The 144,179-nt window shown below is 46.3% G+C and overlaps 2 protein-coding genes across 2 annotated transcripts; both read left to right on the top strand.

The window, feature by feature from the left end:
• Positions 1-21,975: 21,975 nt before the first annotated feature.
• Positions 21,976-40,903, top strand: LSM4 (LSM4 homolog, U6 small nuclear RNA and mRNA degradation associated). The gene is made up of 5 exons (XM_086947005.1): positions 21,976-22,167; positions 32,679-32,720; positions 33,417-33,515; positions 36,866-37,058; positions 40,186-40,903. The coding sequence occupies exons 1-5, from the start codon at positions 22,165-22,167 to the stop codon at positions 40,272-40,274; spliced, it is 426 nt and encodes a 141-aa protein (XP_086803131.1). The 5' UTR covers positions 21,976-22,164; the 3' UTR covers positions 40,275-40,903.
• A 34,241-nt stretch (positions 40,904-75,144) lies between these two features.
• Positions 75,145-135,029, top strand: LOC147673210 (bone morphogenetic protein 2-like). The gene is made up of 2 exons (XM_086946556.1): positions 75,145-75,160; positions 134,140-135,029. The coding sequence occupies exons 1-2, from the start codon at positions 75,145-75,147 to the stop codon at positions 135,027-135,029; spliced, it is 906 nt and encodes a 301-aa protein (XP_086802682.1).
• The last annotated feature ends 9,150 nt before the right edge of the window (positions 135,030-144,179 follow it).

Raw genomic sequence — 144,179 nt, 5'->3', positions numbered from 1 at the left:
GCCATAATGTCATTATTATATGAAATGTTTCCCGCCCTATCATGGATTTTGTGTTTATTCATTTTTTGGTACAGATTTTACGGCTTTGTTTACTTCTTCCAGGCTCCGACCTTAAATGAATTGTGCTTCGAATTCCTCCTGTTGGTTGGTCTTTTGTTGTTCCTGTGGATCTGGGAGTTTCCGTCCTCTCTTCAGACTGATGATGACCTCTCCGCGGGACGTCTTTAATGGCTTGTCGGCGTTTACAGTTTTGAACTTTCCTGGATGATCTTGGACAAAGAAAGAGGAAGTTGTGACCACTATGACTCTATTTATACTGTTATGTACTCTATGGTTACCCAGGGTTTATGGGTAATGTAGTTCGTTTTTTCTTTACTGTGTGCTGATTGGCTGCTGTCTTTTCAGTAAAGAAATTTAGAAAGCATAATCCTCGCCTCCTGTCCTTAATAGAATTGAAAATTCTCGGCACGAATGTTAGCAAATTTTTAATTGACCTTATTACTTATTGTTTTTTTTAGCCAAGGTTGGGTATCAAGTGTATATGGAGGTATGAAGGAAGGGATCAAGAAAAACATCCAGAATTTGTAAATGGCTAAAAGCGAAGCAGGCGGGGACCAGAACAGTAGCACATAAAAGTACAGTGAGAGAGAAAAAACAGAAACTAAGTAGTGCATGCAAAAACATTCAAAGGATGGCATTTATGAAGAAAAAAAAATAGCAATGTAATTGACGACATAAACTGCGCAACATTTCCTGGCTGAAATTTCCTTACAGACCATTTCTGTTTAGGCCCAATTCCATGCAAATTTCAATATGGGTTCGATGTGGTCACACTTTTCAAATTGCAAAAGTCCGAACAGTATGTAACCTGTCTGTGAGTGTTGATGGAAGGCCAGTGCAGGGTCACATTTTGGTAGATTGGCCATAGATTAATGAATGTTGCACAATGGCAAAACATTCACCCCCAGTCACAGATCTGGGTTTCATCCATCGTTATTTTGCTCACCACCCCAGTTCAGACATGGCCATATGCAAATCAGTCTTGATCCTGTGCCTCATGGGAACAGTCCAGCCTGAACTGCCTTGCCATGTCTTTACTGGACCGGAATCAAGTATCCTAGGACCGGTTTCTGGCTATCAGCCGTCATCAGCCAGGATAGCTTGATTCCAGTGGCGTAGTGAGCACGGGACCCACGTTTGGGCATACCCTGCGAACTTAGGGTGACAAATGCAAAAACAACACTTGATGGACGGAATGATGCACAATGGCAAAACATTCACCCCAGTCACATATCTGGATTTAATCCATCGTTATTTTGCTCACCACACCACCCCAGTTCAGACATGGCCATATGCAGATCAGTCTTGACCCTGTGCCTCATGGGAACGCGAGTCCCGTGCTCTCCATGCCACTGGAATCACATCAATTGTTGTTTTTGCATTTGTCACCCCGAGTGGGACGGGTATGCTCAGACGAGTCTCGTGCACTACATGCCACTGGAATCAAGCTATCCTGGCTGAAGACGCCTGATAGCCAGAAACCAGTCCTAGGATGCTTGATTCCAGTCCAGGGAAGACATGGCTTGGCAGTTCGGGCTGGACTGTTCCCATGAGGCACAGGGTCAAGACTGATTTGCATATGGCCATGTCTGAACTGGGGTGGTGTGTTGAGCAAAATACCAATGGATTAAACCCAGATCTGTGACTGGGGTGAATGTTTTGCCATTCTGCATCATTCCGTCCATCAAGTGTTATTTTTACATAGATTAATCTTTCAGCGCCTCTGGTGGAACCTAGGTGAGCTGTAAGGTTTTTTGCAGCATGGCCATGTAAACGTTGTCTCCTTTAACTGCTGCAGCGGCCTACATGGAGGAGTCCTGTCAGGTTTATTAGCATAGTTACTTAAAACCATTGCATAAAAAACTCAAAAAATATTATATAGACAAATTGTAGACCTTTCTGAATCATGAGTTGAGTTATTGGATGTGTCTCAATCTTAAAAATGGAGGAAGAGTGTTCTGTGTTGAAGATGAAACCAAGGTGTCTGACATCCTAGGATGGACTTGTGCTGGCCCCTGGATTTAGGGCGATTTACTCAGTGACTTGCCCTCAGAGCCATGCAGAGCTAACATCTTACTCTGGGTTTCACTGAGCCAGTTTCACTTTGTATCCCGTCACATGGAAGGTATCTTCTTGGCACGCGGTGAATAGCTTCTACTGGTCCTTTTTCCCATTCTCCATGCAGAGGCATATCTGGAAATCATCTGGATACCTTCAGATCCAATTTGTTTTTATCAATTTACACATCTACCATCTAAGTAAACCCTTAAGCATCGTAGTGTATTGTAGAATGAAACATGTACCTATTAACAGTATAACACTGATGTGCGAGCAGTCCTTGGTCGGTTTGCGGCAATCCTGTCTAATATGCATGTTTGTGAGAATATATAGATATAGTGTGACCTATATGTGAAGCCTTGGGTGTCATGTGAGGACTGGGGGTGGCCTTGAGCCATAGTGCTGAACTCTTTGTGCAGCAGAAAAGTGTAAGGCTGGTAGAGAAGCACATTTTGGGATGAATGATCTCTGTATTGCTCTCATATTAACCCCTTTAATGCCCTATATACGCCATCATGGGTACGAGACACAAATGTCAAGGGCAGTGCCCTTTCAATGTTTGCACAAGATCTGGGAAAACATAAAAGAAAATGCCAGGCACTTGAGTGCAAAGCCCTTGGCACTCAAAGGAGCATTGTTTGTAAAGGGTCATGGATCATTAGCAGTGGAGGCACAAGGCCAAATCATGACCAGAATCTGCCAAGACTTTATTGAGCCTGAAATTCCAGGACTAGCAAAACCACATCAATAATGAGGCCAAACATTTCTTAGGGAACTTCCATTCCAGGATTTGAAATGGTAGATCCGATCCTTGCCTCCGGTGCGCCACAGTAAGTCGTCCCCACAGAGAAGGTGGTCATTGGACCCGGAAAGTGAGTTAAAATAATATCTCCAACACTCCAAAGCAAGAATGCTCGTCTCAGCTGCTTGAGACCCACCGTAATATAAGCAAATACCATTATATATAATATACCTCCCTGTTTGAACAATATACAGATATGGAAAGTACGATGCAGAAAGGACAACAAAAAAACAAAAGATTTTCATTTTTTTTTGGTACGGAAAAAAACATGATGTAATACCCGCACAAAATCTTCTCGAAGAACGTGATGAGCATAAGGTTTGTTAAAGAATCTATAAGAAAGAAATTGATGATGAGGAACATGGGGTTTTGTTCCTTAACACATGGACTTCCATGTTCTCCAGTTTCAGATCAAATTTCCCCTAATCATGCTTCTTTTCTATATTCAGGGTGCAAAAGAGAATCTCCCATACTGAAGCCGTGAAAACAAGACAAATAGAAACCCTAATCATTCTTCGACATCTTTTACCTTAAACGCATGACCCAGACTTCACCAATCGCAATCCTCCACTTTTATAGATGCTTTTGCAACAAGGACACGGATTAGAAAACATCAACATCTCTTCGCTCACGGATCTAACTTTTCTAATCTCCCCCAACCACCGACGCGCAAGATGGGATCTCCCACATATCCCTAATCCTCCTTCTCATACCACAACTCGCTATTTGGCCTCATTAAGGGTGACCCAGTGTAAGGCTTGATCTTTATCAGCTCTCACAAAATCTGACTCGGCTTCGTAGGGATTTATTGGATCCAATATTTATTGGGGACTAACATTCAAATTTGGTTCTTATTGTACTAAAATCAGTTTTTTCCAGTAATCATCAGGCATCTTTCCCCAATAAATGTTGCCATGTTTACCTGCCGGAATTTATCGGTGGAAGACTGCAGGAATGTGATGTTAGTTGCCAAACTCCTAATTGCGGTGTTTGTGGAAAAAGGAGTTGCCGCACACATTGCAGTTAACCGGGCCACATCTACTAAGACTCATAGCCTGTGTGTCAACAGCCCTTCTTTTTGACGAAAGACTCATAAATGTTGACTGTCACATTCTAACCATTATTATTTAATTAGCAACACTTGGTTAAACTTTGATGGGGGATCTTTTCTCTAGAGCCCTGTTCTAGAGTATTTTTGAAGGGTGAGAAGTATGGTTCCATGTGGGTTTACAATGTTATGCCCAAAAGGCCTCATGCAGCCATGGGCGTACCGCAGGTTCCTATGGCGCAGTGTGGGCTCTCAACCCTTCGGGCGACCCCATTCAACTTAAGGTTAATGAAGATCAGTGAGATATGGTAGATTCAGAGGCCCTCATCATATTTTTTAGGGTGTGGCATCATTTTGCATTACGCTACTGCCTTAAGCATTCATTGCCTTCCATGAGACTTGCTGGCACTTTCTGCTCATCTTTGAAATTGCTTTTATTCACTGTTTCCACCAAACAGTTCTTGTTTGCATAGTCGGTAGGATTTTGTTTCTTCTGGGCCCCATATTTTTTTCTCTGAATCAGAAAATCCTATATAATGCTTGAAGTAAACTGAACACCGCTTTCTGCTTCCTGCTTACTTACAGCGTTGGAGCGGGTGCTCCGCTGTATTTCTCCCTTGCTGCCTGTGACCATTTGAAAACAAAACTCTGCCCAGTTGCCGCTGGCCCTGCTCCGCAGTCCCCCCGCCGCCGCTACCACAACCAAGCGGCCGCCGAGTGGGGGACTACCTTTCCCAGCAGGCAGAGCGGCAGTGACGTCAGGCACGCGCCAGGAGGCGCCATAAAACATTATCACCAGCGTCGCGGGAGGGTGCGGGAGTGCGCGGGCGAAGCCCGGGCCAAGGGCGGGCCCGTTGTTGCCCGTTAGTGACCGGTAAAGACCGGACCGGGCCACCCCCCTTAAATTTATTGTATAAACCATTTCTCTGGACGGTTGCCAGTCCTATAAGCCGTCAAAAATGACCCGTGGAACCAGAAAAAATGCAAAATCCGTCCAAAGTGTAACACAGCTCACAGGTCCGATAGACCAATTTATCTCGCGAACAAACGAGGTCATTGACCAGAGCATTTCCCTGCTGGAGCGGTGAGTATCTTTAGACCTTGTAAATGCCAACGATCTTCTATGGGCCTTTTGGCCACCGCGGCATCTCCTATCCAGCAAGGCCCTACTACATCAATATCGACCCTTCCACCCACGACTGCTGCTGATATCCACACAGTTCCCTGTTTTGTGGATCTTTCAGCAACTCAATCTATATCCGATTCAATCTCGTTGGAGGATCTAGAGACTACTCCTAACCTAGAGATTTGCCAAACATTGGAAACATCATTAGACAAGCGACTTCGTGGGATGAGGGAGGGTGCCTTTCCAAAACGGGGAAATGGGAAACAACAACATTGTAACTCAGCGAGTCTCGAGGCTCCATTGAAGTTAGAGGGGGCCCATTTATTCCAGATAGCCCAATCTACCTCTACCACTAACACTAACATATCAACCGCTATTAAACCCACAACGAATAACACCAACATGATAAATCAAACTATTAATTCTCCTAGAATCTTGCAACCCGAAAGCCTCTGTACAGTTTGCAATACCACCCCATTCCTACTATCAACCATTAGGGAACTCCTTATTGAGCATTTAAAACCCTTGGAATCTAGTTTGAGGAATTTAGGAAAACAGATAGCATTACTATCTAGCAACCCTCCCACCCATCCTAACGTCGAGCACACAAAACAGGCGAAGGGAAAAACCAATCCATTATCAAAAGCTCCGCAAGTGACCCAACCGGTTCCCGGCAGCAAACCAACATTATTACCAAACTCATCTGCCATACAACCTAATCACCCAACAAAACAGACACCTCTACTTCCCAAAACGCAGGCAATTAAATTCTCAGAGTCAGTAAAAATGGGAGCGCGTCCAAGGCGCACAGTATATCTTCCACCTGAGGCTTCCCCTTACACAGTCATTCTTACAGGCGTTCCCGAACTTTCAGAAGGCACTAATGAATCCTCCTGGTCTCTCAAAAATAAAGTTATACAGTGGTTAAGCTTAAATAGACCATTACAGCCCCGTCATTCTAGCGGAATAACCACAGTTCGTAGAGTAACTTGGTTAGGGGAGGAACAAAAATCTATACAGGGCGACTGCATTATAGTGAACTGCGTAGATCCAACTACAGTTAACTATATTTGCTCTTGGCCATCATTGGAAAAAAAGGGAGGCATAGACACCCACCACCTTTCTTTCTTCTACCCCCCCCGATGAACACCCATCAATACTTCCCTACTGACAACTGGCAACAACCCTTTGAAGGGCATTGGAACCAGGTGGCTTACAGCCACAGAAACAGGAACAGAGACTGGCAGTCACAGGATTGGCAGTCGCAGTTCAGGTCCCCTGGAAGGCCCTTTCTTCCTATGGAGGGATGGCAGGGCTTCCCAACCAGAAATCGTTATGATTGCCTTGAAATGGTAGATTGACCATCGGAAACCATATCAAGTACGCCCCAGGTCTCAATAACCCCTGAAGCCCCCAATAGTCCCGGATTAATATTAAGCCAGTCTGCATATAAACCCTCTACACAACAACCATTGCCCATCCAAACAATAGATGAAACTGGTCCTTTGTTAGAATCTTCCCATGCTTACACAAAAATAATGACAGGCAAAAACCCGGAGGCTTTCCTTGAACCTAATGCTATAAACTTATACCAGATTAGAAACACCGATAGCAAGAAGAACAATCATACGATTTCAACCGTGTGTCTGTCTAATCTACCTGTAGCTCCTTCATCCCCTGATACTTTAACAACACAGCCACATGACCAATCACAAAGCACAGACCTGACCATTTCTATCTTGTATTGGAATGTTGCAGGTCTGCGAACCAAAACATCGCTGCAACCATGGCTGGATACAATCACCAAACATCAGATACTCTGTTTCCAGGAAACCTGGTCAATCAATTCTCATCATTTAGCTGGATATAAAACATTTCATATCCCAGCCGCCCAGGGAACCATGGGTAGACCAAAGGGGGGTTTGGCGGTATATATCGCCAATACTTTGCCTCCCTTAACAATACATAATCTTAAAGAAGATCCAAGCTACCAAATACTGCGAATACATTTTAATAAAAATAGTACTTTTATTCTGGTTAACTACTATAATAACTCCGCAATAACGGACTGCATAAAACTGCTTAGCGAAATTACCACTTTTTTAGATTCTTTGAAAAACGACCTACACCCAATCACAGCATATGTGATTTGGGGCGGTGATTTTAATCTTCCACTATGCCCCAATCGTAAAAACGGGAACTGTGGTTTGCTGGATGAACACGGCAACCCGCTGTCACATTTTGTACACTCTACTTGCAGTAATAAACTAAACGAGTCCCTATTCTCACTAGAGCTTGAGTTTGCAAATGACCTATTAGAAATTCCAATAGACTTTTCTCCAACATTCCATGGCAGAGGATCCTCAACTACCATTGATTATATATTGACCTCGCAGAGCTTGAAGGGCCAAGTGACCAACTTCTACACAGGGTCAGATGTGAGTAGTGACCACTTTCCCATTTGCGTAACACTTTCACCTAAAAATGTTACCCTCCATCCTACCATCACTAGTCAGTTAACGCAAAACTCCTTAACCATGAACAAGATAAACGGATACACAGTTAAGTGGGCTAAAGTCGACCCCCATGAAACCACGGAACGGGTCCTTGATAAAACCAGATCATGGGTTCTCGACTGTCTATCCACTGACTCCTCTGCTCAAACAATTATGGCCAGTTTTCAGAAAGTTTTACAGGTTATCAAAGAGGAGTTTACTGGTAAATCTAGGAACAAAAAACCTAATTCCGAGAGATGGTTTAATGTAAAATGTCGCAAGGCTCTCTCGGATGTAAAGGCTGCTCTGCGCAGACCTTTGAGGGACACTTTGGAAATCTCTAATTTAAGAAAACTTTATAACGCAGCCAGAGTGGAACGTAAGAAAGAAATTAAGAACAATCTCTGGGCGCAGCTACATCTCAGCTGCCATACCAAGGACAGCCTTCTTTTCTGGCAAGTAATTAGATCCCCGTTTTTGGCTGATACATCGAAGGATCAGCACCTAGATGTAGCTATCACGGCAGACGAATGGTTTTCCTACTTTTCCAAAATCTTTGGATTCCTCCAACCAATCTCTGGAGAGAAACAGAGTAGTGACAAAACGTCGGAGAATAACATCTACCCGATCAACATAACTTTCACGCACACGGAGGTCGTAAAGGCCCTCAAGGCGTCCAAACTTGGAAAAGCTCCTGGACCAGATGGCGTCCCTCTAGATTTCTTCCTATATAACTTTGAACTCTGGTCGCCTCTCCTCACTCAAGTCCTCTCCGCTGCAACATCAATTGGGCTGATAGAATCATGGTCAACGTCCATATTGCTTCCGATCTTTAAAAAGGGTAACCGAAACGATCCTGCCTGCTACAGGCCTATTTCCCTTTTGGACTCCATGGGCAAAGTTGCGGGTCGGGTGGTACTGGATCGATTACAAACTTGGGCCCAGACAAATAACATCATGACCGACCTGCAATATGGCTTCCAGAAGGGCCTTGGAACCGTGGAGCAGGCCCTGAATCTTGCCCTTTTGATCGGGAAGTATGTTCCAGCTAAAGGAGGTAACATCTTTCTTGTGTATGTTGATTTAAGTGCAGCTTTTGACTGCGTCCTGCACTCCAAACTCTGGGCAATTCTTAGCGACCTCAAGGTGGACCCACCACTCATTACCTTCTTGCAACAGCGTGTGTTAGATTTGGAGTCAACGGTGAGTTATCCCCATCTTTTTCCATCCAAAAAGGGGTAAGACAGGGATGTGTACTGGCTCCCTTCTAGTTCAATCTTTACACCACTGGACTTGAGCTGGCTATGCTAGAAGGGAGCCAGGACTTACCCCAGATCAACCACCGCCCCATACCAACGCTGCTTTCTGCAGATGACTCGGTCATTATTGCTAGAACACTTATTCAACTACAAAAAAAACTTAACAAGTACTGCTCCTTTATGGGCTCTCTTGGCCTAAAAATCAACATCAAAAGGACGTTCACCATGCACGTTGGCCCAAAGGTCAAGAACCCTAAAGCAATTTATGTAGAAAAGTCAAGACTGGAAAAAACCTCTGCTTACCCATACCTAGGGATCTTGGTGGACGACTCCTTGAGCTGGCGGCAGACTACGGATAGCAGAAAACGTCTTTTTCAGCGAGCAACAACAGCTCTGATCTCCTTTTCTAGAAAACCTGGCAAACCTGCACCCCCAGAACTCCTAAAAATGTATTACGCAAAATGCCACAGTGTGGCCACTTATGGCGCGGGTGTTTGGGGATATGGCCCAATAGACCCAATTCAAACAGTAGAGAACATGTTTGTCAAATATTTGCTGGCCCTCCCACAAAGCGCTCCCATCTATGCCTCCCATAACGAGCTAGGTATGGACTACATTACTGATTATATACGTTCCCAACCAATTCTTCTATGGCAACGCATATGGTCAAAACCAGAGTGTCATCTAACTCGGTCACTGATCATGGCTTTAACGAACTGGAAAAAGATTCCCTGGTTAGCTTATGTGGAGAACTTTTTCAGAGACCTTGGCCGTAGCTCATACTTTGATGACCCTCCAAGTGTGGAGGATATTTCGAGAAAAGAGCTAAAGAAAATAAGCATGGCCCATCTGAGAGAACTCCGCAGTTCAATCGAGATTGTAAAACCTCTCAATACTCAAATCCAAGCAATTCAACCCGTCAGAAATATCCAACCCTATTTATCGTATTATTTGTCCAATCATGAAAAATATCTTTTGACAAGATTTCGTTTTAACACCTTTTTTCGTTTGGTCTCATTTCCACGGAAACAGAATTGGTCGAGCAACATTACGAACTGCCCATGTGATGAACTATCAACTCAATCAACAATACATATCACTTTTTTCTGTACATACTATAAATCTCCACGAAAAACTTGGATTCTACCGCTTCTTCGCTCACTTGGTCTTAGGTCATGCCTTCAAGCATATCTCTCTCTACAATTCTTGGACTCAACTCATTCCGCAAAATGCATAGTTACTTTTTTAAAAGCTGTCATTAAGATACGACAAACTCTTGATTGATAATATGTTATCATGTTTTTGCAAAATCATTTTAATTTATTGTTTGTATTTAAAATAATTTTTTACTCTTTACTGTTATTTAAATTGTACTTTTTATGGTTGCAAGCAAGTGGTAACCGAATAAAAGATTATGAATGAATGAACTGAACACCCTTTTCTGTAAAACAAGGAAGTGGTCTCTCTCTATAGAACACCTTATATAAATTACAATATTCTATCTGTGGTAGATACACTGATAAACTTCCATTCCACATACACACTAAGAACAGAAATGCACAATTACGGTTGCACAATTTATGTCATTACCTCACATGGCAATCTTTCTCTTACATTCCAAAATACTGGAAGTTCAGGACAAAGGCTTTTCTCTTTTGTCCAGCTTTCAGCCCCAGATCTTCATTCAGTCATCTTCACTGACCTCTTCCAAACGTAGAGCAAAAGCCGCCTTGTTCTCATAAAATTAGCTATTTCATACATACCAACATTTTGGTAGAGGAAAGTGCGAGATTTTAAAAAACAAATTGGAAGAATGTACTTCCCCCATTCCCGTCTATCGCTGCCTTCATCTGGTCAATTTGCATATGTGGGACTTGCAAGTGAGCTGCTGCAGGATCAGATATCAGAAATGCAAATATATTTGATTTCCATACCTGTCAGAACACAGAGAAATCGCTTTGGCAGGAAGCGAAAGCATGACAAAAATGTTGTAAACTTGCTTGCAGGAGCAGGTTTCTGGCAGTGCATAATCCGAGTCACACAAGTCCAGACCCTGCCATCTAAAGCTCACTGATGGAATTGAGTTTCTTCATGCAGGAATCGCGAGGCAGATGATTAGCTTTGAAATCAGTAGTCCCCCACCTGAATCGGGAGGGTTGGCATGTATGCTATTCGTGCGTGCAAGTTCTGTTGTGTTTCCTGCATGGCCCTTTGTAATTTTCCATAGGTTAACCTATCTGTGCATATTGGAGGTCTTATTTTCTTTTGCACATGTTACTATATAAACACGTTTTGCTTTTGTGTCACATTGTACTTTTACACGAAACCTGCATATGTTTTTGCATTCTGTTCTTTTCCTGGAACACTATCGACAAGGTCAAACAACAATGTCCCTTGTTATTCTTTCTGGCTGGGGCACTAGCACCTAGTACAACAAGCATTTGCTATACAATAGGTTTCGTATTAGGAAAGTTTGAGCTATTGGTTTTGCAAATGACAATTTTTTTATTTATGTGTTGTTTTTGAAAATAGCTAAATTAATAGCTTTGTCATTTACAATGTCAATAGTTATAACTTTCGCAAATGTGACACCTATAGCATTTGTAATGCAACATGTTTTGTATTTACGTGACTTAGATGTATTGATATTACAAATAACAATGGCTTTTAATTTTTTTAAATAATTAATACTTAAATAAGTGATAGTAATTTATAATGGCAATAGCTTAAACCTTTGTAAATAACTTTTGTGAAGATTATGTTCAGTGACGAAAATCCAAGAACAGAAGTGAAATATTAACATCTTTTTGTGACATTTGTAATAAAGCTTGAAACATTGAGAGAACATATTTGAACCAGTGATGCTGTGGTGGTGCTAAGTGATGCTGTGGTTGCGCTGAGTGATGCTGTGGTTGCGCTGAGTGGTGATGTGGTTGAGCTGAGTGGTGCTGTGGTGGTGCTGAGTGGTGCTGTGGTGGTGCTGAGGGATGCTGTGGTGGTGCTGAGGGATGCTGTAGTGGTGCTGAGTGATGCTGTGGTGGCGACGAGTGATGCTGTGGCGTTCAGTGATGCTGTGGTAGCGCATAGTGATGTTGTGGTGCCCCTGAGTGATGCTGTGGTGGTGCTGAGTGATGCTGTGGTGATGCGATAGAGTGAGTGCGATAGATAGATAGAGTGAGGGCGATAGTTAGAGGGAGGGTGACAGATAGATAGAGGGCGATAGATAGAGTGAGGGCGATAGATAGACAGATAGATAGAGTGATGGCGATAGATAGAGTGCGATAGATAGACAGATAGAGTGAGGGCGATAGATAGACAGATAGAGTGAGGGCGATAGATAGATAGACAGATAGATAGAGTTAGGGCGATAGATAGAGTGAGGGAGATAGATAGATAGATAGATAGATAGATAGATAGATAGATAGATAGATAGATAGATAGATAGACGGATAGATAGAGTGAGGGCGATAGATAGATTGATAGAGTGAGGGCGATAGATAGAGCGAGGGCGATAGATAGAGTTAGGGGCGATAGATAGAGTGAGGGGCGATAGATAGAGTGAGGGCGATAGATAGAGTGAGGGCAATAGATAGATAGAGTGAGGGCAAGAGGTAGAGTGAGGGCGACAGATATATAGATTGAGGGCGAGAGATTGATAAAGTGAGGGCAACAGATAGAGGGAGGGCGACAGATAGATAGAGGGAGGGCGATAGACAGATAGAGTGAGGGCAATATATAGAGTGAGGGCGAGAGATTGAGTGAGGGCGAGAGAGTGAGGGCGATAGATAGTGAGGGCGATAGATAGAGTGAGGGCGATAGATAGATAGATAGATAGATAGATAGATAGATAGATAGATAGAGTGAGGGCGATACATTAAGTGAGGGCGCCAGATTGATAGAGTGAGGGCGATAGATAGATTGATAGAGTGAGGCGACAGATAGATAGAGTTAGGGCGACAGATAGATAGAGTGAGGGAGATAGATAGATAGATAGATAGATAGATAGATAGATAGATAGATAGATAGATAGATAGATAGATAGATAGATAGATAGACAGATAGACAGACACGCTTTGGTAGCTACCCACTGTAAATAAAAAACACTGAACAAAGAAAAGCGTGCAGAATGTGAACACATAGTGAAATACACAAATTGGCACCATGAAAGACCACCAAAATGAGAACGCAAGCGGTTAACAAGTTGACACACTTATACATCACAGGCAGCAGCAGTGTAAGCTTTCCTCCGCTTCTGTAACTGCGCATGATTGCATATGATGGAGAGCGAGGTGTGTGGTGTACTAGAGTGAAATGTGTGCTAGTAAAAGATCACGTTTGACATGGTGCAAATCACAAGGTGAATGTATGGTGTATATGAGTGATAGAAATATTTGCAAGAGGGAAAAGATAGATACACATGGTTGTTGAAAGTTCCTGCCTGCACGTCATGACGTACTTTTCCACACAATCCAGGATGACATCGATAAGTGAAGAGGGGGCAGGGCTGGAGTGCCAAAGAAAGGGAGAGGCAGTGTCATTGGTCCGTTACTATCGTCATGCCTTTATGAGGCTGTAACACTCCAAATTTGTACGAGGGGTGCTCTGCTTTGAATATTTATGCTACAGCAAATACAAACATAAAGATGATCCATTTACAGCAACTCAGCACATTTCCCGGGCCTGCCAGCCAACAGATCAAACACAGCTCACTGCCATTTGTACAGAATAAACAAAGTGTATAGCGTATTTAAAAAATGCAATCATTGAAAACTAAACTAGATAAAGTGGTAACATGAATCTGTGAACACCCAACATCACAGGAGCCTGCACGCCCTCCTTTTACACCTAGATACAGTGGAACATGAATCTGTGAACGCCCAATATCTCAGGAGCTAAATCTTTAAAAACATAATCTGGTGGCATTATGTACTACGGTGCATGTCGTTAACGCACATGCTGGAATTACTTTTACATTTTATTAAAACCCAGTGACTGCTCCCAGGAGAGAGTGTGTCTGGAAATGGTTTCTGTTTTATTTGCAGATGTGCCCAGTAGATGTGCACTGGGGGCAGCTGGCCTGAGCAGTGGGCACTGAATGGAGGCCCTGCCAGACTGGACAGCCTGAGCCATGCCACCGAGGGGCAGGCTTTACTAGCATACCACATGTTAGGATGGGGGAGTGAAGTGAATTTATGTAAGGGGTGAACAGTCCACTCACAGGGGATTTGATTTTTGGGGCATATGAATCAGTTTCAGAATATTAACTCCTTGTGCATTGCATAGTTATTTTGAGACACATTGTAACAGCCCTAAAGCGCACATGCGGAGACCCAAAGAATGAAGGCGTGGGAGTGTAGAAGCAGAGGTGTGAAGGTTAGCAGGCACGGAATGGAAGAAGGGACAGCAGAGAGGGCAAAGAAGGAATGGAGGGGTAACATAAGGAATGGAGAGAGAGAAGAGTAAGAAGGAATGGAGGGGGAGAGGAGAGAGGGGAGGAGGCAATGAAGCTTCATCTAAATTAAAGATTTTAGTAAAAAAAAGCACAACATGGCACCTCTGTAGTTAGCCTGAAACAGGAAAACCAGCACTGTACACAATGCGAGGGATTTTCCGGAACAAATGGCGAGGTCCGGAGCTCCAGCCCTGATCTGGGCAAGAGGCCACTGACCCTGTGCCCCCACGGAGCACGCATGAGAGGAATGCAAGTTGTAGTAGCGCTGTGTGCTTCCAGTAAACACAGTCAGACACATCTCACCAGACTGACACCAGCACACATTACACACCGCCCAAAGCCCCTGGCTTCTCGATTGATGAAATGAGATTGCGCAATCTCAACAGTGGATATACAACATTCTTCACAATATTGAATATGCACGAGAGGGTATATATTTCTAAGCACATGTAACATTTCACAGGATGTTGAAATACAAATAGGATCACTAAGTAAAGAACATAACCAACAAAAACACACCCAGCATACGAAACCGAAACCGCTCTATGGACAGAAAATATCCCATTAAAATATTGGCAGCTGAGGAGGCTGCTGTAGCCAATGATCTCGCTGCGACAAGAAAAAAAATGTATTGTTTGTACCCCAAAACATGAAAAAAAAAAATGGGCTGCCTGCAACACATTTTTACCGAAAATGGGAGAGACACGGTTTATATCGCACGCCAGACCCTTTATGCATTTCATTAATTGAGGGAGTGGGGCATGTTTTCTATGTTGGGCACGACACGGTGCAAAAACAGCCCGCTAAGTAGCGGCCGGTACCACGGGGTTCTAAAACGTATGGGGGGCATTGGTTATGAGGCAATACGCGAGTCTTGCTGAGGGTGTACTCGGAGAGAGTGTTGGGCTCTTTTGATAACTGATTCCTGGAAAGAGTTTCTGCATGGCTGCGCAAGCCTGGTAGTGATTGCAGCTTAGCTTGGGTGTGTGTGTGTGTGTGGTCCACCTCCCGGTGGCATGCCCTTCGGGTAACCAGACAGGGAGTACCTTGTGCACGCCCTAGGTGGGTGCAAAAGCTCCTGTGCGCATGTAACACGCGTCCCATGCTGAGCTTACAAACAAAAGCATGGGGTGGGGTGGAGGCAGCCCTCTCCTCCTAGTGCCGGATAGTAGACACGGGCTTCCAGAGAGGGGGAAATCACAACCAGATGTGTGTGGTACAATGCCCGTGAGTGTGTCCTCCAGGATCAGCGACAGAAGAAGTCAAGAGGTGTGGCATAAATTAAAATGCAGACGGGGAGGAAGTGTCGATGGAGGTCTGCGACGGGCGGAAAACAACAATTCAAACAAGCGGGTGCCATTGCGAAAACAATGACACTACAAATAAACTGCAAGGGGCGGGAGATGTTGTGTGGGAACAGTATGGGGAGATTAGATTAACTGGGAGCAGCGCTATGATCCAGCATGGAAAAAGCAACAAGATAAATGAATGCCACTTTGGAAAATTACGCATTCCACTGCAAAAACATGTTTGTGCCTGCAGAGGTGGAACTATAACCTATATTTTTGTTGGAGGGAAGAGCTTAAACAAGCATTAGCGGCAGCATTAGAAACGAAAATCGGCCACGAAATGAAACCCTTTGAAGTAGCCAGGAAATGAAACCCTTTACAGTAGCCAGGCTGAAAAAAAAAGCAATTAGGACGGCCTGCGGCCGTGAATAAGTGACGGCGGGGGGCGGGGAGAGAGGAACAGATGGCTGTGAAGGGAGAAAGGCTGCTGGCAGGGGGAAGGCTCGTGCATGAGAGCAGGTCACATGATTGGGATTCACGTGAACTTTTTAAAATCTGCATCATAAAAAGTCAGCTTTTGGATTGACAGCAATAGGTTCAAGTAAACTCGACCTAAAAAGGAGAGAATCCCTTGGTGAACCAGACTTTCTTACACTACTCTGTGCACTCTTTACATCAAATGTAGCCCATGTATTAGAATGACCCTCTAATGCTAAAACCATAGATTGCAAGATAACTGCTTCATACAAATTCTTTTTTTACTGGTTAAAAACAACATTTTAAGCATTACACTAATCAATCATAAAAATACATTGTCATTAAAAACATATACTGTTATTCCGAATTTGTGTACACCTCAATTACACATGTCTGATAAAAATACTATGTTCCTAAACACAGTTTTTTTTTATTTCAATATACAAAACAGTTGGCCAAAACTCAAAACTCATAGACCTCACCACAACAAAAAGAGAGACGGAAAGACAGACACTACTTTTTGTCATTAAAACCCCACATCAGGGTTAAAGATACTTCTTGGCCTTTCCTAGATATGCTCAAACATTCATAGCTACAGGTTCGGCTGTTTTCCTTAATAGTGTGTACTAGGACGTTGACACGTTTCGATGGTTTTAAAATTGATAAGCCATCTTTATCAAGACCTTTGTATATGTCTCTCTGATGAAGGGCACTGGTTGGTTGCCACTTTCATTTGTTTCCTTATTTCATGTTAGGAACTGCTATCATCCTTTTACCTAATTCCATTTGGTTATTAACCATACGAGTTTCCCTTAAATCAGAGCTAAAGTCTCCCCTTCTGTAGAAATGTTGCTATTATTGTGAATAATCCGTTAAAATCATTTTAAATTCGACTGGCATTTCGCTTTCGTCTCAGGACCGTGTCTTATCCCAGTAGTTTCTTTAAAAAGTCCTTCTTACACTACTCGCTCTCCAGAGTGAATGCTTTTGTTGTTGATAATCCGTTGTAATCGTTTAAAATTCGACTGTCATTTGACTATCGAATTCGCTGCATGTATTTTCAGTCCCGCGATATTATATGAAATGAGAAATCCTTCTTGTTTCACTAATTACTCTCCCTTCAGGGTTTTATCTTGGCCCCGTACGGAGAAGGGAAACTTCGGCATTGGGTGGTTATGATCTTCTAGCGTGGTATTTCCCTCTGAGTTTTACCAATCCTTACTCGTAAAACTTGCTTCCTTTTCTCACTAACGCCCGCGCCGACCTTTTCCAAAAATTGTGTCAGGATAACAATCAGAATCAAGTAGCTGGTAATGCAGGTGCCATCATTAGAGGCATCTGTGTTAGTGCATGACCAACATGTTTCGGCCAAGGGACCTAAACTAGTGTTGCAGCCTTCTTCAGGGTCAATAGTTCAGCTACTGCAATAAATAAGTGCACAGAACGTGAAAAAAATAAGTGCGGAATATAATGGTGTAATACTGAACCAGTGATTAGGCTGTTCAGTATGTTCACCACACAATCAATTTTGGATTATAAAGTTCTCCACATCTGTCCCGGCATAATAGCCATATGGTACATGCGCTAAAACCACCAGTTGGGGTGTCCAGAGACTTGGTGGCACACGTCTGGGGAGCATATAGATGAATTTATGAGCAAAAAACAGACACATGAAACTAGAGTTCTGATACAAGAGCACTGCGTCTGCTAGGATGTAGCACATACATCTGATTATGTTAAGGTACGGGGTCTGCCAGTAATCCCAGAGATCTTTTATATATGATTATCCAGCTATAGTAGCAGGAGAGGGGGTTTAGGTTATGCTGTCCTATAAAATGACAGGGCTTTTCGTGATATATGGATTATTAACCATGCTAAACAGTATTTTTAGTATGCATTTGTTTTCTAATTGTGGCACGTATACTGCATTTCAGAGCACAATAGTTTGAATTAATATTCTAAACTTCCTTCCTGTCTCCTGGTTATCTTATTGTGGATGAATATGAGTGATAGAGCAAAAGGGTGTGTCCTGTTACAGGGATACCTGAGAGTGTTGTGTTCTGGGGTGCCAACTAACTTGTTTCTCTGATAAGGTTAGGAGGGCAAGTGAGGCACTATAGCTAGTCAGACTCTGACTCATAGATAATTAGGTGGTATGGTGACTCAGTCCCTACATAATGATGTTCTATGGTTCCAAGCATAGTTCTGTTCTAATGGAGAATCCCTGCACCAGTCAAACTTACTAGCCATGGGCACAAACAGGGGTAATCAATAGTGCAGCAGCTGCACTGGAACCAGAGGCTTGACTGGTCAAATGCACCCTGTTTACTTCCAGTGACGGCTGTCTCGGAACGAGGGTGGAGGGATAAAAAAACATGAACTTACCTTTGCACACCTCTCCTCCGTCCTCTTCATCTGCTGGAAAGCACAGCGGCTCCCGTATTTACCCAGCCGATTGATCTGAACGGCCTGTTTGGCCACTCAGGCAGTGCCTGGGAGCCTTGTCATGTTCTCCACAGGGCTGTGCAACACAGCCCCATGGAGAACATGCTAAGTGCGCATGACGGTTAGGCCGGCCCAAGAAGGCCAGTGTGAAGACAGGACAACGAGGTGATTTCAGAATATTTATTAAAGAAGAAAATAAATCCTAAAAGCCCACACGCAGGTGGAAGAAGGACGTGCTGAATGATTCACGAATAAACATAAGAATAGTCAACATTCTGACAACGTCATATATAAACTAAGCAGACATTCTAAGAAATTACATCACAATACTGGTCGCCACCAACTTAATGATGTTATGCAAAATGTGACTATAACTATGGTACAAAAGATATCAAGCTTTGACAATGCAAATAATAAAATTTACAACAGTCGGCCAAACCGTCATGCGCAATTAGCGGAGTGTAAACCACTCCTCACTCTACTCTGGTCACAGAGCCCAGCCCCACCCCGACCTGGCTCTGAGTCCTGCATAAAAAAATAAAATGATAATAACATTCTGTTATCATTTTATTTTTATTATTTGCACTGTAGAAATAGTAGTGGAATGATGCTCTCCTGATTCAGCAGAGGAGCCGCCACTGTTTACTTCGGTGTATTACTGCCCTACCATTTTTCTTGCTTGCGTTAGGACTGAAGGATGGACTTACTGCTACGCCACTGCAGGCAACTAAGATCGCATGGGGATATTTTAAAGAAAAAGTGGAAATTTGTAACACTTGTTAATTACAGCGCTTAGACATGGCAGATGAGTGGGTTGAAACGCTATTAAAAGTTATGATTGTGAGGTAGTGCAAAAAGAATAATCTAACTTGAAAGGCCCAGATTTTATAAGGAATAAAACACCCTCTAACTGCTGATTATTGTGGATATTGTAAGTTCTGGATCGTCCTGCCTTTTAAGGCGGCTACGATGCTGGAGTTTTCCGAGGTGTAGAAGAAGGGTTCGCCATTCTGTGGTGGAACCTACTTTAAACTAGGCCCTCTCCGTAGCTACCAAGGTTTCAGATTGCTATGTGTGACATTTTCATAATTTCAGTGTAATTATGAGTGACATTTCAACAACTATGAGTGACAATTTCTCCTGAGCAAAATCAAGCAATGAAGATGAGGGAAACATATATCAGAATTTACACCCATTTGAGTAATCAGATGGTCTTTAGAATCATGTTTTCAAACACACATAGTTAAGCTAAACGGGCGCACTTCATAACAAATATAAGCCTATAACCTTCTCGAAGGAGGAAAAGTGATGAGGCGGAAGGGATATCACAAGGACCATGGCACTGTAAATGTCTCAATGTAGAAATTCATGTGAGTGAGCAGGATTTCTTTACGTAGGCAGAAGTGCCCATACGACAGAACATGTAAATAAATAATGCTGAATCTGTAGTAAGCAACATCATAAATATGAGCATAGTTCCTTTACGTTATAAGTAAATGACTGTAAGAACAGTTTTATATGATTAGGACATGGTTTCGTGAGTCATTGAACATAGTACTCTCCTGTAACGTTATGCACATTTCATGCCATCTAACTAAACACCCAACAAAAAGTAACATTATCACCAAAAGCCAGTATTTTTCCCTCTTATTTGTACACACTTTAACTGTAATTATAAGAAGAAATATTTTAAAGATGTGTTCGAGCTGCATTAATGATCCTTGATTGATAAAGTAAACAAAGACAGAAATGGCATGCTAAAAATAAATACAGATGATTCATACATGCCAATAGACCGATTCAGGTGGGAGACTCCCGGTTTTTAAAGCCAAAAATGGCTTTATTTTTGGGTGTCTCCCACCTGAAATGTGGAAACCGTAATTGTTGCCTCAAATTACAACATACCTGATACTGATGCAGCCCACTGCTAGTACAATAGCATGTTTACATTAAACCCAATTCATCCGTACATCAAAATTCCTGAAGCTCTCATTACATGTATATTGTGCCACAAGGCTAAATGCCAAAAAAACGAACACCAATTAAGTGCTGCAATAGACACTTACAAGTGTCAACTTCAGGCTGTCCCCGTGCTGTTGGTTTTACTGTGTTTGGGGAGCTGTAGACAGCCCAGAAGACACTGTCTTACGGCTTTGTAGCCCTTTTCGCAAGGCTGTCTAGCTACTATTAAGAAGGTGATCCGACAGCCCCCAAAAAAGTCTGCAAACAGCCACACCTTGAGCTGCTTGCCTGTTTTACTCAACTTTGTTATATTATAATAATTAGCAGCCAGTGTGTGCGACGCAGCGCTTGACAGGTACAGGCGTTAACCCCTTCCATGCTCATGACGGAACGGTTCCGCCATGAGCAGAGCCGGTCCTAGGCCTTCTGAGGCCCCGGGCGAAACGGAAGATGTGAGGCCCCTCTAAGTGCCTTACTGCTTGCGCGAGTGCGTGCAGCGCTTTTCCCGCATTTCATATCGGCCCCCTGCTCTGCGGTCTACTCTGCGGGGCCGGCGGCGGGGCCCCCTGAGCGCGAGGCCCTGGGCATCTGCCCATACCGCCCATGCCTAGGACCGGCCCTGGTCATGAGCGTCGGTTGAGCTGTGCTCATGACGGAACCGTTCTGTCATGAGCCAATAGGCTCATTAGAACCTTCAGCACAGCGCGAAAATTCGCGCCGCGCTGATGCTTGACTAAGCATTTCAGTGCAGTGATGTGGACCACCACACTGAAGTTTGTTAGTCTAACGCCTGATGCTTGGTACATGCATGGCCTCCTTTCTATTATATATTTTGCCTATATATATGCTGTAGAGTTTTGTAGGTACTTCCTGACAGTTCATGCCTTTTTCAGGATGTCTTGTTGGATTATAGTAACCGTAACCCTAAAATTATGTGGGTACAGCAGAGAGGACTTCTTGAATGGGAAAATAGTTTACCGCTAATAAAAAAATTGCATTCGGAAATGTACTTTTCTACCGCAACCCCCTGCAGCAATGTATTGTATTGTATTGTAATTGCATTTATGTGCAATTGTAGAATTCCAGGAATAGTCTTGGAACTCTTTGAACATTTCTAAAATTTCAAAAACTAACCCTAACATAGACATATTTTAGGACGTTTGTAAATAAAAATAACATTTACAAAATCAATAACCGGAAATTGGACATTTGATAGCTATGCTTAGCCTGCCATCTCGTGGTCATTTAGTAGTAGGCTACGCTAAAAACATGACCGAAACAGAAAGGGACAAGTTCAAATAGTGACGGAACAGTTGTGACGAAGTTCTCGATTTGAAAAAAAATTACCTAGAGCTTTTCCAGCAAGAAGTACATTTTCCTACTTGCAATATGGCCGCCCACTCATATGGTTGCCTTGAGTGTGCGCTGTCTAGTTTTTAGCCTCTTTTACGCTGAATCCTCACGTTCCAGCTTTTCTTCCACGCGCTAAACAAACGTCACGAGCCCGCGACATGCGCTGCTTTCAGCGGAGTGCATAGGCAGTGCGTGCTGAGGGATTCGATTGGTCAGCTATCGGCATTGATCAGAAGGCGACTGGAAGCGAGAGGTGTCAATCAGGCCTGGAGCAGGCGCGCGCGCTGCGGAAGGAGTGACGGAGGCAAGAGAAAAGGGACGCCGGAAGCTCTGGCACCATGGCAAGTGATGGCGGGGCTGGGGCTGGGGGAGGTGGACTGTTGGGGGCCCTTAAAACAAATGTTGCATGATGCTGGGTAGAGGGGTGTGTAGCAGGGCTCCACAGACTTGAGTCCGTGAACCTCTCAAACAGTAAATGGGATTTTCCCCCCCAAAAAAACCTTAGTCTCATTTTATGGAAACTAAAGTCAAAGAGGCCTCTTCTTATTTAACCATTTTGGTCTCAACCCAATTTGACAGGCACCGTAAAAAAATGGCAAGACTGTACCTTTAATGGAGGTCTCAAACAGTCAACCCGAACGCCTGATTAGTCCACGAGTAATATGATCTTTGCTGGTTTGAAGAAAACACCCCTTTTTGCTTCTGGGATAAAAGTCCTCCACGGGTTGCTTTTGCGAGACGAAAAATTAAATTCTAATACTGTGCACTGTGTAGAAGCGACACTCGGGCTCTTACCATATTTGCCATTGTTTCAGTTTGCTTATGTGTGACATTTTAAGGCCATATGTGTGACACGTTATCGTAAATTGAATGACGCAGTTATAGCCATGAAATATGATAACTGTTGGGGAATTCTCGCATTAAAAAGGTTTAGAAATTGCCGTAAAACAGACCAGAAAGCAAAGTCATCTTCTGTGAAAAGCAAGAACAGACTGAAGATTTCAGTCATCCAAGGGCAGGATGGCTTGTCAGTTATATCGGCTTGCCACTTTCCCATCATGTCCCCTATGCATGAGAACACAAATATACAGAAACAGAATTCCAAATATTGTAACTGCTCTGTTTAGTTTTGAAAAAGCAGTTCCCGTAAACATATTTTTTTAGGAAGACCACTATAATATCGTCCATCTACCCTTTTTAGTGTCGTCATGTCCAAAAGCAAAACCTCATTAACCGCATCGATGCTGCGGCGATTTTTGCGCTGTGCGGCTGTTTTCCCTTTTCCGCGATACATGACGAGCTCAGCTCGTCATCAGCACACGCCACCCGTGGGTGATGACGAGCTGAGCTCGTCATCAGCATCGAAAGGGTTAAAATGCGGCAAATCGCAATGAACACACTTTCAGATTGCTGAATAGGGGGCAATGTTATTTCTATATTTTTTACCTTTTTTATAAAAAAAATGTAAATTTCCAAGGCCAAAATCTTTGAATTATATACTGAACACACTCAGGCAGATTACTTTGGAACCTCACCGGACTGAGCTTGTTGAAAACTACCAGACTAATACTGCTCTCATACAGAAGCCGCAGGACGAGTTTCAATTCCGCTCCTATCAGGGAGGTGGAAATTAGTGCTCCCTTTTCTTGTGCGGTTGTACAAACAACTGGTTTGAAACAGGTCTGACAAAATAAGTTTTACCTGCAGAGGCTTGGTCCGGAGCCTGTTTATTTTTTTTTTTTTAAATGTGTTAAGCTGGATCCACAATCCTGCGAGTGCTACCTAGAGACCACAGCCTAAATGGTTTAAAGGAAAGCACAAGTAAACAAATTTATCAGGGTACCCAGCTTGACACCTAGCAACAAGTCACCCACTCCTCGACCTGGGCCACTGCTCATAATTGCCTCGAGCAGCAGCGCACAGCAAGATCGCGGATTGCTGCTTTGCAAATGATACCCCCAAAAAGTCCGCTGCCTGTAGTGTCTAATTGGCCTTCTGGGAGCTAACTTAATATGCGTGACTAAGCATTTTAATGTGGTGATGTGGATACAGGCACGAGAATGCGTTAGTTTGACTCTTATTGCATGGTACTTGGTAGGGCTGACTGGGTGTGGCAAACATCACTCCTCCAAATAATTCAGGTGCATTTGACTCCTTCAGTACAGATAGGTTTTACAGGTTCTTCTCTTGTTTGACTCGCAAAGTCAAGAAATAGCATTCTGCCTTATGCAAGTTCCTGAATAAATCTTTGAAAGAGGCCTTTGGATCATGCTTGCTTTCCCTCAATCTCAAATTCTGTCAATCTTCCTAATTTAGGATAGGCATTTATAAGGTATATTTGGAACCAGAGATAATAAAGTTCATGGGATACACCACACAAATGTTGAACATTAATATTTATTTTTTGTTGATCTTCAAACAGCCTATGTATCCAACTAATTCTGGGACATCAAATATCTTAGGGTTCATTTGCATTGTCACTGTGGGCATTATTTTCAACTGTAATTGCTTAATAAATCTTTCATTATATATTAGCATCCAGGCAACAATATTGTGAGCCTGCTGTGTTTGAACTATGCAAGCAATATATAGAAAGGCCTTCCAGACATCTGATCTGTTTGATTTAGATGTCTTGCGTCCAGGCTGAAGCTAAACAAGTGTGAACAATAACGTTAGGTAATGTCTGGATTGACTAGAACAAAAGTTATTCTGAGTAGGAAGTGATAAACTATAGGCATAACATGAGATAGTGAACAGTTTATTTTCCAGTTGAAAAATTTGGACAGAGAAGGCAACGGAGAAATAAGGAAATAGCATCTAATCAAATTTTTTTATTTCTTTTTCTTCAATATTCCCCTAAGGCGGGGGGAGGCGTAATTAGATGCAGGAGTAGATTGGGGAGGCTAGACCAAATGGCTGATGCAAAAGCTTATGGAGACCCCTTGCAGAAGTTGTGCTCTTAATGGAATGTACTGAACTGACATCAAAACATAGAGCTAGTTCACTGGGTGTTGTGAAGAGGTCTAAAACTGCTCCTTCAAGACTTGAATGACCATGTGGTAGCAACACAGGCTGTAATAGTAGTTCAGTAAGGACGACACATATTTTTGCAGCAAGCCCAATACATGTCAATTTTCTTACAGACCTTTCGAAGAGACTCCTTTGTTTTTCTTATTATTAAACTCCGGTTTTAATTTTGGCCTTGCAATGTAAAAATGTAATGTAAAAAATATTTTTAAAGCGCAACTAACACCTAACGGTTTCTTGGCGCTCGAGCACAGGGGGATAGACAGTCCGCAGGGCGAAAGGCATTAGTAGTAAGCATTACAAAACAAGTAAGTTTTAAGAAGGGACCTGAAACGAGTGTAGAGAGAAGCAAATCTTATGCCTGGGGGGGAGTGAATTCCAAAAGGAAGGGGCAAGAAAAGAAAATCTCAGGCCTCCGTGTTTCTTCCGTTTGAAACCCGGAACCTTAAGCAAGGCAAGGTGGGAAGAACGGAGGTTGCCGGAGGGGACATAAGGGTGCAATAATGAGGAAATAAAAGACGGACCCGTTCCGGCAAGGGACTTAAAAATAGTACAACCTAGTTTGAAATTACACCGCTCGGACACGGGAAGCCAGTGAAGGGATTTTAACAAAGGACGGACGTGTTGGTGCCTAGGTTGATGGTGAATAAGACGTGCGGCCTGATTCTGAACAAGTTGCAGCCTCTTCATTAGGTAGGCCGGGATGCCAGAGTAGAGGGAATCGGCATAGTCTATCCTCGAGATGACTAAAGCTAACAGAACTAGAGTAAGGGCCTCAATGGTCAGAAAACGAGCAATCTTTCGGACTTTCCGCAACTGGTAAAAACTGGAGGAGACAACAGCATTGATCTGGGGCTTCATCGTAAGATCGTTGCTGATGATAACCCCCAGACTTTTTGCTGAGTCGACAGGACTGGGGGGAAGACACAACCTTGCAGGCCAAAAGATGGATTTCCATGGATTGGCAGCGCCCCCGACAAGGACCAGTTCTGTCTTGTCGGGGTTAAGCTTGAGGTGGTTAACCCCCATCCAGTCACTGATATGACAGAGGGTAGACTGAAAATTGACTGATCCGAGGAGCCGATATTAAAGACTAACTGGATGTCATCCGCGTAATTAAACGCGGTGACATGGCTACCTCGAAGAGAACGGATAAGGGGGGTTGGGTATAAATTGAAAAGAAAGGGGGATAAGGAGGAACACTGCGGGACGCAGCAAGTCAGTCCGACCCTGTCAGCAGTAAACTGCGAAAGCCGGACCGCCTGGTGGCGGTTACTCAGAAAGGATCGGACCCAGTCAAGGGCCGTACCCCGGATGCCAGCCTCCCCGACATGGTCAACCAGAATATCATGGTCGACCGTGTCGAAGGCGGCCAACAAATCCAGAAGCACCAAAACCTGACTGATGTTGGAGTCCGCCCCTCTCCGCAGTTCCTCCATAACTGAAAGTATGACAGACTCCGTAGAGTGGGCGGGTCTAAAACCGGCCTGTTGGGAGTCAAGATATTGAGAAAGTTCAATAAATGAGCTCAAGATGTTAGTAACATGAGACTCGAGAACTTTACTGAGGTAGGGTAGAAGAGAAATGGGGCGAAAGTTACTCATGACCAAAGGGTCCGCCGTAGGTTTATTTAAGATGGGCACAACCTTTGCGACTGAATGAGTAGGGAACCAGGCCAGAAGAAAGAGACTTATTCAGAAGCTCCAAAGGGGGGAGCGGACAAGCTGTGAAGGCCTCACGAAGAATTAGAGGGGGACAGCAGTCAGCGCGAGACCAAGAGGCAACCTTATTTAAGAGAGCTAAAAACTCCTCCTCCAAGATTGGAGGTATCTGCGTCTATCGCTGAGAGTTAGGGGAAGACCGGGAAGAATTAAGCATGGGAGGGAGGGAGGGGAGGGGCGCAAGTAAAATGCTATTTTTAATATTAGCAATTTTGTCGACGAAGTACTGGTTGAGGGAATCACAGAGCGCACAAGAGGGGAGAGGTTTAATAGTGACCATATCTGGGTGTGGCAGCTCCTCCACAATGGAGAAAATCTCTTTAGATTTGGGGGCCGAGCCAACGATCTTTTTAGAGAAATAGGAGGTCTTTGCATGTAGGACCGCTGTTTTATACTCTTTAAGCAGAGACATGAACCGCAGCCTCATGTCAGCGGCATAGCCTCGTCGCCAACGGCGCTCGGCTTGCCTGAGCCCAAGCTTTAGGTCTTTAAGATCCTCGGTAAACCACCTTTGTGCATCGTGAAGGCGCTTAAGCTTGATCTGCCTGAAAGGGGCAACAACGTTACTGGCTGATTCGAGCCAGCCCGTTAGGGCAGAGGCTTGGGTATCATTAAAATCAGAGGGGGGGGGAGGTGGGGTGGGATAGAGGTCCTAAGTAGATTGACAAATTCACTAAAGTCGGCCCTATTCCAATTCCGGGCCGAAAGGTTACCTTCCAAAGCCCTACTGGGGTGGGAGGTGACCGTGAGAGAGAAGGAAATTATGGAATGGTCTGACCAAAGACAGGGAGAGATGAGAGGAACAGAAATATCCAGGTTCGAGGTCCAGACCTGGTCCAGAACATGACCTTTAATGTGAGTTGCTACGTTTATATGTTGACTACAATTCATACCCGATAAAAGATCAGAAAACATAACAGAGCAAGCGCTCTCCTTCTCATCAAGGGGCCAATAGTTAAAATCTCCTAGGACTAAGATTTTAGAATTGTTAATAACTAGTTGAGAAAGCATATCACCAAACATCATCGGGAAATTAGGCATGGACTGAGGAGGGCGATATGCTAAGACGCAGATAAGGTGTCGCTGGGGATTCCAGTCTCAACACAAGGTAATCGACCAAAGGGATACTGACAGCAGTCAGAGTGGAGAATCTAATAGAGTGTTTGATAATAGCTGCTACCCCGCCTCCTGGCCTGCCAGAGGCTCTATTGGCTTGAAGAATATAATAGCCAGTGGGAATTGCGGCAAGAATATCTGGGGCAGACTCCTCGTTAAGCCAGGTCTCGGTCAGCAGCAATATATCAGGTTTCATAGAATCTAAATAGTTAAAAATTTCCAACTGATGTTTTACCAGTGAGCGAGTGTTGAGATAGCTCACATTGAGTGTAGAATATATGGGCCCTATAGTTGGAAGGCGGTCAATATCTGGGGGGAGAGGTGTAGTAGAAGGATGGACTGGGACTGGGGCCGGGAGGAGGTCTATCTCAGGAAAACTTTCCCTGACGCAAAATAACCCCAATGACTCAAGTCTAGACCGGATGGCGGAAGTAAGGGACCGTTGGGCATGTAAATGGGTTAAGTCAGAGGACGAGTATCTACACAGACGGGCAGGGAGACATGCCCCAGCCGGCCGCGGACGGGTGCAGACGGGCTTACCTTAGGCGCGCCCGCTGCGCTTCCGGGGGGCCATTGCAATTTGAGTCTAAACCCCCCCCTCAACTAGACCGCAGCGCGCGGCACCGCCGGGATCCAGGTCCTCACCTAAGATGGCGCCTGCCCTCCACAACAAGCGGCACGTCAGCCGTGATGGACCGGGGCAGGGAGGCACACCCTACTGAGGGAACGGGTATTAGATCACCCGCTGTCTGGCCCGGATAAAATCAGGTAAGAACAGTGAGGGGGTTGAATTTAATAAAAGTATCGAGCATTAGACACTGATTTAAAAATGACAAGAGCTCCACGCTGTTTCTCTTGCTCGCAGTCTGCCCCCAGCGCTCAGCGGACCTTCAGAAGTGCTGCCACCACACCTTCTAGCATGGCCTTGTAGCAGGGCTGAATTTTACCACATTTCACAACAGTGATAATGACCCTTTTATTGCACACTTCTGAGAAATTATCTCTAAGCACTTGTGCCACTGTTGCCAGCTACTGGATTAGGAGTAGCCCTGGGCGTAGTGTGCATAGTGGGGCTTCGCGGAGCTACGTGAAGTGGGCGAGAAACTACGCCCACCTCCGCACTCCGCGTAGCCCCACTACGCACCACAGGCCTCCCTCCCGCCCTCCCTAAATACGTTAAAATCAAAGTGTAAAATAATTAAAAGGCACTTACCTTGCCCGCCGCGTCCCCGGGGTACGCTATCTTCATTGCTGCCGTCTTGTTTACTAATGCGCATGCGCGGGCGGCCGCGCATGCGCATTTTCTCGTGAGAAATGCGCATGCGCGGCCGCCCGCGCATGCGCATTAGTAAACAAGAAGGCAGAATGAAGATAGCGAGCCCCGGGGACGCGGCGGGCAGCGGCGGGCAAGGTAAGTGCCTTTTAATTAATTTAAACTTTTAATTTAAAGTATTTAGGGAGGGCGGGAGGGAGGCGGGTGGCGGCCAGCTACGCTCCGTCTGCGGAGCGTGCGTAGTGCCGCCTGGCTACGCAAAAAGCGGAGTAGACGGCACTACGCACACTCCGTGCACGGAGCGTAGCTGGCCGCCCACCCCTAATTAGGAGACCAGCTTTTACTCTTGATAAAGACTGCTCCAGGATGGATTTTCGTGAGAGGAGTTCCAAATGAAGTTGCAGGCCTCCCTCCCGCCCTCCCTAAATACGTTAAAATCAAAGTGTAAAATAATTAAAAGGCACTTACCTTGCCCGCCGCGTCCCCGGGGTACGCTATCTTCATTGCTGCCGTCTTGTTTACTAATGCGCATGCGCGGGCGGCCGCGCATGCGCATTTTCTCGTGAGAAATGCGCATGCGCGGCCGCCCGCGCATGCGCATTAGTAAACAAGAAGGCAGAATGAAGATAGCGAGCCCCGGGGACGCGGCGGGCAGCGGCGGGCAAGGTAAGTGCCTTTTAATTAATTTAAACTTTTAATTTAAAGTATTTAGGGAGGGCGGGAGGGAGGCGGGTGGCGGCCAGCTACGCTCCGTCTGCGGAGCGTGCGTAGTGCCGCCTGGCTACGCAAAAAGCGGAGTAGACGGCACTACGCACACTCCGTGCACGGAGCGTAGCTGGCCGCCCACCCCTAATTAGGAGACCAGCTTTTACTCTTGATAAAGACTGCTCCAGGATGGATTTTCGTGAGAGGAGTTCCAAATGAAGTTGCAGATTTAAGAATCTTATACTGACCACGCTAGCGAGGAAGTGAGGGAATAGGACTTTGACTCCCATTGTTAGTCAGTGTGCCCGGAATTCACAAGACTTGGGACCCTGTCCATTTGATCATATCGCAATCCGGAAAGGCAACATTAGCAGTTATAATGGTGCAAACTCAAAAATTAGAAAACTGTGTGCCGTTTTCAGATTAGTTTCCCAGATTTACAGGACAATCTACTTGTCCTGTAACAAAATCCACTTGTCCCTTTGATGCCACGTAGTACGACAACAAATTATGACGGCAATCTCATTATATAAGAGCTCTTATATTAGCCTCTGATTAAGCAAGAGCTTATACCATGGTAGATTTTGAATACTAACAATTCCCTTATTTTGCCACCTTTCCATAGATCTACATACTGGGGACTGGAGGTAGCGGTATCCAATAGTTCCCCATGGTTGGAATGCCCTTCTGAGTCTGTGCAAACCTACTAACTTGCATATTTTATGGGTTTTCAACAGCTCGTCTCTAATATTTCCCCACACAGAAAAAGGTTGGAAATTTACTCCTGACGAGGGCAGAAGTAAAACTTCTTCCGGGGTTGAGGAAAAAAGTAGTTGGTGCAGAGTGAACTTGTTACAGCTCAACAGATTTCCGCATGAGCAATTGTATACATGCATATTTGCTCGTGCTAAAATGCAGTTAACAAATATTTTATAGGAATGCGATTTCCTGACCTACTTCTGTAAGTTATTGTGAATTCATGAAGTAATGCTAAAACATATGCCAGGAGTGCACTTTTGTGACTTTACTTAAGAATTGGGCCCTTATTTAGGTCTGGCGTTAACAAAGACTTTTTGTTTTTATTAAAATTTGATCTCTCTCTCTATCAACCGGTTGGCTTCATTGTGAGCGACAACATTCTGCTCTTTCTCAAGGAGCGCATCGGTACACAAAATAGTTTTGTTCAGTGCCAGGAACTGACTGCTGTGGCAGCGTGGGTTTTTTGAGACAAACATTTTTTAGCTTTTGCCAATGTTTGTTGTAAAGATGAGGGCCCGGCTGTTCCCTCAACAATAACGTTTTACAAAAACCATGTCAAAACAAGACACAAATTGACAAAATCAAAAGGCTGACCACTAATGTCATACCTATTCACTTTGCCAATGCTTTTTTTTCCATGTTTCATATAATTTTGTTGAAACTGGTTTCACTGATTTTCTATTATGAATATTTTTGGGAAATACTAGCATCCATCAACACATTTTATTACATGATGCTTCAAAGAAATGGTACCTGAAATTACACCGTAGTTTAGCTAAACGTTTTTTTTTTGGTTGCATTTTTTTCATAAACCATTTTATTTTGAAAGCAAAAAATCCTCGGTCTTGCTTTCAAGCTTTTGCAAATATTTACATCTAATCCGAGAGCACCTGGAAGCATTAAATGGAGCCTCAAATTGTTAAACTTTGAAAACATCTGTACACATTATTTTACTGGAACCACTGTCAGCAGTACTGTCTGTACTTACATTTCCGTAGAGCTGTCAGCCTAATAATAAAGGCTTTGTATTAATGAACCATGAATACAAATTTGAACAGTATTAACATATGAACATAACTGTTACCTTAACTGCAGACAATGCTCTTTCCTGATTTATAATGTGGACTGTGATCTGGCAGCCAATGGATTTGTGCTGTAGGTGGTTGGGCCTACTTGTCCCAAGGACAAAATAAACATGAAAACTTGTTGTCCTTGACCCCAAATAAAATGTCCTGGACATCGGGCTATAGGAATTCTACATCCCTGGACTATTATACTCCTAATATGTCTATCAAATGTAACATCATATAGAAATGCACAAAAAATGTATGTATTTTGCGTTTTTAATTTTATCCATTAACTAAACCTGATTAAGCAGTTGAGACGTGATCAGACATATATGCAATGTATTGATACATACACGTTGTTAAACTACTTACTGTGCTCGTCTTCTTTTCTTTTGAATATCCCAATTCTTTGCAATAATCATGCAATCTAAAACCTAATCGTGAACAAAGGACTTTAATTTCCTTTTTTCATGCCATAAATATTTGTTTCTTCTCAACATTCATTGCCTGATAGACTTGAATTTTCAAACCGCTAGGCAGCGTACAATCATCATTACACAAATTTGGAATACCACTGTTAACGGAGAACTACCTAATCCAATATTGGGGACAAATTCTGATATATTAAAATCATCTCTCCAAAAGCTTGCACAGTTTCAAAGTCCACAGCATATGCTGTAACCACCATGCAGCTGCTCGGAACAAATCATTTTTCTTGGATGCTTTCCACACCTCTAACATCAATCCTATTGGGGTTGCTCCGTTTAGTTGTCTATTTATATCTTGTTTAATGGATTTTTAAAGCCTTTACTTAAGAAGAATTGTCTCTCTGTACATGTGATTACCATTCATAGGTATTGTCTTGCGTTCGAGCATGACATCTGGATTTGTAGTACTAGGATACCCCTACCAGTAATTTGTGTCCCTGATTAAAACTATTTGTGAGACCTCATACGAAGGTATGACATCCTGGTTTTGGAGCAATGGCCACTTCAGAATATATTCTTGCATCTGACAAGGATGCAAATATACTAGATGTGAAACTTGAGAACGGAAACCCTGCTACAAAACCTAATGTTTTATCTTTAAACATAAACAGGGTCCACTTCCTTACTGCTTGACTGTGCCTTGTTTTGGTGATTGACATTGTTTATGTGACTTGTTGTTTCCTTTGTTTTTTGCAGCTGCCTTTATCATTACTGAAGACTGCTCAGAATCACCCTATGGTGAGTAAATAAATAGTTTCAAAGCCTTATATGGATGGTCCAAAAGAAACATCATCTGTAAAGAATCGGAGAGTTCTTCTATGCCGATCTCAAAGGCCACTTCTAATTCTTTGCTTCAGATATATCAGTTTTTGGTTTGGGGTGAGAATGCATTTCCGGAAAAGAAAACCTGAGAGTTTGCATGGTAGTTAGTGGTGTATCGATTTTAAAGTGCCCTGAGTGGGACACTGCATGGGCAAACCACAGACAAACCATTGTTGGTCTTTCCTGTCTTCCCACAAGTCTCTAAAAGAATTGCTTGTAAGCATTTCACTACTGTGGGTGGCTTTTCCTCCTACCTGCCCAGCTTCTACTCTGCAACTCCTTCATCCTTGCCTTGTGTCTTTTAACTGCCTGTAGAAGTTATTGGTACTATTTTTTGGGGAGTTTTATATAGCGCAAACTCGATCCAAAGATATTGGAGCACTTTACCTAAGCACCAGTTGCATTACAGACCAACACATTCATTTTGTTAGGCACGAGGAGATTAAGTGATTTGCCCAGAGTCGCAGGATGTTGAGCATCTGTGCCGAGACTTGATTCCCAGTTCCCCAGCTTTGTGGTCTACCAATCTAGCCGTTAGGCCACAACCCCTCTCCTTGCACGCAACATAGCCTTCCAGTTCATGTTTAACTTTACTTTCTTTAATTTTTGCAGTTGGTGGAATTGAAAAATGGAGAAACTTATAACGGCCATCTAGTGAGTTGTGATAACTGGATGAACATCAATCTCCGAGAAGTGATCTGTACCTCCAGGGTAGGTACTTGCTTTTCATTTTCACAACCCTCAATTCCTAGGTGGTTAGAGTTAGCTAGGTGTTTTTTTTTTATCTCTGCCTCTGTAACGCAGGCCAAATTGCATTTCTAAAACGCAATCTGCTGTACATCTTTAAATGTATATGAATTCTAGATATGCACTTTCTGTAGAATTTCCGGTTTCCTTACAAGGAAAATCTGTCCAATAGTTAGTTATATTTAACAATATACACTCATCGCAGTGTATACATATCCCCTCCAGCAGTGTAGACTGTAATATAAGCTTTTCTCCTTCCTATCACCATAACTGATTCCTGACTAAATACTCTCTCCTAGCATACTCATACCTAGCGTACTCAACATCGCAAATTCTATCTTGCAGTCCTGCTCAAACAGGCTTTATTCACATAGCAAATGGATACCACACTATCCTTAACTCAATCGCTTATATGGTTTTAAAGGAAATCCTTCTCATCTTCCGGGCCCAATTAAAGCTATAACCCTTTTGGAGTATAAGAATGAGGGCCATACACAATTATAGTCTCATAAAGAGAGATTGTATTTACATTGGCCCGAAGTCCTGTATAATTCCGTTGACTGGATTTTGCCATAGAGAAAAAACGTAATTTTAAGTGTTGATGTTTTGTACTTTCCAAGAATGCCCACCTCTAGAATCCTGCTTCCTTGCGACAGTGCTCAACATAGTTTCTTAGCACTAGTGTGAAATAGATTTTTACTGGGAAATTGAATAATTTTGTTTTTGTTTCTGTGATACTCTGTGTACTACCTCGCTCTGTTTCTCTTTGGTGTTTACTTTTTGGTTGGAATAAGGTATCATTTAACATTTCTTACCACCACATTTAGAAGCATTGTTTTGAACATCTAAACTGCCTGTCCACTGAGGCTTTCCCAGACTGTTCTTTATTTAAAGAGGGAATAAATACAGTGCCCCCTCAAACGAGTCCTTGCGCCTTTTTGCAATACACAATAAATTAACAGCTGGCATGACCAATTCCACCATAGGTGAAATTTGCACTTACTGCAAATGTTTCCCTGCTGTGTTAATTGCAGATGAGCAGGAGAAGTCATGCCAAGTTTGTGATCTGTACTCGGACACCAAAGAGCAGGATTTTCCATTATACCACTAATAACACAATTTATTGCACATTTTTATGCCGTAAGATATATTGACGTGCAGTAGAATAAGAAGTGAGAAAACGAGAGGTCAAGTTCTAGACAATCTGTGATCACAAGGTGCCCAAGAAAATCACAGCAGCAAGACAGACCACTGGATGAAGCTCCTGTGTTCTCATGACATGGACGTTAACCTGTTTCTCACAGGAAAGTCAGGGTGATCAATTTATGACACCTTTGGAGCATAAATTCGGGCAGATGTAAGTCTTGGTGACTGAAAAAAAGCAATTGTTTTAGAACTACTGATACCACATTAGATAGTACAGAAGACAGCAAACCCGCAGAATGATGGGCAGGCAATAGCCGGTAAGGTTACATCCCTCTGCAACGGGGATGGGTGATCGTAAGTACATTACAAACCGCTCCCAGATGTCTATACGGCGAGAGGTCGGCGGCAATTATTCCCAATATTTGGCCAGTTGCTCTTGACAGTAGGAGGCATCTTGTAGCCAAGACACAGCCTTTGGTGCAAGTTTTCTCCCCCAGTGCAGGTCAATTTAGTTCATGGCCAGAAGTAAGAGCATAACTGTAAGGCGCCGATGTTCAGGTAGAACATGTCTGACACAGCCCATTAAACTAATATGGGGAGTTTGCTGTAGAGTGTGACCAGTAATCTGGTGAATAATGGCATGTACCACGCTACAGAAAGCTGCTATTTTAGGGCAATTCCAGGCCAGTTGAAGGAAGGAAGCCTGGAGTGCTAAGCATCTCTCAGTACCCCTCCACCAGCAGACCCATACCCTGTATCTGTTCGTGATTGTGATATAATCTGTGTAAAAACTTGAAATGAATAAGTCTGAGTCTGTAATTAGGCGAAAGGGCTGCAATTTGTTTGCACCAATAGGTCCATTGTTCCTCTGGAGGTGGGTGGGGTGGGTCTATACCCATCGCCCATTTAGCTTTGGCCTCTGGGTAGTAAATGTGTGCCTTATCTTGCATGATTGCATACAGACATGTAACTAGTCTGCGAGGGGTGGCGTTTGTCAATATATGTTCTAGGGCATGTAGTGTAGGCAGTGGCTTGTTGCGCCCAGCCTGTAGAACGGATATGGGAGTATGTCTAGCATGGTGGGGTGTGTAGTCTCCTCAAGCGTGAACGGGGGGAGTAATTGTCAGTCAGGATATAGATCACCATATGTGAATAATTTCTGTCTGCGTGCTCGTGTTTTAGCACCGGCATCCTGTAGGGCTGATAGCATTGGATTGTAAGCCAAAGGCATGGAGGGGCATAAATGCAGTGTAGATGAGTGCGGAGGCCATCACACCCCCACCAAAAGCACCCGACAATATCAATCTCTGTGCATGGGAGTTTGCAAGGTTGATAAAGCGCAGTCGATAGGAGCACTGGGGAGGCCGCATCCACCTCAACCGGCATATGCGGCTGAAATCTTATAGGGTATAACTAAATATTTAAATATTAGGCCTGAATGCATAAGGTGTCATGTCTGGGGCTTTTAAACCCCCTTGTCTTAATGGTAATGTAAGAATTTCCCATGCAACTCTGGGGTGTTTCCCTCCCCATGTCAGTGATATTCGATTAGAGCGCAATCGCTGGAGAAAATGTGCAGGAAGCAGTAGGGAGGATATGGATTCTGTCCTCCAGCCAGGACATCATCCAACCATAGTTAGAGCGCCACAGCTCGTCTCTGTCACGGCTGTGCCAGATTCCGAGGTACCTAACAGCTTCGTCGCCCACTCCAAGGGAAATTCAGAGGCAAAACTTTGTGTAGTATTAGTGAGAAGAAAAATGATAGACTTGGCCCAGTTTATCTGTATACCAGTCTGGCCCTCAAATCTAAATACTTCTCGAATATTGGGGTCCAAATTGACATGGGGTTCCCGGTCTTAGAGAGCAACGTCGGCATACATGAGGCAACAGAATACTTACTGGTCTGTATTGCAGATTAGAGGAGAATGGAACCATTTTGAATGCATTTGATGCTATTTCATTAACTCTGTTTTCATACTACTGTGTTAACTTCGCCTTACTTGATGAAGGCCATAATGTACAGAAGAACAAAGCTTTTCACGCATAAACCACCTGCTCATTTTTAACTGTAGCATCTAAAATCCTCCATCAGCTCTTGTCGCACATCCCCTTCCCCCTCCTTCAGAATCCTTTTTTTTCACCTTCTGTTATTCCTTTGTGTTCATCAGGATGGCGACAAATTCTGGAGGATGCCCGAATGCTACATTCGTGGAAGCACGATTAAGTACCTGCGTATTCCAGATGAAATTATCGACATGGTGAAAGAGGAAGTGCTGTCCAAGGGCCGGGGCCGTGGCGGCGGTGGAATGCAACAGCAACAGAAGCAGCAAAAAGGGAGGGGTGTTGGAGGCGCTGGTCGAGGTATAAAATCTCAAGCATATGAAAATTATTACTGGTGGATATGTATGTATTTGTCTGCGTAGGTGTCTGTGTTGTTCCTTAATTGCATCGCGCGCAGTGAATAGTCCATATTGTGAGTGCATTCCTTGGATGGTTGTCATAGCATGGGGTGGCAAACAAAGGCCTTGTTAAAATCCCAGCCTGTTGCTTTAGTGTCCTGTTGGAAAATCAGAACCTCTGTTGAGTAGCTTCAGAGATTTACTTTGAGGGTATTTTTTTTTTCTTTCAAGAAAATGGGCTTGATGTTCGGTTTGCCGAAGCATTCAGCTTTTCAATCTTGTGATCTGCCTTCCTGATCCTTCTGTGGCAACGAATAATTACAGCAAAGACATTTCCTTTGAATTTTTTGTTGTTGCTATGTATGGAATTGGAATTTAATTAATAATGCACACAGTTAAAATTAAAAAACTAGTGTGATATCTACGTCGCTTTGCTTCGTTTTCCTCCCATGTGTTGGGAAATGGAGGAAATGCTTTGATTAGATTCATATCGCAATCATCTTTAACAAACACCCTTAAGTTGCATCACAATTACTCCCATGCACACAGTTCTGTTTTTTTTCTGGTTGTTGTTCTCCTTGATGCTAAGGAGCGAAGTAACACTAACTTTTCCTTGAGGAGCAGTTTATATGTATTTAATATTTTTTGTTTAAACTCCGCCTTTACAGGGCAATGTGTTGGGTTATATTTGAAGAAAGGGAGCAGTGGCTATAGAAATAACAAACCACATCACTGTGCTTTATGTCAACATCTCCAGTTCACCATCCTCCCAGCTGGTGATTTATTGGTTTTCCCCTGGTCTTCCTGTCTTCAAGCTCTTCTCTAGAATGTACTCTGTTCATAAACCTGATCACTCACAAATCTTTTTTTGACTGACCTTGGTGTGGCCATGCGGGAGTCACATGAACAGAATATGTATATGAAGTCTTACAGGGAAGTTACAACAGGGACAGGCATAGGACTCGTATGAGACACAAAAAGTCTGGGACCGGCACCTTTTCTGTGATCACACATACTATGTTGGATATTGGTTATCCTCACTATCGTAGCTCCCAAATCATTCCATCACGGACCCGGACACGTGCACAAACACTATCATTCCACTCACAGCATACCCCACACGTATTCACATAAATCAAATCAAGCCACTACACTCTCTCATCAATTCTGTTTCACTCACACTACCACAAACCTACATACCAAATCATGACACTCATGATCATTACATTACACACCATATTACACGCTCACACTATGTACCGCTGCTCCGCATCCTGTATCTGTTCTCTATGCGTGAGAAAAGTTTAAGCCTGTGTTGTATGCGAGAAATGCTTGCATTGCTACTGCTGCATGTGTTGTCTCTGCTTTGTGTGTAAGGAAGTGTGCACTATTGTGGATGTGTTTATGTAAGCATGCAAAGATTCCACCTTTTGGGCCTATTCTAAGTTTGTGAATGCTCACCTAACAGCTCTTTAGTTGCAGAACTCTACATTTTTGAAAGATACGTACCTTTCAGTAGGACACTAGTCAGCAGCTCCTTGGAGAAAGATGTGTATTCAAGTCACTAGAAACAAAAATTGACAAGGCCAATCATTTGGGCTGTGTGTGATTAAATGATGTTGCCTAGCTCCTTGATGTAGAAAGTGCGTGTAATTCTTGAGGTATAGCAATTCAAGCTTCCTTAGCACCTCGAAGCTAACAAACACACATGTAAGGCATCCGCAGCAACAGGTCAGACCTCCCTTATACACAATAACACGCTCTAATCTGCCAGCATGTGCAGAAGCAAGAGGGCAAACATCCCTTAGTGCATTTTTTTTATTGTTATTGAATTGCTCATCATATTTAGTTTTGTGCATTTTTTTCACAAGTGATATTTTTTTTCCTTCACAGTGCAGTCATGAGCATAGATTCACCAAGAGTTCAGTGGTAGTGGAAGATTCATCAGGCACCCTTTCATGAGATCCCACTGTTTACCTCTTGTCGCGGGGTGGGGGGGTGAGCTACAGTAATTGACTACCCTGAGTGTAAATGGCCACTGGAGGTAGGGTTTGTAGTATGTATTGGTTTGGGATCAACTTCTCTACGGGTTCTGGGAAAAGGTCCATATATTCTACCACATAAGGCTAGGAGAGTCTGTTAAAATGGCTACAAAAAAACACAATTTTTAGGTCTCGCCTACGCATTGCATTGCCTGCAATGGCAACGCGTGCACGTTTGGTGATTACCTTGCGGGTGCGAGCTTTGACATATGGTTCCTGCTCGCTCCCGCAAGGGAATCCAGCGCAGGCCCCCTCCTCTCTTCCCCTCCCCCTGCTGCCTCTTCCTCTCCTCGTCAGCGCGAGGCGCCCGCTTGTTCTCTTTAGCAGTAAGCTGAGGGGAAACCCATTCCAAAGGTGCTGGAAAGAAACAAACAATACAGTAAAAAATGATACTAGTTTACTCGATTGTTTTAGTTGAAAAGGAAATCTGTGTATCAAACTAAACCCTAAAATAAAAGAAATGGCCATTAGATACTGTAAGAACGTCTTATCTAAAATACAAACTTCTGTCAGTTATAAGAAACCAAATCAAAAACTCTTAGCAAAGCTGTGCAGAACAGTGACGCAATAATAGTTAGACCAGTGTGTGTATATATAGGGTGGAGGCTGTAGAAAGGGGTGTGTGTTGAGCCAGCTAGAATTATATCTTGGGCAGAGGGGCGGTTTGTTCTGACTCAAATGTTAAGGAGAAGTTGGCGATATATGCTAGTCTGGTACTTTGGTGACCACTGAATGCGGAGACATACCTCACAACCAAAAGTCAAGCGAGAAACAGAGCAGACACTGGTTGGAGGAGAAAATGCAAATCATATTCTCCTTGAACTAGTCTTTCGCAGGCAAAAAAGCATATACAATTCTGAACCTATGAAATCTTGCAAAATTTACTTTAAGAAGATTTCGACCAGGTAAAAAGCTCCTAGAAGACCAAGATGTCTGATCACAAGTGTCCTGATTTTTTAGCACTTTGTAAAATATCATCAACTCATGTAGTATGTTGTAAAGCTGGGAAAGAAACTTCTGATACTTAACCTTCCGACAATTTTTTAGGTGTGTTTGGAGGACGTGGGAGAGGTGCCCCAGGCGGTGGGAGAGGACAGCAGGAGAAGAAACCAGGCAGACAGTCTGGAAAGCAATGAAACACAGTTTGGACTTTCTTTTTGTAAGCTTGGACGTTGGCGTGCAGCCGTGAGTTTCGTTTTCGATGAAGGTTGCCGATTATTTAAAGTAATACATTTCTACGCCTCAGTCAGTGAATCTGACACTGTTCTTTGTTATTGAATTTGTAAAATTCCTCCTACCATTTGCTGGTAGAATTGTGTGGACAACGTTTAGTTGGAGATTCTTGATTTCGGTTTAAAAGGAGAAATGCTGTGCTAGGAGCTAAAATTTCAACTACCACATCTTGTATATTTTTAACGGAAAAAGTAAAAAAAATCATGTCATGATATTTTAAGCACTTGTAAAAAACATTTTTGTGTTTATTACCTTTTGCAGAAAAGTTTTTCTAATTTGAGTTTTATTTGTTTTGTAATTAGTGGAACAAACTGGTTTTATGTTAAAGTAGAATTTGACAAACTTTAAAATTCTCAAAACAGTCTGAAATATGTCACCTTGTAAGCATGTATTTTTTTTTTACCATTTTTTTAAACACATTTTGTGCTTTGTCTTACTGTTCATTTGCCCTGCTAAAGTTCCAAGTTAAATTGACAAAAAACAGATTCAGTTTGTTTAACAAGATTAATAAATAGAAAAATCTAAATTGTCAGTCTGCTCTTAGTTTGTTGTGTAATGCTTGGTGTGAGGAGCTGAGATGTAGCCCTGTCATGGAAAGAAATGTCTTGAAAATAACATTGATATGTTTAACATTTGTAAGTGTTTTAATTTAGTACAGTATTGTCCAATGTGAATCTATTCAAATGCATATTTGTGTGTTTTTTTTTTACAATAAATTGAGAAAGAACACCCCAAAAAAAAATCCAAGAAAAAAAGTCCATTCCGTCAATTCCTGCAGGGAGCCAATGGACAATCCAGTTTATGTTACAGACTATAAGTGAGAATTATACATGGAAGGATGTTATGGTGTTTTAAAACCCACAGCAGTGGAGGGATTTGTTTTAGTCAATGCTTGGGACACCTCAGCCTATGGGACGTTGGTGGCTGCTCCACTTGCTTTGTTTTCTGTGAATTTTTTATTACATAATAGTGAATAATGCCTCTTCCGCTACCTTCGGCTTTTTGATGAACTGACGTTCATGGCAATGTTCTGATATATTTCTGTTGACAGTGTGCCAATCTTAAATCCAGTAAATTAATGTATGGGAGTTAATGTGTTAGTTTTCCCTTGAGAGCAACCTGGAGCTTGATGTACTAATGTATTTTGAGGTTTTGAAGCCTGCGGTTTGCAAAATCGCAACCTTCCCAGCTGCAGGATCCAAATTTGTAATATATATCAAAAGGCTCGTTGTGATTAGCAAATATCTTTGTGACTCACCGTTCACACTTTGTGTCCGTGTTCGAATCATTAGGAAAAGGACATTTGAAACGGGCTGCAGAGAAGGTTTGTGGGAAAATTCACTTCAAGAAGAAAGCAGTGATCTTGAAGAAAGTAGTGATCTTGAAAATTCTTTGTCAGTAAAAATTCAGTTTCCTTCCTTGCATATGCCTACTCTCGGTGAGAGTCAACCCTTCACAATGGTTCACAGTGGACTGGAACAATGGTTGCTGACCACATTTGTGGTCGCAAACCATCGACTGGATACCAACACCATCGGGCGGTATCAATTTGCGTAGTTGAAGCCGTCTATGAGATACCGCTTCAACTTTGTGAAGTGGGCAATGGGTATTAAGCAAGCATACAGCAGTTGGGGAGATCACTGAATGGTTCCGCCCCCTTCTCCCTATTTGCCTTAGCATCCTGAACAGTTTTAAGGTCTGGCAGTAGCCAAGACCTTTTGGTGTTACTAAAATTTACATATAATATACTAAGATGAGCTTTCATTGATCAGTTCTTGTGCCATTCAAATTTTTCTTCCGCTCACTGCAGTATTCACCATGGGCAATCATGGGTCCGCCCACTTCAGCCGCTTAACTTTATTGTAAGTGACCGCACTCTTCTCTTTCTCAAGGGGTGCATAAACACAATGTAGTTTTCTTCAGTACCAGGGACTGCTATGGCAACGTGTAATTTATTAGGCCACATTTTTTTTAATGTTTTCGCTCTAAGCCAATTTTTGTTTTTTTATTTTGGTAAGGGGGCTGGCATCTCTTAAAAAAAAAAAAAGAAGTTTTACAAATATCCTGACAAAGCAACCACTGACAAATTCAAAAGCCTGGCAGCCAATACCAAACATGTTATCTCTGCCAACACCTGTTTTTTTGGCTTGCCGCCACCCCATCCCGTTAGAACACAACAGCAGCAGTTGGAAAGAAAAAAAGCATGTACGACTTCTGTTCCCCTTTCAAGTCTCCATCCCCGCATTCCTGGCCCTCTTGGGACGATTTGCAAACAGAGTCCTTTTTCATTAATATTAATTCTACGGATCAGTACATACAACACAGTGCAGAATAAGCCAGGGTCACAAACCAGTTGTTATGCAAACATAGCAACTGCTTGCAACCGGGGACTTTGTACATTAGCCCTACAGTCATTAGTTCTGGCAGACATAGAGGCCAAGCCTTTTCCACTTTTGTAAAGGGTATGTGAAGTTGCTCAAGCCATGAACTTTTAATCGCAGAGAATTTTCAAAGTAAACAAAAGTTGTGCTTCAAAATGCTAAAATGACTTCCTCGCCTACCTTCCTAGAGGCCCCCTGTATTTGCATTGCTTTGATATTTCCGATGTTTGCTGATCCCTGCAATCACTCGAGTGCTGTGTGATTTGGACGTTTTTATCAATTGCTGAAATACTTAGAAAACTACTTGAGTGCTCAGAGAGGGGATGGACTAGCTAATAATTTCTGCTTGGGCTATGTACATTACTAATAAACTTCCTAGACATTGAAGATCACATTCACAAGCTTAATTTAAGAAGCCCAATATGTACTGATTGCAAGTTTTCTACTGTTGTGTCAGTAGCTCACTGAAAAATAACTTGTTGAATTGGTGACTTCCTGGTGGAGTTATCCCTTCTCCCAAGCCGCTGTGCAAGTGTTTTTTTAAAAATTTTTTATTGTGAAGCTATTGAGAAAGTTTGTCAGTTTGTGGGTTGCGCCACTTGCTTGGCCACCTCATGTCCCTTCTAAGGTCGCATCAATACCCCTGAACTTGCATAAATGTAACTCGCACCTAAAAAGGGTGATTTATGACCAGAAAAATACTCAAATCTGGAGTCTAAGATTTAAACCCCTATTTTCAATGTGAGAGTGAGATTTGAACCCTTGATGTTCAATTGGAGGGTGAGCTTTAAACCCATATGTTCATTTGGAGGTAAGGTTTAAACCCCTATGTTCAATTGGAAAGTGAGATTTAAACCCTTATGTTCAATTGGAGGTGAGATTTAAACCCCATGCTCATTTGGAGAGTGGGATTTAAACTGTTAAGTTCAAGTGTTTGTGGTTTAAGGTGACCACACCACTCTGTAATTTCAGACCCTCCCTCCAATCCTGACGTTTCCCCTAAAATGTCTGTGAAATGCACGCATCATTTGTTTCTGTTGAACACCATTCGTGGCCGCCTGTAATGAAGTAAATAAACCCCTGGCGTAGGCTTTTTTTTCATTACAGAAGTACATTTCACCTAGAAAGCAGCGAGGCACTTGGTTCAACAGCTTGAAGCATAAGGATGCAAAACAGAAAAAGATTTGTGTCAGACCATATGCAAATAACCTGATATAAGAGGGCGTGGGCAAGAATTTCACCACCATGGCCTCTCCCACTCCTTTGGTGCGCCCGGACACTCACTCTTTGGATGTCCTAACTTCTGCAGAGCCTAGAAAGACTCCATCCTTAGCCGCAAGGTAATAAGGTGCCTCAGTAAGGCCTTCCAGGTAAATGCAGTTTTTGAAATCTTGTTCAGCGTCCCCTGCAGCATCTTTGATGGAGCCATGCAAAGCATCAAGGGACTGGTCCAAGAAATTGCCTCACCAAAGAAGAAAAAGTCCAAGTGTGCGCCAGAGGGCACCATTGCACATTATTTGCTGCCAGGCTGATATCAAAAGCTTTATTTGAATTTTCGACAACTCCTTCTGGTAGGTTGGCCAGCCTTCATAGGAGTGAGATAATCCGGGAGGAGGTGGATAGTCTCTTGTCCCTTTTGAGGTTATGGTGCGGGCGGACACCAACTTTTTTTTAGATCTACAGACCGCTTTAGTTGAGGACCCACTGCCACTAATACATTAAAACTTATAAATATAGAGGACTTCGTAGCAGACACTTATTCTTGATCGGACGGCTTTCTTTTCTGTCATTTTTCTGCTTCTTTTTCATTGGCTTTTCTCCCTGTTCTTTATTTGTCCCACCTCTGGAGCATCTCTTATTTACTGTTTCCTGATTGGATGCATTGAGTTGTTCCACTCTTGCATTCAGGTTATTACTGTTTTCTTTGTCTTTATTTCTTCATGTGAGTGCATGTTTTTCCTTTATCCCTCGTGTGTTGCTTCCACCTTCGTCTGCCCTCCCCACCCTAACTCGGCGGCCATTTTATCACCTTCTACCCAACTCTTACACTCTCCCCCCCCATGTGGCTCTCGGCAGCGTTGACTCCCTCCCATCATCTCCTAAATGTTTTTCTTTTGCAATATTCTTTTCTTAACATTTACCCTTTTTTTAGATGGCCTCGCAACCTGCAGTTACTTACAGGCTGTTATTTATTTTAACCCTCCACCTAGATGGATGTCAACAGATGCGTTGATATGCATGAATGTTAGCATGCTGGATTGCTGTTGCGTCAAGGCACACGCGCACTCCCACATCATTCGTCTTTTTATTTATAGATGCTGTTCAGCATATTCATACAAACACTTTATCTTGTTGCCAGTGCGACACAGCAGTAACTTCAACCACTTTGTGCCGCAGAGTTCACACACGTTTTCTAGAAAGCATTTGGTTTTTATATTGTCACAAATTACACATTTTGAATGTAGTGCAACCCTCATTGTATGCTACTCCATTTCAGGAGCTTTGTTATAAGACCCTGATATTTTTGCACGGCTATCATTTTTTTACTGAAAACTTGATAAGCCGGAGTAAGAAAAAACATAATACTAAATTGGTAGCTTGTTTTACGAGCTCGTTCTGGATTATTTTTAAGTAATCTAGCGCCTAAAGATTCTACCAAATTTGGAGTGAGCGAAATAGTATTGCAGGTAGATTGCGTCTCCCTGGCGAATGCCCTCCGCCTGGGTCCCAAGTTTACTTTCCATAACTTGTTTGACATTGTGAGCTTTGGAGCACTTTGTTGTCACCAGTAATGGATGGCTTCTTCGTTTCACTTCTGACATCCAGGTGAGCAGGAATGGTATTTTACAAATCAATCGAGAACGTTCATGATTAAACAATCCCACTTAAACATTGCACATTCAAAAACAAACTTCTTACCAAAGTTCAGTTATTGAAATATCATTTGGTTACAATTTTTAAAACATTATTTGCAAACCTGGAAGAAAAATGGCTCACTAAATCATCTTGCACACAAAGCATTTTGCTTTCCTTGTGACCGCCATTTCACGTGCATATATGAAACACAAGTTCTTTTTTATTTCAGTTCTAGTCCTGCACTAGATGCCAGGACAATATGTTATACAAGCGCCTGATTCCAGGGCAATTTAATATTTATTCCATTATTTCAGTTAGAAACTTTGTTATATAATCAAGAGCAACCCTGTAAACTTGGAAAAGGTTGTAAATTAAATATAATATGGGGAGCTCTGAGCATTTTAATATTTTTTTTCATATATTATTTATGGTTTTAATGATTCAAATATATCTTCTTGTGACAGTAAGCATTTAACAGCATGTTTTAATGTCAAGCACGGTCTAACAGTCATATATATGGAAGATGTTTCAGAGAGAACTTTTAAGTATTATTTTTTATAAATAAAAGTAAGAATTAGAAAACGTTTCCTTAAATTAGAAATAATCTGAAAGGATTCTGTAAAGTATTTAAGCTCCGAATTAAGCGAATAATGAATGATACTTTGAAAGGTGACGAGGTAAAGGCTGCTGGTGCAGAAATTTACAAAATTCCAAGAAATATGGGTATTCGGACACTGTTAGTTGTACACAATTGAAAAAGAGAGACATACTTAAACCACCCCGTAAAACCAATATATTGTCCCAAAATGATGCAAAATATCTGGAAGGTACTGCACCTCTGTACATAAATGTAACATTTCTACATAGCCAATTTTTACATTTTTCCTTTTTAAAACGTTTTAAATAGGACCATGTTTGTCAAGAAGTTGAATGTGTAAAAGAATGTTGATTAATTTCCCCTCTTGGGGATCCCATATATTTAAATGCATAACCTATCAAAAATAAACAGTATTTTCATGGGTTGCAATGAACTTATTGCTGGAGTGAGCTTTCTATGAAACGATTCTCCATTTAAACTGTAAGCATGTCAGAGCTTCATTTGTATTTAATTTTTTTTTTATCCTTTTGGCAAGTTGTGGAAATATATAATTCTGTATAAACACACAGCGAAAGAAAACTATTAACCATGCAAGTGCTGGTGGTAGGTAAGCTCGGAGGCCCCTTTAGTGGCAATTCCACAATCTCCATGGAAAGACCCCTCTCTCTTTCCTTTTCTTAGAAATTTAGGGCCATATGTAGGTGGACAAATACCGGTCGGTAACGGCCGATTTCGGCCGTTACCGACCGGTATTTTGAGTTTCAGATGTAGGTGGCCAAAATATTACAGATTCTGTAAATTTACTGATTTTGTAAATTTACTGATTCTGTAAATTACCGAATTGGTAATTTTACAGAATCGGTAATATGGGATGTAGGTGGCACTGAAAACAGTGCCACAGGCCCATAGGAATTTGTTATTTACCATGAAATACAATTGCATGGTAAATAACGAATTCCTGTGTACATGCACATCTGTGCATGTACACCTGTGCCATGTGGCGCACATACATACATGCCCTAAGGGCATGTATGTGTGTCACATGGCACACAAGCCAGAATTAGGGGTGCAACAGGGTATCAAAGTGACACCCTGTCTCTTTTGACAAATCGGTAATATTACCGAATCGGTATTTACCGATTCGGTAATTGACATTGATTCCTATGGGCCTTAAGGCCCATAGGAATCAATGTCAATTACCGATTCGGTAATTACCGATTCGGTAATTACCAAATCTTACCGATTCGGTAATTGTTACCGAATAATTACCTACATGGCATTTACCGATTTGTAAATACCGAATCGGTAAAATTCGGTATTTACGATTCGGTAAATGCCATTTACCTACATATGGCCCTTAATTGTGTAGGACTGTGAATATATAAATGTTAATATCTGCAGAGGCACTGCAAAACAAAAATATGTACAAAGCTTTAAATGGTGCCATTTTATATATTTCTTGTTGGCTGGTGGGTTATTGTGATATACAAAGTTCACTTACTCCAGTCCTTCTGCATTAATAATGAAGGAAGTCTGCTTGCAATTCCATCATCTTACAAAATAGAGTCAGTAATATTGTAGTAATACATGGTGGGTGGGACGGTTCCTCGTCAGATATAGTTGTGATCAACCTCGCATTTTAACTGATGCCTAAAAGTGGAGAAATCCCAGATGCCATGTCTCCTGCTTTACACAATTGACGAGTTTAAAGAACCAACTACTTGACTAAATGATCTAGTTTTATTGTTCAATTACTTAAAATCGTTACAATATACTGTCATTCTAAAAGAAGAACCAAGTTAAAATCCTGTGAATGTTACAAACTGGTAGAACATAAAACCTTAAAATTAGTATCGTCACTGACTGTAAAGTACAAATGCATTAGACTTAAAAAGAATATTTTGTCAAAGTCTCTCTTGCTTGTTAGCTAAATGGTTTCTTTCTGTGTCTCTATATACTGCAGCAAGGCGGCTCGGATTAAATCTATAAATTTCCCCAGCCGCGCTGCTGTTTGAGCTGTTTTCGCAGAGAAACACAAGTCAGAGACTTCACTGCATCGTGCAAGACCATGGGCTCTGCTGATTGGACGAACTAGTCGGTGCCTCTCACTGGCTAACTTAGGGGAGCAGCACAGCCGATGGAGCCAGGATTCACGGTGGTAATGATAAAGTCGCATGTGACTAAATTGTCCTGCCGGCCCAGGCTTGGTTAAAGTCCACAATAGGCAGTGCCAGAAATCTCATGTAAGTAATTATTTCCGGGCCATAACTGACAGTACTTGCTCGAAATAAGGCTGTGGTTTGCCCACTTTATAGGAGGTATCCAGTGCTAGGAGATTGAATTGATGGTGTAAGCTATCCAAATCTCTTTCATATGATATTTTCTTGGCTTGTCTATTCAGTGATCTTTTCCTTGCGGCAACTGGGATGTTTGAGTTGTGCAAATTTTGCACATCTATTTCCAACAATTTTGTGGCTGCTCTCAACTGCACCTGCCATGGGGATCCGCCTTCTTCAAAAATTGTTTTAATTTGCGTTTTTAAGGATGTTACTGGAGCTCACCTACTAACTAACCTACTAAAATACGGCTATTATTGCTTTTGAAAAGTTTAAAATTATGTAAAGTTTGGCACAACTCTTCAGCTGGTAATGAAGAATCGTTTGATGCCTAGTTTGTTTACTTTAAAATATCCTTACTTTTGGTTCTCTCTGTCTTGTGGCGGTTTTTTTTTTAAACCTCTGGAATAACGTTAAGCCATGTTTGAAAAGGTATTATTGTGTGAAAGTAAAAAAATATATATATATTTTACTCAACATCTTCGATATAGCTAAAGCCCGGTTATTAACCAGCATAGAGCAACTTTGAAAGTTCATAAGACCATATGGAAGGTTTTTTTTGTGGTTAAAGCTTTTGTAATGCATATACTGGTGTCTCTGTAATCCAGCCCTTTTACTATTCTTATAATGAATATGTAAGTAGTCATTACCTGATTTAAGCAAACCATGCCTGTCTTCCAGGTACCCTAACTCTGTATAAGTCTTCTGTGGTGGCTGTGTAAAACATAGCACAGTATACTACCTAACATCAGGGGTCTCCAACCTTTACTGTAATAAGAGCTACTTCTGTCCACTGAAACTCGTCTGGAGCTACTAATGTTGTAATAGTGACCATTTCAGGCAGGTTTACATCAGTGGTCCCTGTATGTGAGATTACTAGCAGTGATCACCTCAGTGCATCAGGTATCGGTCAATATAGAATGCTTTGACATGGTAATACATAACAACCACAGCTGCAATGCCTCCGGCACCAAGGTAATACCATTTGTAAAAATATCTCCATTGCTACATCATGTATCACTCAAATATCAGCTTTAAATATGCTTTGGAAATTCTGTCCTTTTTCTCAAAATATCGGCTTATGAGTTCTGAAAATAAACACATTTGTATCTCCAAAATGCTCTCTCAGTTTTAGTATTCGTATGTTAAGTCACTCAAGCAAAAGTAGGCTGGACTGCACACCGGAGAGCTGCCTGCAGGTAGCTGGAGAGCTCCCAGTAGCTCACGAGCTACTCTAAGAAGTCTGCCTTAAACCATTCAAGTAAGGGTGTAGAATGTTTTGTAGACAAGTTCCCAGATTCTCCTCCGTTGGTGACCAGCATCCTTCTACAGCGCCACATGCTTCCAAATACATTTAAACTATGGCGTCCCTTCAGGTGTCTGCGTCCTCCACGTTCTCTTCAGAGGTCACTTTGAGAGTCTGCTTTAGTATGCCTTCTTTACAAGGGTGAAGGTCTATCTTTACCCTGTCTTTGCTAATGGTGGAGACATCTTCCACCCTCTACTCTTGACATGCCAGTTTGTACCTCATCAGACAACAAGCTTTGACAAAGGCAGGCATTCTAGCTTTTGTCCTGTGGAAGTTTTCTCAAGTTTCACAAAGATACACAGAATACATGTGGGCAAAAGCAGTGCAAGCTTCCTTTTCATACAGAACCTTCAGGGCGTACATAGCAACGGCACAAGATACCCACTCACAGCAGTGCATGCTTTATACTCATGCGCTCAGTGGCACTCGGGATTGGAAGCAGTGTGCAAGCTACACACAGTCACTGGAACGAGTGACTCCTGTTCCAACCTAGCTAAAGTGTTGGCTTGCATGGGAGGCTTGGACAAGTGGGGACTGGGTTCATGTAGAGCAGCACAGGTGGGGCGAGGAGGCATGGAGATGAGGTAATGGGGCAGGGATAAGAGCAAGTGGCCAAGATGGCAGGTTGATGCGGGTGACCTGATGGAGCATGGAGGTAAGGGTATACCCATACGCCATGCTTCTGAAGGAAGACAATCTAAATGCCCTGGGTGGGGTAAACAGGATTTTTTTCTCCAGCAAAGGCACTCCTCACTGGGGCAAGAAGAGAACCCTGCAAGGTCACAGTTAATCAATCGCAGAATCTCTGATCATGGACTCTATGAAAGACCTGTAATTTGCATATCCAGCATGGATCACGATTAGTGACGCGCCTCGAGCATTGTAGGGAATGGCATGAGGGTCTCACCTATGAAGACCAGTATTGGCAAAGCCAATAGGTATTGCCTATACTAGAGCCTTTAGCGTTGGCAATGCGTTTTTGCCATGTACACCAGTGTGGCTGCTGTTCAGCATGGCTAAAAGTTAGTGGGATGGAGTGTCCTAGAGTGTAGTGGGGGAAGTAGAGTCGTAGACTGGATTTATTGGAGTAGTGTTATGGAGTAGGGGGAGTCGAGTACAGTTCAGTGGCAGAGAATGTCATAGAGTGCAGGGTCGTGGGGTGGAATGGGATGGAGTGGAGTGGAGTGGATTGAGATAGTGGTGGATTGCGGTGAGTTGAGTTGGATTGGGTTAGATTAAATTGGGGTGTATTGGATTGGTGTGGATTGTGGTGGATTGGAGCGGGTGAATTGGGATGAGGTGGGTGGATTGGGGTGAGGCAGATTGGAGTGGGGTGAATTGGATTGCAGTGAGGTGGGTTGGATTGGAGTGGGGTAAATTACGTTTGGGTGGATTGGATTGAGTGGAGTAGGGTGGATTGGAGTGTGGTCAGTTGGGAGGATTGGAGTGTGGTGTATTAGGGTTGGGTGAGTGGTTTAGATGGAGCTGGGTGGATTGAATTAATCTGGGGTGGATTGGATTGAGTGGGGCAGATTGGTGTGGGGAGAGTTGGGGTGGACTGGAATTGGATGGAGTGGGGCAGTTTGTAGTGGGGGGGATTGGGGTGTACTGCACAATTATGTGCTAAAGCATTTTTTCTGAAATTACACATTAGAAATAAACAATGTCACGCCACAATAAAATAACCCTCATCTTTTGAGAACAGTGCCCACGAGAAAAAACAAAACCATGAGTGCAAAGTAAGAAAATAAGACTTGGCAAATACAAGAAAGTTAACTATAGAAAGTAAATCTTTGCAATTTTGTTTGTGCTGCTCGGCACATTTTTGCCAGTCACATGCCCTCTATTTTCAGGGCACTAAAAGTTAAAAAGAACAAAAAGGTATCTGAGTCACATCGGAAGCAGCCGACGGGCACTGATTAAGTTAAGTCAATCAGTGCTTGGTCCCTGCTCCACAGGAAGGATCGGAAATGTTCTTAGGCCTGCCTTTACAAATTACAAGGCTCTAAAGAAGAGTGCCATTCATGCCAACAAACGGTAAGCAATGGGCGGGGGCGCCACACACTTTTTGTTAACAACAGTGTCTCTCAAGTGAGGCGCATGATCTTGGTGGCTTCACCCTAAAAAATGTCCAAGTCCAAGGTTAAATTTGCTGCTACGGTTCGCTACAACAGGAAGCAATGAAGATAGTCCAAATGCTCCTGGAATCTTATACAGAGAGCCTCAAAGCAGAATGTGGGCTCCTACAATCCTGAGCTTCTCGCAACACCAGAAAAATGGACATACGGGTGCCTTACTCATGGGTTTCATGAAAAATGACATGCTTTGGGACACCCTTAAGCCTCAGTTAGATATCCTACGATCTCTATGAGGGGGATTGTTCAGACGGTCTCAGGGGCTGCATCTTCTTAGAAATGGGGGCTTTGGACCAGAGAGAGTTTTGGTCACTGGCACAGGATCTAAACTCTTGAATTGACCTCCGAGACAGAAAGATCCATATTTATCCGCATTTGACTAGAAAGACCTACGGATACGACAGGATCCTCAGGTCAGACGGAAACTCTATACTTGAACAATTGCCTCATCCTTGTGGTACCCAGCTAGGCTACTTGTGGTGAGGCGGACAAAAGCCATATTTTCACCCAACCCCAAACACCTGGGACTTCCAAGATGTTAAACAGAGAAAGCTGTGGGAACAGCATCCTGGCAACGGTCTGCCTTGGACTATAAGCTTCTCTTCCTTTCACCTGAGAATTTAAAATGTGAAAATGTGAATATCTCCTATATTTACCATAGGTCTAGTGTATTTGGAGGTCTCCCTTATGTCTTAAATCTGTCCCCTCCTGCAAGAAAACATAATTACTGGGGGAGGAATTCACCCTCACCTGGCCTTCCTCTGCCTCAGGAGAACCCTACTGTTGGGAAATTGTTCCTGCAGCTGAGCATCCCTTGCATGCGTCACAGAAGCATCTCATCAGGACCACCGCTTCAGCTAATAAGCCTTCACAAAGTGGGGACCACACCCACATCGGAGAAGCATCTTTTTGCATAAACTGTGTCACTGCGCCAAGCTCAAATTAAAACCCCTGGGACAGAAAAGCAAAGCATCTTATTGCATAACACAAAGTGTCATCGGTGAGCACTGAACCACACATACCATTAAGCCCCTGGCAGAGAAATGGAAGACTTCTTTTTGCATAAAAAAGTATCTCTGTGCTGTTTGCTAATTGTGCACAATTAGGTTTACTGGACCATTTATTTAATCATGGACTTTTTCTCCACTTCAGCTGCAGCCCCTTTTCTGCGGCGGCTGTATGCCTTTTAAAGACGAGCTAGTCCTAATCTGTGCACTACTGTACTCACGAACACTTAGCTCTTTTTTTCTGGGCCCGGTTTGGATTTTGGAAATAGTCACTTTTCTATTTTGGGGACAAAGTGTGCCACAGCATCTGTGAGTCACAGATTCTGTGCAATGGATTTTAGAGTCTAGGATTATTTAAACCAACATCCTATAGGGCGTGGCTATAAAATTTCCCTCGCACGCTTTGAAATAGTCCGCTAACCCAATTTTAATTTCCCTTGCTTACGTTGTATTTACAGACGAATTTTGGCAGCCTGTGAATGAAGTGGTTGGCACTCCAGGGACTGGATGAATGGAGGGCTCTGAAACCGGTTGACTCATGCCCTGTCGCTAAAGTTTCCTTTTTTTTTTATATATTTCGGAGGACAAGCAAAGGCCGAGTTTGAGTTTTGAAAGTGCACGCCAAAAAAACTATACAGGCTATGGCTGGAGTCTGTTTTAAAATGTCTACGCTGCACCGCCCTTTCAAAATTAATCTGAGCCCCATCCGCCCTTATTCACTCTCCCCAGGCATCGCACAAAATGAAACAATATCTGTGACGCTTGTCTGGCTCTTTCACTGAACATTCTTAATCTGGTCAATTTCCTTCTTCACAAAGTCTTTTTTTTGGTTTTTTTTTTTATCCGAGCGACTAAGATGCTCAGCTAGGCTGATGATTGTTACGGACACATTAAGAGTAGGATGTTTAGGTTCACCCGCTGATCTTTCTCCGCGTAAAACTTTTGTTTGAAAGTGGCTCTACATCAACTACTCCAGTGTTGTTGAGACAGTTGTCCCCTACTTCCTGGATTGGAACCATGTGTGATGCTGTGCTCTCTGGGTCACCTCTCAAAAGGAAGGTGTATAAGCCACAGGCTATTGTTAAAAGAAATATAGGTTTGCTAGAGGTCTTTAATAGTTTTAGGTCGTTTTCTTCCCCCTCCTATTGGACCTATAATTAAACCAGGGGGTACCTTTCTGTCATATTTGATTGCCTAAAAAGCCATACAGTGTAACTCACGAACCTACTTAGCGCAAACATTGCCTATCCCTTGGAGTTTAGGGTGGGAATAAACTCCAGAAAGAAATGTAGACTGGTGCTGCTTGAATTCCTGAAATTCAGCATAAAATAACTCCGTGGTTCCTTCTTATGAAAGCGAGGCTGTAGCAGTTTTTTCTGAAAACAAAAGAAAAACCTATCCATGTTGGCTGCCACACAAGCGCAAGTATATGTGGCGGCCATCTTTGAATGACTATTCTTAATGCAAAAATGAAAAACCATTCAAAGATGGCCGATGCGGATGCACAGAGGGTGGCAATATTTTAATGTTTTTTTTAAAGAAAAATCATGGTATTCACAGGCAAGCTCGCTGGGACGCTGGAGGTGGAAAAAGCTTTGGCAATGCCACGAGGTGTGGCAGGCAAGAGCTGTTGACTTGTTCATCTTGTCTTTACATGTGAAGCGCTCTGGCACCCCTGGGGGCCTTTTCAACTTGGAACTGATCCTGTGGAGTTCAATGTTTATCTCATGAAGCAATGCCAATGTGCTGTATAATTTTCATCGTGTGATGGGGAGGGCTTGGTGTCTCCTTGGCACTGCTGTGTACCGGGCGTGTAATATTATTGTATACGAATGCAGTGGAGGTTTTATTCTAGGGTGTCTAAAGAAGGAACTGACATTCGAGAAAGGAAGCTGGCGGTGTCCCCTTTTGGGGGTGTCTCTATTTTTGCAATGGAGTCTATTAATTCTCCATTTAAACACCACTCACGTTCGCATGTTTTTTTTTGGGTGTCTTGATGTTGACAAGCGTGCAGGCTGGCCTGCCTTGACCGCTGCAGTCTGCCCAGTAATTTTCCTTGGCTTCTAAACCATTGAAAAAAATACAAGTCACTTTCTATTTAAAGTCCTCGAGCACGTGGTCAGATAAAGTTGCTCAATCGAACCTCAGAATAGCCGCCGCAAGTTAACAGCAAGAAGACACATGTCAGACTTCCAGCGCTTTAAAAGATTGACTCACCAGAGCATAAAAACAGGTGGCCTGAAACACTGCCCACAAATAAAGTCTAATTTTTATTAGTTTCAATTGAAGCACCTGTCACGGCATGGCAATTCGCTCTTGGGAGAGGAAACACGACAGATCGTTACCTGATATATATTTTTTTAATTGTACAACTTTTTTTCCACCAGAATCCAAAAGAAACAACAACTGACTTAATTTGCCCGAGTCTCAGCTGTCCAGAAGTTCTAGCTTTCTTGTGGTGCTGTAACTTTTTGTCCCTTCCACGTTTGGTTTGGTTTCTCTGCTGCACTTGAATTTATTTCGAGCAATCTTCCTTTCTGCATGTATTTATCCGCAGCGTTTGGAAATCAAAAAATGATGCAGCGAGTCATTTAAAAAACAAGAATTGTAAAAAAAACGTTAAGGAAATGCTTTCAAAGGCGCCTTAAGGTGGACAGTTTTGCATACAGTGCGTGTTGAAAAGGCGAAGCTGCCCTCCTGAAAGGGTAGGAGATCAGGACCCTTGAACTCACAGGCTGTCCGGGAATGACGTCACATAGATATATAAATAGACTGCTCCATGTAAGGGCCGGGTGACGCCGCGGACAGCAGGGCAGCTGTGGTCGTGATTACTTGTCCGGCCTTTTAACTAAGCTCTGTGAAGGGTAGATAAGCACTTCCCTCCTCCCCGGAAGCACTTTACCCGGCCGGGAAACGCAAAGATGAAACGGCGCCTTTCACGCTCCAGTCGAGCCCGGCTCCAGGCCTTTCCGTGGTACCCTGTGCTTTGTCTCCGAGCTGAAACGGGGGCGGGGTGATACTGGGGGTACACTCCAGCCACAAACAAGCACCACGGGAGACATTAGAGCGACCCAGGGCCAATAATGGGTGGTAAAGCCCTCGTCAGGAACGTGGAACACTGTATTAAAACTCTTTGTAGGTGCTTCCGATTTTTACTGAAATATTTGTTTCCATTCCAAGGCATGCTTTGGATTGGATCCAGGCAAAAACAACAGGTGATGGACCGAATGCAGAACAATGTCATGCATTCACCCCAGTACAGAGATCTGGGCCTAAATCCATCGTGTTTTTTGATCACCATGCCATTCCAGTTTGAACCCAGCCATATGCAAATCAGTCTTGACCCTGTGCCTCATGGGAACAGTCCAGCCCGAACTCCCAAGCCAGGTCCTCCCTGGACTGGAAACAAGCATCCAAGGATAGCTTGATTCCAGTGGCGTGGAGAGCACGGGACTCACGTCTGAGCATACCCTCACACTCGGGGTGACAAATGCAGGCGCGGTGCGTCCATTGGGGCGTGGGGGCGTAGCCCCCCCGCCCGCAGCTCCCTCGGCGTCTTTGAACTTAAGTAAACTCTCAGTTTACTTAAGTTTAAAGACGCCGAGGTTGAACTGACAATCATGTCAGTCAACATGACGCCGGACCGCCCGGTCCGCGTCATGTTGACTAACATGATTGTCAGACCAGTGGGGGGCAACAGGCATCAGCACAACAAAAGTGCGCATGAGTAGGGACGGAGGGCACCGTGCCCACGCATGCGCACTTGTGTTTGACCTGTTTTGACCTGTTTGCGCATGCCCATTAGGAGCCCTTTGGGCACCTAATGGGCGTGCTACGGGCGAAGAATAGCCATGCCCTGGCGCTGCCAGGATTGGCTTAGAGGGGCTGTACCTTTGGTGGTGATCCTGCCTCCCGTCTGTGTGTGGAGGCGCTGCGCTCCCTCATCACACAAAATGTCCCACTGCGAGGAGGAGGGTTAAGGGTAAAGAAGGTTCATGTATAACCATAATTGTTTATTGCCTTAACATCAGAGCGCGGAAGGCTGTGTTTCTGTACTGGCAAGAACTATCTGCACCTGGGGTTTCACAGCTGGCGAGCTGTTCTCTGTGCGGTTTGATTGGCTGGTACCAGGGCTATTGTTTCAGTAATAAATCCACGAACTGAAGTGTCCACCTATACAATAAGTCTCTTTTAGGCATTTGCAGGACATAAACCTGGCCTGATGTGCGGCGAATCGCTTTACATAATGAAAGCAGAGATATGCAAAGCGAGTAGTCTCAAATATAATGATACATTGGGGCAAGTAGGAAGGTGGGGGCACGGAATGTTAGGGCCACTGCTTGGTTTTAAAGTGACCATAGCTTATTTTTATGACATGAAAAATACATTGATTCAGGATGGATAGATGGATGAATCATGGATGCAGGATGGATGGATAAATGTCATTGATGCAGGATGGATGGATGAATGTGATTGATTCAGGATGGATAGATTGATGGATGAATCATGGATGCAGGATGGATGGATGAATGAATGTCATTGATGCAGGATGGATGGATGAATGTCATTGATGCAGGATGGATGGATGGATGGATGGATGAATTTCATTGATTCAGGATGGATAGATGGATGGATGAATCATGGATGCAGGATGGATGGATGAATGAATGTCATTGCTGCAGGATGGATGGATGGATGGATGGATGAATTATGGCTCCAGGATGGATGGATGAATGCCATTGATGCAGGATGGATGGATGAATCATGGATGCAGGATGGATGGATGAATGTAATTGATGCAGGATGGATGAATGTCATGGATTCAGGGTGGATGGATGTGGTGGAAGTGTAATTAGAAGGTATGCTCCGCTCGCTCGCTACATGCCGCTCATCCTGAACTTTTACGCCTCACCACTTTCAAATGTCACCAGCCGCCCCTGGACAAATGCAAGCCCAGGATCCAGGCACAGGAGCACGTGCCCTGGGTTTGTCGTACACATTCTAAGACTGAAGCGTGTTTTTATAGAGCTCTGTTCGCAAAAGAAAACCTTTCAGTCACAGTGCAGGGCATACGTTTCTCCTTTCGATCCGAGTAGGCTAACACTTTTTCTCCCTTAGGCCAGCCAGTTTGGTCAATGATTTGATAACTGATGTTGACGTGGGGTGGGTCTGCACTCATGAGATCGAATGCGAGCATGACCGACTCAGCCTTTCATCCTTCCAAGGTTATTACATGGGTAAAACGGTTCCCTGCATCGCTAGAAAGTATAAAAAATACACTTGTAAGATCTATCGAAAGCAATGTAGTGTTACGTGCGCAAACTTATGTTTGTTCTTCACTTTCGGATGAAGTAAAATACTGGTGTAGGTCTGTGGATTTCGCAAACACGTGCACCTGCTTCTGTTCCAACATTCATGGATGCCCGTGAAGTCTGCAACATTTAGGGGGGCAACGGGTCCCTTTTTTCACCGGGACAGCTGCTGCAATTCCCACCTTTACTTATTAACATCTCTCATTCTGTTCACGTGCCATTTAAGGGCGGGCTGCTTGTGTAATCCACGCTTGCGTAATTTAAATATTCGTGGTTAGTTTCCGCACGAAAAATGCAGATTTTTTGGCTTCGTGATTTGTGCTTACTTTATTCTGGAGGAAAGCCGTTTTTTTTCACTTGCAAATATTGTGCCGGGAAACTTTGTGACTCGGCCCAGCAGGAATTCTGAAACGCCTGTGAGATGGACAACAGTATAATGATGAAATAATATCGAGAATTGGAAGAACACGTGTAAGTGCAGCCAGAGCCCGAGAGAGGGCGCCAGAGTGCTAAGCAAAGAACGGAAGAGACGTTTCAAAGCAGAGGTCAGGGTGCACATCTGTTCCAAGAAAACAAGAACGGGTTTAACGTCGAAGCCTCTTTTCCAAGAACTAGCCGACAAGCTAACAAAATATAATTTTTTCATGAAAGTTGTCACTTTGGGCAAAGCTTGTAAAAGTGGGCCAAGGTAACTATATTTCTGATATAGCACTTACATTTTTTTTGACCGAGTTTCATGTTTTTTCCTCTTAGACAGTAAAAACCGGACAGGCGATTTCAGTTCATCAGATATTTAAAAATTAAGAATTAATTATTTCAAGTGGTTTATCTTAGACCTGGGGGAGAATATGTTATAGTGGTTAGATTATGTATGTTCATGGGGGGAAAATGGGGCAGATGAAAGAGAAAGGAAAAATACTGACTGATATCGAAAGAGGCACCTGCAGCCAGGGAAGTTGTCTCAATAGGAGAGTGCGAAGGTGCAAACTTTTTTTTACAACTTTCACATCAATCTATGTTAAACTTTCACTTTGTCTCATTTGCATGAAAATGGCGAGCTTTTTCTATACAGTTTGTTATATATCCTTATTAAAAACAAAAAAACGTGTTCTGCACAAGATACACTATGCAGAAAACATTTACTGTTCTTATCAACTCCATCGTGCCTAGAAAAACTTTATAAAGCTGCTGAAAATATAATGCATCTATTTTTCGACTTGGCTGGCGTTGGTTAGAGTAAAAAGTATCTCGTTATGCAGTGACAATTATTTCGCTCTGTAGAGAAAACCTTTATTCTGGTGAAGGTGATGGTAACTCGAGCAACTTTGCAAACTTTTCAATGCACTAAATGATAGTTTGCCAGTGGGAAAAAACAAATGGTACTGCATAACAGCTCAGTCGGGGTTCACACCCCTTATGTCACTGAATCCATTGTAAAGGGTTCTTTGGAATATCCAACAGGAATTATTAACCCTACACAAAAAATAAGCTTGCCACTATTCAATTCTGCATGTGGGAATACTTGGCAATTTTTCGTAGTTTATCAATCTAGTGTAAACTCAGCTTTGGGTTTTTGAAGGCTCCCTGCAACACCCACTTTTTAAAAAAAAATTTTTTACATCCACTTTTTAACTTTGAATATTCAGTGCAAAGGTTGAGGATACTGTCATGATCAGAGCATTAGCTCTGTAAATGTAAACTTGTAACCTGAAAGATGGACATCTCTCAAAGTTGTTAAACAATCATAGACCGTTTTGGGCGCTATTAGGGCACATTACAAGGAGATATTTTAGATGGCTTGTGGGGGATGAGGCAGAATGAAGGCTAACGCCAAACGCCCATGTGGCACACTGCTGCAAGAAGTGAGGAACTAACCACAAGGATTGTTTTGCCACATCTCGGGTCGGACTTGTCCGAAGGAAGACGCGGTTAAACCCTACAAGGCAGAAGTGACGCGGCCTGCTTTCAAGGTACGATGGGTTGAGCGGTCCTCAAAGATTGGCCCTCAAACCCCTCAGCACTGAAAGTAGTCCTGAGAGAGTAGCGCATAACATTCTTCTAGGCACATGCTTGCTTTGCTGCTGAAGAGAAATAATGCTCCTGGCTACCTTGACTGGCACAAGTGCTAGAATATTTCATGGCCTTCTCGTCAGACCTCACTGACATGGTGTAGTATTGACCACTGCACTTTGTGCTTTGAAGCGAGGTCAGGAGTATAAAGCACTTGCAGCAGAAAGAACTATGGCCCGGACATCCGGTTTACCCAATGCTCCAATGGGGACCATTGAGCATCTGATCCAGAAAGGATTATGCTATATTTTATCCCTGAGAAAGAAATTTATTTTCACAAGAATTTGGTTGAAGGCCTCATTCTTGGCCAAGTTTTGGACTCTAAGCTCTTGGGACATTTAAATATTCTAATTTATTCTTAAGGTGTCTGTAGTGCTGAAGGTCTTGCAGAAAGGTTTAGCTACTCGCTGACGTTTATTTGAATGTAGGCGGAAACAGTAAAAAAACATATATATTAAAATTCCCCAAAAAGTTTTATTTTTCCAGAATGAGAAAATCCTCAAAAAATAATTTGGTGGTGACTTTAACGTGACAAACCTCTTGTTAACGCCATTTTTAAGGGGAAATTGTCAACTGCAAACTAGGTTTGTCACCTTTACAAAACATGTATTAGTGCACACATCTAATTTTCATTAGAGCATTTCCAGGCCCACAGTCCTATCATACGGTACTATATATTTTATTAAATTGTATATTTATTTAAAGTTTGATGAAAAACGCGCAGTGTCCTTGAATTCGTTAAAGTGCTTTACAGTTAGAGACGTTCCTATTTACACCTGGAGTAAGCCATACTTAGTCACAGGAAAAAAAAACTTTGAAAGTGTAAAACAAATACAGATAATAAAATTCCCATATCAGAGCACTTTTTTTTGTGAACATTTTTCATGGCTGTTCGCGTTTCTTGATGGAGACAAAGTGAATTTGCAAAGATTGTCACCGTTACCAGTCTGCAATAAAAATAATATTTTTCCACCTTTCCTAGGCTTTTTTCTTGGCTGTGGTAACCAATTGAAGTTCCTGGGAAGTGGGTGTCAAGTGGCCCCATCTTTTTAGGTCTCATACTTATATTTCAGCCGTGTTCAGGAATGTATATCGCTTGACAGTTGTTTTTTCTTTGCAGTCCAATGTACTGATCATTTCCATGGTTCAGACAGGATATTACTGGGGCCAGTGATACTTTTGTGAAAGCCTTGGGTAGGCAGAAGACAACTCTACGTGTTTTCATCATAAGATTGTGTCTCTTGTCATTTAATTGATTTGGGGTCCAAGTGAAAGATTTGACTCCAAAGTCATGCCTTTATTTAACTTCTCGTGTCTTTAAGTGTCCCATTTCGACTGGTCAGGAGGACATGGAGTTATGATTTTGTCATTCTCCGCAGATGAGTGTTTTTGAGGAGTTAAATTTGAGATTATTCTTCGCAAACCATTGTTCGATGGTTACTAGATATTTGCCAAATCCTCAAGTCTTGATTTTAGCAAGTTAACCAGAGCTCCTCTGAGGATCAAGGGAACCTCTTTGGATAGCAAAGTCCAACGCTGCTTGTTTCTGCCTCTCAATCCGGACTCTGTGTCTCCGTTAGCCTTCTCAAGTCAAGCAATCTAGCTTGACCCAACTCGTTCCAAGATTCGCGGTTGTCGGATGAAGTTGCATCCGGTCAGGGACTAAGCCGAAAGTGAGCCTTTCTGAATCCAGACCCAAATAATATGATTTCTTTTGGACCCTTTAATGGTCCATCTTACATTCAGTGTGGAAATGACTTTACTAGATTTTTGGCACCACCTCTAAATGAACACCGCTGTTGAAAAATGCAGGTAATTGCTGCCTTCCTTTCTGTCTTGCCAGGACACCCACAATCTGAAGCAATGGTTTGAGCCTGTTGTCTTCCAAAATTAAGGTTTGGATTTTGAGTCCTTTTATGTGGGACTGCCCACCGCATTGTCCACCTCCAGAACTTATCTACTGTTCTCGCGAGCTCCAGAAAAATCAGTAGAATGTTCTGTGTCTTTTCTTTTTAGGTCAGCGCAGGTCCAAGCATGGGTGGTTTGCTCTCTTGTTTATTAGCTCTGTGTATTTGTCAGTGTTTCTTTGCAGCCCTGGGATTTCGGCTCCTCCATTTTTAGTTTTTGGTTAAGGTTTGTGGCATGTTAGCAAGTACCCAAAATACCTACGCAACAGGACAAGCTCTGGTTCCGTGAAGAACGCAGCACCTTTCGTGCAGGCGATGCTTGGGGAGGCCGAAAATAGAAAATGCAAAACATGAAAAAGTTTATTAAATATAGATAAAATGAGATAAAAAAGATAAATAGATAAGGATAAAGAAAAAAAAGAAAAATTCTGAAAAACAACTACACGGGAAGCTCAAAAGGTAAACCAGAGATAACCGAGAAGCTTCTGGAAGACAAACTGGAGATCGGGAACCAGGGTTGGAGAGATCAGCAGAGTTTGCTTGGCCCAAGAAAAGTGAGCAATTCAGCTGAGAGCAAAGTCCAATTTTTGTGTGGCTCCTCCCAGGCAAAATATTGGAGGGCCCGCCCACAAAGCTTTAGTAACCGTGCATGCGCCTGCCATGATTGGTATATTGAGGCGCCATGGATACTGAAATTCGTACTCCTATCTGGAGTGCCATCATACAACCCACCACAGCCCCTGAAGATTCACTAAACCAAAAAGCCACCATTGGCTGGAAAAACCATTGCAGATTGTCCAGCAGCCCTGGTTGAATATGGGCTCATGCGGGGCAGGTGTGGGACCTGCCGCTCCACTCCTGATATCAACCCACAAGTGAAGTCCTCTCTGACTTTGCACAGTTTACCATCTCCTTCTTTAGGAGGTGCACAGGGCGCTTTGTAGCTTTCTCTGGTGACTTTATGGCACCACTACGTGTTCCTGCATTTTAGGGGCAGGACTTCATAACTGGTTGAGTTCCAAAATTATATTGCCTTTCCCAGTGTTTCCACAATACTAAAGCCTACAGGTGTCTTGCATTTTTGGTGCAATAGTCAGAATTTTCTCCAATGGGAGCCCTTTGTAGATTCAACGTTACAAGTGGCATTGGATACCAATGGCATTGAAAGGTGAAGTTTACTTTTCAGGAGAGGAGAGAGGAGGCAGAGAAACATTGGACAAAGGTCACACGTCTTGTTTGCAGCTATCACTGAACCGCACCTGCTCCCTGTGTACTGGGCATATTTATCTGGGTTTATTGTCCCTTTATCACACAGTCACATCTGTGTTACAAAGAGGACAGATCTGATACCCGCCTGCTTATCCCAGACTCTGAGGGTGTGTGCAGAGGCGGGTAGAGGGGAAGAGAGTTTTGCCAACTTGAAATGTGCTTTACAGAGAACAGAGCTGCCTTCGCTAAGTAGGTACAAGGCCTCTCAAACTGTCTGTGGTAAGTTTACAACTGAGGCTGACAAAAAAAGCAGTGTTGGCTGTTAGCGTGACACTCAGCATCTCATGGCCTCTTGGCGCTGTAGGGTGTCTTGGTATAGGACTCTAGTTTACTTGGTACACGTTAACCCAGTGGGGGGGACTCTTTTGCGAGGGGCAGTGTTTGTGTGTGTGTGTGTGTGAGTGTATGTGATCTGCTGCAGGGCATGAACAGGTCCCAGGCCCACCCTGCTCCAACAGCCATGCGTTTATGTGCCGCGTTTCCAGGAGGGCGGGCTTCCGGGTGCTCACCCCATCGGAGCTTGTGGGTAGACACGGACCTCAGACTTGTATGTATGTCAGTTCATAATTGCTCCCCAAAAAAAGTGCCAGGGCTCTCGTCAGGAGACACACCTACCAACGATCACACTCCTACAAGTGCGACAGTTCATATTATTTTAGGGCCCCAAAGCTAGAACAATGGCTTGGGCAGCAGGTAATAGTCATATTTATGTATATTAACTGATAATTATCTGTTGTTGTGGTCGTCTCTAAATTAGCCAGACAGCGCCACCTTGCGGCAGACTGTCACAAGCACCAGTGTTAACAATTAAGTGCTGGTGCTAGGCACCGGAAACCACCGGCTCAAATTAAGCACTGGTGTATGCATGTATGTATATGGTATTTGTATAGCGTGACCCTAGCCAAAAAGCAGTGGAGCACTGTATAGGGTCAAAGACAAGCATAAAGTCAATGCGTGGTGGGAGAGGAAGCTGGGTTGCGGACGGTTAATACATTGCGATGTAGGCGTCTTTCAAGAGGTGCGTCTTCAACTCTTACCTAAAGTGGAGCAGCCTTGAGTCGCCCTTGATGGATATAGGGAAGTTGTTCCAAATCCTGGGCACATGGATGGAGAAGGCCTGTTGTCTTGTTTTTTTCTTTTTTACACTTCTTAGTCAGCAGTTCAAGGAGTCCTGCCTGCGAGTGAGACATGACCCCCCAGAAATGGCAGCTCATCTGCAAGATGAACAGGTGCTGATTGTGGTCGCTCGTAAATGATGCCGCTGGTTTTGAAGATTTTGCGGGGGAGCCAATGGAGTTACATCAGGATGGGAGTGATGTATTGTATTGTAATTGCATTTGTATAGCGCTTACTAACCCTGATGAGGCATCAACGCACCATTTTGGCAAGTAGCACGCTCCTCTGGGACCCATAGAGGATTAGTGTTGCATTAGTATAGTGAAACATGCAAGTAACTTGAGTGGTGGATATGTTAGTCAGTTATTTGGATTCGGAAGGATAGACGAGGGGGAAAAAAGGTTCTTATTTATATAGCACTTGTTACCGCTGATGAGGTGTAGAAGCACTTTTTTGGCGAGTAGCATACTACTCTGGAAACCCATAAAGGATTAGTGGTGAATTAGTATAGTGAAATATGAAAGTAATTTGAGTGGTGTTAATTAGTGACATATTTGGAGTGAGAAGGATAGCGGAGGGATAGGAGAAGGAAAAAGGTTTGCATTTATTTAGCGCTTGCTACCCCCGATGGGGTGTTGAAGCGCTTTTTTGGCCAGTAGCACTCTATGATCATATTTCTTCACAGCCTTTGAGGAGATGAGTCGGAGAGGCCTTGGAGCAGAGAATTACGCAAATAAGTGAGCTTAAACGCCACTTCTGAATTAGTTTTGTGTAAGAAACAGTTTCACTTTCTATAGAAGAAAGAGATGGTACCAGGCCATTTTTGTGTTCCAGTGTAAAGTTGACATTGAGGGTGACACTGGTGTCCAGGGTGAATTGATGCAACCTGACATTCGTTGGTAATTGGGGTTCAAAGCCGGCAAGGTTCATTTCAACGAGGCCGGCTTCCACTGTTTCTTGTTTCTTGTTCTTGGCAAATAACAGAAATTCTGTCTGGATTCATAGGACATCCAGCTCTGGATGATGCGCAGGCAGAGTTTGAGGTGTTGGATGTCTGAAGCAGAGGTGACTTTGAGGGTGCAGCCCCCCCCCTCCCCCAGTGCAGTGAAATTACTTCTGACAATCTGTGATCTGGTGTAGACCTGGCCCTGTCCACTACAGCTCACAGCCTGACCCTAGGCTGCTGTGGTGATTTTTCCGGGGCACCCTCTCTTCAAACATTCTAAGGGTGACCAGGCTTAATTTGTGCCAGTGCTTATTTTTGGTGGGTACTTATTTTTGGTTGAATAGGAGTTATTCTCAGCCATTGGACTTTGAATCAGAGTAAAAAAAGAGCAGGCCAGAAAAGGGAAAAGGAGGAGGAATAGAATGAAAGGAAAACAATGTTGAAAGGATGAAAATTAACCTTTATGAAAGAGATAAAGAGACAGGATATGTGGGGTGGTGGAAGAAAAAGGCATGCAGTGGAATCTACACTACTTGACAAACTGGGGGCCTCCGCACATGTGAAACTCAGCCTGAGCAGAGAGCCGAGAGCAGAGATCAGATTACAGCGCTGTACATTGGGTGGAAATAGGCTCTGTCTGTCGTCTCAGGAAATTACATTTTCAGGAAGCTTTTGGGACATTAACGGAGCCTGGTTTCCATGGATACGCCCACTTCTCCGCACCTGACGTCTCAAAGAAAAGGTTACATGTAAAACTATTTATCTGGATAAACCAGTCTCCTTCCCCTGGTTCTCTTAATCAAATGCTATGCACATTAATAGAATATTATGTTATACTGGCTGGACCTTGTTCTTTCTGACACCAAACAGAACAATCTCTTTTATTCACATCAAAATATATTCATGATTGGCAAAAAATTTATATTATTTTCTTTACATCTTTTCTTTTAAGTTTCATAAAGGAGCAAATTTTTTATTCCAGCAAAAAAGCCAACAAAGAAAATAATGGTGAGGGTGAATTCATGGTCGATTTTTATTTTTTAAATGTCTCCAAGTACCTGTTTTTAAATAATGAACTGGATTTCTTTCTTCCAGTTCATTAATTGACATGGTATCTATCTATCTATCTATCTATCTATCTATCTATCTATCTATCTATCTATCTATCTATCTATCTATCTATTTATCTATTTTATTGCAATTGCATTTATATAGCGCTTACCACCCCTGACGAAGCGGTAAAGCGTTTTTTTGGCGAGTTCCACACTACTCCGGAACTCAGAATGGATTAGTGTTGAATTATTGTAGTGACATATGAAAGTGATTTGAGTGGTGGATAGGTTAGTCAGTTATTTGGATTCAGAAGGATAGCGGAGGGATTATATATATATATATATATATATATATATATATATATATATATATATATATATATATACATATATACATGGATTGCCTTACGGTTGCTTTGATTTGGTGGCTAACACTAAAAGAGTCTTATGGCATTTTTGAAAGGTGACACAAGACCTAGATTATTAGTTGAACTCTCCGAGACTGGGCATTTTTGGGTAATTATGCCGCACCTTACCTATCATCTCTGTAATGCTGCCCAAAAAAGTAGGCCTGGTAGAGCGCTTGTGCATCAGGTTTGGATTCAAGTGTTCTTCAGAATAGTTACTTGTTTTGTTTCAGTAATCTTTATTCCATTAAAATATAACCGTAAAAGATGCATATTAACAATTAAAAACTATAACGCCAAATACAATAAAAAGACAGTAAAAACATAGACATGTATATTAAATCCAAGACCGCCCCGTAAACGGGCGAGCATAAATCTTTTAGATGTAAACGAGGGACCCCATGCATTCCTCTTATCAAACAAGATGCCCAAACAGTTGAAAGTGTGCACCTGTGCATTCTTAGTTTTATTGCAAAAAAGGGCTTTGTGCTTAGTGGCCTTGGCTCCAACAACCTCTATATACAATTTTGTGCATTTATGGAAAGATCTAGATGATCCATAACATCTGCAAAAAATTGCATCGGAATAGCCACACTCGACATATCGCCATAGGCGCACTCGACATGAGGACGGCATCGTCTGCATAAAATAGAAGTGGTATCGGATGAGGGTCCACACAAGGACGTTTTTATCAGGGATGCTGACCACCTTCAGGAGCTCTCAGATGTGCTCATCCAGGATTGTTGGAGCGCTCTTTCAGAATGGTGCATGTTCTGATGAGCCTGCGCCCAGCGGTGTGTTAGGAAGGCAATACAGTTAAATTGGAGCATCACAGAAGAGGAGCCCGTGCCAAAAATTGACCGATGCCCATTTGCCCTGAAGTTTCTCAGTCTGATTTAGAGATGTCGGAACACCTTGTTTTCCAACAAAAAGCCTTCATTAGACACCCACCACAGAATTGCTGGCCTGATGGTACCAGAAGACCCGTCCTATATAGCGCAGGATTTCAGATGTACTTTTTAGGTTTTGACTAGCGATGCGCACAAAGTGCGCATGCGCTAAAAAACCTTATGAGTTAGAGTGGGGAACAGGGACCCGCCCCGCTCTCCCATTGGCTAGCTCCATAAATGGAGGCTTGCCATTGGGAGCCGAATCTGTCCGTCAAGGCCGGACCAGATTCGGGGGCGTTCCCGAGAATTTTTGGCTACGTCACGCTACGTCAGCCGAAAGCCAATTCTCGGGAACGCCCCCGAATCTGGTCCGGCATTGAGCCGGCACCCGCCTTCCTGCTCGGGGCCAACGGCACCTCAAGTAGCACCATTGGTTGAGGCACGGGTCATTTGAAGTGGAATGTACGGGGTTCGCGCCAGCTATATGCCCCACTCAATTTGGTACATTTAATTATTCTACACAAACAACGTTTCCCCCTCAAAAAAGGCACACAACGGTTCAATTACTTCCTCGTTTACTTTTTTACGACATATGCCTGTCGCACCGATACACAATGGAAAGTCACGGATGTGACATAAAAGTAAAGAGAAAAGGAAAAGTGCTTTGTTGTTGTTTTTCGACAAGAACCAGCACATCCCACCCCCGCGCTGCTGCGCTGCGCACAGCTTCGCCCTCGGTGTGCCACAGGTCTGACTCTGCGGCGGGGGGGGGGGCGACCCCTGCTTCTCGGCGGGCTCTCGGGTGCCCCCGGCCCATGCTGATGTGTGTACAGTACGGTTCATCTGCGCCCCCTGGCACCACACACGCGCCGTGCTGGAGTTCTGGACTCCTGAGCTGATGTGCTGTGTGTGTGCCACGGATGCAGCTGTTGCTCTCCTGGTGCCCTAGATGTTACCACTGGCCGAAGCGTTGCCCAAAATTCTACCACAGCGGACAGTGGTACAGACACAGGGCGGAGGCACCCCCTGCAGGGCCACATAGCACAGGTAACTCAGTCGATTTGGCAGCAGCGCCCCGTGCACCCCACCCCAGAGTCACCCCAGTCACGTGGGTACTCACGCCTGTGCCTCCTGTTCGGCCACAGACGAGGTACCTCAGTCACGTGGGCACACACGACCGGCGCTAAACTATCGCCACAACCACTTGGGTACCAACGCCTGGTGCCTCAGTCACTAGGGTACCCACGCTCGACGCCCCCTGCACGGCATAAGAAAAGATAGGTACATCAGTCACTTAGGTACATACCCTCGCCTGGCTACCTATGCACAACCACAGCACAGACACCCCAGCCACTGGGGAACCCATCCCATGTCTGCCACCACAACACAGGCACTTACTGCAGTTACGTCCCCGAGCACGGTCAGTCACAATCAGCTGCACAGACACCCAGGCTCAGCGGCTCCCCAGAATAGGCACTGTAAATCACCCGGGATCCCCCAAACAGCGTCTGACGCACCGTCGCAGCTGGGCACACGGGCACTCGCGCCGCGCCGACCACCACAGCACAGGTACTGTCTGCCAATGCCACAGGCGCTCGCGCAGGGTGCCTACCGAGAACAGCCACCTTCACCCGCATGGGGCCTGGTGCACAGAGATCCTGGCACCACCACAGCACAGGCACTTGAGACACGCGGGCACCCACGCCGGGCGCCCGTGCACCACCACAGAACAGGTACCCCCAACTAACTACATAGATGCACGCGCAGTGGCCTGCGAGAACAGCCACCTTCACCCACATGGGGCCCGGAGTACAGCGTCCCTGGCACCACCACAGCACAGGCCCAAGGGTTGAACCAGCTGTGAGACCCGCGGCCGCTGCGTGAACACCTCCGTGGAAATGAAGAAGCGAAGGACCAGGCCGAGCCAAGACTAACCCAGGGAAGAAAGGCGGCTTGGGGCCGCGGCTTAGGCGAACAGGGAGGGGACCGCGGACAGACGGAGCCCAAGGGAACTTCCAGCCGATGGCACCGACAAGCGGCAGCCTCCCCTAACGGCCTAACGCACGCGGGGCACAGGCACGATGAAATGCAGTGTCAAGAACCGGAGATTGGGGGCCGATTATACGTTGCCCTTGCCACAACCCCGCTATAATATTTTTGCAGGGGCACTGGGGCGAGAGGCACATTGCATTGGCCTTCGGTCACAATTTTGAGTTGAGCCAGGTATCTTTCCCTGGCAGACACCATCAGAGGCCAGTCCTTAACTTGTATACTTTTATCACGTATTCCAGAACAGAGGCAGTCCTTTAGTGTAGACTTTCATCACGTATTCCATTGCAGGCAGATCATCTAAGGCCAGTCCTTCACGTGTCTACTTTCATTACTTATTCCAGAATAAGGCATTGTGTGCATAACATCAGTGGCCAGTCCTTTAGTGTAGACTTTCATCACCTATTCGAGGACCCTTGCTCACATCCCATCTAAGGCCAGTCCTTTAGTATATACAGAAAAAATGAGTTATATTTAGAGGGGTCGGAGTGGGACACAGTGGGTGGATGGATGCATGGATGGGTTGTTGGTTGGATGGGTTGGCGGATTGAATAAATTGTTGAGGGATTGGCTGTATATATGCATCTATCCATCCACCCATCCATGCATCTATCCATACACCCATCCATGCATGCACCCATGCATGCATCCACCAACTCATCCATGCAAGCATTACAACAGACTTCGTCTCTCCTCGCCCCCCTTCCCTGAGCCCGCAGCTCTCCTTTGTCTCTCCTCGCCCCCCTTCCCTGTGCCCTGCCCTGCTATAGTAAATGACAATGCCATTTATTTATGTTAAATTGCATTGTAAATGCTTGTTCCTGTTTGCAACAGCCGTAAAACAGAACATTGTCGCAAACACGAAAAGGCATCTATGAGCCGCACACCCCAAGAGAAAACGCTCACTGCATTAGTGGCAATGTTATTTACTTTTGGAGAAATAAGCCCTCAAATTTGCGCCTTGTTTCTATAATGCCAAAAGATGCCAACTGAGTCACTATAACTTAGGCGAGGAGTGGAGTTTTGAAGACAGTTTCAATGCTGGTGAAATTGTACTATTGCTTATCTGGGTTAGCTGGTAAGCAGTAATTGGCTATTCACACTTGTGACTTGAAGGTAGCACCATTTTTCACAGCTGTTCACCACTTTACCTGATCCATTTCATAGCTCGAAACAAATCATGCACCATAGATGGAAATAGGAGGAGGGACAGCGGTGATCTCTCTGCGCTAACATTTGTGGGTGAATAACACTGCCTTGTGATGTTTCATTTAGGAAAAGGTCCTCTTCAGACTCTCTGTCTCATGTGCTCTGTGAGACCTCCTGAGAGGCTGCCAACAGAAAGTTATAGAACACCACTGGCGTGTAGTGGGCTGAACTGGTGGGGTTTCAGGGCAGGAAGGAGACCCCGGTAATCTTAGTTATTCATCTGCTTAGGGTTCAGGGGGATTTTTGTGGCAATAAATGCACTCCCAGAATAAGAACTATACCATACTTGTAGTAAAGGTGGGAGTGCTGAGTGGAGGACTTTATTCGGGACGGGAAACTTCCATTACAACGCAGTCATTACAACGACCTACCTTTACAACGCAACTGTTACAACGCAACTGCCTTTACATCACATACCATTACAATGCATGCCATTACAACGCATTATAAGGTTAGAAATGGAGATTTTTTTGTATTATGGTGGGTATGGGTTTTGGGGTCATGGGAATAGTAATTTTTACCACTACACTATCCACACTTTCCCTATTGTTGCACTCACTGGAGTGGGAACAGTAACTTTTACACCCCTACACTATCCAACACTTAGTAATTTTTACCCATATGCTATCCAACATTACCCTACTGTTGCACTCACTGGAGTGGGAATGGTCATTTTTACCCCTACACTATCCAACAGTTACCCTACTGTAGCCCAAACGTTTTATGCATTGTAATGGAATGCGTTGTAATGTTAGTTTTAAAAAATGCATTGTAATGTCATGCGATGTAAAATCATGCAATGTAATGGTAGTTGCGATGTAAAGACTGCGTTGTAAAAGCATGCGTTGTAATTGCATGCGTTTTCACATCATATATTCTTCGGGACAGGGCATCTATTTTATGTCTCAAGTAATTGCTAATTTTGAGTGTAGTATTATTCAAAAAGGTCTGGTATTGGTTTGGGGTACAAGAAGATTATATGTTGTTCTTACTGCGTCCTTCCATACTTGTCCGAACTGAATAAATAGCTTGCTTTTTAAGTACGTTTCAAGTGCATTTAGAATGAAAAAAATTACCTCAGACCAGTTTTTTGGCTCGATGTTTAAAAACAGCTATTTTATTTGAAGTAATTCACTTTCTCCACACGCCCTTTATATGTTTCCCTGACTGTCCTCTCCTGCGTAGTAATCTCATCCCGGCAGCTGTTTACTAATCGCCTCATTTTACGTGATGCTTGATCAGTTATTTATGCAGTAACACTTTTAACACATCAAGCTGGCCAAGAAACCTACATTGTTGCCAGCTGCACCAGAAAACAAAGGAATTGTGTGAAAATATTGTTTATATACGTATTAGCAGGGCCCGACTGGCCATAGCGGGCACCGGGCAATCCCCCGGTGGGCCGCACGGGTGGGGGCCAGTTTGATACAGTGTAGTTTTTGCATCATAGCTGCAAAATCGGACCTGCACCAAAATCGTCCGAAAACCGTCCCCGGCAAAGAGCTCGGCTGCACCTCCGACCCCGAGTGGAGAGGGGGGTCCGGCCGAGCACTTTGCCAGGGCCGGTTGTGGTACCCAGTCCGGCCCTGCGTATTAGTTCATCCAAAGTTTGGAACCCTCTGATAGAACACTCTTCAGAACTTGTTACAGATAAAACCATGACCGGCATTATGGTACTTGTAAGTATTTATAAGTCTAAGTCCCATACAGTTGAACATGATTCTTGGAAGCTGGTGGGTATTTCTGTTTCGCTTAAAATGATGGTCAGGACAAATATATATATATATATATATTACGCTCCAAAGTCCTTCCCACTTCTCCTGGAAAGAATGACAGCACTCGAAGTAGAGGTATACAAACGCGCTTAGATTTTAATCAGCGGAGGGGTGCACACAGACGCGTTTCGGCGGTCTGCCTTCGTCAGTGTGTGATGCACTGTGTTTGTAACCGACAATGTTTTATCATACATAGTCACTCCCACTCGCAGTCAGGTGTAGACACAAACAAGGGGACTGAGGCCCAACATGAAACAAAGCGGCCATCTTGTAGTGTATAAAATTATAACACAACAGTAAGGTATTCGCTGCATAACGCCCCCAGATGGGCAATTGCATTGTATCCAGTTGGGTAAAACATAATGTATTTACAAAGATTAGCAAAAAATAAAGCCGTGGATCGGCTTAAGTCCCCATATATACATGTGCCAAATCACCTGTATAGAAAGAAATTAAATTAAATCAATTCTCAAACCACACTATGAGCTGAACATAGCTAAAAGAGGGGTTTCGTGTGAGTGGGTATATAAGTGAGATGCATCGTGTGCAAATTCGGCCTGGGCATGTGTAGGTGTTCTCAATATGAACCATATGTCGAACGAAAATTTTACACAAATTCAAATCTGAAACAAAATTGCTAACAAAATTGCTAAAGTGCTATTATATACAGTGAGACTTGTGTATGTGCGGAGGCATTGGAAATAGGCTTCTACACTGTTAACAAAGTATTGATGGTCATTATCACGTGCCTGATTATGGGTCCTATCAGGAGAAGCATATAATATCAATCCAATAACCGCATAATGTTTCTCACATACTGCTTTGCACATAGAGCTACTATGTGCAGAGAACGAAATGGATATACTATTCAGAGCTAACCAAGTGTGATAATCTGATAGGTTCTAATATCAGTATCATCAGTTGCACTATCACCTTGGAATATTGTATATCAGATCTTATGCTACTCACTTCCCTAGATGGAAGGCCATCTCCTCCCCACTATTGAGGCCTTTAGGATATTTGGTACACAGATCAATGATGTAACGGGACTCTAGTCTCCTTAATCTGCGTAATCGGTCCCCTCCACGAACATTGTGGGGTGCAATGTCGAGGCCGAAGTACTGGAGTTTGCTCCGGTCTCGATGGTGTACCTCCGCAAAATGGCGAGCCACCGGATAAGTCTGATCAGTTTTATCGATGGCTCGCATATGTTCCAATACCCTGAGCTATATATATTTTTTTTAATGAAAGTTGGCTGCATTTTGTTCCATTGAGTTTTATTAGCCTTTTCTTTAGTCTCTGCATATCATCACCTGGAATGCATCCTACACCTGTTGAGTACCATAGTGCACTCACTGTTTCATCAATCTGCCACAGGTAGCGATACAAATTAATACAGGGCTGTCCGGTACAGGTTCAGCACCATCAGACATTTTCACACGATCCACATAAGGTACATTTCTATACATGCAATCTATATGAAACTTATTTATGTAGTCAGTGGTTACGTTAATAGTCCCGTCTAGACCTAATATCCATAAACGAATATCAAAAGACAAATCAGTTTGTGACACTGAGTTTGAGAATAGATGTTGGGCGGGATAACATATTGTGTTGCTATCAATGGCACTTTGCACTGATATATACATTTTTCAGACAATTGCTAAAACACCTGCACCAAATGTCAGTTTAATCTACATAAATGTGTTGTTCGTGGGAGAATATCCTTCCCTCAGCAGCTAACAAATGACTAGTGTTTTGGGTACTTTCTTAATTTTTATATAATGATTTATCCTTTTTAGGTTTCGCCTGGCGTCCACTGCGCAGCAGTGTTCGCGTAGGCGAAATCTTTTGTTAAGCAGTACGGGGCTTTGTCCCGCCTGTCTCTTCCATTGGCTAGCTCCATAAATGGAGGCTAGCCATTGGAAGAGAGATGCGTCAGTCATTGTGGGAGCAGATTCGTGGGTGTTCCGGTGATTTTTTCTCTCTCCGCCCCTTTTACAACGTCATGCGGCGGTGGGCGGTTTTTTTCTCCAAGGTTTTTTTTTCATTCCTCCGAAGATGGCGGCCGGGCAGTAGCTTACTTGGGAAGCTCCGCAGCTCAGACCCTTTTCTCTGTACTAAATATAACCGCTCGAGTGTGACGAAGATGATTCTTCAAAATGGTAAGGCCATTTCTTAAAGCGAGCACTAATAGCCATTTCAGGCTGACCGCCGCCGGAAGAAGTCCAGGTGAGTGCTTGTTTTTTTTTCTTGCTTTATGCCTTTTGATTGTGCCCGTTCCCGCCTCCCCTCCCGCTGTCCGTGTGCCCGTTCCCCCCCTCCCGCTGTCCGTGTGCCCGTTCCAACCCCCCCTCTCGCTGTCCGTGTGCCCGTTCGACTCCGTGGCATGTTTACCTGCCGATCCTTGCTTATTATACCGTTGGAGGAGCGAGAGGAGAGTTGTGGCGGCAATGTGTAAATGCAAGGTTGCAGCTAGGTTTAAAATTGAGGGTGTTTCCGTCCTTCAGGGGAGGACTGGGCTGCTGGGTGAGCAGTTTCTTCCGTTTTATTCTGGTGCCGCCTTCTTCCCTGGAATCCCCTGCTACGCCAGGGGGGCCTGGACGACTCAATGATGTGACTCACTCGGGTAGGCATGAGCACACTAGTTACTCCCCCCCTCCACCTGCCCCACTGCCCAGCATCCTCCACTGCCTCAATCAATCTTCCACTCGCTTGGCAGTCTGTTGAGTATACCGGGGGCTTAAAAGTGCATGTTGTTTTGCGACTTTTTCGCTTTTTTATTGGACCGTGAATGAATTTGCAATCCACTTACTGAATACCAACATCTCTCTATGTCACGACCACCAGCTGTTATTTTGAATGGTGAAGCTAACTGTCGTTTGCCTCAGGCCCAGTGTCTAAGGCCAGGATCCAAGGTGGGGGACAGTAAAAATGGGTGCCTCCACGGATGCAGGTATAACAACGCTTGGGTGCAACGACTTGGCGTATTGCAGCAGCCACGTCACGTTGCACCGCCCTCTGCCTGTCTCCTGCTGCCTCCTGTCTTCAGGTTAATAATGGGTGATAGGATAGCAGGGGAGTGGGGCAACCTCGGAGAGAACGACTGCAGCTGTGTGCGTCTTTCTCCTAGTTCTCAGACTTTGCAATGCGGTAATGCCACCTGGCCTCTCTCCTCATCTGATCCGCTCACTACTCCTTTCACTGTTGCTTGTTACAGCTTTTCGTGCTTGTTTTTACATCGGTCAGGCAGCCCTGAGGAGGAGTAGAGAGCAGACACTGGATGTTAGAGTGTCTATGCAGAAGCATACGCAGTCAGACATCGGCGCACAGGTTGAGACTGGCATCGCGTTAATCAGTGGCAGAGCCCGCAGCGCCCCCTAGGTTTAGACCCGCCAACCCTAGAGCTCTGTGGCCGGGGTCTTCGCTGGCTAAGAAGAGATACCCTCAACACTGGGGAATACGAGCAGGACGTCGCCTGGCCAGGAGAGCTGCATCGCATTGAAGTGTCTGGGCTTCAGGTGAGTAGCGGACGGGGCCCAGTCGTCGCTCCAGGCGATGGAGGTATCGGTGAGGAGGGGTCCGGGGCTGTCACTATCGGAGGTTGAGTAAGCATAGGCGGTAGTTCTCAAAGGCAGGCTGCTCTTTATTTACATTGTCTGCAACAGCTCCTCTCAGCAGTTGTAGCACCAGGTCATTTGCAAAGAATAACTGAATACAGCGGTGTTTGCATTCGCTTTTTATATGATGGAGGGCCAGGTCTCTTGCTTACTTCACAATATCCTATTGTCCCCAGTATATGGCAAAGGACCGTATCACTACCCTCTTCCGCCCCACGACCCGTAGAGTTTCCCAAAGACCCAATTTTAGTGGGCATGAGTCCCATAGCGTCCTGTACCCTAATTCACTACACACCAGGATTCATGATCAGAGCATCTGGAAGTTCGCAGTCACCCAGTGGGGTGCGCGATGCCTCACACCTTTTCAATGGAGCCTTTTATGTTTGCTGTTCTGATTACTTAATACCCACTCGCCTACAGTGAGCCCCTGTCCCACACACAGCAGAGCGGGTAGAACCACATAATATGAGAGTTCTCCGATTGCTGCCAGTTCCATTAGTACAGCCTTTTGCCCTTCATAATCCTATTGCACGTTGTTTTTTCTACTTTGTGACCCATGTTCTCACCAAAGCATGACCCATGTTCTCACCGGAGCAATCACGATCTCTTCTAATTTCTACTCCCTTCAGAGTCCAATACAATCTGACCCTATAGTATCAACTGGACACCAAACAACCCCGTCAAATGGTCCATGCCCCTGTAATCAACAGTAGAATTCACTGTCACACTGACCACTTTGCTGGCTCTGTTCAATCTTGTCAAGCCCTTTCTCTTGCACCTATCTTGCACCTAATAGTGTACCCTGAAACGGTGTCACCATCAACTAATGTACCCTCTTTTAAGCAACTAATCCCTCCTGCACCACGCTCTTGCTTAGTATGACCCCTGCCACTGTTAACTACAATACAAGAACATATGCGACCACAGTATGCACCTACATACCGAATTGAAATGCAAAGTACATGTGCGAAGATTTTGTGGTTTTTCAGAGGCACGCCTCTGGTGATCATTTAGTATCAAAAGGGCAATAAAATGGTCAAATGGCATGCTGTTGTCAGTACCCGTATAATCACAATTATTCATGTGGACGAATAAATAACCTAAACATTAATTATCAAGAATCTCTAGGAGCGGTGTTAAATTATTCGTAGGCAGTGCAGCAGTACAGCTTCCATAAATATAAAAAATACTTTGACAGATACTTAACGTTGTTTCGTATCTGTACATTGGGTGTTGCGGTCTCAGTTTCCTGCTTGTGCTTTTAAGTTACACAGCTTCTCCTTATTTCATGTATATGTATGCAATATCTGAGCCAAAAAGTATGTGAAACAAAAGTATTCAAGAGTACTGAACCAAGGTCTCAATCAATGTTCTGCTATTAATAACACCACTCTAACGTAATCGGCTCTTGTACGAGAACACAAGTCATCAAGAAGCATTCAGGCCCTCATCAGGTATTTACAAGAACATGCAGAGTTTGGGACAGTAAGAACCTAAATCTAAAAGTTATTCTCCAAAAACTCGTAATTGGTGTGATATTTATTGCGCTTTATAAGATCTGACTCCACTGAGTAACAGATATAACCCATTACGAGTTTTTGGAGAATCACTTTCAGATTTAGTTTCTTACTGCACCAAACTCTGCATGTTCTTGTAAATACTGGGTTTTTGATGTCTCCCTTCCGCTGTCTTGAACCAGTGGACGTGGCCGCTCCGGGATGCCAGTTTGAAACGTTCGAGTTCGTATATTCCTCCTGTGATGTACCTTTTGCTACCTCGTGTATTTTGTTTGCTCACAATTGTCACTTTTGCCTCATGTAACTTAACGTCTGCTTTTGTCATTTGTTCACTCGTAATTTTCTCATGTGTCATTTCTGTTTCTATTGTGAAGCGCTGGATTTAGCAGTGTCACTGTTGTGTTATAGAACTCGTCTGCAAGTAATTGCTATCTGCTGAGATCGTCCAGTAGGGTACAATAGGTCTCACATTTGCGAGAGATTAAGCTATTGGCATTGTAAATGACAATGTCATTTATTTATCTGTTTTCAAAACCAACACATAAATAAAAAAATTGTCATTTACAATGTCAATAGCTCTAACTTTTGCAAAGGCGAAACCGTTGCATTGTAAATGCTTGTTATTGAAGGAGGCATGTGGTTTGAAGTGCAGTGAGTGTGGGGTAAGGCATAGGCAACATTTGTAAATACTCACAAAATCACAACTTGGTGAGTGTCTCCAAAAACTCACTCTTTTTCCTGTAGAAGGTCCACCAACCACCTGGATTTTCTGCATTAGTAAATGAAGTGTCACTCAGTACAATTTCAACAATCCATGTTCTGTGCGCCAGGATCTAACTTTAAGGGAATAGTTGTAAATTGCCACACACCTGAGTATCACTCAGCTCAGGTGTTCAAAAGTTTAAAATAATCTACTCCTAAATTAAGAAAAAAAACGAATACATTGTTTCTTATTGACTAATGGCCATGTTCAGGTTATAGAAAATGGTTGTAAAAGCAATATTGTCCTTATGTGTTCAAGTCTCTGTGTTAGTGTTGTAGGAGACCAGCTTTTAGCATTTTGCTAGTTCTGACAATAGACATTGTGATGCAAAAACGCAGCCGGAACACATCATTATAGGAGAGTAGTGATGCTTATTTCTTATTACATGTGAATTGTGCTGTTATTTTCTTATTGCAAAAGTATAGTGGCGGCATTTTATTATTAAGGGTAACTAGTACTGTAATTTTCGTAATCAACGGGAATAGCGATGGCATGTCCAGGAAGTAGTAGTGTTATTTTGTTTTTGTGGATACACAATAACCTGAACTGAGAGAAGGAGATGAGGATAATGGAAACTGATATGTCATCAGGAGGACGTAAAGCCCTGCCCCTCACAGTGTGCATTTAGCATCAGCAGCAACCTCTACTTGATTCAATGAAAAGGGGATCTCACAGTAACCCAGAAATGTGCAAGCTAGATTCGCACATGGAAACCACTCGATGAGAGAATGTCAAAAAACAAACAAACCACCATCACAGCTATGTTCAGCAAAGATGCACCTCATCACCAAACCCATACTGTGGTCTATCTATGCAAAGGTAAACATGGCTAACATGTTGGTGTGGGCCTCCTTCCCTTTCCTTTGAAGGAAGAAGAGGGGTCTGTGAAATGAAAGGTTTCAAGCTACACCGCTTTCTTACCTGTTGCTGTGCAACAGCTTTACTGTGAGGTGCTCGTGTTGGTTGCTGACACAATGAAGGCCCATCTTAAAACCGATATGTGGACTATTTGTCAATATAGACTATAGGTGCATCATGGCACAATGGACCTTCTTCCTTCAAGGAGCTTAATAGAAGGTTATCACTCAATGCCATGAGCACGAATGCTTTTCAAGACATTTGTTGGTATCTAACTGTTGCAATGTTTTCCACGAAGAAAGAATCATAGATGCCAATTGTCCTGGAAAAATACTAGATCAAATTTTACAAAAGTTTTTAACATAGGAGTCTCAGCAGGATTGGCTTTGTCATTGACAATGGGAATAACACATTCAAAGCCCTGGCAGATGGAGGATACTTCAGGGTGACTTGTTGAGCCCACTGCATCATCCTGATTGAGTAGGTCCTTCCTCAAAAAGTAAGACATTTTTCACAACATACAGCCTCTTGTGGAGAATTTGCACACATTTTAGTAATTCCTTTAAAGTCCAAAAGAGCTTGAGGGTCATTAAACATGCTAAAAAGTCTCTGTAAAAGCGCTCAAAAAGTAGGTTCCGGTCCACTTAAACCCCTTCTTACACATACTACAACACCTGTTTGAGCAATACAAGACGACAAATGATTATATGTTACAAAGGAGAGGAGATATACTGCCAAAACAATGTGAAAGGATGTTGACAAGGGGTTTGGGGGGTGGGAATACAGTGACCGATTAAAAATGCTTACAGCCTTTGAGATGTTGACACAGGAAGCACAAACACCAGGTTGTAAAAATAATTTGTGTCCTCGAAAGCGTGCATCCATCTGTGCTACTATACTGGATCCATCGTGCAAAAATGGGATGTGCACTTTTTTCCCTTTTCAGCCTTAATTATTTCAATGTATACCCTGCTCCAAGACATTTCAGTAATTGACACATGAAAATTGCTCTGAACTGTTCATATAAAATGCAGAGAAAAATATTTTTTAAATATATATTCCAATTTATAAAAGTTGGGTCATCTACTTGAAGATGAAAGATTATGACTTCTAGGGTAAAAAAACCAACAACTGAGGTGCTATCTTCACCAACCTCTGCTGAGCACAGTGGGGACTCCAGTAGCATCAAAACAGCAGCACCAATGCCTGTTGCCGTCAGAGCGACCAGCGCCCTTCACCAATTATATTGGAGCCAACGACACCTCTCTCTTCTTATTGAACTTGGTGTGCACTCCTTTTCCACCCCAGACCAAGCAATATAGCTGATGCCCGGTGAAGCTTTCTAGACAGCTATAGAGGAGATCGACTTTGGTTCACCCCACAGCTGTCACCTACCCAGCCGGACATTGGGCACTGTTCTCCACGTCTCTTTGCTGTGTTTCCCTTCCTCTCCCTCCCTCTGACCGCGTAACAATGCCTTTTATATGTCATTGTACTGTGTAACCCTGTAACTGATGTAACTTGTAACTCCCTTGTCCTCATGTAAAGCGCTCTGATACCTCCGGGTCTAGCCAGCGCTACATAAAACTCTTCAAATAAAAAAAAAAAAATTCAGGTGAGTAGTGCTGCTACTTTCCTTACTACAAGTTGTACTCATGCCACACATTTCTGCAACTGGAACATTATGTAACCCTATTTCTATGAGTATTCTTGGTCCCCCAACTACAATGCTCATGTTAAATCGAATTTTCTATAGTGTGTGTTTTGTAAGGCTGCAATGCAGAAGTCTTGATATTACTGAAATCTTCAGGTGAGAAATGACTGGTTCCTTGTAGTTCAGTGCAAAAGTACACTAACAAGTGATTGCCACAAAGAGACAAACAGATCATCTAATAAACACTGGAGATACTTGTCTTGATGGCCGACCAATCCCTTCAACCCTCATGAGAGAGCATCAAGTTAACCACTTCACTCAGGGAACATTGTTTCTTTGTATGAATGTAAAAATATGTACGGAAACCAAAGCAGTATGTGAAAGCAGCGATGATTCAACCACAAAAGAGACAGTGCGCACAGAAAACAGGTGAGAAAGTACCCGAGTAAATTTAAGCCTTGAGCTCAGAACGTTACTCTGCTTGTGTGCCGTTGACATGTTTCGGCTAAATTCTAACTTCTGTAACTTTTTCCAGGCTTTTTCATGAAATTTAGAAAAATGTGCTTCTTCAAGCTAGTTTTTCCTGTCTAAAGGTCTATTCTTGCAGGAACATTCAATTGTTTAGTTCCTTTTCAATATAGCGTGGTTTTTTTTTACTTTTTCTTTTTAGGTCTCGCGGACCTATCGATGTGCGCAAGCGCATCGAGCGGAGCGAGAATTCAAGTGGCGAAAACATCTTCAAACCAAAGGGCTTTCAGCCCCGCGGTTTTCATGTAGTTCACGTGAATCACGTGAGCAAACATGCACGAGCATTCACGGCCAGGGCTTCTCCTCTAGCAGCACTCCTCCCACACCAGCAACTCCCCCCTCCCACACCAGCACCTCCCCTCCCTCTCCCCGACAGCACCTCCCCTCTCTCTCCCCGCAAACACAGCCTTGCCGTAGCAGCACTCCTCCCACACCAGCAACTCCTCCCACACCAGCAACTCCCCCCTCCCACACCAGCACCTCCCCTCTCTCTCCCCGCAAACACAGCCTTGCCGTAGCAGCACTCCTCCCACACCAGCAACTCCCCCCTCCCACAACTCCCCCCTCCCACACCAGCACCTCCCCTCTCTCTCCCCGCAAACACAGCCTTGCTGTAGCAGCACTCCTCCCACACCAGCAACTCCCCCCTCCCACACCAGCACTTCTACTCTCTCTCCCCGCAAACACAGCCTTGCCGTAGCAGCACTCAGAAACTCCTCCCACAACAGCAACTCCCCCCTCCCACACCAGCACCTCCCCTCTCTCTCCACGCAAACACGAAATAAACACCAAGCACAGCTCACCATGCCTCTCCCCTCTCCCTTGCACCCACTCTTTCAGAGACACGCTTTCCGTTCGTGCAGCAGGTGCAGTGGCACTGTGTTTCCGACACATCTTTGTGTTTCTTTTAACATTAAGTAATGGCGCCCTCGCATCTTCTTTAAATATATATTTGGAGGTGACTTGCGCTGTCACTTACAACGTCCTGCAGGGTCCTTCTGAGTAAACACCAAGCACAGCTCACCATGCCTCTCCCCTCTCCCTTGCACCCACTCTTTCAGAGACACGCTTTCCGTTCGTGCAGCAGGTGCAGTGGCACCGGCCTCAGGAATCGATGACAACAAATAATTTCCCTGTCTTTCACTTGCTGGAACACATACACGAACAAAGATCTCTAGTCGTGTCTCTTGGTTATCCTATCCCAATCACGCCCGCCTACACGCACAAACAGCCAACAGACTTTAACTCTTTTACATTCACGCACGGAAACACGCACACATTGACCACATTTAGACGTGCATCTTGCAAGCAAACACCCCCTGCCTTGTGTCTCATTCATTCATCTCCACGTTTCTGCCTTTCATATTCAGACGTGCACTTTTTTTTCATTTAAAGCATAACACCCTGTCTTTCAATTGCTGAAACAATTACATCAAATCATCTCTCTGTTCCATTCACCATGCAAGGCAACATGCTCAAACAGTCCACCAAAAACATCTCTCTGGTCGTGGTTCTTGCTTATCCTATCCCAATCAGGCCCGTCCACACGCACAACAGTCACAAACAGCCCTCAGACTCTATCATTTTTCTTCCATTCACCCAGGGAAACACGCACACGTTCACAACATTTAGACGTGCATCTTGGAAGCATACCCACCCTGCCTTACCTTATCCCGCCTTGTTTATTAAACTTCAGTCTCATTCATTCATCTGCACGTTTCTGCCTTTCACTCGCGCAAATACGCACTAAAAGAACAAACACTCTAGACTCTTTCACATTCATGCACGACAAGTTCTTTTTTTCTGCTTTCATTTCCCCTCTGTAAGGTGGGGAGGGGGCCAGAGCCAAACGTCTGGGGCCTAACCACCCCAGGAGACTGAATTGCTTTCATCACAGTCGTAAAGATTCTAATCTGTTGTCGGCCATCCGCTGGGAAATGCAAATGTTAACTAAAGAGACCGAAAGGCGCCTTTTTCCGGAAAAGAAGAAAGCAAGGGAAGCAACTTTAGAAACAACTTTAGAAACAATGTGCCGTAAGTGCACGCTTTCAACACAGATTTTAACATAGCAGACACAATTACAGGTATAAAAACATGCTAATTTGCAGTTCAGTAATGCTGTAGTATGTATGAATGAGACTGTTGGTGTGCTAAATATGGCTGTGGTGGTGCAGAGTGATGCTGTGTTGTTGGACAGGCCACATGAAGGGCCACTCTCCCCCGGCTCAACCAGGCCCGAGCCCGGTCACGCAAGTACCACACACCACCATTGCACGTCCTCCGTCCCCTCAGGGACCCCTGCCCTCGAGCATGTTAACCTCGTGGGTCCGATCCACTGCCGGCCCACGCGCCCAGCCTGGGCCGCCATCTTGGACACTTCACCACGAGGCCGCCTGGCCCCCGATCGACCTCAACCCTGGGCCTAGCCCGGCCTCAGACATTCCGGCACCACCCTCCACCCAGGAGGTGAGCGGGCTACTTGGCAAGTCAATGGGAGAAAGAGGTGCCGATGGCTCTCCCCCGCCAAGTGCCGCTCGCCCATCGCCTCCCCGGGCGCTGGCTCCACCCCCCTGCTGGGTGTCTGGACTCCCTCATCCCGGACCTCCCGACCTCCAAGTGCGAGGGTCCGGACATCAAAGCACGCCAGCCCTATAACTGGGGCAGCTCCAGAGCAGGAAGGCAGTTGTATCTTGGAGTCGAGAGACGTAAAGAGGAACTCATCCTGGACAGACTACTGGCGCTGCCGTAGCTCTATCCTGTGCACCATCGTCCTGCCTGTCGGCGCTGCCACAGCCGTCGTAACCTTCATCCTTCATCGTCGTCCGGATCTGCTGGCGTGGCCGCGGACCGTTGTAACCTTAACCTTCACCGGGACCTGCAGGCTCTGCCGCGGACCGTCGTCTTTCATCCGCCCATCTCGGGACCTGCTTGGCTCCTCCACGGCCCGACCATCTAAGAACACCGAGCTCGAGGATTGAGAGCTATTTTGTACTCATTGGTAACTAAAGACTGTCCCGCTACCCCTTTCCTCAACCAAAGACTAAACTCGAGGGGACCCCTGAGTCCAGACCTCCTTGTATCATACCATCGTAATCTAAGAATTGCATATAAAGTCTCGTTAATCTTCCGTCCTGTGTGGTGTCCGTCTGTGGGGGGGAAGTTACCTGTCTGTACAGTCGTTGGAGACGGCTCTCCCTGGAGACCTCTCCCAGTAATCTCGGCCGACCCTCCCGGTCCGTCTAACATTGGTGGCCAGCGGCGCGATCCGAATCACCGCATAACGTACAGAGAGTAGCTCACCCCACAACGAACCACAATGACAACTAAAGAAAGCGGATCAACTGAGAAGTTCCAAATGGAAAAACTAGAGGAGTACAGCCATCGTGAACTAAAGCAGTTCTGCATCGAACTAGGTATCGCTACCACCGGACTAAGCACCAAGGACGATTTTAAGCATGCCCTAGAATCTTGGGCAGAAACCGGGGATACCGAAGCCCCTGAGCAAAGCACCGCGAAAAAAACCAACACGGTCCCTGAAGGGCAAAGAACCGGTCTCTCGCAAGACGAGATCCAAGAAAGAGAAAAAACCCGACTACACGAGCTAGAAATGGCCCGACTCAAGATGGACGTAGAACTCAAGTTGGCCGAACAAAAAATCAACTTAGAGCACCTACGTCTCCGAGAAGAAAGAGAGGAGAAACAGAGACAAAGGGAGCTCGAGGAAAAGAAACTGGCGTACGAGCACGAACGGAACCTAGCCGAGATCAACCTGCGCAAACAGAATAAAGAGTTAGGGGTGCCCGAGAGACCACACACCCCAGGAACCACGGAGAAAAAAGTACACATCCCCAAGGATGTGGTCCGAGAATATTTCCGAGAGGACGACATCCAGCAATGGTTTAAAGCCTATGAAATCGCTATGACTGCGCACCGGATCGATAGAAACGACTGGGGTGCCGGCCTATGGGGCAGATTCCTCAATGAAGGCCGCGATACCCTGTTACAGCTCCCAGACCACCAGATGGCCTCCTACGACCATATGAAAGCGGCCCTCCTCACCCGCTATGGCCTCACGCCCGAGATGTACCGTCAGAGGTTCCGAGACTGCACACGCATCCCGGGTACAACTTGGGTGGACTATGTAACGTACTTTAGCCGAGCTTTCGAAGGCTGGATCAGAGGAAACAACGTCACGACCTACGAGCAGCTGTTCAATCTGATGGTATGGGAGCATCTGTCCAACAATTGCTTCATTGAACTACGCCAACACCTCCTCGACAGCAAGTTAACCGATCCCCGGCAGCTCGCAGCCGAAGCTGACCGGTGGGAGATCACCAGAGTGGGCCGGAATGGGTCCTACGAGCAGAACAGGAACAACAATGGTCACTACCGACCCAGAGGAGGAGGAGGGGGCCAAGGACGAGGAAGAGACAACACTCCGGCCGTCCCCGCTACCAGCACCACCCCCCCGGCCAACCGGGGCAGCACCCCGGCGCGACCGGGGTACAGAGCCAATGTCACATGTCACCGATGCCAACGAGTCGGCCACTATGCAAATGACCCAAGCTGCCCGCAGTATCAGAGTCCAAAACCCCGCCAAGTGGCCGCCGCGGCACTAGGGGAAGAACAGATCTCCGAGGAGCAAGAAACAAACGAGCAAGAGTATCAAGAGTGGGAGCCAGCCGCCATGACTCTCGCGTGCTTAGGGGGAAGAGACATGGTCCCGCGGGTCCCCCTACCCGCTAACACCCAGAAGTACAGCCAATGGGTGAGCATCAATGGACGACGGGCCGAAGCCCTTCGGGACACCGGGGCCAGTGTGACAGCCGTCCGCTGTCACCTGGTGACCCCAGAACAATATCTACCGAACATTCTCTGCCCTGTGCGATCAGCCGACAACTCGGAAAGTCTGTGTCGGATGGCCTGCGTCCCCTTTGAGTGGGGAGGGGTCTCCGGCATGTTGAAGGTGACGGTCCGGGACGACTCCCCCGTGGACTGCCTCCTCGGAAATGACCTAGAGAGCTCCCCGTGGGCAGCCGTGGAGCGAAAAGAACACTTGGGGATGTTAGGCGTCCCGGACTGGGCGTGCGTCACCACCCGGTCCATGGCCGCCCGTGCCAACCATCACCCGGAAGAACCAGAATGGCCGGCGCCACCGCCTCCGGTCGCCCCAGCCGAGACCACTGACCATGACACCCCCCTCGAACCTGCTCAACCTTCCGACCTCGCTAACCTTGACCAGTGGGCCCAAGAGGGGGGGCCCACACAAGAACAATTTCGCCAGGAACAAAAGACCTGTCCCTCCCTAGAGGGACTCCGCCAACAAGCGCTCGCCCAAAGCGCAGGGGATACGTCCGGAACTCATTGGGTCTACTGGGACAATGATCTGTTGTACAGCGAGCAAAGAATCGCCGAGCTGGGGGCCAACCGAGTACTAGTAGTGCCCCTCCGCTTTAGAACCTTCCTGCTAAACCTGGCCCACGATGTCCCCCTGGCAGGGCACCTGGGACAAGATAAAACCTACAGTCGCCTAGTGACCCACTTCTTCTGGCCCAAAATGAGAAACGATGTGCACCAGCATTGCCGGTCTTGCCCCACATGCCAAGCCAGTGGGAAGAGCGGCCGCAAACTAAAGGCCCCCTTGCAACCTTTTCCAGTAGTCACGACCCCATTTGAGAGGGTCGGAATAGACATTGTGGGACCCCTGGACCCGCGTACAAAACAAGGCCATCGCTTTATTCTGGTGCTAGTGGACCACGCCACCCGCTACCCTGAGGCTGTTCCTCTCCGGACCGTGACAGCCCCAGTGGTCGGCCGGGCCCTGATGGGGATCTTCTCCCGTGTGGGGTTCCCCCGAGAAGTCGTCAGCGACAGAGGCACGAACTTTATCTCTAAATACATGAAGTCCCTCTGGCAACAGTGTGGGGTCACCTACCGATTCACGACTCCCTATCACCCCCAAGGGAACGGACTTGTTGAGCGGTTCAACCGCACGCTAAAAGGGATGATCGGGGGATTGGAAGAGCCCCTCCGTCGCCAGTGGGATGTGCTGCTGCCGTGCCTCCTCTTCGCCTACCGAGAGGTCCCACAAAAATCCCTAGGCTTCAGCCCATTTGAACTGCTATACGGGCACCCAGTGCGGGGGCCGCTCAGCCTGATCAAAGAAGGCTGGGAGATGCCTCCGGCCAAGAACCCTCCAGATGTCTTCCGGTACCTCCTCACCCTCCGCAACCAGTCCCAGCGGTTCAGAGACCTAGCAAAAGCCAACCTAGAGGCCAGTCAAGAGGATATGAAAAAATGGTATGACCAGAACGCCTCATCCATTGAATTCGAACCGGGGCAACAGGTATGGGTAATGTCCCCCACAGAGCCATGCGCTCTCCAAGACAAATGGACAGGGCCCTTCAAGGTAATCGAGCGCAAGGGTCCTGCCACCTATCTGATCGATATGGAGTCCTCCCGGAACCCACTCCGAGTCCTCCACACCAACAGGCTGAAACCCCACTTTGCACGAACAGAACTCAGCCTACTGATGGCCACAGACAATGGGGTTGAAGACGACTCCGAGCCTCTCCCTGACCTCCTACGGACCCAGGAGCAAGACGGCTCCGTAGATGGGGTCCGACTCTCGGAGACCCTCACCAGAGAACAACGCCAAGAGTGCCAAGCCCTCCTGTCCCAGTTCGCCAGCTTATTCTCCCTCACCCCAGGTGTCACTTCCGGGTGTGTACACGATGTGGACACCGGAGATAGCCCTCCTATCCGCCACCGGGCCTACCGCGTACCTGATCGGGTACGGGCCTGCATCCAGGCGGAAGTGGCCAAGATGCTCACGCTCGGGGTCATCGAGCCCTCAGACAGTCCATGGGCCAGCCCGGTCGTACTGGTCCCCAAAACAGCCGCCCCCGGAACCACACCAGAACTCCGGTTCTGCGTCGACTACCGGGGCCTGAATGAAGTCACCAGAACAGACGCACATCCCATCCCCCGGGCAGATGAACTGGTCGACCGAATGGGAGCTGCCCGCTACCTCAGCATCTTCGACCTGACAGCAGGTTATTGGCAGATCGGCCTCACACCCCGAGCACAAGAACGTTCTGCCTTCTCCACCCCCGATGGCCACTACCATTTTACGGTCATGCCCTTCGGCATGAAGAATGCCCCAGCAACTTTCCAACGGCTCGTCAATCAGGTCCTGGCGGGGCTCGAAGGGTTCAGCGCCGCCTACCTGGACGACATCGCTGTGTACAGCCACCATTGGACCGAGCACCTCCACCACCTCCGAGCAGTGCTACAAGCCCTCCAGCGAGCTGGCCTCACGATCAAGGCCAGCAAGTGTCAAATTGGACAAGGGTCTGTGACCTACCTCGGGCACCAGGTGGGAAGCGGCCTAGTGGCCCCTCTACAGCTGAAAATTGCCGCCATCCAGGACTGGCAGCCCCCTATCACCCAAACTGAGGTACGAGCCTTCCTGGGCCTCACGGGCTATTACCGAAGGTTCGTGAAAGACTATGGTACCATAGTGGGGCCCCTCACAGAACTCACATCAAAAAATCAGCCCAAGAAAGTGAACTGGACCCCAGAGTGTCAAACGGCATTCGAACAGTTGAAGGCCGCCATGTGTTCCGCTCCTGTGCTCCAGGCCCCAGACTACAGCCGGGAGTTCGTCGTCCAGACGGACGCCTCCGACCAGGGCATTGGGGCGGTCCTGTCTCAAGTGAACACCGAAGGCCTTGATCAACCGGTGGCCTTCATCAGCCGGAGACTCCTACCCCGGGAGCAACGCTGGAGCACCATAGAGAGGGAAGCCTTCGCTGTGGTATGGGCCCTCAAGAAGCTCCGGCCCTACCTTTTTGGCACCCACTTTCGGGTGCAGACCGACCACCGACCCTTGCAGTGGCTGATGCATATGCGGGGGGAAAACCCAAAGTTGCTACGCTGGTCCATCTCCTTGCAAGGTATGGACTTCACAGTCGAACACCGGCCTGGGCCCGATCACGCCAACGCGGATGGCCTGTCCCGGTTTTTCCGCCTCGACGAAGAGAGTCCCCAAGGGAATGGGTAACTCTCCCCGCCTTCAGCTGGGGGGGACGCATGTTGGACAGGCCACATGAAGGGCCACTCTCCCCCGGCTCAACCAGGCCCGAGCCCGGTCACGCAAGTACCACACACCACCATTGCACGTCCTCCGTCCCCTCAGGGACCCCTGCCCTCGAGCATGTTAACCTCGTGGGTCCGATCCACTGCCGGCCCACGCGCCCAGCCTGGGCCGCCATCTTGGACACTTCACCACGAGGCCGCCTGGCCCCCGATCGACCTCAACCCTGGGCCTAGCCCGGCCTCAGACATTCCGGCACCACCCTCCACCCAGGAGGTGAGCGGGCTACTTGGCAAGTCAATGGGAGAAAGAGGTGCCGATGGCTCTCCCCCGCCAAGTGCCGCTCGCCCATCGCCTCCCCGGGCGCTGGCTCCACCCCCCTGCTGGGTGTCTGGACTCCCTCATCCCGGACCTCCCGACCTCCAAGTGCGAGGGTCCGGACATCAAAGCACGCCAGCCCTATAACTGGGGCAGCTCCAGAGCAGGAAGGCAGTTGTATCTTGGAGTCGAGAGACGTAAAGAGGAACTCATCCTGGACAGACTACTGGCGCTGCCGTAGCTCTATCCTGTGCACCATCGTCCTGCCTGTCGGCGCTGCCACAGCCGTCGTAACCTTCATCCTTCATCGTCGTCCGGATCTGCTGGCGTGGCCGCGGACCGTTGTAACCTTAACCTTCACCGGGACCTGCAGGCTCTGCCGCGGACCGTCGTCTTTCATCCGCCCATCTCGGGACCTGCTTGGCTCCTCCACGGCCCGACCATCTAAGAACACCGAGCTCGAGGATTGAGAGCTATTTTGTACTCATTGGTAACTAAAGACTGTCCCGCTACCCCTTTCCTCAACCAAAGACTAAACTCGAGGGGACCCCTGAGTCCAGACCTCCTTGTATCATACCATCGTAATCTAAGAATTGCATATAAAGTCTCGTTAATCTTCCGTCCTGTGTGGTGTCCGTCTGTGGGGGGGAAGTTACCTGTCTGTACAGTCGTTGGAGACGGCTCTCCCTGGAGACCTCTCCCAGTAATCTCGGCCGACCCTCCCGGTCCGTCTAACATGTGTTGTTGCTCAATGGTACAGTGGGGGTGCAGAATGATAATGTGCTCTTGCTGCGTGTTGCATTGGAGGAGCCCAGTGATGCCGTTGTTGGGAGAAGTGCTACTATTGTGGTCATGACTTATGCTGTGGTGGTAATCATTGAACACCAACACAGCACCACTCATCACCAGCACAGCAACACTCATCATAACAACAGCATTACTAAGCACCACACTAACAACACTCAGCAACACACCACCATCACTCTACAACACCACAACAGCATCATTCAGCAACAACACACTATCACAAAACAAAGACACACCAGCACTTATCACCACCACAGCACCACTCATCACCACAACAGCATTACTCAGCAGACAAACGTCACACAAACAGAACATGTACGCTTTCACCAGGCACACACACCAACAGCTATCAAGGGACGCTTTCACCAGCCGTACACACACACACCAACAGTCATCAGTTCATGCTTTCACCAGGCATACACACACACACACACACAGACAGCAGTCCACGCTTTCAACAGGCATACACACCACCGGCCATAAGTGCACGCTTTCAACAGAGATTTTAACATAGCAGACACAATTACAGGTATAAAAACATGCTAATTTGCAGTTCAGTAATGCTGTAATATGTATGAATGAGACTGTGGGTGTGCTAAATACACCTGTGGTGGAGCAGAGTGATGCCGTGTTGTTGCTCAATGGTACAGTGGGGGTGCAGAATAATAACGTGCTATTGCTGCGTGTTGCATTGCTGGAGCTCACTGATGCCGTTGTTAGGACAAGTGCTACTGTTGTGGTGCAGAGTTATGCTGTGGTGGTAATCATTGAACACCACTCTACAACGACACTGCAGCACTCATCACCACCACAACATTACTCACCAGACAAACGTCACAGAAACAGAACATAAACAGTGCATACATACTACCTATCAAAAAATTTAATGTGAGACAACAAGGGACAATGCAGAGCGGCGAGACAAAACACGTACGGCGAAACACAAAAGAAAACGAAGCAACAGCGACATAAAATTCTTTTTTTACAGGATGTGAGCTCAGACGGAAGTAGACTACAGGACCCGCATACCAGAACGACACGCGCAAACATAACTCAATGCATGGCGAAGAGACGAACTAAATAGCAGCCATTGATAGCATGAAAAAGCACACTCAAAAGAAAGGAGCCGGACACAAGCCAAGTGCGAGCAAAGAAAGACCCAAGAACATAATTACATGCACATCACAAAAAGGAAATTCAGAGGAAAAAGTGTACAAATTAACAAAGGCACTCTTTAATAATATTTAAAAAAAAGTAATTACCTGTCGATCGTAGCAGCTCAGTCAGTGAAATGTAGAGATTACAAAACTAACACACTAAGAGAACATAAACAGTGCATACATAATACGTTTAACTAAACCAATAAAAAACAGCAACAAAAAAACGCCAAAGCATAGCGGCGAGACAAGCCACATACAGGTCAAACACCACCCAAAGACAAGCCAAGTGTGACATAAAATAAAAAACAGAGTGCGAGCTCAGGCGAAACTAAAATACAGGAACTGCATACCAGGACGACACTAGCAAACATGAGTCAATGCATGGCGAACAGACAACTTAAATACGAGTCAGTGATAGCATAAATAAGAAGAAAAGAGACACACAAGGCAAGTGCGACCTAAAAAATTGCTAACTCCAGAATTACATTACATTCACAGCAATGAAAACTTACACAATTTTGAGTAACAAATAACAAAGGCACTCTTTAAATATTTTTAGGCAATTACCTGTCGATCGTAGCAGCTCAGTCACTGAAGTATACAGATCAGACAAACTACACACAAACAGACACAGTGCATACATAATACGTTGAACCAAAAAATAAAAACAGCACAAAAATTAGCACAATGCTTAGCGCCAAAAATAGCCTGATACGAGACAGACACGAGCCAAATACAAGGCTGTTGCGAATTACAAAAAAACACGGTGCGAGCTCAGGACAAACTAGACTTCAGGACCCGCATACCAGAACGACAAGCGCAAACAGAAGTCAATGCAGGGCGAAGAGACGACTGAAAATATTACAATTACATGTCAATTGTAGCAGCTCACTCAGTGAAATGTAGAGATCATAGAAACAACACACAAAGAGAACATTTAATAAATTCATAAAAAAGTATAATAATTAAAATAAAAGATATAAAGGAAAATACCAAGTAAAACACAATACATTCAACATCTTTATAAAAATGGATATTTAAAAATAACACTATGTTGCACCAACTCGCACATACGCTAAGGGAGGAATACCAATACATAACCAAAATACATAATAAAAGGAATAAGCATAACCATATACTACATAAATACATAATCAAAAGTTTGCCATTCAAGAACTTCTACTATTTCCAAAGATAATCAGCAAGTACATGTAGGAGAGTAGGGTCTGCAATCCTATGATCACCCGGACTTTTTGCTTTTGTTTCACTGGTTTACGACTTTCTCGGGCTGTGGGCCTGCTAATCAGACCCACAGCCTGTTGCGTGTTTATCTAGGTTCCTGATCGATACTGTGACCTTATGCCCCTATTCAGCTATAAATCCATTTATTCCCTATATTGGCATAACCGTTCAAGTGCGATTTTCTGAAAAGTCATCTCTGGCCTCACACGAACAGAGCCACATTCCAGCATAGTTCCCTCTGCCACTTCCTTTGCGACCAATTAGTGCAATGACAGAGCAGTCGTCACTATCTGATATTCCTAGATAACACTCCGAGTTCTTCAACAAGATAAAAACTCAGCAAACCTGGAAATCCCCGTTTGCTATGTTTTGATTAGTAATAGAACTCTAATGAGCAACTGATAACTATCACTTCCTAGTGACATCTTTAATTGACGTCTTATGTCCAGCAAACTTGCGTCAAACCCGGCACCTGTCAGGTATAAATATTACCAACGTTGCCTTAAGCAATGTGAGCTGAGAGCTACTGTTGCTGATGCCAGCTGCCTGCAAGACCCTGTGTTGGTAAATCTAGCACTCTGTCGCTGCAGCCTGCTATCCTGTGGTGGTGAAGCTGCTGATACCATTATCGCCGCTAAAGCGCGAACTATGGTGCAGTACGCTTAAGGAGCTGAACAGCCGTCCCTCTGCGAAGACATCCAGCAGATTCCAGCTGCCCGCGGACGCTGTCCCCCCTCCTTCCTCGACGCGCTGAAGAGAAGCCGCTGCCTTTCTCGTGCAGAGAAATCCAGTCCCGGCGCTTCCGGTTTACCCTCGCGGGTGACTGGGATATCGAGAGAGACCCCTGAAGGAGATACCAATCCTCCATCATTCTATTCAGAGGTATGGTGTTGACTAAACCCTTAGACGAGAATTCTTGAAACAAACCTTGGCAAAACCAACTTAACTTAAGCTACTTACTTACTCCCCTTTTCACGTGTTAGGCTTAGGTCAGGCACACTGGGGTAGGCTTAGTTAGAAGCACCAGTTGAGTATGTTAGCCTAATGTATATATGACTGTATATATGTTTTATTACTTTTAAACCATTGTATGGCTAAGAAACCATATCAATGCTTTTACAGTTCTATTTCACAATACTTATCTTACTGTACGTACTTTTTATAATAACAATTATTACAATTGTGGCAATACATTTCTCTTGTACGAGAAGAAAGACTGTTCAATAAATGTTAACCCTTTATTGACAAACGCCCGTCTCTCTATTCTCTACATCTCGTGAAAGTAAACTGCACTAGACTGACTGAGTGAAATACATGTCTGTTGTTTCACACGACCCTAGAGATTGACTCTTGATCTGAGGAGCAAGGTTGTCATGTTGCACGGTTGTTGGAAAACTGAATCCCTTCTTGTCTGTGCCAAGGAAGCTGATCACTTCCTATGCAGAGAAGAAAGTTTCCAGTGACCTCTGAGCTAGTTGGTAACACAACCCAATTAAGTTTAGCATAGTCAGTGGAGGCCTGGAATATCTGCAGTTCCACGTCGATACTACTGTTTATGTTATTCCAATGCGCAGGGCCTAGTGGGAAACTAGGAACTACACTACATGGCGCCCAAACGTTTGGTAAGGCGATAAACTAATGCAAGGCAGTTAGAGTAACTCAGTCGTGCATATTTCACACAGACCCCTTTCTCCCGTAAATACTCCAATAGACGTCTGGAGTGGGTGAAAGGTTAAAATCCGCCCGACCTTAGTAGGAAGAGATTCCTATGTAAAGCTCTGGTTTATTCAACGTTGAAGGATACAGTGTTCCAAAATATTGTGCACCTAATCTTTGTCTCCTTGGAGACCTACTCTGCAAACCTTGCATTTTTACAATGCCAGAAAATAACGGGACCTCTGGGGCCGCAGTAGACGCGACTCAGCAAGGTCCCGAACAAGCAGACCCGGATGCTATTATCATCCCGGTTCACTTAAGAAGATCTATAACTTTAAAACTTATAGAAAACGGACTGACACCTCAAGGTGGTACAGTAATTTTCGTGATAGAGGCTCACGAGTATCGGCAGACAGAGGTATTCTATTCATGGATAAACTTTCCAGCGGCAAACGCTACAACAAAAGAGTTTCACTATTACAAAATAGAGGAACCTCCGGGAGAGTACGCTCCTTTCGAGGAGATTGAAATCCCACTTAAATTTCAAGAGCACCTGCTCTGGTTTAATGGCGCCCTAAAACACAATAATCACATAACTAGGCTCGGTCCTCTAGGTAGACCAGGAGCCACGTGGCCGGTTCTAGCCAGCTACACACCACATCCTGACATTGTAAGAATGTCAAGAGAAGAGCTGTTAGTACAGCTAAACACATTAATAAAAATACATAGGCAATTAGTCCAATATGTAATGCGGACTGCAACAGTCCAGCCAGCTGTTAATTCACACCAGCTGACCCCTCACCAGGGGAACACAAATAAAATTACACCACAGAACATACAGTCATGTCTTGGTAAAACACCCGTAAAACGGGAACAAATTCCTTTCTGGTTAGCACAGAAAATCACTCAAATAGAGGCAGTATTTCCTGATACTACCCCTATTGAGAAACACAGAATCTTGACCATCTGCCTTCCTATGGGAATCGCACCACACGTGGAGGACTGTGACACTTGGGGTACAGTCTTTGCTTCCATTTATACAAAAACACACGGTGTTCCGTCTATGGCGGTAATACCAGAAGTGCTAAAACAGATTCAAAATGAATTCGGTCCAGAGCCCGCTTTAAATCTAGGTATGAAATTACTGAAAGACTTCAAGCAGGTCACGGCTATATTATTAGCCAACATAAAGGGAGAAGCAGCATCTGTGGCGATTCGCCAGAAGTTGAAGGAAACAGATATAAAAGATCCTGTTGAGCTTGCAAAAATCATAGAAAAATGCTATGAAGAATTAGGTAGAGACAGCTTGGGTGGGAAACCAGTTAAGCCCCAACTGCTCGAAAATCCTGAAAAATTATTTATTAAAAATAATTCAAACACTCCTAAAAAGAGCTGGGATGGAAATAAACTATCCAATCCCAAGGAAAAAGTTTTCCAGTCCAGAGGAAGGTCTCCTCGACGGAGGGAAAGAACTCCGACTCGAGAACGCCAGTCTCCCCAGCGGGAGCCCTCTGAGAAAAGATATAACCTTAGAAATAGGGATAATCTAAAAAAACCTGATAGATATCAAAGTATTGATACACGTCCCTCTCGATCTCTTCCACAGAATTCGGAAAGAAGAGGACGGTCAGACCCAGGAGAGCACACCAAGTCCAAAGACAAGGAACCTGCTCAGAGTAAAAAATCTCAATTTCAGAAAAAGAAGGTAGCCAGTATTAGAGTAATCAACCATGCCGAGAATACTGAGGACACAGTTGAAAAACGGGGAGTGGGCATTGACAATGTTGGACAGTGCAGCAGAAATCAGTATAGCGCGCAAGATCTTGATGAGTCATCTGGAGACAGTGGACACGAATGAATACATTCAAGTTGAAACTGCCGACACCAGACTTAGCGAGCCCCATAAAATATACGAAATAACATTGCGTATAGAGGGTGATAAGACTAGGAAAATTAAGGGTCTATTTTGGGATAAGCTCTCAAAAGGCTATGATATTCTGTTAGCTGAAAAAGATTGGCCCCCAGAGTTTGTCAGGGAGTGCCCTCGTGGCGAAGAAGTGATTATGCCTGCCTTCTCGAATCACATACCGATTCACAAAAAATATACATATGCAAGGAAATGGGCAGTGGCCCAGGCACCTGCATTGTATAAAAATCATGTAGGATGGGATGAGGACTCTCCTCCTCACAAAATCCAGTTAAAAAGTGAACCAACTGCCCAAAGGCAGTATCCCATAAAGCAAGAAGCTAAAAAACAGGTCAGGGAGATCTTAGATCAACTTGAGTACCAGGGGGTGATTGAAACATGCACCTCTCAAATGAACAATCCTTTGTTTCCTGTCTCCAAGCCAGACAATTCATATCGTCTAGTTTTGGACTACAGACATCTTAACCACATGCGTGCTAGTGGAATTCTGCACCCATGCTGATATTTTTAAAAACCCATTGTTCATGACGAGCTGGGCTCGTCATCAGTGTTTGAGGAGGCTACACCATGACGAGCCCAGCTCGTCATGAGCCTGGAAGGGGTTAATACATGTTGCAAAACTTTTGCAGTACAAAACTCGCATAGTGCAGCCCTAATGAATAACATAGTTAGGAAAAAATATAAAACGACATTAGACATATCTAATGGTTTCTTTTGTCAAAACATTGCACCAGAAAGCAGATATTTGACCGCTTTCTCTGCATTTGGGTCGCAGAAAAAATTCTGTCGACTCCCACAGGGGTTCAAGAACAGCCCAGGACTATTCTCAGCTAGGGTAACAGAGTTACTACAAATCTATGATGATGAAGCATTATCTTACGTAGATGATATTTATCTCACAGACGACGACTTGGATACTCACTTGAAAAGAGTGAACACCATCATACTTGGGTTCGCAGCAGAGGGTTACAAATTCAACTTTAAAAAGTCCCGAATTGCCCATCTGACAGTACTGTTTTTAGGGTACGAATTATCAAGTGAAGGGAAAAGCCTAGCGGACAACTTCTTAGAGAAGTGCGCTGTACTCCAAGCTCCAAAAACGCTGAAGAATTTACAATCCATGCTAGGTTTTCTGAATTTCGGAAGAACTTACATTCTAAATTACGCAGAGAGGGTTAAACCTCTCTACGAACTAATTAAACCTGATTTTAAACAAATCAATTGGACTCAAAAACACACAGAAATTTTGAGATCACTGCAAACAGACATGTTAGCAAAAACAAAATTAGATACACGTGACAACACGATCGATCTTGTAATCCGAGTCATCCAAGGAAGATGCGGATTCACATACCTAACCTCTAATGAGGGAGAAAAGGTACCAATTTCAATTAAAACTCACTTGTACACACAAGCAGAAAAAACATTCAGTCACACAGAAAGAACTGTGAACGCAGTGCAAATCGCATTAGCAAATGAATGAGAACTAGCACACGGCAAAAGGATTAACATCCTCACAGCGGAATCCGCCTTCGAAGCGCTATTCAGCCCAGTAAACCTGCCTATAGTGTCACTGGATCCGAAATGGATACATTGTATAGATTCTCTAGGAGCGGAAGACGTAAAATACTATTTCGCCCCGCAATACGAAGAACTGAATGATTTAGAGTATGAAGAAGAATATCCTCTGCCAATCGAAATTCTGCCTCTCCCACAATATGCCTGTATAATCTATACAGATAGCTCTGTACAGCATTTCAACGTAGAGAGAAAATCCTACGACGCAGCATGTGCGATCATTAAATGTCGTTGGTTGTGCGGTAAAATCAGACCGAAAGTAACAAAAACTGAATCTGTAAGAAACTGTTCGGTTCAGAGAACTGAAATCAGATCTTTAAAGATGGCGCTTGAAAATGCAGAACGCGAATTCCCAACACTTATAGTGTGCGATTCTCATTTTTGCGTCAACTCTTACAATAACAAACTGCAGAGTTGGATTGAAAACGACTACAAAGATGACACAGGTGCCACAATAAAGCATAAATTGCTCTGGAACGAGGTAGCTCTTTTAAGTAAAGAACTACAAAAGACTCACGTGATTCACGCACAGAGTCTTCAACGTGATGGCGTTCACGTTGCAGGGAATTCATTGGCTAATACAGCCACCGCGGAAGCAACTAAACCGGCTTCCGTAGCCACAAAAAAGCGTACAGATAAATACATAGACGGGGAAACCATGCTGGCAGTAAAAATGACCGTAAAAGGCGACTGTGCAGCACTACCCGTAAACTATCCACTCAATTATGCATACATAATCGATGCAAACTCCGTTCCTTTTGCTCGAATCCCTGGAGTGGGGGACAGAGTAATTCCAAACACGAACAGGAGAATATTTTTAATAGCAGACGCACATATGGGTTTGGGTCTGAGACACCAAACAATTAAGGTTTCTCTGACTGAATTACAATCAGTATTCTGGTGGCCGGGAATGAGTGTAGAACACCAAATATATGTAAACAACTGTGAAAACTGTAATAGGGATCGCAGTAGCGAACCTTGCTACCGGCTACCAGTCAGAAAAAGCGTAACGCTGCCTACACCCCATCCTGCGTCCTATTAATAGTTAAGACGAAAAGCACTTAAAAAATGAGGCCCCCAGCGCTCGGCTGACGCTAGAACGGTTATAAAAGATTTGCGAGTCTTTATCGGCACATACGCAATTACCACGTTCCATTCTGACCAGGGTCCTGCTTTCAGCTCTCGAGCATATAAGGAGGCCATGGCTAGCATGGGAATTGGGTTGCGGTATTCTTGTCCGTCGCACCCCGAAGGGAATAGTGTGGTAGAAAGAAAAAAACGGGATATAAAGCAATCTATAACAGCGAAGGTATTAGGTTCAGGCGCTGGGTGGGTCAAACATTTAATAAGTGTCAAGACTAGTCTTAACAATATGCCAAGAAATTCTCTAAAAGGTTTCAGCCCATACGAACTATTGTTCGGAATTAGAATGCGAGTTCAGGACCTCGATAGTCAAATGTCAGTGGTACAAGAAGAAACAAAGCACTTTGATGTAAAGGATCGTTTGGCTGTTTTACAGGAACTGAATGAAACAAGAAAATCATTAAGCAACATAAAGTTAAAGCAACAGCCAAGTACCACTGACGAGGCACCACCCGCAACAGCCCCAGCAAGGCCTGTCTGGATTCCAAAGATTGGGGATCTAGTCAGAGAAAAGATCGCGGTTAAGAAGGAATTTGGGCCTTCTTACAGAAAAGCAGTACCTGTCTTGGCAGTCACCGGAACAAGATCAGTTGTGCTACCGCCCCTTGCTGGTAAAAAGGAGAACAGAGTCGTGTCCATCGATCTGGGAAAACCACAAGCATGTGGCCTATAATCAACAGTAGGCCCAGTGGACTCCCAAGAAACAACAGAATACCCAAACTTGCAACAATCCAAGAGGTTCAAACTGAAAGACTAATCACATTCGATCAGCCTGCAGTACACAATGAAGGACTATGCAATAATGCCATGGAACTCGTGCCTCTTGAAACACAGATTGAAACAGTTCGTCAAGAAACAACACCAGTCTACAATGATGTGGCATCAGAAAGTGCTACCGAGAGACAGATTGAAAGAACAATCCCATCAATTGACAGAACTGCCTCTGGTTATTTCATCAACTTCGACAACTTCTCTGAAGATTTAAATGACCCCGAAGTGATGCCAGAAACAAAAAAGTCTTTTAAAGAAAAAGCAACGGAACTCTTTCATCAACTGAAGGAAATCTACCTTGTTTCCCCTTGGCTAGAGTTCTGGTTCGGTCTAGGTGTATTTTTCCTCCTGCTTTGGCTCATCATGGTACTGTGTTTGGGAAAATTCATTGAAGGAAAATATATTACAATGGACACAGCAAGTCAGAACATCAACCTAGTCCTGAAACCACACAGATCATCCCATGTGAAGAAAAGAGAACTGTCAACAGTAAATGTCACAGCAATTCCAATACCTGGTGGGGTAGTATGGGAGAAAACAGACTATGAGATATATGGTCCGGTCGAAATCCTGAAGTATCCTCATCAACTAAAGGTTTCCTTAAGTGACTTTGTGACACCAAGTACATTCTCTGATGATTGGGACTTTAACAGTATTAATGACATGATGTCTGATTTAGTAATGTCAGCTAGATTCACAGATCATGATTATTTACAAGGTTCATCTAGTTATGAGCAATAATTCTGTTACACCCACTATGGGGATCATTACTTGCATAAATCTGCACAGCCTAGAAATGTTTTTATGTATAATCAATGGGAACATTGTTCTACACCTCCTAGAAGCAGTTCTAAAGCATTTTTTGAGAAATTCAAATACTTCTCAGGGTTTAACACCAGTGATGCAGAAACGTTTTATTATAAACTGTTAGAGAAAACAGGAATGAAAACAATGCTGACAAATTCTAAATTGATATATTCAGAAGCATTTTATGACAAAATGATGACATTTGGTTTTGATTATTGGAAAAATAATATTGAAACGAAAACAATTTGGGGTACAAAAGATTGGCAGGTGCAAGGCATTGAAGCACTATTTAGAACCTGCATGATACCAGAACAAACGTTGTTTTAAATGACACAATACACAAAACATCTTGTCTTGGCCTAGCTAAGATCAAAGACCTTAAAACACCGTCTATACCAAAGCCAATACCTGAAAATGTAACCGCAGATATTGAGTTAGGCGTGTCACAAATTTTACATTTCAACAGAACACATCCTGATTGGAAAAAGTGGTTAATCTGGCCTATAGACACAAATAGCTGTCAAGATAGATTCCTGAATAAAACACAGGGTTTAAAAATGACCAGATTAGACTCGAGATATTCCCAGAGACAACATCCAGGGATTATAACAACATACAGTGTAGGGAAACTCTGCCTCGAATGGCTTACTTCATCCACACTGGCTGAAATTAAGCAACACTTGTCTTTACTAAAAGATGGTGCTGATTTGCGCGATTTCATTCTTGGACCACGCAAACAGCGTCAAAAGCGTTTCATAGCGACCAGTATCTATGCTGCTTACAACGAGGCTTGGAAAGTAAAGCAAATTGAAACTGCTGAAAAAATACGAGAAATTGATCGTATTAATTTGGAGAAATCACTTTCTGTGGTAGACAATGGGTTAACGACTCTGTCTTCCAGAATATATTCGTTGGACAATATTGTATCCTCTGCCTTTGATGTGATAGACAGAGATTTGCTAATGTTACAACATGGCCAGTCTCAATTACGCTCTATTATAGAATTAGGCTGGACGCTGCAAAATCTTCGTTCAGGCTATGTGCCTTGGCGTTTAATCAACACAACGTCATTATTTTCCAGTTTTAACCTTACTGATAAACAGATCAGTTTGGCACAGAAAGGAGCAGACTATACAATCCTGAGCATCGAAAAACTCGAGAGATTACCATTGACAATGTCAGAGAGTCCTGTCATTGAATGGATAATACACGGAATTATCACAATTCCGATAACAACTTTCCGATTTAAAAAGTGCCTTGAGTACATACCTGCTGGCCAGTATGAACAATTGGGTAAAGGATATGTAAAATCCGAATGGAAATTACCATACACTCATTCTTGCTATAGTGACAGCGACAAAAATGTATTTCTTAGTGGTGAGAACTGTAAACATTCACTAAGCGGTATACTTTTGTGTCAGGGTATTAATTTACACGGAGCATGTGATGGAAATTCAAACAACCTTTCATGCCACCAGCTAGTCACACCTGCAACTCAGATAGAGCCCTTCTTTATGCAACTTTCGAACGGGAGTTACATTCTTAGAACGGATCACAGATGTTGTGGCCTCGCGCCAGGGAAAAGTTATCTAGTAGAAGTAACATCCATGGTCAAATGCTGTATGCAAGCATTGTTCCCGAGTGGGCCTCCAGACATAGTGACTCCCATCTGGCCTCGTCTGAATCTCTATTCTATACGAATTGATACATTAAGCAAAGTTAAATCTGTACTTTTACAGACAACAGTGCCTATAACGTCATCTAAAGAGACGTATGATCTTCTAGTTGCAAGGACAGCTACTGAAGTTCATGACCTTTTATCAACAAATTGCCCCGTGCATTTCGTAGAAATGTTCAGCCAACTCCTTAACATGTCTAGTGCAACAAGCATCCCAGGCATATTTAAGACAGTCTTTACGGGACTGCTAACACCCTTCCAGGCAATTTTGGGAATCTTTCCTAATTTTGTGCACTCCATTTTTGGCGGCATACCATTATTTTTGGGACTCGTCGCAGGGATTCTATTTTTGACCCTCCTGTTTCGTTATGGCAAGCCTCGGCTCAGACATAGCTCCCATGGGAATGGAAGAGACAATCCTAGCAATGCGCTACCGGGACAGGATAACTAACGTCCTCGGATTGGCCAGGCTGAGAGATCTAAACATGACCTGGTTCCTTTCATTCAGACCGATATGGCAAAATTGCATTTTACCTGTGCTACGGTGTATGCTTTGCGGAGATGAATGCGTGTTGGACATCTGTCTTTCACTTCCATCAGCAGTACCAATGGACGTCGATACTTTGCTCAGTCCAATAACGGCTCACGCATTGTGTTGTCCCCAGCGGCTACCAATCCTGATGACGGCATTTGTGGAGACTCCTGTACTACAGCCAAGTGGTAACAGTGGAGCGAGTGACAAAAGCAACATCATCCAGGTACAGCGAGCTGTGAGCATTGCTGCTCCCGAATATGATGACAGCAATCATTCTCACACCTGCCAAGTTACAGCGCTATCTAATTTGGTTGAACTATCACCTGAATTTGTAGACCAATTCTTTGAGAGCCTGTCTGATACGATGTTCTCACCCGTACAGAAACAATAACTTTTAAGAAGCTTTCCGACACACAGCGTTCCCATGAACTCTGAATTCGGCCTTCAGTTTTGATCAACAATAACTGCCAAGAGCTTTGGAAATCTATTTTCTTTGAATTGGACAATTTTTCTAATATTGACCCCTTTTTGGCACGAACAAATTCTTTGCTTAACGTAAAAACTATTCTTAGAGAACAGAAGCTTCACACTTCTATTTCTAAACACATCTAGAGACATAACAATACTACACCAGCCTCTAGCACATATGTTATTACAATGCATTTTTATGTGATGATTTATCTCGCATTTCTTCTGTCAGAGATACTTCATGTGTAAATCTTTATGCATAATCGTTCATTGATTTCATATGCAATAATTATTTGAATGATTTCTATGCTTTAAAAAAAAAAAAACGTACAGTACCTAAATTCCATGTATTACAAGTACGCCTATTTCGAATGCATTTATGTATTTTGGGGTGGGCAATGTTACACATGCATCTAATTGCTTTAGTTTTAGTAATTTTGATGGACATTAACCCGTGGAGTGGGTGTTGCGTGTTTATCTAGGTTCCTGATCGATACTGTGACCTTATGCCCCTATTCGGCTATAAATCCATTTATTCCCTATATTGGCATAACCGTTCAAGTGCGATTTTCTGAAAAGTCATCTCTGGCCTCACACGAACAGAGCCACATTCCAGCATAGTTCCCTCTGCCACTTCCTTTGCGACCAATTAGTGCAATGACAGAGCAGTCGTCACTATCTGATATTCCTAGATAACACTCCGAGTTCTTCAACAAGATAAAAACTCAGCAAACCTGGAAATCCCCGCTTGCTATGTTTTGATTAGTAATAGAACTCTAATGAGCAACTGATAACTATCACTTCCTAGTGACATCTTTAATTGACGTCTTATGTCCAGCAAACTTGCGTCAAACCCGGCACCTGTCAGGTATAAATATTACCAACGTTGCCTTAAGCAATGTGAGCTGAGAGCTACTGTTGCTGATGCCAGCTGCCTGCAAGACCCCGTGTTGGTAAATCTAGCACTCTGTCGCTGCAGCCTGCTATCCTGTGGTGGTGAAGCTGCTGATACCATTATCGCCGCTAAAGCGCGAACTATGGTGCAGTACGCTTAAGGAGCTGAACAGCCGTCCCTCTGCGAAGACATCCAGCAGATTCCAGCTGCCCGCGGACGCTGTCCCCCCTCCTTCCTCGACGCGCTGAAGAGAAGCCGCTGCCTTTCTCGTGCAGAGAAATCCAGTCCCGGCGCTTCCGGTTTACCCTCGCGGGTGACTGGGATATCGAGAGAGACCCCTGAAGGAGATACCAATCCTCCATCATTCTATTCAGAGGTATGGTGTTGACTAAACCCTTAGACGAGAATTCTTGAAACAAACCTTGGCAAAACCAACTTAACTTAAGCTACTTACTTACTCCCCTTTTCACGTGTTAGGCTTAGGTCAGGCACACTGGGGTAGGCTTAGTTAGAAGCACCAGTTGAGTATGTTAGCCTAATGTATATATGACTGTATATATGTTTTATTACTTTTAAACCATTGTATGGCTAAGAAACCATATCAATGCTTTTACAGTTCTATTTCACAATACTTATCTTACTGTACGTACTTTTTATAATAACAATTATTACAATTGTGGCAATACATTTCTCTTGTACGAGAAGAAAGACTGTTCAATAAATGTTAACCCTTTATTGACAAACGCCCGTCTCTCTATTCTCTACATCTCGTGAAAGTAAACTGCACTAGACTGACTGAGTGAAATACATGTCTGTTGTTTCACACGACCCTAGAGATTGACTCTTGATCTGAGGAGCAAAGTTGTCATGTTGCACGGTTGTTGGAAAACTGAATCCCTTCTTGTCTGTGCCAAGGAAGCTGATCACTTCCTATGCAGAGAAGAAAGTTTCCAGTGACCTCTGAGCTAGTTGGTAACACAACCCAATTAAGTTTAGCATAGTCAGTGGAGGCCTGGAATATCTGCAGTTCCACGTCGATACTACTGTTTATGTTATTCCAATGCGCAGGGCCTAGTGGGAAACTAGGAACTACACTACAAGCCTAGCTGTTCTCTCTCTAAATTGATGCGTGTACCTTAGGTGCATTACCCAATTGGAACTGGGCCACCCTGTCAGACCCTGTAACTCAGGGCATCGGTGTACCCAGGGCCTACCAGGGGCTGAAGCATGTATTATGCCACCCCTGGATGGCCATCTAAATCTGACACAACTGGCTGCACGACAGCTGGGGCAACGTAGCGTACCCGCTCGTTGCTTTAGGTATAGTAGCCCTATATCTAACCACACAATGGACACCCGAGTTCCTATCAGACACTCCTATGGCAGGCCTTGACAATCCTGAAGGCAGAGTGCTTGGAATCGTGTGAATTGGGTTCTGGCCCGAGCCGAGCCCGGTTGCAGCTGGCGGAACCAAGACCCAATGGCTGTTCCATGATAACGCGTGCCATATCGGTAACTTCGGTATTGCGTTATCAAGACATGTCGAGTAAGGTGTCATACGAATCGGGATGCTACCCCCTCACCAATTCTGGCGACGAGGTTAGCATTCTGCCCTTCTAGAGGGACACGACATGTATGTAACTGTGAACCCCGGTTAAAGTTAACTAAAGCCTCAGCTCCACAAAATGGATGCTGCCACCACAGACACGAGTCTGACCTCCTGCTGCTGGGAGTCCTTCCAAGCGAGGAGAGCTTGGACAAAGGGTTTCCTGTCAAGGGCGGTGTTCGCACCGTCCCAGACAGGGTTTGTGTATTCTGGGTAGGTAGGGCTTTGCGAGAAGGTGACTGCGGAGTGGCACCCCGGTGCTCACTACGCATCTGCCGGTCAGAACCAGTTCCAGGGGCGCCAGCCCCTGACCTGGGGACAGTCCGGCAGGGGAGAAGGGTGTAACTACCCCCCTTCCTGGTCCCACCCTTAGGGCAGGACCTAGTCATGTACCCACCCCTTTCTTTAGGATAAAGGCCGGAGCGGGGACCCTTCCAAATTAGATCATCTTTGAATCAAGAATACTTTCTACGAAAGGACTTCGAGACTCTTCTCAAGATTTCTCCCTTGTGGCTAAGGAGTAGACACCCTGCACCAGCGGGCACCATCTAAGAACTCTGCGGTTTGCTGCAAGTCCTTCCCCAAGGAATCTGACAGCCCAGCTCGACGAGAACCGGCTTCCCTGGCACCTCTGACCTCTACCCACGTCGTCAGCTCAGCTGAGATCTGTGGGTGTGACGAGACCTCGAGGGACCGGCCATCATCAAAACCTGCACGCTTTCTTAATCAGCACGACCATCGAAGCAATTCTCTGGTGAGTGCTCTGGGGTCCGAGAAGCCCCGACCCTGAGCCGCTCCAGCACCGAAGCGCAGTCTCCCAGCATCTCCACGATCTGCGTGGGGCCCTTCCGCTCGCTGCTCAGCACGTTGTCTGGTCACTAGCCGCTGGCTTGTGCCCTTCTCTGACGACATCCGACAACCAACGCTGCTGGTCTGGTTGCTCCAGACTGGCCCTTGCTTCCATCTTTGAGAGAAGCACCCCGGACCCTCCTGGTCCACTCAAGACGCCATTTTAGGCCCACCCCGTGGCCCTGAAATCTGCCAAGGCTTGTTGCCCCAATCCTGGGCCCAGCGACGCCGACAGCATCAACCTTCGTGGGACAGCTCGCACCTCCATCCTGGTCGCCGACAACGCCTCCTGGTCCGTGAGACTGCAGAGCCTAGCATCGCGAACTCACCTAGTCGAGGTGACGGCCAACCGGTGCCTTCCTGGTACCCTCTGACTACTGGCTAGTAGTACGAACTTGGTCCCCTCTGCTTTCAGGTATCAACGATCTCTGATCCAGGCTTGGATCTCTACGAACTATTCAGCACTGGTCGCCGGCCAGCAACTCCTTTTCTTCCGGCTCCTGGCTCGTCAGCGAAGACCCCGACGCCTGTAAGACTTGTGCTGCCGCAGCCCTTGTGGCTAGGTAACTTCGGTATTTCGGTGCCTGCATAGCCTCCTTACTCTAGGGTCCCGAGTCCCTCGCTTCCGACTTGCCTTATCGGGTCCGCCCGAGACCACTAAACTTCCCGTGTCCCCGGACACTTGTTTAAATTGTGCACTTGAAGTATTTTCCTAAGAGTTTTGGTTTGTGCTTAGTACCCTGTCCTCACAAAGAGTCCAGGGCTGTTATGATTCTTAATAAATATTCTGTTTATTTTCATAACACTTGTGTGGTGTCCTTTCACTTGGGGTTCAAGGGGTATGTGATGGTATAACAGCTGGCTTAACACGCCCTCTAGAGTTTAGCCCGAAGACTGCTCGTATCCACGCTACTAGGATAGCTGGTCTAAGGTTGACTTACAACCAATCACCATAAGGGTCGTTTGGAACGATACATAGCGGTCGCTAGAATAGCGAACGCTGCATATCGGGCCAACTTCTCACATTGGTGAGCAGCGGTTGGGATTTGAGCTTGCTGTTGTTTTACCACGCGTATCCTAAGAACATCTTGTGAAAGATCGCATAAGTACTCCAGGTACATATAACCTAGCTTAGAATACTCTGAGTTCTACTGAACCAGCTGTTGTAGCTCTTCAAGGCTTAGCACACCTTGGCTGCAACTCTTAGCAAGGGCTCAGTAGGTAAACCCATAGTGTAGGTAGGTGCATCACTTACACCACACTAGAAACAGCATGTCGGACAAAGGCGGAAACTCTGAGTCTCCCCTCGTGTCAGTCGACCTTCCACAGGTCACCTCCAGATATGCTGCGCTTAGCTTTCATGAGATGCGACAGATCTGTACGTCTCGAAAGATAAAGCAGGGTGCAAACCCTACCATTCCGTTTCTGATTGGTCTCTTAGAGACTTATGATGCCAGGAAGGCGGGTAACACCGACCATTCTCATCCCGAAATGGAAATGCCTCCCCTCGAGGGAACCCGAGGTGACCCTGACCTTATCCATCTCTCTGCCGAGGGCGAAGAGGAGGACGAGGAACCAGAGACATCTGGGGACGAGGCAGACAAAGGTCCAGTCATAGTTAGTCAGCTAACTCAGGACAACTTAAGCCGGCACGAGATTGGTACTAGGAGACCCCTGGGGCCTCTCTCGGGCCAGCTTAACATTGGGAACGGACGAGTTAGGTCTCTGTCGAGAGGCTCTAACAGATCCGCTCGAACCAATGGCTCTCGAGGTTCTGCTCGAAGAGGGATGACATCACCTCAGAGGAGAATGTACGAAGCAAAGGAGCGGGAAGTCAATCTGCGGATCGAAAGGGAAGAACTTGCCCTAGCCAAAGAGAGACTCGCCTTTGCTCAAGAGCAAGAGTTGAGTGGGACGATTCCCACTGGTGGCAGCATTCCCCCACGGGAACCCAGGAGTTTAGACACTAAGCACCTGAATAAGATAGTGCCCCCCTTTAAGCAAGGGGACGACATCCACAAGTGGATTACTGCTTTGGAGCGGGCCTGCACCGTACAGTGCGTCCTCCAGAGTCAGTGGGCAGCTATCTTGTGGCTCTCCTTTGAAGGTAAAGGTAGAGATAAGCTCCTCACCACAAGGGTCGAGGATGCTAACAATTACCAGATCCTGAAGAACACACTGATTGATGGGTTCGGCCTAACCACTGAGCAGTACAGGTTGCTGTTCAGGGATACCCAGAAAACTCAGTCTCAGGACTGGTCTGATTTCGTTGATTGTGCCACTAAGGCTTTTGAGGGCTGGTTGCTGGGCAGTAAGGTTACTGATTACCAAGGATTGTATAATTTGATCATGCGAGAACAGATTTTAAACAATTGTCAGAACCAGTTGTTGCATCAGCACCTTGTCGACTCGGATCTGACCTCTCCCCAAGAATTGGGAAAGAAGGCAGACAGATGGGTCAGAACAAGGGTTAAGCAAAACCAGGGCCAGAACCAGGGTGGTCAGAAGAAAGCAGACCAGAAGGGTAAAGATTCGAAAGGGGAACAAACTGACCAGAAGTCTTCGACAGGTCCCCAACAACCCAAAGAGGGGGGGGTCAGGCTTCCCAGAAAAAGAAGAATCAAGAAGGTCAATCGAAAAGGTGGTGCCAATACTGTAAAAGTAAAACTCACTGGTTTAGTGAGTGCACCAAGAAAGGAGGGCAGACTCCTGCTACTGCAGCCCCTACGGCACCTGTGCCCCCTAGTACAGCCAGCAGTAGTAGTGCGCCTCCCAAGGGATTAGTTGGGTTAACCTTGGGTTCTGAGGGGTGTGACGGCTTAGCTGGTACACTCACTCAGGCTGTCCTTGTCTGTACAGGGGATGTGGATATATCCCCTGATATCAGTCCCAATACTTTGGGCAAATACCGACAGACGCCTTTAATAAATGGAAGAATGGCTCAGGCCTATAGGGACACTTGTGCCAGCGTCACCATGGTGACGCCTAACTTTGTGGACCCTGGACAGATCATGCCAGGTACAGAATTCCTGGTGACCAATGCCAGCAACGCCACTACCAGTCATAGTATGGCGATTGTTGCTTTCTCCTGGGGAGGGGTAAATGGCCAGAAAAAGGTTGTTGTTAGTTCAGACCTCCCAGTGGATTGTTTGTTGGGCAATGATTTGGAGTCATCACGATGGTCAGAAGTGGAGCAACGCACTCACATGGAGATGTTAGGCTTGCCAGCACATGTGTTTGCTGTGACCAGGTCACAGGTCAGACGATGCCCCACTGAACAGGTGCTGGATCCTGGAACAACGGACCAGACACCTCCCAAGAAGAGGAGCAGTCGGGTTAAGGCTTCGCCTTCCCCCTTGCCCCAGATCGAGGATCAGGACTCAGAGGAGGCTGACCTCCAAGAATTGCGGGAAACTGAACCTAAAGAACTCGAACTTGATCAAGTTGAGTTTCTGGGCTCAGGGGGACCCACACAAGAGGACCTGGGGTAGGACCAGTTAGGCTGCCCTTCTCTTGAACCCCTCAGACAGCAGGCTGCTGCTGAGGCTGCTGGGAACGCCACAGGTACCCACAAGGTATACTGGGAAGATGGACTCCTGTACACTGAGGCAAGAGACCCCAAGCCTGGCATGACCAGGAGGCTGGTCGTCCCCTTGTCTCAGCGTGGTTTCCTCCTTACCTTGGCCCACGAGATTCCCTTAGCAGGACACTTAGGCCAGACGAAGACGTGGGACAGGCTTGTCTCGCACTTTCACTGGCCTCACATGAACGAAGATACCAAGGAGTTTTGCCGCTCCTGTGTCACTTGCCAAGCCAGTGGTAAGTCAGGTGGCACGACAAAGGCCCCCCCTTATACCAATGCCTGTGGTGGGGGTGCCCTTTGAACGGGTGGGGATTGACATCGTCGGTCCCATGGAACCACCAACAGCATCAGGGCACAAGTTTATACTGGTGGTAGTGGATCATGCCACCAGGTATCCTGAAGCTATTCCCCTTAGGACCACTACAGCGCCTGTTGTGGCAAGAGCGCTAGTTGGAGTATTCTCCAGAGTGGGCTTCCCTAAGGAGGTCGTCTCCGACAGGGGTGCAAACTTCATGTCGAGCTACTTAACTGCTATGTGGAAGGAGTGTGGTGTCAACTACAAATTCACTACACCCTATCATCCACAATGCAATGGGCTTGTTGAGAGATTCAACAGGACCCTGAAAGGGATGATTCATGGACTACCTGAAAAGCTTCGGCGTCGATGGGACGTCCTGATCCCCTGCCTTTTATTCGCTTACACAGAAGTCCCACAGAAGGGGGTTGGCTACAGCCCTTTTGAACTTTTGTACGGGCATCCTGTGAGAGGACCCCTGTGTTTGGTGAAGGAAGGATGGGAGAGACCTCTCAAAAAGCCTGCAACCAGCATAGTGGACTATGTGCTGGGCCTCCGCTCGCGGATGGCTGAGTACATGGAGAAGGCATCCGAAAACCTTAAGGCCAGCCAAGAACTCCAAAAAACTTGGCATGACCAAAAGGCTGTCTTGACTGTTTATCAGCCCGGACAGAAGGTGTGGGTGCTGGAGCCAGTGGCCCCGGCAGCACTCAAGGACAAATGGTCCGGGCCCTACACCATCCTGGAGAAAAAGGGAGAGGTCACCTACCTGGTAGACCTGGGAACTCCCCGGAGCCCCCACAGGGTGCTCCATGTCAACAGGCTCAAGGCATATGTCGACAGGAAGGACATGAGTTTGCTCATGGCCATGGATGAGGGACAGGAGGAGGAGAGTGACCCTCTCCCCGACCTGCTCACTCAGAATCCTGACGATGGATCGGTAGATGGTGTTGTCTTTTGTGGCAGCCTCTCCGAACATCAACAGGAGGATTGTAAACAGGTTCTTCAATCCTTCCGGCATATGTTCTCTCTAACACCCAGTCAGACCAATTGGTGCACCCATGAGGTCGACACTGGTGACAGCTTGCCCGTGAAGAGTAAAATCTACCGGCAGCCAGATCACGTTAGAGACTGCATCAAGAACGAAGTGCAGAAAATGTTGGAGCTGGGAGTCATTGAACCCTCGGACAGCCCCTGGGCTAGTCCCGTAGTTCTAGTGCCGAAACCTCACACCCCGGGCGGTAAGAAAGAGATGAGGTTCTGCGTAGACTACCGGGGTCTCAATGCAGTCACTAAGACTGATGCCCACCCAATACCAAGGGCAGACAAGCTTATCGATAGATTGGCTTCGGCCAACTACTTAAGTACGTTTGACCTGACAGCTGGGTATTGGCAAATCAGGTTAGCTGAGGACGCCAAGCCCAAGACCGCATTTTCTACCCCTGGTGGGCATTACCAGTTCGTGGTGATGCCCTTTGGTTTGAAAAATGCACCTGCCACCTTCCAACGGTTGGTGAATCACGTTCTCACTGGGCTGGACGACTTCTGTGCGGCGTATCTTGACGATATTGCTGTCTTTAGCTCCACCTGGGAGGATCACCTGGTCCACCTGCGGAAAGTGTTAGAGGCTCTGCAAGCAGCAGGTCTCACTATCAAGGCTACCAAGTGCCAGATAGGGCAGACACAGGTTGTATACTTGGGCCACCTCGTCGGGGAGGCCAAGTTCAGCCACTGGAGAGCAAGATACAGTCAATCAGGGACTGGGCTCCTCCAACCACCCAGACTCAGGTTCGAGCTTTCTTGGGCCTGACTGGTTACTACCGGAAGTTCGTCAGAAATTACGGATCGATTGTGACTCCGCTCAATGAACTGACGAGTAAGAAAATGCCAAAAAAGGTTCAGTGGACAGCGAGCTGTCAAAAAGCATTCGATGACCTAAAACAGGCCATGTGCACGACACCTATCCTCAAGAGTCCAGACTACTCCAAACCATTCATTGTCCAAACAGATGCTTCTGAGTTGGGTGTGGGAGCTGTTCTATCTCAACTGAATTTTGATGGTAATGACCAGCCCATTGCTTTTATAAGCAGACGGCTGACCCCCAGAGAGAAAAATTGGTCAGCTATAGAGATGGAGGCCTTCGCTGTGGTGTGGGCCCTGAAGAAACTGAGGCCATACTTGTTTGGCACTCATTTCAAAATTCAGACCGACCATAAGCCCCTCTTATGGCTAAATCAGATGAAGGGTGAAAACCCCAAACTGCTTAGGTGGTCCATTTCCCTACAGGGGATGGACTTCACAGTGGAGCATAGACCTGGCACTGATCATGGCAATGCAGATGGGCTCTCCAGGTATTTCCACTTAGAACAAGAAGACTCACCTGGTCAAGGTTAGCTTATTGTCCCAACGTTTGGGGGGGTCATGTAGGAGAGTAGGGTCTGCAATCCTATGATCACCCAGACTTTTTGCTTTTGTTTCACTGGTTTACGACTTTCTCGGGCTGTGGGCCTGCTAATCAGACCCACAGCCTAGCTGTTCTCTCTCTAAATTGATGCGTGTACCTTAGGTGCATTACCCAATTGGAACTGGGCCACCCTGTCAGACCCTGTAACTCAGGGCATCGGTGTACCCAGGGCCTACCAGGGGCTGAAGCATGTATTATGCCACCCCTGGATGGCCATCTAAATCTGACACAACTGGCTGCACGACAGCTGGGGCAACGTAGCGTACCCGCTCGTTGCTTTAGGTATAGTAGCCCTATATCTAACCACACAATGGACACCAGAGTTCCTATCAGACACTCCTATGGCAGGCCTTGACAATCCTGAAGGCAGAGTGCTTGGAATCGTGTGAATTGCGTTCTGGCCCGAGCCGAGCCCGGTTGCAGCTGGCGGAACCAAGACCCAATGGCTGTTCCATGATAACGCGTGCCATATCGGTAACTTCGGTATTGCGTTATCAAGACATGTCGAGTAAGGTGTCATACGAATCGGGATGCTACCCCCTCACCAATTCTGGCGACGAGGTTAGCATTCCGCCCTTCTAGAGGGACACGACATGTATGTAACTGTGAACCCCGGTTAAAGTTAACTAAAGCCTCAGCTCCACAAAATGGATGCTGCCACCACAGACACGAGTCTGACCTCCTGCTGCTGGGAGTCCTTCCAAGCGAGGAGAGCTTGGACAAAGGGTTTCCTGTCAAGGGCGGTGTTCGCACCATCCCAGACAGGGTTTGTGTATTCTGGGTAGGTAGGGCTTTGCGAGAAGGTGACTGCGGAGTGGCACCCCGGTGCTCACTACGCATCTGCCGGTCAGAACCAGTTCCAGGGGCGCCAGCCCCTGACCTGGGGACAGTCCGGCAGGGGAGAGGGGTGTAACTACCCCCCTTCCTGGTCCCACCCTTAGGGCAGGACCTAGTCATGTACCCACCCCTTTCTTTAGGATAAAGGCCGGAGCGGGGACCCTTCCAAATTAGATCATCTTTGAATCAAGAATACTTTCTACGAAAGGACTTCGAGACTCTTCTCAAGATTTCTCCCTTGTGGCTAAGGAGTAGTCACCCTGCACCAGCGGGCACCATCTAAGAACTCTGCGGTTTGCTGCAAGTCCTTCCCCAAGGAATCCGACAGCCCAGCTCGACGAGAACCGGCTTCCCTGGCACCTCTGACCTCTACCCACGTCGTCAGCTCAGCTGAGATCTGTGGGTGTGACGAGACCTCGAGGGACCGGCCATCATCAAAACCTGCACGCTTTCTTAATCAGCACGACCATCGAAGCAATTCTCTGGTGAGTGCTCTGGGGTCCGAGAAGCCCCGACCCTGAGCCGCTCCAGCACCGAAGCGCAGTCTCCCAGCATCTCCACGATCTGCGTGGGGCCCTTCCGCTCGCTGCTCAGCACGTTGTCTGGTCACTAGCCGCTGGCTTGTGCCCTTCTCTGACGACATCCGACAACCAACGCTGCTGGTCTGGTTGCTCCAGACTGGCCCTTGCTTCCATCTTTGAGAGAAGCACCCCGGACCCTCCTGGTCCACTCAAGACGCCATTTTAGGCCCACCCCGTGGCCCTGAAATCTGCCAAGGCTTGTTGCCCCAATCCTGGGCCCAGCGACGCCGACAGCATCACCCTTCGTGGGACAGCTCGCACCTCCATCCTGGTCGCCGACAACGCCTCCTGGTCCGTGAGACTGCAGAGCCTAGCGTCGCCCACTCACCTAGTCGAGGTGACGGCCAACCGGTGCCTTCCTGGTACCCTCTGACTACTGGCTAGTAGTACGAACTTGGTCCCCTCTGCTTTCAGGTATCAACGATCTCTGATCCAGGCTTGGATCTCTACGAACTATTCAGCACTGGTCGCCGGCCAGCAACTCCTTTTCTTCCGGCTCCTGGCTCGTCAGCGAAGACCCCGACGCCTGTAAGACTTGTGCAGTCGCAGCCCTCGTGGCTAGGTAACTTCGGCATTTCGGTGTCTGCATAGCCTCCTTACTCTAGGGTCCCGAGTCCCTCGCTTCCGACTTGCCTTATCGGGTCCGCCCGAGACCACTAAACTTCCCGTGTCCCCGGACACTTGTTTAAATTGTGCACTTGAAGTATTTTCCTAAGAGTTTTGGTTTGTGCTTAGTACCCTGTCCTCACAAAGAGTCCAGGGCTGTTATGATTCTTAATAAATATTCTGTTTATTTTCATAACACTTGTGTGGTGTCCTTTCACTTGGGGTTCAAGGGGTATGTGATGGTATAACAGCTGGCTTAACACGCCCTCTAGAGTTTAGCCCGAAGACTGCTCGTATCCACGCTACTAGGATAGCTGGTCTAAGGTTGACTTACAACCAATCACCATAAGGGTCGTTTGGAACGATACATAGCGGTCGCTAGAATAGCGAACGCTGCATATCGGGCCAACTTCTCACAGTACATACAAAAATAGAACAACGTTCGAAATTTAAAAAACATGACACATAAGAAAATATACATTGCTATATATAACATTTAAAACATTTCAATTATTAGAAGATCTATCGTTTAGAACAGTACAAAAATATAGTCTAAGTACAGACGGTATAAAATACACAAGTCGCAATACAAAAACATCAATAATACATCCTAATAAATAATTTCTTTAATAAGTATATAAACACAAGTAATAATACATTCAGCTTCATGTACTAAATGTTATAAAAATTACATCTTACCTGTCAAACGACGCAGCAACAAGAACGGAAGAAGAACACGCCTTTCCTGCACGAACATTCACACCAATCTGGAAAATTCCCCGGTGACGCACGTCAAACGCAACGCTACGTCACAAAACGTAGCGCTGCGATTGGCTAGAAATTACGTCACACTAAACATTACATCACAATAAAAAAAAAACTAGAACGCTAATCTCCCTTACGTAACAAACGTAAAGGAAATACATAGCGTACAACATTTGTACATAACAAAAAAAAACACAGTTTAAAAACATTCACTAAACACTTATAATCCCAATAGAAATACAAAAATACACACACACACATTACATTAAAAATATAAATTAACACATGCAAGACACTCACATATGCAAATCACACATGCAACGCCACTCACACATGCAACGCCACACACACATGCAACGCCACACACACATGCAACGCCACACACACATGCAACGCCACACACACATGCAATGCCACACACACATGCAACGCCACACACACATGCAACGCCACACACGCATGCAACACCACTCACGCATGCAACGCCACACACGCATGCAACGCCACACACGCATGCAACGCCACTCACGCATGCAACGCCACTCAACCACGCAACGCAACTCAACCACGAAACGCCACTCTACTACGCAATGCCAATCAACAACGCAACGCCACTCACACATGCAACGCCACTCAACAACGCAACACCAATCACACATGCAACGCCACTCACACATGCAACGCCACTCAACCACGCAACGCCACTCAACCACGCAACGCCACTCAACCACGCAACGCCACTCAACCACGCAACGCCACTCAACCACGCAACACCACTCACACATGCAACGCCACTCAACAACGCAACACCACTCAACAACCCAATGCCACTCAACCACGCAACGCCACTCAACGACGCAACGCAACTCACACATGCAACTCCACTCAACTACGCAACGCCACTCACACATGCAACGCCACTCACACATGCAACGTCACTCACACATGCAACGCCACTCACACATGCAATGCCACTCACACATGCAACGCCACTCACACATGCAACGCCACTCACACATGCAACGCCACTCACACATGCAACGCCACTCTCACATGCAACGCCACTCACACATGCAACGCCACTCACACATGCAACGCCACTCACACATGCAACGTCACTCACACATGCAACGTCACTCACACATGCAACGCCACTCACACATGCAACGACACTCCACCACGCAACGCCACTCAACTACGCAACGCCACTCAACTACGCAACGCCACTCAACTACGCAACGCCAATCACACATGCAACGCCAATCACACATGCAACGCCGCTCACGCATGCAATGCCAATCACACATGCAACGCCACTCAACCACGCAACGCCACTCAACCACGCAACGCCACTCACACATGCAACGCCACTCACACATGCAACGCCACTCACACATGCAACGCCACTCACACATGCAACGCCACTCAACAACCCAACGCCACTCAACGACGCAACGCCACTCAACGACGCAACGCAACTCACACATGCAACTCCACTCAACTACGCAACGCCACTCACACATGCAACACCACTCACACATGCAACGCCACTCACACATGCAACGCCACTCACACATGCAACGCCACTCACACATGCAACGTCACTCACACATGCAACGACACTCAAACATGCAACGACACTCCACTACGCAACGCCACTCAACTACGCAACGCCACTCAACTACGCAACGCCACTCACACATGCAACACCAATCACACATGCAACGCCACTCAACCACGCAACGCCACTCAACCACGCAACGCCACTCAACCACGCAACGCCACTCAACCACGCAACGCCACTCAACCACGCAGCGCCACTCACACATGCAACGCCACTCAACAACGCAACACCACTCAACAACCCAACGCCACTCAACGACGCAACGCCACTCAATGACGCAACGCAACTCACACATGCAACTCCACTCAACTACGCAATGCCACTCACACATGCAACGCCACTCACACATGCAACGCCACTCACACATGCAACGCCACTCACACATGCAACCCACTCACACATGCAACGCCACTCACACATGCAACGCCACTCACACATGCAACGTCACTCACACATGCAACAACACTCACACATGCAACAACACTCACACATGCAACAACACTCCACCACGCAACGCCACTCAACTACGTAACGCCACTCAACTACGCAACGCCACTCAACTACGCAACGCCACTCACACATGCAACACCAATCACACATGCAACGCCGCTCACACATGCAACGCCAATCACACATGCAACGCCACTCAACTACGCAACGCCACTCAACCACACAACGCCACTCAACCACGCAACGCCACTCACACATGCAACGCCACTCACACCCACGCAGTGCCACTTTTACCCACACAGCACCACTTTCAGACACACAACGCCACTCACACCCACGCAAGCCCACTCTCACACACGCAACGCCACACTCACCCATGCAATGCCAATCACACACGCAACGCCACTCACACACGCAACGCCACTCACACACGCAATGCCACTCACACACGCAACGCCACTCACCCATTCAACAACACTCACACATGCAACGCCACTCACCCACGCAATGACACTCACTCAAAGCCACTCACACCCACGCAGTGCCACTTTCACACACACTGTACAGTGCACAATAGGTCTCGCAGTAGGAAAGTTGGAGATATTGGTTTTGTAAATCACAAAGCCCTTTATGTTTTTAACATGCAAAATAAAAAAAAGGCACTGTTATTTGCAATTGTATTAGCTCCAACTTTCCTACTGCGAGACCTATTGGCAACGCCAGTGCTTGTATAATCTGTTCTTATTTGTCTCTCCTTGCTGTCAGTTTAAATGTTATTTCAATAATATTTTAATTTATTTTGCTGACTCACCTCTTGTTTGTTTGTTATCTTTTAAGTTAAGTATTTTAGTTTTTGAGTAATTAATGACACATATGTATGTATTTATTTTTAATGTTTCTTGTTTTGTTTGGCTAAATTGTGTTGTCCATCACTGTTAAGTAATTAGATTGTTGCAAATTTCTAAAATAAAGTTAGCAATGACACTGCCTGGAAATCAGCTTAATACTAAGATGTTGTTTTCACTATTTACTGGTAGGTTAAATTGTGATTATTTTTTTGCATGTAATACCTATAATGTTTGCAATGATCACATCTATTACGTAAATTACTCCTGTAATGTTTGTGAAGTTAAAAAATACTAATGTTGAACATGCAGTACTGTATTTTGGTTTGCACTGCTACATGCATTTTTATACAAACAGATTTTGAATAAAGCCTGTTGCTTCTGCATCAGCGCACTCACCAGCAAAAAGCTGTCTTGCATATCCAGAAAATTCAGTATTTCAAGGGCTTGCTCTACCAAACGTCAAGCCCTGGCTGGTCTAGGAACACCCCTTTGCAAAAAAAGAGCAATTTAGCAGACACACCTTGTACATGTACATGCCCAAGTTTTCTTTGTAGCTTTCGGAAGAGCCGAAACAACCCTCTTCAGGAAATATCTCCTGTGCGTATGTCAAACTCATTAGAGTGGTCAACCCATTTTGCAGGGGTGGCTCTAGGCTCATGGTGGCCCTGGGCAGGGAGTGTAGGTAGGGGGCCCCGGAAGAGGGGGTCCGGACGGGGCGTCGCGCGGTGTCCAGTGAAGGGGGGGGGGGGCGGGGGGGTCAGGGTGTTTGGAAGTGGAACAGAGCCAGAGGCCGCCAAATCCCTACCAGGGGCCACCACGCAAATATGTATCCATCCTCAGAGGATTATTATATTAAGGATATATATTGGGGTGGTGGCCCCTGGGGTTTGGTGACCCTGTGCAGGTGCACAGCTTGCACATGCCTAAGGCCGCCCCTGCATTTTGGCCTTCTTGATGCCGTTGCCCTATCCAGATGTTCTGATATTGCTCTCTGAGTCTTAGCGGGGCTGGAATCTTGAACTATGATTTCTGCCTCAGGGCTAGCAATGAGTGGGTTTGTGACGATGCTGACTCATCAAACTCGTATAGTTCTCTGGTCAGCTAGTTGCTTCTTTCAATGGTGGACTGCTGGGCCTGAAAGTTCTAGTGGGTCACTTAGTTCCTCAGTGTTGTGGATTGTACAGGGTTCTTGGTGAACCGGTCCCTTCTCTGGTCTTTTAAGTAATGGTCTTTTAAGTAATGGGCAGGCTTACAGCTCTTTTATGCGGGGCACCGCTGTACATTCAAGTCTAGGGCCGGGGTCCCAACTCTTAAAGAGGGCGGCTGAAGACAGGGCCCTGTCCCTAGTAAAACAATTTTCTGGGCTGCTCTTTAATCTCCTCAAAAGTCAAAATGAAGTGTGAGTTAATGGCTAGCACAATTTATCCATCTTGTCTAGGGTCCCAAGATATCCTGAATTTTCTCAGACAGTCCCGGTTTTCCAAGCACTGTCCCAGGGTGTCAACACTTTTTATAAGTAAAATATTTGTAGAATATGCCTGTGCAGTCTTGTTTCCTACATGCTGTCCTTGTGTTACTTCGTCTACGGTGAGTACCAAAGTGTAGTCCTATTTCTATGTTTAGTACTGTCACAGTTTCTAGTTCTAAAAATCTGGCCGCCCTAATCTTCAGAACACCGGTGGGGGTCAGGACCAATCAAAAGGTGAGCTTTCTCTGGATTTCAAATATTTTGTCCTTCTCCAGGGACTCACTTTCTTAATAGAAAATCCAGTGTACACCACATGTAAATTTATAAACAGTGGAAGAGTTATATTTTTTAAGGGGACCCAGAACATCCTCAATGTTTACCTTCTTGAAAGAACATGCGTTAGAATTGTAAATAAACTCTATTTTCACTCACTCCCTGTTAGAAGGATGAACACCTCACTCTCTCACAGTGGAGTGGGGCACTATTTCTACAAATCATAGCTATCCGATGTGTTGGCTTAATCAACCTTAGTTGAAGCTAACCTACACTACAATACCCATAATGCATTAGGTTGTCACATAAAAATTCAGTACTGGTGAAAGTGTTCTTGATGACATGATGTGGGGTGTTCATGCAGTCTGTGACGAAAGCTACAGAAATGATACAACATGGGGTTTCTGCAGTTTTTGTACCAGTACACAACTTGCCTGAATTAAAATGAAGCAACCTGCAAAGAATCAACAGTAATCAGTAGCAATATACAATGGTTGTATAATGTGCTGAATTGCACCTTCATGTTTTCGTTCCTGCCGGAAGCTGAGCTCTGGAGAGGCTGGCCTGGCCTCGCGCGTCAGGCATCGCTCCGCCAATAGCCCATGTTCGTCTGTAGTATTCAGAGCACGACGCTGTCTAAATTTAGACCCAATTATAGCTGCTATGTGACGCACTAGAGCGAAAAAAAGTAAAAATAACAGTGTCTCCCCTGAGAAGCGATGGCGTAGGTGCCCCTGCCTGCATCAGCAGCAGAGGACAGAAGGCTTTTTTTCCCAGTTGCCGTGGCAACGCTGACATCAGTGTGCGCAAGACCAGGTACCATTCATGAAAACTGAGGAGAGAGAGACAGACAGAGTGTGTGTGTGTGCCAGCCTGCAAAGATGCGCCTCGTTCCCTAAACCTGCCTCAAGGAGCTGTTGCACTGGGCACCTGTTGCAGTGGCCAGTACCACTGAATTGTCAGATCCCTATCACCCAATTCCCGCCCTCACGTGTGAGTGGCGCATGCGCAGAGGACTTTACCCTCGTAGCCAGCTGTAACTTCCCTTTGTCGTGGGGGCCCCCTTTCACTCGACGCCATCTTAAGGTCGTCTGAGTTTCCGTGCGGGGTATCCGTAAGAAGGACAGCGTGGACTCCCTCCCTTTCCCCGCACTCTCTTCCGCCGGAGCGGATATCCGGCCCCCGGGAAATTCTGGGGAGGGGCATATAGCCGTCTCCCCCTGGGAGGGGCCTATGGCCGTCTCCCCCTGGGCGACCCATCCGTAATGGGTGCCGCCCCCCCCCCATGGGAGGGGCCAATGGCCGCATCCCCCCGGGCGCTCCCATCCATAATGGGTGGCGCCCCCCCCGGGACCTTGAAATCACTGCTCACCGATCATGACCTTACCGCCCGACCGAAGACTAAATAAATACGGCAATTAGTTACCTACTAGGGGAAAGAAACCTATGCTTACTCTTGTAGTACAGCTCGATATACCCACTGACTTCAACATTGCTACAAAGGAAAAAAGGTCCTATAGCACAGAACAATCTTTATTGCATACATTCCTCAACATTTCTACAAAGGAAAAAAGGCCTATAAACAAGTATTCAATTACATGCACACTCTTGTCATCAATTTAGGATGAAAGCAATGATTCCAACAAAACATGTTTTATTACAATCAAACAGCAAAATAGGACTTTGTTCACTCCAAATATTTGCAAAAGGGGCTGGTGGGTGGGTCAAAAACTGCAGCTTGTTCCCTTGAGGGCTCACGAGCGACGAGTGGTGCAGCCTTCAGAGCGCAGGAACAAGAGGACGCTTCCCTGGATTTCCGCGCCTTTTATCCAGCAGCGGGAAGGCGGGGGCCACGCCCCCATCCCGCCCATAGGTACACGGACTTCCGGGCGGGTGTTTAGGACAACTCTGTTAGGCGGCGGGGGCGTGCTCCGACCACGCCGCTATGGGCATACCGGCCGTGACATGCCCCCCGCCCGCAACGGTTTCCTGGGGGATCGGGGCACCCATCCATACGTTCGGGGTGACCGAGTGGTCTCCCCTTTCCATATGGGCCGGGATGCCCGCCACCCCTTCCACCACCAATCCCAATGGGAGGAGACAGACACAGTTTGAACTTTTGGAAGGCGGGGGGGCCTCACGACCCCCTGGCCGTATTTATTAAAATATAAAACAAAATTAAAAACTTTAAATTAAAAACGTTTCATGTATCATGTACAAATTCAACTTCCATTACATTTGATGAAGACAGGTATTCAGGCTAACCTTAACAAATCTCTAATACAAAGATTTCCTAACCGAGTCTAACATCATGACAAAATGCATTATATACGAATTTGTACATCCTAACGTTAGGGGCCAACGGCAAGGTCTTAACCGGTGTCAGATCCCTATCACCCAATTCCTGCCCTCACGTGTGAGTGGCGCATGCGCAGAGGACTTTACCCTCGTAGCCAACTGTAACTTCCCTTGTCGTGAGGGCCCCCTTTCACTCGACGCCATCTTAAGGTCGTCTGAGTTCCCGTGCGGGGTATCTGAAGAAGACAGCGTGGACTCCCCCCCCCCCTTTCCCCGCACTCTCTTCCACCGGAGCGGATATCCGGCCCCCCGGGAAATTCTGGGGAGGGGCATATAGCCGTCTCCCCCTGGGAGGGGCCTATGGCCGTCTCCCCCTAGGCGACCCATCCGTAATGGGTGCCGCCCCCCCGTTGGAGGGGTCAGTAGCCGCCTCCCCCCAGGCGCTCCCATCCATAATGGGTGGCGCCCCCCCTAGGGACCTTGAAATCACTGCTCACCGATCATGACCTTACCGCCACAGGCCAGATAGTTGACCGACTATCTGGCCTCCCCACACCTCCTATAGGTCATGTCTCCTCAACCCCACTAGCCAAGCTATCATGTCTCCTATCAATAAGTCATTCCCCGCCCATGTACCCCATCCTCAGAATAACAGTGATCCCCCATATGCACCCATGCAATATGCTTTGAAGATGAGCAGAGCAAAACAATTTCTCCATTTTATTGTTGACCCTCTTTACCGAATGGTTCAACGCTGTCGTGGACAAACCACCCGCCATACCCTCCTCGGAATCAGGTGAGACCAGGCTATTGTACATCCCGGGAGCCTTTTTGCTAACCAGCTAACAGCAGAAAGTATGTACTCAACTAAAGCTCGTCTACCCAGTCTTACCAAGTCATTGCCCCCAATGTGCACTATGACTACAGATGGCGGTGACCTGTGCCGCCCTAGTAATTCTTCCACAAAACTTTGCAGTCGGTCAATACACAGGCCGCCCTTCCCGTAGAAGGACACCCTGAACCCATATTCCTCATATGTGTGGATCGCATCACCTGTCTTGAATATGTCCCCGGCACGCCTCACGTATGAGTGGCCCAAGACCCAGACCACACATCTTCCATTCCTTTTTCCTGAAGTGGTGGTTATCTGATGCTGGGCCAGTCCCAATTTCCGCCCTGCGTCACAGGCTCGTGAAACTGTAATCCAAACAAAAGACAACAAGCGTGAGTGCACTTCATCAGTAACTTACAACATGTGCAGTCGCACGTACCTCTTGAAACAGTTCCCGACCAGCGGCCTAACTGCTTAACATTGTCTGCCTGCAGACCTTGGTCCGTAGCTTCTGTAGCGGCCCCTATCCTAAATGAATGGGTCCCAAAATCACTTGGGTTCAAGCCCGCAGTTGCAATCGTGATTGCCAACACCCTCTGAAACTGAAACCTTGTCAACAGGGTGCCGTCCGTATGTCGTAGCAAGGCCCCCCCCCACGTTGTCAACCTTTGTCTTAGGTAGGCCTCAACATGCCTTACTGGACAACCGGGACTACCTGGAGCGTGCTGCAACACAACGCTATTCCCCTGGGCCTCCTGGTCCGTCTTTGACCTGGCTATCGAGATCAGCAAAGAATCCCCTCTCACTTGGATGTGATCCCTGCGCAGACCCCCTTCCGTATCTCTTTTGTTGGCAGCCACTAGTTCGCTCACCCGCAGGGCCCCATAAAATTCCAATGTGAACGCTGCCCGGAAAAGTATAACCTCGCTAGGTGAGGAGCATGTCTCTTCTAGTTTAGCCAGCAAGGAGGTTAACTTGTCAAACCCTATTGGGTGCCTGTTATCCTTTCTGCACACTTCTAAGCGCCGCCAGCCGCGCAGAGCCTTCCTGACTAGAAAGGAGTCCGTCGGGTCCCTGATCCCATGGAGCTGAGCCATAAATGATATGGCGGCCTTATACCGACTTGCGGTTGCCGCCGACCGGCCTTCCTCATGAAGTGCCACTAAGAATCGGACAAAGGACTCCCCCTGACCCCATCTATGCTCCCCTGCCGGGCCCAAAAAGGCGCAGTACGAGCGGAACGCCCCTTCATAAGCTTTCCTTGTCCTGGGCGCTAAACTGGCTGCCACAAGGTTTTGTAGTCCGGGGCGCCGATTTGCCATAGTGCTTCGGGAAATGGCACTGCCACTAGCTCCGCTGAGGGTAAACAATCCCTGAAAGCCTGCATTTTGAAACGAGAGAGCGCATCAGCTGCATTATTCAGTACACCCGGCACATGTTTTGCCCTGAATTGTACGTTTAATCTCAAACATTTCAACACTATTTCTTTCAACAATCGCAATATCCATTTGCAGCTTGCTGCCTGCTGATTAATGCACTCAACCACAGTTATGTTATCGGACCAAAATACCACCGAGCAGTCTCTGAATTCCTCCGGCCATGCCGACAGAGCCACCCAGATGGGGAAGAGCTCTAGGAAGCCAATGTTATTCGTCAAACCGCTTGCTTCCCACCATGCTGGCCATCTTTGGGCCGACCAATGGTTTCCGAGGATCGCGCCAAACCCCACGTTGCCCGCCGAGTCGGTCCATAAGCCTAGTTCCGCCGACGAGGCCGGGGGTTTGCTCCAGACCACTCGGCCGTTGAAGTCCGCCAGGAATGCCAGCCAGATAAGCATGTCCTGGCGAACCTCCGCCGACAGTCTCGTGCGATGGTGCCCTTCCTTGAGGCCTACCAATGACTGGGCAATGGATCGTGAGAAAGGGCGAGCCATCTGTATCACTCTTAATGCAAAGTTAAGCTGACCCATTGTTTGCTGCAATTGGTGCAATGTCCTTTTTCGATCCGGAGACACTGCAACAAGGAAGCCCTGAATTTGGCGATTTTTTCTGCCGGCAAGCCGAAGCAACCTTCCACGGAGTCTAGTTCTATGCCCAAAAACTCCAGGGAGGTAGTCGGCCCCACTGTCTTACCTGGCGCCAACGGTACCCCGAAACCCCGCATGAGCACGCAGAAGTCGTGCAATGCCCGTGCACAGTCCCGACTGCCCGCTGGGCCGAGAAAGAGGAAATCATCCAGATAATGCATCACATGTTGGTGCCCTGTGGCCTTTGAGAACACCCACTCCAGAAACGAGCTAAACATTTCAAAATAGTCACACGAAATTGAACAACCCATTGGCATGCACATATCCATGTAGTATTTCCCCTGAAACGTAAAACCCAGCAAGCGCTGATCTCGGGGATGCACCGGAAGCAACCTAAATGCAGATTCAATATCCGACTTTGCTAACAATGCACCGGGGCCTAAGCAATTCAGCAATACCACTGCGTCATCGAAAGATGCATACTTTACACTGCAAATGTCAGGGTCGATCGCCTCAACGACGGAAGCCCCCTTCGGTGCCAACAAATTATGGATGAGCCTTTACTCCCCCGGGTCCTTTTTAGGCACCACCCCTAATGGGGAACATACAAAATCAGCTGTTGGTGGGTCACAAAAAGGTCCTGCAACCCATCCCAAGCTAACCTCCTTGGCAATCTTTTTGGTCGCAACCGCCGGGTTGTGCTGAACGGACAGTTGGTTATTACATGAGGGGGCCCCCCGAAAATCGCCCGCCGGGATCCTGAAGCCATGTGAGAAGCCATCTCGCAGAATCCCAGCGGACGCATGATCAGGGTATCTGTTCAGCCATGGGGTCAAAGCCAGGATATCTACGGGCGAAGGTGTGGACTTCCGGGGCACCGCATAAATCCTGCTTGGTACCTCCTTTACCTCCGGTCCCATTGGTTCTGGATCGGCAGCTAGTTTCAGGGTGTGAGGTGTTACCACAACTGAAGCACGCATGCCTGAACTTACACGTTCCTTGCGGCCTGCCACACGTCCCCTTATTGAAGCCCCAACACACTCCTCGCTTACTTCCATTCCCGCCCGATCTAGGCTGAGACTCTCCCCCGTAGCTTGGCCGAAAGGGCTGCAACTGTTTCTGTGGAAAGGCCCTGGAGCCGTTTGTGCTCGACCCTGAACCACCCGCTGAACCCTGCAAGAGCTGTGCATGTCAAGAAACCGTATCTAAACAATCCCAAGTCAATGTTTCATTAAACTCTTTTGCCTTTCTAAAAGCCATGTCGTACCCTTTCCATTCTTCTCCTCCATACTTCTCATGGAAGCTCGTGATCCTGCTCTGGTAACAAGCCAGGTCACTCAACACTTCTGGTGTACGTTCAGCGATAATCGCTACAAAAATAGAAAAGGCCCTGATCCAGTTCATCATCGACTCCTCGACCCTGAATTCTGCCATTTTTGCCCGCCATACACTGGGGTGCCATAAATCCTTCTGAGTCTTGGCATATTCTAACTCTCGATGATCAGTTAACAATGAAAACATGTTAATATACTTATTGGACCACACCATCTCCTTAGTAACCATGGGAATATTTTGCGCCAAGCTTTCCCGCCTTGAGGGTACCGCGCCCTCACTCATCATTGGGAGTGATCTCTTACCGGCCTCCGCCGCACCTCCAGCCGTGTCCGCGACTTATTCTGGTTTTCGACAGCGACCACCTTCGGCACCTGTGGAGAAATAGAAGGCACGTTTGCCGCCCCAGCACCCCTTGTCTGCCTTAACTGTTCAATAATCAGTCTAGCTTCTTCGGCCGGGTCTTCTACAGCCGCGGATCCCCCCGCTCCCTTCTTCAACCAGGGTAACACAGCCGCCAACTGAAGCGCTAATTCAGGAGGCATTTGGTTGTCATCCAGCGGTGTGATAACCACAGGGATGGGCAATCCCCCATCTGGTGTGGGTACCGGGCTGGACGCTGGTGCTACTGGGACCGGTGGGACTTCCATCGGGACTGGGGCCTTGCTAGGACCCGCTTTCCCCTTCTTCCTTTTACCCTTATCCCCCCCTGGGGTGACGTTTAGCAAAGCAGGCCCTACGATCCTCTTAGGTCGCCCCGAGGGCCCCGCTTGGGCCTCCACTTGTTTCCTGAGGGCCGCTAAGCCGCAACCCAGCTGGTCTACTTTACCGAACTTCCTATCCATCGCCGACACTTGGTTCACCAATGTGCGCAGCATACGTTCCATCTCGGAGCTCTTTCCAGTCTTCTTACCAGGCATGTCCACATTCAACGTTAGCTCAGCCTGTCCTCCCGAAGTGACTTGGATTCCAGCTACGCCTTGACGACTGAAACAGAAAAAACAACAATGACACGTTCAAAAACTGCAGCTTGTTCCCTTGAGGGCTCACGAGCGACGAGTGGTGCAGCCTTCAGAGCGCAGGAACAAGAGGACGCTTCCCTGGATTCCCGCGCCTTTTATCCAGCAGCGGGAAGGCGGGGGCCGCGCCCCCATCCCGCCCATAGGTACACGGACTTCCGGGCGGGTGTTTAGGACAACCCTTTTAGGCGGCGGGGGCGTGCTCCGATCACGCCGCTATGGGTATACCGGCCGTGACACGCCCCCCGCCCGCAACGGTTTCCCGGGGGATCGGGGTACCCATCCATACGTTCCGGGTGACCGAGTGGTCTCCCCTTTCCAATATCACAAGAACTGCGTTTCTGTCAATGAAACAGATTAACTTATTACACATATTAAAAGCCATGATGGCGCTTTCACCGAATGGTCGGTGCGCACCTGATTGACAGTGCAGGGTCTGTCTAGAGACCCTCTCCTGTTAATCACAGCGTGACATAAGCCCTGTCAACCCCCTGCAGTTTGGGGACATTTAAATGGGCGCTGCTGGAATCTTCGCCAGCAACTCTGCAAAAGGCTACTATTCGGCTAGCTTAATTACATGCTCCTCGGAAGCAGAGCGGAATCTGCCCTGCACTGGAGGAGAAACCTGATCTGTGCCTACCGTGCTGTGGATCAGGGTACCGGTACTCGCTCTGGCTACAGAAAAGTGCCGGTACTGACGGCAAAAAAATTCGGAAGTGCCGGTACTCAGTACCGGTGAGTACCGGCCCATTTAAAGCACTGGGGCCACTCCATTTTTCCTTGATGCGTTCCCCCAAGACACTAAATTGAATACATTTCAGAAGAAGGGTATCCACAGACTTTACTTTCTCCCCATCTCTTACGACTCTCCATTTGTGTAGAGTTTCCGCTTCGTATCACCGCACTGTAGGTGCTTTCTCTGCCTTCCATTGCACAACGAAACAATGTTTGGCTGTGAGTAGCCCGAAACCCAGACACCTGGGAGTGGTCCTGTGGTTATCATCTCTGTCTAGTCACCCCTGGATAGATCCATAATGTGTGTTGATTATCAAACCTTCTATCCTGCATCGCGCCCTGTGCGGTCGAGAGATCATATATCTTAGAGTTTGCAGGGGTAAGATAGGACCTGTGTAGTATATTAAACTGTGATACCTTAAAATTAGCATTTCTAAATACTGAAGGACCATAAGACAGTATTAAGGGCCAGTTGATATCTGCTAGTTCCCTTCCTAAGGCATACGGACAGTTTCTCTCTATGAGAAGTCCAGTCTACCCTGGGTCAGTAGGGCCTGATATATTACGTTAACCAATCACCTGCCTCCCGCACTCCAGTTATCAAGCTCTGTACTGGCACCATCAGATTTTTCTTTTTTTTACGGAGTTTTATATAGCGTGAACTTGACCTAGTATTGGGTATCAGAGCGATTTACATAGCACCAGTTGCGTTACATGAGGACACACATTCATTTTTGTTAGGCACAGGGAGATTAAGTTATTTGCCCAGAATCACAGGATGTTCAGCGTCATTGCCGAGACTCGAACCCGGTTCCCCAGATTCGAGGTTGACCGCCTTAGCCGTTAGGCCAACTCCTCTCCCCCTGGGTATGTCGTTCTGTCTGCATGCTATTTGTTTCAGTGAGTTTAGCATTTTAGTGTATGCCATAAATTGGTCTCCAGGGATGCCTTCAGGGCTTGAGTTGGGGTACCCCGTGGGTGGATGGCGTCCCCCCACTTGGCAAACAAGTGGACTTCACTCTTTGGCCTCTCTGGGACGAGGAGCTCGGAGCTCGAAGCTCACAGCACGCTGCTCATGCGCTGACTTCTCAGATGCAATCGCATCTAAGGGGTGAGCAAGGGGAGGCAATGAGCCCAATGGTGCATGCCACCTTTCGTGACGTCACTTCCTGTCGTGACATCACTTCCGGTGACGGCGTGCCCCCACTTCTTTTTTTAGGACTTGTGCCCTGGATGCCTTCATTCGTTCACAAGTCCAGTAACTCTTAACATTCAGTATGCATATAAGCACCCCTCACTCCTAGTCTTTTCCAGACCTGCCTCTTCCCAAGTTTTGAAGTGTGTAAAATGTGATGGGTGAAATGCTTGAACTAACGTCACCACCGATTTGCATATGGCTGGGCCCAAACTGAGCTGGCATGGTCAGCAAAATAACTATGAACTGGGATGCAGCCCAAGTAATCCATCACTTTTTTTTAATTCTTCAGTGTGTCACTGTAAGTCGGGTGGGTATGCCCAGACATGGGTCTCGTGCACTCTGTGTCACTGGAACTGAGCTATACCTGGCTGATCAGCCCTAATTAGGGTGAAACTGGTCCTGAGATGTTTCTGTTCCAGTTCAGGGAGGACCTGGCCTGGCAGTTCAGGTTGGACTGTTCCCATTAGAGCAGGGCCAAGAGTGAGTTTCATATGGCTGGGTCCAAACAGTTGGCATGGTGTGCAAAATAACGAAGGACTGGTGTGTTGGGGTATGCCTAGACGTGGGTCCTGTACACAGTTTCTCACAAGAACTAAGTTATACATGTCTGATGATCCCTAATGAGGGCAAAACCAGTCCTGGCTGCTTGTGTTCTGGTTCAGGGAGAACCTGCCCTGGCAGTTCGGGCTGGTGTGTTCCCACTGGGGCAGGATCAAAACTGATTTGCATATGGCTGGGTTCAAACTGAGGTGGCATGGTGTGCAAAATAACGATGGACTGGGATGCGGCCCGAGTAAATACCTGTGACTGAGTTTCACTCAAGCATTCCACCCATCACTTTTTAGGTTTCGCTGGGGGACGGAGCCGTTAGGCTCCGCCTCCAGAGAAATCTATTGAGTACAGTAAGCACTCTGGAACACGCCCCCCGTCCCATTGGCTAGCTCCATAAATGGAGCCTAGCCATTGGACGAGGGGCCTGTCCGTCAATGCCGGACCAGACACGGGGGCGTTCCCGAGATTCTTTGGCTTTTGCCGACGTCACGCGACGCCGGGAACGCCCCCGAATCTGGTCCGGCCGGGCCGTGCTTGCTGCTGTCCTGCCTTGTGTCCGGCCGGGCCGTGCTTGCTGCTGTCCTGCCTTGTGTCCCTCCTCCCGCCGTCCCCACGTTTCCCGCCTCCCTCCCGACGTCCGTGTCCTTTCCCGCCCCCCTCGTCCTCTCCCGCCCGCCCCCCTCGTCCTCTCCCGCCCCCCCCCCCCTGTCCTCACAAATTGTGGTATCCCGTCCCGCCCGGGGGTTTCTTCAGCCGGCCGGCCAATCCTAGCGCGGCCGGCCGGAAGTGCCCGCCCCCCCGCCGCCCAGGGGAAGAAGGAAGACGGCGGCCCACAAGAAGTATGGCGGCCCACGCGGGGCTCCCGTGGCCTGCCTGGAGGGAGCCCCGGAAGAAGCGGAGGACGTTGCCGGGCAGGTGTTGCCGAGTAGGACAGCTGCAGCCCCGCGCCTCCGCCCATGGTGAGTGCTGTGTTGCTCGGGTGTTCACGCCGCCCTGGGATAGGTTTTTATAGTTATTCATGCTTCCCTGTTTAAGATGCTCATTTGGCTTAGAATTGAGGGTTAGTTTATTTCTCATTGTGATGTGTCTGACCCCTTATAAACGTTGTCGTGCAATTCCATCATGTCTAGTGTTGTTTCGTGTTGCATGGAGCCTGCACCCTGTCTAGTGCACTCTCGGGGTACGAAGCCTAAAGTTCGAGTGTGACGTCCTCAAAGGTTCCTGTGAACTCCGACTTTCGCGCTATAGGCCTCCTTCAGTGCTGGGCAGGCCTGTAAAGCGGATAATGAAAATACCAGCTCCACATGCTGGGACACAGGCCGATGACGAGAGCATTTTTATTGGGATTTAATTAAATTGGCGTACAAAGGAAGTGGTCAGAGATCAATGGCCGCGACGTATAATGGGAAGCATTATATTGAGGCGGGAGATTAATGGTGAAATGTAACCTTCCGCTGTGGTTTTGACTCCTGCCTGCGCCAGTGAAAGTAAGCCTCGCCGTGAGTGAGCGCATGATTCACGCGGCCCAGCTCGGCCTTGGAAGTGCGAAATTTACTGTGTAATCCCCGGGGACGCGTCTCCTACGTGCATCCCTTACTGGAGGGGTCCGAGGCGGGGCTGGCAGCAGATTCAAACGGGGTACGCCAGCCCTCCTGGTACCTCTTTCCAGCCCTCCAGTGGATATTGTCATTTTCACAGCGCGCGGAAAGAAAATGGCTCGCAGTTTGTTTACCCTGGACTCTAAATAAAGTGCTTATTTAATACGAGGCGGGGCTCGCTCCTTCAGAGAAGCGCAGACTTTCAGGGGTTTGTTATGCAAAAGCCCTCCCTGGCAGCGAAGGTTGGGGCTTCGCTTTGATGGCGCCCCCTGCTGGGTTTGCGAGGGTTGGAGGTATTGTAAGAGTCTGCAGCTCCGAGAGGTCTCGCACATTTCCATTCCTCTTGGCCGAAAACAAATATGCATATGGCTTTAAGCAGCGCTTCGAGCTGGGCCAGGCTTTCTTGGTCGCCCAGAGCTCCCCTGTGGCCTCTTGGCGAGGCCCACGGGTCCCACGCGGACGCGCATTGTCCCGCCTCCTCGCACCTCACTGCCAAGTGCACTCTTTGCCCTTCAGACCACTGTGCATTTAATTTGCCATGCCTTCACATTTTCACCTCGTTAGTCTTTACAGTGTAGCCCCGCTTGGAGGGGGCTTGGCGGGGGTAGTGTTGAGGTGAGCCCCGTGGACCGCTGGGGATTTCCATGCTCGGGGTCTGTACAACGGTCGCGCTTTATAAACCCTAATGTTGCTAAAACACCATTAGGGTGCTTTTTAGATCAGGGCAAGTGGGTATAGTTTTCACAATCCCTGGTTCCTGGGGGATGGGGGCGCATCTGTTGGAAAATGCACCGCACCATCTAATTCTGAGCATAAAATAGATGGTTCGGTATGGGTGACTCCCTCGCCTCCTTAAATTGTAGCTGCTGCATTTGGCCCTTTTTAACTCAAATTCCTTCTTAACGTCAGCTTGCTGTAATCGCTGTCGGTAAACTTGTTTTCTACAGTGCTAGCATGTTGTTTCCAAAGTCCTCGAATTCCACAGTAATGTTCTGCTCTGAACAGCCATCATTAGGCGCACCTGGAATGCAGAGTGTACCACTGCTTCATCCAGGGGTAGAGCGGTTGATGGCTCTGTCGGGTGCCATGTGTGCTTGCATGTACAAAAATCATGAATTTTAGAACTGCTGCTTTATTGGGGGTTGGAAGGGGTTCGTATGCTTCATTATGTGGTGTGAAATGTGCCCCTGCTAAGCTTGCAGCAGGAAGCCAATTACTGGCCCCTGTGCTAATTTCATTGACTGACTGGTGTTTTTTCTTTTCTATTTCCTAATCAACTCAGAAGTTTTGGAAGGCCTGCCAGAGGCGAGTGGGAAGCTAATGCAGCGTTTCTTCTTTAACTTGACTTACATCCCTAATGAGGAGTTTATCACCTCGGCTGAACTCCGAATCTTCCGCGAACTGGTCGAGGACAGCTCTGAAAGGAACAGCAGTAATCTGCACCGTATTAATATTTATGAGATCCTCAAGCCCCCCGGCCACCGGGACCTGGTCACCAGGCTGCTGGACACGCGGCTGGTGCAGCACAACGCCAGCAGCTGGGAGAGCTTTGACGTCACCCCGGCCGTGCTGCGGTGGATGGTGCACGGGCAGCCCAACCATGGCTTTGTGGTGGTGGAGGTGGGGCACCTACAAAGTGACACGGGCCTGTCCCAAAGACATGTCCGCGTGAGGCGCTCTGCGCACCAGGACGAGCACAGCTGGGCCCAGGTCCGGCCTCTACTAGTAACTTTTGGCCACGATGGGAAGGGCCACCCTCTGCACAAGAGGGAGAAGCGACAGGCCCACCAACGTCAGCGGAAACGCCTCAAATCGAACTGCAGGAGGCACCCCCTTTATGTGGACTTCAGCGACGTGGGCTGGAATGACTGGATCGTGGCGCCACCTGGCTACCACGCCTTCTACTGCCACAGGGACTGTCCCTTCCCCCTGGCTGACCACCTGAACTCCACCAACCACGCCATTGTGCAGACTTTGGTCAATTCTGTGAATGCCAACATCCCCAAGGCGTGTTGTGTGCCCACTGTGGGTGCCATTAAAGACCAAGAGCTACCAGGTAATGGCGCAGGGCAGTGGGAGCCACCAGTGCACACAGACCGCCAGGAACTGGTGGCGGATGGTACCACATGTGCCCAGGAAGTGGTGGTGGAGGAGGGAGTATTAGTGCTGTAGTTGTTATCTCTTTCAACAAGCACAACTATTTTCCGAGTCGCTCCTGGGAAGAGTCCAGTTAATATTGCAGGCCTTTAGTCCTGAGGGGCCATATTTCCCGGGACAGTCTTCTATCACAGCTTGGCCTCACTACGCTGGCTGATGTGCTTGGAACGTTAAAATGGCATTTGCGAGAGATTAAGCTATTGCCATTGTAAATGACAATGCCATTTATTTATCTGTTTTCAAAACCAACACATAAATATAAAGTTTGTCATTCACAATGCCAATAGCTCAAACTTTTCCAAGGGCGAAACCGTTGCATTGTAAATGCTTGTTTGTAGACTTCTTCCTAAGTTTTAAGCCTGTGAGCCCGTCCAGCACGACTCAGATGCGGGGAAACTGCTGTCGGAGTTGTGTGCACATCGAGTATTTTCACTCCTGGTTTCTTAGTACATGGTCTCCAACAATACAAGACACTGTAAGTAAGTATTTTTATTTTGCAGATCATTGCAAATTCAAGCCATACAAATCTAATATAAAAGACATGCTAAGAGAAAGCAACATAGATAAAAAAATAATTCTTAGTTAATATTTTCTTGCGGTATGGAAGCAATAGTCTAAAAACAATAGTAGGTGCGCGGGTGCTCCCGTGGGGATTGACAGCAAGATTTTTTAAGGATAATGGAAAATAGGCACACGGTTCAACTGATGAATGCCAACATCTTTGTCTGAAGATTCCCAGCCCCACAGTGGCCATGGTACATCTAGAGTGACCGAATTGATGTTAATAGTTTGTTCACTTGTAGCAAGAACTTGGCGGACCTACAAGAGAGCTGGATTGACGTACTGTCCAGTAATGTCAGCACTGCAGCATGGCATGATCTTATCTTGAGGGCCTGAAAGGTAGGGCAGAGTAGTGTCTGTCTTAAGCGGTTTACGGCGGGGCAGATGCACAGGAAGTGTAGTAGGCTTTCATCCGATTTGCCGCAGAGTCGGCAGAGAGAGTTCGACCATCTTTGTACTCCAGGCGGAACCTGATCTTTCGAAGGAAAGGCTCCTATTCGAGTTAATAAAAGAAAATGCTGAATGGTTTGTGAGATGTGACTCGTAAGGTATGGTTGGGGCCCCCCAAGTGCTATATGATTGTAAGTCTAACCAGCTGTGTTTTTTGCCTGCCAGTTCTGCTTTGTTAAGAGACTATGATTTTAACTTGGCAGCTTTGTTGGCAATTGTTTTGAATGTTGTGTGGCTGATGTTTATCTCACAGACCTTGTGTAGATTGAGGGATGTCAAAGCTTGGCGGAGCACTGTTGGCCAGCTGTTTAGGGCTCGCCTGCTGTGCGCATGTGCACAGCTGGAAGCTCTATAGGGGCTTATCCAGTGTTTAACCACCACTGGCGATTCCACTGGCGATTCCTTTGAGTGCATGTGCTTTTTAGGTCATTGCGCAAGCGCAAGCCCTAAAAAGCGCGTGCACAATGCCACCAGCCATCTGCCTGCCTGCCTCGCATTACCACATCAAAGGCAGCCGTCCCAGGTCATTTGTCACCTCCTAATTATTCACTGACTGCCGGCCGTATTTTCAGTTTCGTCTCCTAATCTTCCCGCCCCTTGCTGCAACAACTGTTTATGCTCTGCTTGAAAAGAAACATGAAATGCATGCTGTATCCAGGACCACGAATTCCATGCTTCTTAAGAGGGCTTTTCGGAGTTTTGGTTTAAGTACTGAGTGCACTGTGTAGTAGCTAGCTAAGGCGCAGTTATGTTGCCATGTGCTGTTGCCGTGCCCAGACAACATTCATATATATTTTCTTTCCTTTCGGCACACATTGTTGCGATTTATTTTGCCCTGCTACTTATCATTTTCTAAGCAGACCTTTAAAATTCGTCATTCCTTAAAATATAGTTTAGCTTCGGTATTAATTAAACACCGACAGGTTTAACAAAACCTTCTCCCAATGCAGATGTTAACAAACAAACCTCTCTCATTTACGGTTCGTACTCTTTTCTTTTCTGTGATTTAGTTTTCCTTCCAGAATAACGTCCTACATATTTTTCTGCATGTATCTGTTGGAACAGTAGCAAGCACTTGTCATAATTTATCCAGCATCGTTAAAGGATAGATTTTTTTTGTTTTGAGTGTTGTAATTTCCGTTAAGGCTCGCACCACACAGCTTCACCTACACAGCTCCACCAAGGCACCCACCACACAGCTCCACCGAGGCACCCACCACACAGCTCCACTGATGCACCCACCACACAGCTCCACTGATGCACCCACCACACAGCTCCACCGACACAGCTCCACCGATGCACCCACCACCCAACTCCACCGATGCACCCACCACACAGCTCCACCGAGGCACCCACCACACAGCTCCACCAAGGCACCCACCACACAGCTCCACCGAGGCACCCACCACACAGCTCCACAGATGCACCCACCACACAGCTCCACCGATGCACCCACCTCACAGCTCCACCGATGCACCCACCACACAGCTCCATCGATGCACCCCCCCACACACCTCCACCGATGCACCCACCACACACCTCCACCGATGCACCCACCATACACCTCCACCGATGCACCCACCACACATGCCCCCACTACACATGCCCCAACCACACAGCTCCACAGATGCCCCCACCACACAGCTCCACCGATGCACCCACCACACAGCTCCACCGATGCACCCACCACACAGCTCCACCGATGCACACAGCTCCACCGATGCACCCACCACACATCTCCACCGATGCACCCACCACACAGCTCCACCTATACAGCTCCACCGATGCACCCACCACACAGCTCCACTGATGCACCCACCACACAGCTCCACCGACACAGCTCCACCGATGCACCCACCACACAGCTCCACCGACACAGCTACACCGATGCACCCACCACACAGCTCCACCGATGCACCCACCACACAGTTCCACCGATGCACCCACCACACAGCTCCACCTACACAGCTGCAGCGATGCACCCATCACACAGCTCCAGCGATGCAGCCACCACACAGCTCCACCGACACAGCTCCACCGATGCACCCACCATACAGCTCCACCGTTGCACCCACCATACAGCTCCACCGTTGCACCCACCATACAGCTCCACCGATGCACCCACCCCACAGCTCCGCCGAGGCAACCACCACGCAGCTCCGCCGAGGCACCCACCACACAGCTCCGCCGAGGCACCCACCACACAGCTTCGCCGAGGCACCCACCACACAGCTTCGCCGAGGCATCCACCACACAGCTCCGCCGATGCACCCACCACACAGCTCCGCCGATGCACCCACCACACAGGTCCACCGATGCACCCACCACACAGCTCCACCGATGCACCCACCTCCACAGATGCACCCACCACCCAGCTCCACAGATGCACCCACCACCCAGCTCCACAGATGCACCCACCACCCAGCTCCATCGTTGCTCCAACTAAGCTCCACCAATGCACCCACCACACAGCTCCACCAATGCATCCACTAAGCTTCACCGATGCACCCACCACACAGCTCCACCGATGCACCCACCACACAGCTCCACCGATGCACCCACCACACAGCTCCACCGATGCATCCACCACACAGCTCCACCGATGCATCCACCACACAGCTCCACTGATGCACCCACCACACAGCTCCACCGATGCATCCACCACACAGATCCACCGATGCATCCACCATATAGCTCCACCGATGCACCCACCACCCAACTCCACCGATGCACCCACCACACAGCTCCACCGACACAGCTCCACCGACGCACCCACCACACAGCTCCACCTACACAGCTCCACCGATGCACCCACCACACAGCTCCACTGATGCACCCACCACACAGCTCCACTGATGCACCCACCACACAGCTCCACCGACACAGCTCCACCGATGCACCCACCACCCAACTCCACCGATGCACCCACCACACAGCTCCACCGACGCACCCATCACACATCTCCAGCGATGCAGACACCACACAGCTCCACCGACAGAGCTCCACCGATGCACCCACCACACAGCTCCACCGATGCACCCACCACACAGCTCCACCGATGCACCCACCACACAGCTCCACCGATGCATCCACCACACAGCTCCACCGATGCACCCACCACACAGCTCCCCCGATGCACCCACCACACAGCTCCACCGACACAGCTCCACCGACGCACCCACCACACAGCTCCACCTACACAGCTCCACCGACGCACCCACCACACAGCTCCACCTACACAGCTCCACCGATGCACCCACCACACAGCTCCACTGATGCACCCACCACACAGCTCCACCGACACAGCTCCACCGATGCACCCACCACACAGCTCCACAGACACAGCTCCACCGATGCACCCACCACACAGCTCCACCGATGCACCCACCACACAGCTCCACCGATGCACCCACCACACAGCTCCACCTACACAGCTTCAGCGATGCACCCATCACACAGCTCCAGTGATGCAGCCACCACACAGCTCCACCGATGCAGCCACCACACAGCTTCACCGATGCAGCCACCACACAGCTCTACCGATTCAGCCACCACACAGCTCCACCGATGCAGCCACCACACAGCTCCACCGATGCAGCCACCACACAGCTCCACCGATGCAGCCACCACCCAGCTCCTCCGACACAGCTCCACCGATGCACCCACCACCCAACTCCACCGATGCACCCACCACCCAGCTCCACCGACACAGCTCCACCGATGCACCCACCACACAGCATCACCTACACAGCTCCACCGAGGCACCCACCACACAGCTCCACTGATGCACCCACCACACAGCTCCACGACACAGCTCCACCGATGCACCCACCACACAGCTCCATCTACACAGCTCCACCAATGCACCCACCACCCAACTCCACCGATGCACCCACCACACAGCTCCACCGACACAGCTCCACCGATGCACCCACCACACAGATCTACCTACACAGCTCCACTGATGCAACCACCACACAGCTCCACCGATGTAACCTCCACACAGCTCCACCGATGCAACCACCACACAGCTCCACCGATGCAACCACCACACAGCTCCACTGATGCAACCACCACACAGCTCCACCGAGGCACCCACCACACAGCTCCACCGAGGCACCCACCACACAGCTCTACCGAGGCACACACTACACAGCTCCACAGATGCACCCACCACACAGCTCCACAGCTGCACCCACCACACAGCTCCACCGATGCCCCCACCACACAGCTCCACAGATGCACCCACCACACAGCTCCACCGATGCACCCACCACACACCTCCACCGATGCACCCACCACACACCTCCACCGATGCACCCACCACACACCTCCACCGATGCACCCACAACACACCTCCACCGATGCACCCACCACACACCTCCACCGATGCACCCACCACACATGCCCCCACTACACATGCCCCAACCACACAGCTCCACAGATGCCCCACCACACAGCTCCACCGATGCACCCACCACACAGCTCCACCGATGCACCCACCACACAGCTCCACCGATGCACCCACCACACAGCTCCACCGATGCACCCACCCCACAGCTCCACCGATGCACCCTCCACACAGCTCCACCTACACAGCTCCACCGATGCACCCACCACACAGCTCCACCGATGCACCCACCATACAGCTCCAACTGCACAGCTCCACCGATGCACCCACCACACAGCTCCACCGGTGCACCCACCACACAGCTCCACCTACACAGCTCCAGCGATGCACCCACCACACAGCTCCACCTACACAGCTCCACCGATGCACCCTCCACCCAACTCCACCGATGCACCCACCACACAGCTCCACCGACACAGCTCCACTGATGCACCCACCACACAGCTCCACCTACACAGCTCCACCGATGCACCCACCACACAGCTCCACTGATGCACCCAACACACAGCTCACGACACAGCTCCACCGATACACCCACCACACAGCTCCACCTACACAGCTCCAGCGATGCACCCATCACACAGCTCCAGCGATGCAGCCACCACACAGCTCCACCGACACAGCTCCACCGATGCACCCACCACACAGCTCCGCCGATGCACCCACCACACAGCTCCGCCGAGGCACCCACCACACAGCTCCGCCGAGGCACCCACCACACAGCTCCGCCGAGGTACCCACCACACAGCTCCACCGAGGCACCCACCACACAGCTCTGCCGATGCTCCAACTAAGCTCCACCAATGCACCCACCACACAGCTCCACCAATGCACCCACCACACAGCTCAGCCGTGGCACCCACCACACAGCTCCGCCGTGGCACCCACCACACAGCTCCGCCGTGGCACCCACCATACAGCTCCACCGATGCTCCAACTAAGCTCCACCAATGCACCCACCAAACAGCTACACAGATGCACACACCACTCAGCGAAACCACAGCATCACTGGTTCAAATATGTTCTTTCAATTTTTCAAGCTTTCACGCTTTATTACAAATCACAAAAAGATGTTAATATTTCACTTCTGTTCTTGGATTTTCGTCACAATAAAAAACACTGAACATAATCTTCACAAATGTTATTTACAAAAGTTTAAGCTATTGCCATTACAAATTAAATAAATAATTAAGTATTAATTATTTAAAAAAATTAAAAGCCATTGTTATTTGTAATATCAATACATCTAAGTCATGTAAATACAAAACATGTTGCATTGCAAATGCTATAGGTGTCACATTTGCGAAGTTATAACTATTGGCATTGTAAATGATAAAGCTATTAATTTAGCTATTTTAAAAAAAAACACATAAATAAAAATAATTCATTTATAACACCAATAGCTCAAACTTTCCTAATGCGAGCCCTATTGCATTTCCAATGCTTGTTTTGATCATGCTGGCTTTCCATTTCGGACCAGCACAAAGCGGCCAAGGACTCAGGTGGAGCGGTTCTCAACTTCCAGCACAATTTGAGAAAGGCAGCCATTCTCACCGGGTGCTGGTGCAGGAGCCCGAATTCCAGGAGCACTTGAGCTTGGCAGGTGTGTCATAGGATGCGGTGGATGCTTTTAAGCAAGGTAGACTGTAGAATGTTGATACATCTTTGCCCTTAAGAAGTTCTGAGCCATGGGTCAATTGTGGTAAGAATTTGGCTCCAATGATTTGCAGTAGATATGACTGAGACGAGCTACCCATCTTTTTATTAATTAAGTTGATGGTGAAGAACAGCTTGTTTGCTAAGGCCCTTCATTCAGCAAGATACTTTAAAAAGTTTTAGTCGAGAGTCAATTTACACCCCAAGATATTTATAGGTGCTTACCTGGTCAATCTTGTTCCCGACAGCTTTCCATTTGAAGTTAAAATTTTCCTCTCTTTTTTTTGGCAAGAAGGAGTTGACTTTGGTTTTGGTGTAATTTAGCTTCAGGCCTAAGTATTCAGTTATGCTGTGTAGGGCAGTTTTTTGGCGCTGCAAGCCAATGGGAGTCTGGCTGCATAAGGCAATATCATCTGCATATTGGAAGTTACACACTGGTCTATGTGCGAGTTTTGGTGGATCGCCAGAGACTCCTGATAGCAGGGTTTCCAAGTCAGCTGTATAAATATTGAAAAGGCAACGGGCGAGGGCACATCCCGGTTTTAAGACCTATGGATGTGGGATCTTTCTGGTCATTCTATCACCCTTGCCTAATTTAATTTGAACCCAGGTATCTTAGTATAAATTGATGAAGGCATTGAGAAGGTTGAGGTATACTCCGTCTGGCCATTTTTGCCCATAAGAGGCCTCTCGGGACCGTCTTGAATGCTGATTTTAAGTCGACGAACCAGATGTATAAATTGGAGGCCTTGTGGGTTTCTTTTTCGAACATGAGAGCAGGCGCCAGAAGATTCGTAGTTGAGCTCATGCCAGCCCTAAACCCCATTTGAGTGGCCGGAATGATTTTTTTTTGGCTGATGCCAATGCTTCCAGATCTGTCAGAAGGTTGGTGGCGTAGAGTTTTGCTTCGACGTCAATCAGGGCAGTTAATCTATAATTCTCTGGATTTGTGCATTAGCCTGATTTAAAGATTCAGTGAAGAACACTGCCTCTCCAAGACAAGGGAATTGTGTTGGAGGTAAATGCCAAATTGAATAAGGGGTAAGTTACAATGCCCAAAAGGCCTGGTCGTATTTGAATACAGCGTTGGGGAGGCCGTTCGGTTCAGGTGCCCCGTCTGGTCTAAGTTTCTTCAAGGATTGTGCAACCTGCGATTCTTCCGGCCAATTTACCTGTGGCAAACTTGTGGTGGGCAATACCCCCTTAAGGAGGGCACCTTTTGGTGTGGCACTATGGATGGGTTGCTCTGGGCGGGCTGCCTCAATGTGCTCTATCCAGTCTAATTCTGAAATTACGGCATTACAATGGCAAAAGCTACAGTTTGCAAGTGTGTTGATTTCTGCCCAGAACTGTTTACTGTTTTTGTTTTCCTAGTGTGTAACAGTTGTATCCATGTATTTTCCTGGTGTGTTCTTTTTTGCTTCCCAGAGTGCCTTTTAAAGGCGTGCCTCAGTGCTGTGATTTGCTCTATGGTGGAGAGGCTAGGCGTTGGATTGTTTTTACACAGCTGCCTGATTTACTTGTTGACGGCTCTTTTTTCCCTCTAGAGAGTTGCAGTAAACCAAGGAGCCCCTTTGGCATTAATTGGTTCTTAGGAGATTTCAAAAAGTTAGTTATATTAAGAATTCTGGTGCAATTACCTTTTGCAGAATGGTCCGACAAGGATGATGTGACCAGTTCAGCTGTTGGAGAGAGGTCGTCTTCGGCTGTATGGGCTGCTTGCGTTTCAGCTTGGAAAGGCGTGTTTTTTGCAGTCTTTATTAAGTTAGTATCTGCAACTTTGGACATTGTTCTGCAGACATGCACGCACAGATATCTAAAGGTTGTGCACTCCCAGTATTCTCATCTGATTAGAACATTGAGTACTGGCATGGGCTCTCCGGAGTCTTCTGCAGGTATCAGATATTTTTCAGGTTCACTTTTAGGACTTTATGTCCCACCAGCTAAGTCACCAGAGACTCAAGTTCCCGTGCTGGCCTCTCTCAGGTTTCTCAAAAAGTCTTCAGCATGGGGGGGGGGGCGTGGCTACCGGTTGTGGAAAATGGCCACCTAATCCGAGTAACAGCAGCCTTTAAACATCAATCCGC

This window comes from Lissotriton vulgaris, chromosome 12, assembly GCF_964263255.1.
Source record: "Lissotriton vulgaris chromosome 12, aLisVul1.2, whole genome shotgun sequence".
Taxonomy (NCBI): Eukaryota; Metazoa; Chordata; class Amphibia; order Caudata; family Salamandridae; genus Lissotriton; species Lissotriton vulgaris.
This window is presented reverse-complemented; position numbering and strand designations above follow the sequence as displayed.

Excerpts from the sequence above, each read along its gene's own strand:
- LSM4 (XM_086947005.1), top strand. Across the intron at positions 33,516-36,865 it reads AAGTGATCTGTACCTCCAGG|GATGGCGACAAATTCTGGAG; the intron begins GTAGGTACTTGC and ends TGTGTTCATCAG. Across the intron at positions 37,059-40,185 it reads TGTTGGAGGCGCTGGTCGAG|GTGTGTTTGGAGGACGTGGG; the intron begins GTATAAAATCTC and ends ACAATTTTTTAG.